The 121896-nt window shown below is 39.4% G+C and overlaps 1 protein-coding gene across 1 annotated transcript; it reads right to left on the bottom strand.

The window, feature by feature from the left end:
- Positions 1-51000: 51000 nt before the first annotated feature.
- On the bottom strand, positions 51001-115601 carry nxph1 (neurexophilin 1). Its single transcript, XM_073463520.1, has 2 exons — positions 115548-115601; positions 51001-51756 (listed from the first exon to the last, which is right to left on the bottom strand). Exons 1-2 carry the CDS (start codon positions 115599-115601, stop codon positions 51001-51003), a joined length of 810 nt encoding a protein of 269 aa, XP_073319621.1.
- Positions 115602-121896: the final 6295 nt, after the last annotated feature.

The raw sequence follows: 121896 nt of genomic DNA on the forward strand, positions 1-121896 counted from the left end.
ATATAGTTTAAACATTGACTGGTAATATGCATAAATGAGTTAGAGAAAGTCTTTTCAAATTTGTCCAAATCTTATCAGGGGTCATGAGAGTGCTGTGGATCTCGTGGAATGTAGGACATTTTCACACATTTAACTTATCTCAGTCAATCTTCATCACAGAGAGATTAAATTAATTCAAATTCAATTTAATCAATTCTATGAACTTTGTTTCCTGATCAATAATATGTTAATTTCCAGAAGATTAGGTTCTGGCTTAATAGTTATTCTAACTTTGTTAAAATCTGGAAGGGAGAAGAATACTCTTAGGAATGTAAAAGGAGAGTTGGGTCATAAATCACCGTTGTCGGTGTGTGTAAGTGTTTTATGATCCAGGCAAGGAGGATTTTAAGGGGGAGAATTTCACTCTGGGTATGTGTGTGTGTGTTAGCTAAACAGAAGAGATGAGGGAGTAAAAGGAAGAATTAAATGATGGCAGTTTTTAATCTCATTAACAGATACAAAAGACATTCAATTCATTGTGATCAATTGAACCTAACCTGACCCTTTAAGGAAAGGGTGCGAGTGTCCCCGGGGGAGCAGTTGTAAATGTAATAATACAACTTACGAGGGCTTCTCGAGATGTATTTGATAAGGGAAATAGCAGGTCTGTGAAGTATCCGAAGTGAAGTCTTTATTACAAAGAAAAATAAAGTTCTTCTGTCCAGATAGAGGTAATCGGAGACTGGATGGATGGAGCCTCCTGGTACAAGTGGTCACAGGGTCAGTTAAGCTATAAAAGATGTTTACCTCCCAGAGAAACAAGGCCTCAGTTCATAGTTCAGACGAGAGGCATGTAAACACATGAGATGTGGTCCTACATATTCATCTGCTCTGCTGTTATTTACCACTGTGTTTGTGTTTAACCAAATATTAGAATTACTGTATGTATATTTTTGACCCAGCAGATTTGGTCACATTTTCAGAAGACCTATAGTAAATTCATTATTGAACCAAACTTCATGAATGTTTTTTGCTACAAAGTACGATGTTAGTATGTGTTCCACTCATTCATTCCATCATCATGTATATATATATATATATGTATATACATACACACACACACATTTATAATACATATTTAATCAAGTGTGGAAATTAAGAAATAAACCAGGCTTGACTGCTTGTACTTAGAAATTACACAGTGTTGTTTCATATGTGATGATCTGGCGACTTCTCCAGGGTCCCTGGGAGTGACCCCAGCCCCCCGCGTTCCTGGAAAAGATAAGCGATTATGGTTAATGAATAATGTCTGAATTTCATATACTTTTATTATAAGATGAAAACCTTAATGATGTCATGTCATACTTTGATTTATAAGTAAAGGAGCAGAGAGCTGGAGAATGACACATAGGTATTACATGTTAAACTGTTCAAGGGTTTCATTGGAGCTGGCTAAGCACAGGTCTGCCATCTGGTCAGAGGGTTTAGGGAGACAGAAAGAAGGGGAATTGGGGTGGGGGGATGTACACACACAGCACACACACTGATGCACCTTAAACCAAAAAGCACATAAAAAACATAATTAACTTACTTGCATAAGTTTATCAGTGCTGTTGGAAGTCAGCTCTGCTGGAGTAAAGTTACTTTCTGATATTTAATAACATAATAGATGGTGTGTAGTCTTATGAATTGTATTTGATGTAAGTGAATGTGAAGTTATATCCCCTATTTCCCAGGATTCCTATCCTCCTGTGTTGACCCTGCAAAGTCACCTTGGACATAACACATTATTCAGACAGTGCACGTTGAGGGCACAGACACAGTTGATGCCATGTGAAGCCTGTCACAGGTCACTTCTTGAAGGATCTTTCTTATTTTTTCCATTATGAACACAGTGAGCTGTAGCTGGAGAACAGTGGAAGGAACCGATTGAAGCAGGAGATCCATGGTTTAGTTCTTTAGTTCACAGCTACTGCTAAATGAATCTTTAAATTGTTTGGAATTATATTTTATACTTTAACAATTTATATGTTTCTCATATAGGATAGGAGATTAATCTGTATATTTGTTTTTTTTTTCAGACAGGCTTAGAAAACATGTAGAGACTAATAACGTTGAATGCTAACAGTCTTAAAACCATAATGATAATATTCTTATGTTCATCAGGTACAGTAATATTTACCATGTTCCTCCCTCATCCAAGCTTGGGTTCTCTACCAGAGGCCTGGGAGCTTCTGGGAGATCTTGAATGTTGTTCCTGGAATCACTCTCCCAGTTTCGGGGCCACAGCTCCTATTACCACAGGGACCACTGTTACCTTCACTCGCCACATCTTCTCTGGCTCTTCTTTCAGCCTTTGGTATTTCTCGAGCTTCTCATGTTCCTTCTAGCTTGGGATTGCTACATCTATCACCACTGCCTTCTTCTGATGTTTGTCCACCAGAACTATGTCCGGTTGGTTAGCCATCCTGGTGATGGGTTTGTCCTTCCATGGTGTTTTCTCATGCTCTTCCTTCTCCTCCTTACAGAGTTTTTTGCTGCCTGAGGTATCCACTTAGCAGTTCATCACTTCCTGATGTATTCATAGATCTTTGTTGTTTCATCCCAGATAGTGGCTTTGACACTCACTAGTCCTCGGCCTCCTTCCTTCCCTTTAGTGTACAACCTCTTGAAGCTGGACTTGGGGTGCAACCCTTCATGCATTGTGAGGAACTTCCTTGTCTTGATATCAGTGGCCTCTATCTCTTCCTTTGGCCAGTTTATTATGCCAGCAGGGTATCTGATGACCAGCAGGGCGTAGGTGTTGATTGCTCAGACCTTGTTCTTACCATTCAGCTGACCTTGAGGACTTGCCTGACTCGATGTAGGTTTTTGACTGTGGCTGCTTTCCTAGCAACCTTCTCATAGTTTCCATTTGCTTGTGGGACCCTAAGGTACTTGTAGCTGTCTACAGCTGCTATGTTGCCTTCTGGTAGTTCAACCCCTTCAGTTCGGATCCTCATATTCTGTCATCCATGTAGAGGAAGTGCCTGATGATTGCTCCGCTCCAAAACCAGTATCTGTAGCCACTCTTTGCGGTGATCTGGCTGAGTGGGTTCAGGCCTATTCAGAATAGCAGTGGGGACGCAGCATCTCTTTAGTTTTTCCCGCACTCGTTGGTGACTTGCGCAACTGGCTTTGTGTTGGCCTCTAGATTTGTCTTCCACAGTCCCATTGAGTTCTTGATGAAGGCTCTTAGTTATACAGTTCCAAGCATTCCAGTATCCATATGTGCAGCATCGAGTCATAGGCTTTCTTGTAGTCAATCCAGGCGGTGCACAGATTGGTCGGTCTGGTCTTGCAATCTTGAGTGACTGCTCTGTTGACCAGTAGCTGATGTTTTGCTCCTCTGGTGTTTCTGTAAATTCCTTTCTGAGCCCTACTCATGTATTGAGCCATGTGCATACCTATCCTAGCCACTCTGATGCCTGACAGGAGATTCCATGTTGTGCAGAGGCAGGTTATAGGCCAATAGTTGGGTGGGATTGCCTCTTTCAGGATTAGGACTGTCTGGCCATCCATTAGCAGCTGGTTCATTTGTGCTGCCAGGCGTTCATGGAGTGCAGTTAGCTTCTTATGCCACTAGGTATGGATTATGTCAGGGGCCGGTGCTGTCCAGCTCTTCATACTTGACACGCTTGGATATTTGCCATTGTGGTGGTTACTGGATCTTGTTCAGGGAGATTGCCATGGTCCGCTCTTAGTTCCACTAGCCACTGAGCATCGGTGTCATGTGATGCCTCCCTTTTCCATATGTTAGCCCAGTATTGTTCAGTCCTTAGCCTGGGTGGGTTTGTTCTCATTTACTCTGCCACTGGAAGTGAACTTTGAATGGTTCGTTGGAGAACACCCTGTTTATTCTCCTGGCTGCTACTTCTCTAGTTTATCTCTTAAGGTGGGTAGTCAAGGCTGTGAGCCTTTGTTTGGTAGTCTCCAGTGCCTCAGGTAAGGACAGCTTATTGTAGTTCCTCGACACACCTTTCTGCAGTTCTGATAACTGGCTAAGTTCTCTCCGTGTTACCTTGATATATATATATATATATATGTATATATATATATATATATATATATATATATATCTATATATATATATATATATATATATATATATACATATACGTACTTCTTAGGTAGTTAGTAGGTAGTCCACTTCTTAGGTAGCCCTTTCTTTGACACACCTTTCTGCAGTTCTTGCATGACGACAGAGGTCCAGCACCAAAATAATGAATGTATTTATATAGCACCTTTCAAAAACAAGTTAAAAAGTGTTTTACAATTAGGGATGGGTCGATACCACTTTTTCATGTCCGATTCGATAAGACAACATTGAGTATCTGCTGATACCGATATCAATCCAATGCAGCCTTTCCTCTCTTAAACAACAAACCTATAGATAATACATTGGTAGGAAGCACTTTGTTTAACCTAGCCATTTAAAAACATGCTTAAACTATAGAACAAATATTCTACTTCTCTTAACACATCTCTTTACACCCATAATTTTTAGCATTTTTCAAACAATCAAAATTAATTTCAAAGTGCAACTGCAGGTGCGACTCAACACTCGTGTAGTCTATACCTCAATGACAAAGCAAGTTGCTATGTAGACCATAACCCCTAACCCTATAAAATATGAAAAAACAAATTAAAGTTAAAAAAAAAAATAAAATGTACATTTGAAACAGTTTGGTAGATTGCCATCTTAAGAAACTCACAATGGAAACTTACACACCAATAACTAAGAGTAGAAACAGTGCAAGAAGTCATATGTAACCTTCTGAATTTAATTTTACGTAAAACACCTGTATAAAAGTAAACAGTAGAATGAATACAATTCCAGTATTAAGATATAATTGCAATGTAAACATAACATATTTGGTTCAAGTTTTCCCCAAAGATGCTAAGACATAGTTGTAGCAGCCTCCCCCTTCAAAAACTGTTTTTAATATAAAAACATGTCCTAATATAACTTAGGTTTGTTCACTTTAACATGAGGGGAAGATTCTTATTCAGAAAGATGAGCATTTCAGCCCTCTCAGCTGTCAGCCTGCTCCTCCTTTCACAGGGTTTCCTCTACATGTAATTGATTGTGGCGCACTGCCACGACAAAATAAAAGCCACCACACCTTCAGAATAATGTTTTGTTTTTTGTTTTTTTTTTATGTTGTTTTATGTATATGTTAATGTAAATTATTGTATGAAATGTGAATTTTGGCACAAAACATGGTGTTTTTTATGAAATGTGACGCTACGCTGCAAATACCCTTATTTTGAACACCGGAGTCACCACCTGCCTGTCTGGCTGCGGCGCGCGAAAGATGAAGAGAGTAGAGACGACAGTCCGACGTGGAGGGAGAGAAAAGAGTGAAAGAAAGGTACCTAAGCTAGGTTATATTTGATACAGTTTTGTTCAAACCCATGAAAACGACCCTAATGTTATAGATGGATTAGGCTACAGAAAAAATCCTGAGTCGTGATAAATGTGTTATTGATTGGTTAATACAGGATACGCATTATTTCAGAGAGATTCTTATTTTTATTTTATTTTTGTACCATTGACACTTGTTAAAGAGAGATTACTTTAGGCCTAATAAAGCATGTCGAGTCTTTGGTTATACAGTAGAGAGAGATATTATTTTGTTGTAGATTAATTTTTAACTGTAAAACTTAATTTTCTATTGATAGAGGAAACCCGTTACGTTTCAGATACACGTTTTGAACAGCATGACATAACGTTAGCTTAGGTAATGCCCAGGTAATTTTCTGCCATGACTCTTTTCTGGTTACATTTTCAGATGAGTATATTAAACTATTTTCAAAAGAAGAGAAAGGTTCCAGAGGAAGAGAGTCAGGTAACGTTACATAAAGGAGAGGCTCAATGTTCTTGATTTATTATCGTGATGATATTCCCTCAAGTCAATAGAAATAATAATGATGTGTACCGTGATAACTGTAATATTTAAATATTCCTAACATTTCAGTATAGACTAGTTTAGTTATTTAACTTTGAAATATATATTTAATTTGTTGTTGTGGTGTTTGTTGTTTTGGCCTAGTGATACTGCAAGAGCCTATTTTCAATTATTATTTTCAATTCATGTACCGGAAACCCTATAGTAAATAATGTATTTAGAAAAACATTCAGTTTGAAATAGTCATAATTTCACATTTCAAAATTCATGTTGTCGTCGTCGTTGTCACCCCCCATCTTCCACCCGGGCAGACCTCCCCCACGGTTTAAAAAAATCCTGGAGGAAACCCTGTTTCATCAATAATAATGGAGGCTGTGCTAAAGAGCCCTTTGCTCTCCACACTTGTTGAAAGTGCGCAGAGAAATTTAGCTGCCATAACTGCCAGGGAGGGCAGTCAAGGTTGGTTGGCCTTCCAGTACAGCAGATGATTATTCGTGATTATTAATATTCGTTTCAGATATATTTATTGAGAAACATTTCATTCAACAAGGAGCTTTGTTCGACAGTTACATGTTACCTTAAGAATAATAGTATTACCATTAAGCAAACAGACAAAAACAAAAAACAAAAAACAGTGACATACACCAGACAGACCTGGCAATAATATCCCCCCAAAACAGAACAAAACCGACAAGCAAACCAATGTACATGTAAAAGAAACCCCTGCCACCCTCCCCAAGGTCTCCTTCCCACCTCGCCCACCTCTCCCTCCCCTGGAGTGCACTCTTACTCTGGTCTCAGTTCGTTTCTCTCTCTAGATGAGAGAGTAGTGGCTGCCAGACTTTCTGAAAGTCCCTGAGTTTGTCTTTCAGAATGAATCTAATTCTCTGTCAGTTCTGTCAGCCATTGCTTGAAGGAGATACGTTTTTTTGCGGTTATGACACCATATGCCTAGAGACACTGTTGCACAATGCTTATCATAAGAGTAAGGTTAAAAGAGACCCTACTTACCTGTCTTTATATCTTGGATCCAGAAGCATTGCAACTGAGTAAAATGGCCCCACGTCTTTGAAGCATCTGTTCCATTGTCAGCCTCGGTTTCTCAAGTGAGACCGCGTTTAAGGATGCTGACATTGGGGATGACATCAAATGCTGAGGCAGAGGCAGAGCTTACCTCCCTTGTCAACTCCTCAAAAGGGGCTAGAGTTGCGCCTGACTGTAAACCAGTGGGGGATACTGGAAAAGACAATGTCGCTCGTACTCCACTGAATACGCACACAGGGCCCGCTTCTGTGCAAGGAGGCACTCGATCATGTAATATGTACTGTTCCACCTCGTTCTTACGCTGTTGTAGACGTTTGGGCGGCATATTCAGCTCCACTTGAATGTCCTCCAAGTGTCAATATGCAAGTGGCGAGTGCTTGACTGACGATTTTCCTGCCAAGAGCCAGTGCATCACTTACAGCTTGCTGTGATAGCAGTCCCTCGTTCAAAATAAGTTGCAGAGTATGCGCACGAAGCATCCCAAACTAGCAACTCCAAGGTGATCCATTGCTTTTATCTTGCCTCAAAACTCATTTTTATTCCTTGGCTTTTAATTCAGTATGAGAGTGGCCCCTGTCTGTCCTTGTGTCTGTCTTAACTGGTCTTTGTGTTTTTACTATGTTAGCCATTTCAGTTTTATTGTACAACACTTTGGTCAGCTGTTGTTGTTTTTAAATGTGCTTTATGAATACATTTTTATTGATTGATTATAATGTGACTGGCATTACCTCTTAAAATGACATGGACTCTGCTCTTCTCAATTTTCCACACATTTAACATCTCTTCTGTTGCTGTAGTGATGGTTTCTCCTGTGTGTGAGCCATGAAACTGCTTAGCATGCAGCACTGCTTTTTAGAGTTAAGGGGAATAAATCGGATTGGATTATACATTTTACCCTCTCAGATATCCGATCCAGGCATTTTGGCCAATATTGGACCAATACCGATACCGATACTGAATATCGGATCGGCGCATCCCTATTTGCAATAAAAATAGTTAATACAAGTGAACTCATCTGAAATGTAAAATATAAAACACAATAAAATAATTTAAATAGTTACAATAAATACCATCAGTTAAGAAAAAGCCATACGCTAAAAGTGAGTCTTAAGAAGAGAGTTAAGGAGGATACTAAGTTTGCCTGCCTGGAGATCTCTAGGGACTTCCACAGCTGAGGGGCCTGAACAGACCCAGTTGCCTTTAGTGACAAGCCGCAATTTTGGAAGCATTAGTAGGGCCCTGCTGGAAGGTATCAGGCAGCGATCAGGCTCATAGGGAATTAGCAGATCACAGATATAGGTCAAGACAGGATATAATGCATAAAACATTGGTGATACCAGGCTTTATGGGATATACAGTTGGATGTCATCTGCGTAGAAATGGAAATCAATGTCTTTGATTTCAGGATTTGCCCCAGGGGTAGCATGTATGCAGTGAATAACAGGGGACCAAGAATAGTCACCTGTTGGACACCACATAAGAAGGGAGCACAAGAGAAAGAGGCATTTCCAAGCATTACAGAGAAGAACATCACATTCACGTTTTTAAATGTTGCAGAATTTCTGCCATTTTATTAATAAAGTAAGTAAGAAATTCCTAATTCTTAATCGCTCTGGGGAAGACTTAACTAGCTGGCCAAGTGGGGGAACAGTGACAGAGTTAACAGCTTGAACAGGGATTCTGGGATTATGCCCCTGTTTAGTGATCAGTTCAGAGAAATATGTGCACCTTGCTCCTTTGATTTGATGCTGGTAAGTGAACAATAGATGTTTTTTTAAAGAAACAGCCTTCCTGTATTGTCTTTTAAAAATCCTTAAATCTTCATTCAACCATGGCAAAGAAGGAGGTTTCCGCTTTTTATATCTGACTGGGGCTAAAGAACTATAGAACTCCTTGATTAAATTAATCATTTAGTGTGGTCTAGACCTGCTCAAGTTGGAAAGTGTGAGAAGATGACTTTTTGTGAATTGGCGCTATACAAAAAAAGATTGATTGATTGACTGAAAGAACCTAAAATCTTTGTCCAGGAGCTGTTTAAAACACTGACAAGCTTCTCTACAGTGAGGTCATGATGCTTACTGTTATCAAAAAATGTGTTTGAGGCAGTAAAAGCTTGACAAAAGCAAGAGGCAGAGAGAAATTTAGGGAGCAAATCAGTATGATGGGTTTGGGGTCCGCAGAGTGGAGTGGAACCTCTATGACCACTGCCTTGTGATCAGATATGGCAAAATTAACCACACATCATCCGCACAGAAACAATGGGAGGGTACAAGGTCAAGTGTGTGCTCTTTGTTATGGCTGGGATGCTTCACATATTGGGTCAAACTAAAAGAGTCTAAGAGTTTGATAAACTCAGAAGCAAACGAAGAGGAAGAAGGCCAACAAACAGTAAGTTAAGTGATTTGTTGTATATGTATTCTCAGCCTCACCAATCACTTATTTTTCACTGGATTGTGTTGGAAATCGTTCCTCCGCGACGGGGCCCTAATATTGATGATCTCATGATATGGTAGCCTAATAATCTTTAAATATGCTCGGTTCGTGATCATCATGTTTTTGTTTTGAATGTTTCACTGGGTGTGGGTGGTTACAAGACGCATCAACTTTTACGCTCAGGTGACACGTTTTCAGCAGGAGCGATTGTCTTTGCGCTGTATAATTTTTTCTGATATTTTTATCAGAAATTCCTCACCCAGTGACAGATGATAAAAGAGATGCAAACAGTTTAGCATTACAGTGCATCTCTTTGTTCTTACTCAGTGGACATCTCAACAGGTTTCCAAGCCCCCAACACTCATCTGACTACAGAATTTTGTCCCGCATTTTGTCAGCATGCGTCCACAAATACAAAGAGCACAGACAGATCTCGAGAGGGAGAGCCACCGCTGCACGCTCTCTAAACTCCGATCAAACTGTCTAAACTTTGCAGTGCTGATAAAATCTAAACTAAGAATGTGTTACTACATTGCCTATACATCCCCCAACATGCTGTGAGGAACATTTTTAGTGTAGTACTTAGCTAAAATAGAGAAAGCTTGTGGACTGGAAGTCCCCGCCATTTTGTTTATGTACCTTGAAAACGGAGGCTAAAAAACTCTGACCAAACGGTAAAACAAGGCAGTGATGAGCAAACATGAACCATAGTCCTGTTCATTGTCTATCTGTCTCCTAAAATGTTTTCAGAAACATGATGGAGTGGCCTGTTTAGCTGTAATACCATGTTGTTTGATATCAGCTGGGGAAAAACACAGCCCCCCTTCTCTGTTTTCTCTGGTTATGTAGCATAACAATTTCAAAAATATTTGTGTATTTCTACTGAATAGACAGCCCACTTTTATGCAAGGGACATCATAAAAGTACCACAAAAGTAAAGGTAAACCTACTCATTAAAGGTGCACTATGTAGTTTGGAGGAAGAAATTTTAATCAGAAGAGAAAAATCTGTATTGACAGATTTCATATGCCTTAAACTAAATAAACACACTGTCTTCATTTTCATGACTGAATAAACAAGTGGTCCATTTCAGAATAATATACGTATAGTATATTCTCGAATTATAACTATTGATGCATTAATGTGTTCATAACTTTAGGGCTGCAGAAGGGAGAGGATGACTTCATTTTAATAAAGTATATACTATATACTGCTGGATGGCTTAACCTATAATAATATAACCTAGTTACAACTTTAGATTATTGATTCAATATATAAATAGGCTAAGTAAAGTAACCAGTAGGCCTAATGCTAACTAAACTAACAAAAGCTTTAAAATAAATGTGGAGTAAAAGTGTAATATTTGCCTCTGCGATGTAATGAAGTAGGTTTAGGTTTAAAGGGTATTTATCCTGTATATGTTGACAGTGGCCTGCAATCGACTTGGAGGCAGCTGGCAGTCGGCTGGCATCTGAAATAGTGATGTGTCGGTCGCGAACGAAACAGCTCTTAGAGCCGGCTCTTTGAAGTGAATGCAAGGTTAAAATCTCATATCAAGCCGGCTCTACAAATAACCTGCACAGGCACATTAGAACTGTTCATCCATCACTGCAGTTGGAAGAAAAAAAGACAAGCAAGTGAACCTGCTACTAATGAAAGTACCAGTTTGTCTACTGCAACTGTTGCTGCTGCTGCAGCGTCTGCAGTGTCTACAGTACACCACCACAACCACCTGGACCTACAACCCAGAGCTCTATGTGCAAAAGGCTATGTACTTTAAAATGTATTTTTTGTAGCACTCTGTTGTGCCATGTTGAGTATAATAAGCCATATAAATAATAAACATTTGATATAATGTATGTTTTGTACATTAGTAATTCATTTTAAATATATTTTTTCATTATTTTTGGTAATAAATTAATTTAAGCAACAAAAAAATCTGAGGAGCCACTTGGGAGCCGAAAGAGCCGGCTCTTTTTAGTGAGCTGAGCCATAAGAACCGGCTCTCTTAAAAGAGCCGGAATTCCCATCACTAATCTGAAAGGCCTTTGGTCCTCTGAACTTAAAATCACCTGGAATAAAAACTCTGTCATATTGAAACATAATGACTTATATAAGTTCTGAAAATTCCTGAATAAAAACAGTAGTAAGTTTAGGTCAAAACCATCACTAAACAAAATAGACAATTTAATCTTTTAAATAAGGCTAAGACTCTCAAAGGTGGGGAAACAGCCAAGCAAGACTAGAGAGCAGACAGAATTATTTCTGTGTATTACTGCAATCCCCCCTCCTTGGCTGGTGGAAAAATATATATTCTGGGGGAGATGACTCAATGAGGGGGGCACAATCATCAGGATTTATCCTACACTCTGTGATGATAAAAAAGTCAATATTGTTGGTCATTATATAATCCTGGCGGATAAAAGACATATTAGCGAGTGATCTCACATTCAGTAAACATGCACCGATTCAAGAGCAGGGATTGAAGAAATAGTTTTAATTGTGATGAGGTTGTCTCCAACAATTAAAATCTCAGGTTGCTCAGACTCACGATTGCCCTTGTAAACTGTTTTGGTACATGACAAGCTGGCTGAGTGCAGGTGTGCTGAGTGGTTAATTACCTGGTCTAAAAGTTGCGTGACGGGAGGCACTGGCAAAATAACAGGTGGCTAAGGTGAAGGAGAGAAAGCTTACAGAGCCTGGGAGTCCCAGTGGGTCTCCCATCCAAGTACTAACCAGGCCCTGCTCAGCTGCCGAGATCAGATAAGACTGGGCATGTTCAGGGCGGTGTGGCCATAAGCCACATGTGATCATATATGTTGCTTTGGAAGTCATTGGCAATTGACCTGTTCAATCATTAAGGTACGAGGACATGTTGCTCCTGCGACTGGGGCCCTGCTTCCCTTTAATTTAATAATACAGACATTTAAAACATCACAAACTAGCACGGCTCGTGCAAGGTCCAGGACAGGAAGGCTCTACAGTGGGTGATTCAAACTGCCCAGAACATAATTTGTATCCATCTACCAAGCATCAGTGATACAGTATCAGTGAAGTAAGATGTCTGCACAGAGCCCAGAGGATACTGAAAGACAACACCCCCCTCAGCCATAGTCTGTTTACCCTGCTGGCATATGGCTAAAGATACAGAAGTATCCATTGCCATGCCACCAGACCACAGAGCAGGTTCCTTCCTCAGGCTGTGAGACTCCTCCATTTATCCTTCCACCCTCCATTCCACTCCAGAAAATGTATTTTTGTTGTTTTGTATTCATTCTCCTATATAGTAGTATTCATTCACAATTCGTCAAATACTGACGCTTTGGGATGGCGACCAACCCAACCTACAATCTCAAAGCATCAGTATCTCAAAGCATTCCCAACTCGTATTAGGACGATTTGGGAAATCTAAACCTGGTTGTAAAAGTAATTTCCTTTATGCTAGGATAGGATAATCTTGTCAATGATACAAATATGTATATAAAACATTCAGTGGAAGTGAAGCAAGGCAGACTGAAGACTTTATGAGCTCTTGGAAGTTGAGGTTGTCAAACGCTCCAGGTTACAAGTTGTTAATTTTTCTCCCACAGCTATGGCTACTGTTCTCGTCTATACTAAATACTGACAAGTTTCACTTTTATTTAATTACTGTCTCAATCAAAACCTACCCACACTGTCCAAATGTCAGGATCAAGAGCCTCCCTGTCACAGCTATTAGTAAGCTATGACTGATATCATTGGGTATCAGGTCACTTTAAATAGAAAAAATTTGAACAGCATGCAAAAAACAACTTCAATGTCTCTCTGTAAAACATTATGTAATAAGTGAAATAATTTTGCCCTACAAAGTGAAGCAATATGAAAGAAAAGCAGAGAGAAACATAAAGGTATATTTCTATACAAAGGGTTACTAAGTGACACAATGCAAAAGCAGCTCTTCAGAAACAAGACATTCATTCTTGAGTAGCAGACAGTCATTCGACTCAGATGAACCTCTGGCTGTCAAGCGAAGAGAATATGTAGTGTGAGGCAGGGTGCCACTCGTCACACAGCTCACCTTAAGACTCAAAATACTATGTGAGAGCACTTCCTAACCCCCGTCAGAAGACATCTAATTGCTAATCTATAATCCTTTTAATACGCTTTTGCCTTTTTCCGATTGATCCTTTTCCAACTGGAACAGCAGCACCGGGGGCTACATTAATCCTTTTATTGAAAGCCTGGAGTATGGCTCTAGAAATCGGAATAGCTCTTTTAACCCTTGTCACCCACAATCCCCACCCATCGCCCCCATTATTGTTGTAATTGATAACCCCCTCAAAATGAAACAAAAGAAACATAAGACAATAAGGGCTTTGTTGAGTGAGAGAGGAGAGGAATCTTCTATGCATTGCATCTGTTGACCAGTCTTTATTAGGAAGCAATATGTATTTGAATGTTAAGAGGGGAATAAACTCTTCTCCCTGTCTTTGATATAGTCACCAATGCACACATTGCAAGATGAATTAGCAGTTGCCAAATCTGTGGCAAACAAATTATGGTGAATATTCTCGCCACTCTATGAATTTAAGAGCTACTACTAAATAATAACTAGTACAACCATTGAAGGGGTGAACCACAGCTGTATAACATTTTAGGGCACTCAGAAAGCAGTCCTCTGCCAAAGCCAATAGCCCACCCTTCTGTAATCTGTAGGTGCAACCACTATACATTTCTGGATACATTTCCAAAATATAAACTAGGGATGTTATGATATACAGAATTTTTCAAAAGAAAATGTTTTGATGCTGTTTTGGGAGTATGATGATACCTACAAATCACCTGGTTAATTTACTCATAAAATTCATGGATTTAACAGGCGAAACACTTTCCACCATCTCGTACTGTCTTTATATTGATCTGTTTTGAACAACAGATGGTGCAATCATACTGCTCAAGAAGACAGATTCATGTTATTTTGGATCCTACCTTAGTTCTCACAAGACCCACCCTTCTCCGCCTGAGTGGTTGGCTTTGTTGGTTTCGTTGACTGACTGAAACTGTTTCCTCACACAGTAGCTCTGGTAATTTCTATTTACAGTGGTGTTTGAGATATTGTGACACTCTGATCTCTTACACCAACACACTGGCCTCTTAGGCCTCTCTCCTGGTCCTGTGCTGCTCCTGCCAGGGTCACTCATCTCCTGGAGCCACTCTAGGTGCGTTGGATGGCGCAAACAAGTCGGCCTGTCTGCTAACCCTTTTCTCCGGACCCCTGCTTAATCTAACCAGTGATGACGTTTGCATGCCCTCATTGAACCATCAGCTGTCGAGGGTTGACAATAGGCAGACTTTCTGGGGAAAACCTGGTCGAAGTAGAAGAGACGGCATTTATCCCATTCTGAATGGAGCAGCTCTCTTATCTAGAAATCTGACCGAGTTTGTTCATCCAAAACCATGACAATCAAAACCATGACAACCCAGAGTTGAGACCAGGAGGCAGAGCTCCAGTCCTTTACCCACCCAAAAACCCATTGAGACTGTGTCTGTGTCCCGACCACGTAAATCAATTAATAAAAGAGGAGTTTCACATAAAAATGTAACCACCACTGTTTAAAAAAATAGGAACGTTAAATTAAAAACGTTAAAAATCTTAAACATTAGACGTTAGCCAACAAGATGTCCTACATTTCTATGTAAACATGGCACAAAAAGTAAGAAAATTTGTATTTGGTAGATTATTTCTTTGTTGTAACAATGCTTCTTGGCGAAAAATCTTATACCGTTGGAAAGCCTGTTTATTTCCCTTTTAAATGGTGCCACATTTGTAAGGAACATGCATTTGTGGGATGAGCAGCAGAGCTGAGTATGTGGGTTGCGCCCATGAAAAAATTGCTAAATCTTCTCTGCCAAACTGCTTATTCTGCTATTGACTCTTGTTTGGTGTTGTTTGGTGGATTGGATGATTGACATCTGAAGAAACAAGACATATTGGCAATTCAACAATTTATTAATTTAACAAACAGGAGCCTCAGTAGCTTGTGGAAGAACCATAAACAGCCACAACAGCCTGGCACCTCCTCCTCACGCTGGTCACCAGCCTGGTCACACACAGAGCGGGGTTTCTCAGAGACTACCTCCAGAAGATGGGAGTGGAGAGGATGGAATGGCCTGCCAGCAGTCCTGACCTCAACCCCATTGAACACTTTTGGGATCAGCTTGGGCGTGCTGTTCGTGCCAGAGTGACCAACACAACCACGTTGGCTGACTTGCGACAAATACTGGTTAAAGAATGGGATGCCATCCCACAGCAGTGTGTCACCAGGCACATTTCTTCTGGCCTGGCATGAAAGCTGATGTTGTGCGTTTCTGTAAAACCTGCAGTTCATGTCAGATTGTGGGTAAACCAAACCAGGTCGTGCATCCTGCCCCATTGCATCCAGTTCCTGCTGTTGGTGAGCCATTGGAGCATGTCATTGTAGACTGTGTTGGACCATTGCCCAGAACAAAATCTGGTAACCAGTTTCTTTTAACAGTGATGTGTGTGTCAACCCGTTTTCCTGAGGCAATTCCTTTAAGGAAAATCACTGCTCTGGCAATTACTAAAGCACTGACAAAATTCTTCAATACCTTTGGGCTGACAAAAGTTGTGCAGACTGATCAGGGTATGAATTTCCTGTCTAAAACTTTCAAGCAGACGTTAGAGGTCTTGAATGTCTCTCACTCAGTGTCTAGTGCGTATCACCCTCAGTCACAAGGTGCCCTTGAGCGCTGGCACCAGACTCTAAAGTCTATGCTGAGAAAGTACTGTCACAACACAGGGAAAGATTGGGATGAGGGTGTGCTGTTCGTTCTCTTTGCCATTTGTGATGCAAAGCAGGAGTCCCTAGCTTTCAGTCCTGCTGAACTTGTGTTTGGTCACAATGTGCGGAGCCCGATGAAGGTGTTGAAGGAGCAGTTTATGTCTGGCTCATTAAAGACTAATGTGTTGGACTTTGTTTCACAGTGTAGGGACCGTTTGCATCGTGCAGCTTCGCTGGCAAAAGAGGCCGTTTCTTCCTCACAGGGTAGCATGAAAAAATGGTATGACAGGAAAGCAGTTGAGTGACAGTTTCAGTCAGGTGATAAAGTGCTAGTCTTATTGCCTATGCCTGGATCTGCCCTCACTGCCCGTTTTTTAGGCCGTTATGTAGTGGAAAGCAAAGTGTCAGATACGGATTATGTCATCTACACACCAGAACACAGAAAAAAAAATGGATGTGTCATATTAACATATTAAAGCCTTATCATTCCAGAGAAGCTGTCCACGGGGAGAGGAAAAGTACTCTGGAGACGGCTGTTCCAGACACAACCTCGGCTTCCATGGTTGGTGGGGTGCCTATGTCGGAGGACGATTTGACCGGGTTTTCTGATGGTGTACAGTGTGGTGGGTTGACTAACTCTGAGTGTTTATCTAGCATGGAGCCACGTCTCTCCTACCTTACTGAAGTCCAGCGAGGTGAGGTGCTCGGCTTGTTGTAGTCGTACCCCATGCTGGCAAGTGACGTGCCGTCATGTACTAGTGTGTTACAGCATGACATTGATGTTGGTCCTGCTATCCCAATTAAGCTACATGCCTACTGCTGTCCCATAGAAAAAAGAAAGCAAATGGAAAAGAAAGTCAACTATCTGCTAAAAAATGGCTTAGCCAAGCCCAGTTGTAGCCCCTGGAGTTCCCCCTGCTTGCTGGCTCCCAAATCTGACGGTACCGGGCAGTTTTGCACAGATTTCCGTAAAGTCAATGCAGTTACTGTGCCAGACTCATTTTCACTTCCTCGCATGGATGACTGTATTGACAGCATCGGTCCTGCTGTGTTTATCACAAAGTTAGACCTCCTTAAGGGATACTGGCAGGTTCCGTTAACACCCAGAGCGTCCGACATATCAGCCTTCGTCACACCTGACCACTTCATGCAGTACACTGTGATGGCGTTTGGCATGAGGAACACACCCGCCACTTTCCAGCGTCTCATGCATATAGTGTTAGGGGTTGTACCCCATTGTAATGTGTACCTTGAGGACGTAGTAGTGTACTCTGATGACTGGGAGAGTCATATGTCAAGCCTGAGAGTAGTGTTCCAATGGCTTGCTGGGGCATCATTAACCCTTAATCTTGCTAAGTGTGAGTTCGGCAAGGCTACCGTCACATACCTAGGTAAACAGGTTGGTCACGGGCAGGTCCGTCCAGTCAATGCTTAAGTAGCTGCTGTGTTGGCATATCTGGTTCCTACTACTAGGCGTGAGCTCTGGCGGTTTTTTGGGATGACTGGTGATTACAGATGTTTCTGTAAGAACTTTTCTGTTGTGGTGACACCCCTTACTAGACTGTGCAGTCCAGCTGTTCCTTTTGTGTGGACTGGTGAATGTGGCCATGCCTTCGATGCTGCTAAGTCCCTCCTGTGCAGCACTCCTGTCTTGGCCGCTCCTAACTTCTCTATTCCCTTCAAGCTCGAGGTGCATGCAAGTTCCTCTGGAGCTGGTGCTGTGCTCTTGCCGGATGGTGCAGACGGTGTGTGTCATCCTGTGTGCTACTTCTCATCTAAATTCAAACGGCATCAGATGAACTACTCGACCATCAAGTAGGAGACACTGGCCATGCTGCTCACCCTGCAGCACTTTGAGGTGTATGTGGGTTCAAGTCCATCACCGGTGACATCACCGACCACAAACCTCTGGTTTTACTGGCCCAGATGTACAACCACAACCAGCGGTTGATGCGTTGGGCCCAGCTCGTACAAGGTTTCAACATTGAAATCAAGCATAAGAGGGGATCTGACAACGTGGTTGCTGACGCGCTCTCTCGTGGGTGAGATGGTTACAATTTTATGGTGATGGTTGACATGGTGATAGTGTTTAGTTTTTTTTTTCGTGGAGTTTGACTAGGCACTAGTGTAATTGTTAGTTGTAGGGTGATGTAGATTTTTTCCTCACATCGTCAAACAGTGGTTTGTTCTTATGGGAGGGGGTGTTATGGCCTAAGAGCCATCAGTGGTTGTGTGTGGGTGTCATCATTTCATCATCATTGTCATTTCTTTATTCACATCAGTTAAAACCATGTACAACATACTCTTTTAAATCTGTAACAATCTTATGTGAAATGGGACACCCTAGGAAGCTTAAAAAGCTTATTAAGAGGGGCCCAGGCACAAAGTAGCTACAAGTATGATTAAACATAACATATCATAACATAACCGCCCCCCCCCCAAAAAAAAAAAAAAAATATATATATAAAATAAAATAAAATAAAAAAATAGGAGACATATTCACATATATACACATACATGTACACATAACACTCTCAACCATACACACCCAAACAAGAGATACCCTAAGGCTAAACCTAACCTAAGCCCTACTCCTAACCAGGTCCAAGTGGTCACGTCACCAACAGTCCAAAAAGAATTATGTTACAGTGTAGGAAAGAGAAATTGCCATATAAGGATCATGACAGAGTATTTCAGCAACAGGTGCCTCCTTAGTCGATTTTTAAAAAACAGGTATAGATGAGGACATTTGCATGTCTCTACACAACAGGTGTCTACTAACAGAAAAGCACAGAAGAAGATTCAGTTTGCTCCCACTTCAGAAAACAAATTTTTATTTTGAAAAAGCTGAAAGAACTTAAAAAGCTGAACATTTTGATAGTTGAACGTTTTCTCTCGCTGAACATATGCTGAAGTAGTAGCAGAACGAAATTTGAAAAATTCCCCATAAGGATGAATGGGAAAAAATTTACAGAAAAAGCTGAATATTTCCAAAAGCATAATAGATAGAAACGCCAAAACAAGCCATCAAGCCATCATGTCCTTTAAAAAGCTGAACACTTTGATGGTTGAATGGTTTCTGTAGCTCAAAATTTGTAGGAGTAGAAGAGAGCTGAAAAACATACGGAAGAAGAATAATAAAAGCTTTAATAAATTCCAGAAGAACAATTAATAAATTCCAGAAGGACAAATAATAAGCACTAATAATAATAACTTTAAAAATTGCTTGCAGCATTCACACTAATTATTGACTTATTCTGTCTCACTGAAACCTGGCTGTGTAATTATGAATATGTCAGTCATATCAATACTCACATTCCTCGAGACACCAGTGGAGAAGGTGCAGTTGCGGCCATATTTGACTCAAGCCTATTAATCAATCCTAAAACTAAAATCGATTATAACTCGCTCAAAAGCCCTACTCTTAGTCTTTTTCTCTTCACCTGACCTGGAAAACAATACAGCCAGTCCTGCTCGTTGTTGTTTGCCACACTCCTGGTCCTTAATCTGAATTTGTATCTGAATTCTGAGTTTTTGTCAAGTTTAGTCCTTAAAACAGATAAAGTAACAATCGTGGGTGATTTTTAATATTCACGTGGACCTGATAATGATAGTCTTGGTACTGCATTTACCTCATTATTAGATTTGATTGGCTTCAGTCAGTGTGTACAAGAACCCACTCACTGTTTTAATCACACCCTCGACCTTGTTCTGGCATATGGCATTGAAATTGAACACTTGAAAGTTTTCCCACAGAATCCTCTTTTATCAGACCATTATTTAGTAACTTTTGAATTCCTATTACTGGACCACATGCCACAAGGCAAACATGTATATTCTAGATGTCTATCTGACAGTGCTGTAGCTAAATTTAACCCTTTGATGCACAACATATGCACACCCCTTCTAATGCACAACATGGGTCAAAAATGACCCCCATTCATTTCCCAGGTTATTTCATGCTGGCTGAGTTTTTCTTTGTTCTATCTTTTGAAATCAATTTATTTTATGATTGAATATTCCAAGTATTCTTTAAATATCTTGTTTTTGATTACCACCAATGATTATTTCCATTTTTCCTTTCATACTTTATGAACAAAAATAGTTTTTATATTACTACATCAAGTTTACACACATGGGTCAAAAATGACCCATTCATCCAAGTGTGATTTAAAATTAAATTACTTAATACTATAATAATAATTTGTTTCAAGTAATTACTTTAGAAGTGAATGGGGCCAAATACTTATGTATTTAATATTTGCAACATGTTTATTTGTCATTTTGTCAGACATACCTCTGATAACAGATAACACAGCTATTGAACTGAACTATATCTGTAGTTTAACAACTGTAAACTGGTGAAATGTGACCAAACCAAATAAAATACAGCTGAACACATCACTAGAGCACAAATTGCCATCTCAATTTTTACATCTTTATCAATGCTTCTTCCTTCTTTCCCTTTTGCTGTGGCTGTTCTTCGTCCCTCTAAGTTGGTGCATTTTAGAACCATTTTAGAAGGCTTCTTTTTCTGCCATGAGTAGGGGTATTCTCATTCCAGTAAGATTCGTTTTTACCCAATCTATTGGACTGGGTCTGAGTATCTTCCTCAGAGGACTCATCAGATGAGTCTTCTGTATCATCAGAGGAGTCTTCTTCATGTAGGAGAGCTGGATTCCCAGACACACCCACAACTCCAGCTTGACCCTGTGGCAAATATTCTGGATCATTATCATCAGAAATGTTAGACTCTGAATCAGGACAAATTGCCTCCTCGTCTTCCTCATCTGGTTCTTCCTACAGCATCGCTACAACCATCTCAGCAGTAAATCTGCGAACAGCCATATACTCTGGACTAAGAAAATCAAAAGCACAATAATATTTTCAGATGCACATCAATATACATACAAATACATACAGTTTTATTTTGGTGACTTGGCTAAGTAGCCTAGCAATCTACTTAGCTAAGTAGTTAGCTAAGCTAACTACAATAGAATTAGCTAACTAAAATAGATTATGTCAACAGCTAGCTAGCTAATAGTAATTACTTGTAACTTTCTGACAAGTAATGTACTCTCTCTCAAGGTAACCCAAACCTAATCAAATATTATGTACAGTTATCTTTCACAATGGTCATCAAATATTTTCTAAGGTAACGTTAGAACAATTGAAAAACTATACTTACATGTATTAGATGTGCAAAGGGAGCTGCGCTGAGCTGTGAAATGTCTGAAACAAACACGTTTCACGCCAAATTCTATAGTAAATGCATGTGGGCGTTTCTGACCCATGTGTATAAATTGATGTAAAAAATACAAAAGCTGTGCTTGTTCATAAAGTAAGAAAGTAAAAATAAAAATGATGATTTGTGCTAAACAAAAACAAGATATTTACTACATACTTGGAATAGTAAATGATAAAATTATTTATTTCAAAGATATATCATAGAAACACTCAGCCACACATGAAATAACATAGAAAATGGATATGGGTTATTTTTGACCCATGTTGTGCATTAGAAGGGTAGTGATACAAAAACGTTTTTTATTCAAAAAGTAAGAAAGGAAAAAATAAAATAAGAATGTATGATGATCAAAAACAAATTAATTGAGGAATACCTTGAATACTGAAAGATGAAATTAATTTATTGCATAGATATAGAAAATAAAAACTCAGCTGGGTCACGTTTGACCCATGTTGTGCATCAAAGGGTTTTTAGGAAATTATTCCATTGGCTTTTTATTCAATGTCATGTCCCAACACAACAGTCGACTTCGGTGCTAATCCTAGTCCCTCCCAGATTGATCATCTTGCAGATAGTGTTGCAGGCTCTCTGCGAATGACACTTGACTCTGTTGCCCCTCTTGCAAGAAATCAATAAAGCATAAGAGATTAGAGGAAAATGTGAATAACCCCAGGTTTCTTTTCAGCACCGTAGCCAGGCTGACAGAGAGTCATACCTCTATTGATGCTTGTTTCCCTATAACACTCCGTAGTAATGACTTTATGGGCTTCTTTAATGATAAAATTCTACTTATTTGAGACAAAATTCATCACCTTCGACCTCAGATGGTATCAATTTAGAATCTAAAACAGAAGCCTCAGAAACAGTTATAAAACCAGATATACATCTTGAATTATTTTCTACCCTTGACCTTCACCAGCTAACTTCAATGATATCTTTATCTAAACCATCAATGTGTCCGTTAGACCCAATCCCAACTAAATTGCTTAAAGAAGTTCTACCTTTACTTAGCACTTCTATACTTGACATGATCAATCTGTCCCTATTAACAGGATATGTACCACAGTCCTTTCATGTAGCTGTACTTAAACCACTTCTTAAAAAGCAGACACTTGATCCAGAGGTTTAGTCAACTATAGGCCCATATCTAATGCCCCCCTTTTCTTTAAGATTCTTGAGAACACAGTTGCCAATTAGCTGTGTGACTTTCTACATAACAATAGTTTATATGAGAATTTCCGGTCAGGTTTTAGAGTGCATCATATCACCGAAACAGCATTGGTTCAAGTTGCAAATGTTCTCTTAATTGCATCTGACGAGGGTCTTGTCTCTGTGCTAGTCTTATTACATCTTAGTGCAGCTTTTGACACTATTGACCATCACATTCTATTACAAAGACTGGAACAATGAATTGGTATTAAAGGCACTGCATTGAGCTGGTTCAAGTCCTATTTATCAGGCCGTTCTTAGTTTGTAGCTGATTGAAGCTGCAATGGACAAGCATTTTTCCAAGGCTGAAGTTGTCGCCAAGGAAATATTTATCTGCCTAGAGCAACGTTTTGATTCCCTTCAATCAGATTTACTATCCCTCAAGGAAGAAACTAAAGCACTTAGAGTAGACAATGAAGCTTTGAAAAAGCGCACAGAAAAAGTGGAGCGTCACATTCAGCTCACAATCAAAGTCATTAATGGCTATGGAAACAAAATTAGCAGAACTTGAAGATCGCAGCAGGAGAAACAACATTTGTGTTCATGGACTCCCAGAAGGAAAAGAGGGTCCTAACGTCACACAATTTCTCACAAACCAAATGCCGCACCGGCGGAGATCATGCGGGCACATCGCGTTGGACCCCCTCGAGGCAACACTACTGCCAAGCCAAGAGTGCTGATCTTTGTGTGTCTCAGATATACAGATAGAGCACATATTTTGAAAGCAACAAGAGACTCACCCCTGACGATGGAAGGGAATGAGATCCATTTTACAGTGGACTACAGCGCGGCAACCAGGAGCCGACGTAGATCCTGCTTTGCTGCCATGGTGAAGGCTCGCCAGGCTGGTTACCATGCTTTCCTGATCTATCCGGCTACCATGAAAATATCCATAGGCCATGAACATAACTTCTTTGATGATCCGGTCAAACTGGAAGGCTTTCTTAAAAGTCGGGAGCTGAATTAGCCCAGAATGGAAGTCAAAAGCATGAGTGGAAGACAAGACATTTTCAAAACCGTTGGGAACGGCTGCTGCATGGTGAAGTACTAAAAATGGTAATTGTTGCCCGTTCTTTGACCAACTTTTATTTACGTTTTCTTTACGTTTTCTTTACATTTTGTTTCTTTCACTTGAACTGAACTGATTGTAGCAGAGGCTACGAAGAGAACTTTGTTTTGGCTCACAACTTGGTCACGTGATGGCAAATGCTGCTGGTTGGGTGGTGTCTCTCACGTGACCGCATAATGGGCAAGATCCGCTAAGTTAAAGACTCCGGAGTTATAGAATATAGAATATACTTAGGTCAAAGGAGATCCTCAGTTCAATTCATAACTGGAGCATTGTAGTTACTATTATTATTATTGCTGTTGTTTTTGTTGTAGTGGCGAGTGGGAAACGGGACACTGCTACTATTTTTCACAATGATCACTGATCATTGGGACCGCAAAGGTTTTTTGTGTTTAATGTGGATGAATGTTTGTGTGATCTATTTTTGTTGGTGGCTGTCAGTGTCTCGAGTTTTGTTTGGGCCTAAATATGATCAAATGAGCAGCATCTATCAGATGGTTCAGTTAATAAATGTGATGGAGGACATTAAGGAGTTTGGATAATGTTTTCAATTAAATTACCTAAGAAGGGGTTAAAGGTTGCTCACATCAATATATGTAGTCTAAGAAATAAATTAGTTGATATTACAAATATTTCAGAAACTCATCTGGACTCTACATTTGATAATTCAGCAGTAAGCATTCATGGATATAGTATATACAGGAAGGATAGAAATGAATATGGAGGTGGGGTCACTATCTACATTCAAGATCACATACCTGTAAAAATAAGGAGGGACCTAATGTCAAATGAGATCGAAGCAATATGACTGCAAGTGTACATCCCTCATTTAAAACCCTTATTAGTCGGTTGTTGATATAGGCCTCCTAACACAAATTCTGGTTATTTGGATAACATATGAGATATGATTGACAAAGTTGGTGACTTGACTAATGAAATGTATCTACTGGGTGACCTTAACATAAATTGGAACGCAAGAGACTGTCCACTGAAAAATAAGCTTCTCTCAATCACAGGTGCATGTGGTCTAACACAAGTTGTAACTGAGCCAACTAGAGTGCGTGTTAAAAGAGATGGGTCTAGAACCTCAACATGCATAGATCACATCTTTACTAACACAGCCGAATTATGCACCAAAGGAATATCCATACCAGTAAGCTGTAGTGATTACAATCTAGTAGCAATTCTGAGGAAAACAAAGGCGCCTAAAGCAGGACCCAAAATCATTTTCAAAAGATCATATAAACATTTCAAAGAAAACCATTTTATTGAAGATGTGAGAAATATTTGTTGGGAGTGTGTTAGAGAAAAACGATCCTGATGAGGCAGTAGAAAACTTCAACAAACTCTTTGAGGAAATCATTAATAAACACGCACCTGTGAAGAAAAGATCCATTAGAAGTGTTAGGTCACCTTGGATTGATAATGAATTAAAGGAATGCATGGAACAGAGAGATAACGCAAAGAAAATGGCAATCAGCTCTAATTATGAATCGGATTGGCAAGTTCATCGCAAGCTAAGAAATTATGCAACCAAGTTGAATATAAAGAAAAAGACAATTCATCATGAAAAAGTATTTAACAACATAAAGCACGACAGCAAGAAATTATGGAATACTTTAAATAATATAATGGGCAGAAAATCTAGATCTATTTCATTATTTCTAGAATCAGAGGGACATTTTATAACCAGGCCTTTGGATATTGCGGAACATCTCAATAATTATTTTGTAAATAAAGTAAAGAAACTTAGGGATAAGATGAGCCTAGCAGATAACGCACAATCTTATTTCAATATAAGAAATCAGATTATGGCAGGCAAAAAGTGTGAGTTTAGATTTACTCCAGTTACAGTCAGTCAGATAGAAAAATTATTACTTGTATGTAGGGATAAACCAGCCGGAGTAGATAATATGGATATGAAATTGCTCAGACTGGCAGCAAACTTGATCTCCACCCCTATTTGTCACGTATTTAATTTAAGTTTAAAGAAATTTATTTTTCCTCAGGCATGGAAAACTGCAAAAATTATTCCATTACCCAAGAATCCTACTATATCTTTCTGTGGCTCAAACAGCAGACCAATAAGCTTGCTGCCCGCCTTGAGTAAAATCATGGAGAAAATTGTTTTTAAACAAATACAAAATTATTTTGCAGCTAATGATTTGAACACTGATTATCAACATGCCTACAGGGAAGAGCACTCCACTGTCACAGCTCTCACTCAGATGGCTGATGAGTGGCTACGAGAAATTGACAACAGACACCCAGTAGGAGCAGTATTACTAGATTTTAGTGCAGCGTTCGATATTATTGATAATTTGTTGTTACAGAAATTAGCATGTTATGGTTTTAGTTCGACTGCAACCCGCTGGCTTGAGAGCTATTTGAAAAACAGGATACAGACAGTTTTATTTAATGGAAGTTTGTCTGAAGCAAAAGCAATTGATTGTGGAGTCCCACAGGGAAGTAGTCTTGGTCCATTGTTATATTCAATATTTACTAACAACCTACCACTGACCCTAAAGGACGCTAAAATTTCAATGTATGCAGATGACTCGACAATATACACAGCAAAACCCACAACTGATGAACTTAGTAGTGTTCTAAATCAGGAACTTCAAGCAGTGGTGAGATGGATAACCAACAATAAATTAGTTCTTAATTTACCTTACGGACCCTCTATTAGGAAAAACTCGTAAAGAGGGTGCAGCATTTTCAAAGGGACACTCGGACAAACAAATCAATATATAAGCCAAACTTTATTCATAAACCAAGAAAAAGTAAAACTACGTAACAACAGAAAAGGTTGGAGAACCCCGCCAAAATAAACAAAAAGGGGAAAATCGCTGGGCCAGCCACGCATTTGGCTGTCGCACCCAGCTATCCCCTCTAAACTAAACAAAAAGAAGGAAATTATCCTAACCCTAAATTAACCAAAGAAGAAACGAAAAAACTGGATGGTTGGTGATCTCCAAAACAAAACTACAAACAGATTAACAAAGAAAAACCCCCAACACTAAAAACATGTGGGGAAAAGTAACAAAGGAGACAAAGTGAAAAGATCTCCTTTTGATGTCAGGTGGGCATTGACTTCCGCCCTGTGGCTTCCACTCGCTCCTCCTTAAATGCCCTCAGGTTAATTGAGACACACCTGGACAGGTGTGTCTTCCTGAAAGAAAAATAGACACAAACAGGAAAGGAGGGCGCCAGAGCGCACCAGAGAGAGAGGGAGAGAGAGAGAGAGAGAGAGGATGCAACCAGTCGGGCACAACGATCATCCCTATAGGCCCACACATAACAACTGCTAAAACAAATAGCATTGTATTTGGGACAAAAACTATGTTAATGAACGAGCCGAAACTGAAGCTATATGTAAATGATGTGGCTGTAGAACAAGTGCAAGAAACCAAACTTCTGGGAATAATATTTGATAATAAATTAACATGGTCTAAACACATTGAGAAAGTAATAAATAAAATGGGCAAGAGTCTTTCCACCATAAGGAGATGCTGGGATTTTCTACCTCTAAACGTAAGGGGAAGTGTCATTAAAAGCCGTGTGTTATCACACCTAGATTATTGCTCAGAGGTTTGGTCGTGCGCTGCCACATCATCTATAAAGAAACTGCAAACAGCTCAGAATAAGGCAGCACAATGTTTACTTTGTTGTCCATATCGAACTAATGTCAGTAAAATGCTCAAATGTCTTGCTTGGTTGAGTGTAAAGAACAGATTTATTGCCTCATATCTGCATCTAAACTGCCAAGGGTTTTATACAAATGTCTGTCTTTCAGTTCGGATGAACATGGTTACAATACAAGGCATGCTACGGAAGGTAGATTTATTCTACCTAAAGTGAAAACAAACAAGATGAAAAGTATGGTAATGTACAGAGCCATGGTTTTATGGAATGCTCTGCCAGGACATATTATTCAAGAGAACAACAAATACAGATTTAAAGAACTACTGAAAGAGCATTTGTTAGCCAAACAGCTCTCGGTGACTGTCGATGTTTAGCGGAGGCTACTTGGTACAATCAATTAGTATGATTTAAAATCTGCTTTTGCAAATGTAATACAATGGAATTATGTCGAACGTATGTTGATATATACCTGACCATCGGACTATTTAAGAATTATGTTAAAAGCTACATTGAGGAGGTACTGTTAATTTGAATTAGGTCCTGTAATATGTGAATGTTATTTTTGTTTTGTAGATCGTTGTTTGTTTGTTTGTTTGTTTGTTTTCTGTTTTGTTTTTGTGTGTGTGTGTGTGTTTGTGCTGTGTGATGTGTTTTCTGTGTTTGTGTACTGCAGTGAAAAGATTATTGTGTTGGGTATGGACTCCAAGAAGAATAGCAATGGCTTTGTCAAAGCTAATGGAGATCCAAATAAATGAACAAATGAACAAAATTTTCATTTTTGATAAAGCCTATAGTTAGGGCATGCACAGGCTGTTAGCTATGCTGTCATAGGTTTAGACTGTCGGGGGATTTCCTATGATACACTGAGCTCCTCTCTTTCTATCTTTACACATTCATGTCTGATCAATATATGTTACTGACTTGGCTTCTTCCCCGGAGTCTCTGTGCTCTCTCGTCTTGCAGGTTCCCATGAATAGTGGTTGGCCCTGCTGCTGCGGTCCTACTATCATCATCATCATCATCATCATCATCATCATACTAATAATACTTTAGTATTATTAATATTCATATCTCAATTAGTAAAGCTGTTATTACTACTCTGGCTGCTGTATCCCCCCTCCTCCCGTCTCTCCCACAGCTTCTCTCACCCTCCCTCACTCCATCACCCCAACTCCATCTCTCACTCCTCTCTCTCTCTCAACTCAACCGGTCAAGGCAGATGGCTGCCCATCATTGAATCCAGTTCTGCTTTGAGGTTTCTACCTGTTAAAAGGCAGTTTTTTCTTGCCACTATCGCCAAATGCTTGCTCATGGGGGAAATGTTGGGTCTCTGTAAATAAATTGATCAAGGAGTATGGTTAATACCTGCTCAATTTTGTGTCATGAGATTAATTCTGTTGTGAATTGGCGCTATACAAATAAAGACTGATTGATTGGTTGATGATGTAAGTATATTAATAAAACAGACACTGTTCAAGTTTTTTTTTTCATTGTTTTTTTAATATCAATATCATACCGTGAGATTTTTGGTATTGTTACATCCCTAGTAGCACTGCTATAAATTACTACATTTTTTTGTGAGGCATAACATTTGAACTTTTTGCCCCAATATCTCTGGTGGAGTTTATTGCAGGCAGTTCACACTTGAATGTAAGTCAGAGTATGATTCATGATATTTGTGTATTTGAGTTTCCGTAGCCACATCTTAATTTGAGAAAAAAAGCATTGTTACAATTGTTGTAATGTCACGATTGTAAAGGTTCTGCCATGAAGCCACTTCATAAAATAACAGCGCTCATTAATGACTGCTTTCTGTATGAAGTTTAAGCAATGACATGTGTTGGCTAACCCGAGGATCACTGGTACCTTTGAATGTGGATTATCATATGCAGTCATTGTATTTCTATTATTGACTGCTATTGTCATTATTGAACTTTACTAACATCAACTGGTTTTCAATGTGTATAGCATTCATTCCAACAAATGCCCAGTTTTACAATGTTAATGACAGTGAAAAATATTTTGTGTATCGGCCCGCGATTCTGATCGACTCTTTGAATAGGTTCTTGGCCAATGCTACACCCTTCCACCGAGTTTCGTGAAAATCAGGCCTGTAGGTTTTCAGCAATCCTGCTGACAGACAAATAAAAACTGAAAACATAACCTACTTGGCAGAGGCAAAAATACATAAAAAAATAGATCTCTAATGCTAGGCCCAGTTGCCAGGATAAAATGGTAGTCGTTCCTGCAATCTACAGATATATCCATACATACGTGTCACAGGGTATGTACCACAGTGACATTTCTACTTATCATATCATGTTCACATTACATTTTTATTACAGGAAACACGATGCTGAAGCAAATACTGTAGGACTCCGTTAGCCATTTAATGAGAAATTTGAGGCAGCTGCAAGGCTCTTTCATTTCTTCTCGATTCCGGTGGCCCCTGTGTACAAAGGTTTTAGGGGTGCCACTGCCTCGTATCATAAACATCTCAATCTGGCTCGTGTGTGTCTTTGTTTTTAGAAGACACACAGAACATATTTTTAATACTATTTTTCATTTTTAAACACAGCTGTTTGCAGGATGCATAGAGATGAGGTTATATCGTTATTTGTGACTGTAAGATTGTCTATGTAAGATTAATAATAAAAATTATAAAAAGGTACATAGGCCTCCTACATTGCCTGACCACCCCCGTTATACATTGGGTATTCAACATCAGGCCAATTTACAGTTGCAATGTCATGACTGGATGATTAAATTTAACAGTTCAAATCCATTAATAATAATTAATATAGAGTAATAAGACAGAAGTGTCTGCTGCTGTACCACCGAACTACAGAGCAGCCTCTTTCCACAAGCTGTGAAACTCCTCAATTCACCCAGCAAGACATCCGTACATAAACCTGACTTCTAGGCTAAAACACAGCAAAATTTGGGCTGTCAGTGCAAATTTAGCAGATTTGGTGGTATGAATGCTATACATCTTGAAATCCAGGAGATGGTAATAAAGTTCAATAGTGACAGAACAGTCAATTGTAGAAATACAATGAGCATAAAAGGTGACCACTGCGCTTGTCTTTGAGTAATCATTTGACAAAGCCAAAGGGGTTTGTTGTGCACCTTTCTTAGCATTCAAAGCTCATGCCTCAGTTGCTGTATTTTAACAAATGTAACAAAATGCACAATCATGGTTGAGTATGAAGGGAATTTTGTGGCTGCCACTTGGTCTCCTACAAGGACTGGATTGTATTAAATTTGCTGGATTGGCTTGAGCTCAGATCAGAAGTGGGACGCCATTCTTCCAGCACAAACTGAGCAATAAAGGAAACACAGCTTTGGTACGTTTATTCTCTTATATGAACTTTCAATAACTGATAAGACCTTATATGTAAGAGAAATGCTGTCTCCATACCGTATTCATACCATGTTATCATAGCTTGATATAAAGGGTACCAATAGTCAAAATATTTCACAGGAATTATTCTAATATATAACCCTTTATTTGACAACAATGATCCACTGATGCTAATAACTGATCCATGTAGAATACTTAAATGGTTGCGAGTCAAGCTGTTACAACTTGTAGATGGTTTAGAAGTTGACCCGAAAGCTGACACCAGACAGGGAGTGGATTAAAGGGTAAATTATTGAACGCAGTGAACAATAGGCTGGTGAAGGTGAAGAGCTCCGACTCAGGCAGGTGGCTCCATGTGAGGATATGGAGGTGACTCACGGTGGTGCAGGTTGTGTGCTCAAGGAAATCCAGAGAGTGCAGAATGGTAGAGGTGCTGGAGGCTGGGTGGTGTTTGACTGAGGAGCTGGTCCAGGAGAAGTTCACACACTGATGAAGTGGAGAAAAACAGGCAAAGTTAGATTGAGGACAAAAACTACTAGAAACACTAGAGTGACAAGAAAACACTGGAAACATTAGGTTGATCATTTACCAACTAGAGCTAGCAATAATAATCTTGCAGCAAGCAGAGAGGGAACCAGGGTATAAGTAGGGAGGCTGATTACTCCCAAATGCGCTGCAAGTGTGTGAGGTGGCAAACGCTCTGGCCAGCAGGAAACCACCCCCAGCCTCTCTCAGCGCCTCTGAAACACAAAACACAACAAAAAACAAAAAAACACAAGCCGCAGTTAAGTCCAAACCAGGACACAAGCATTCCTATTTCAATTTAGCGCTGTATAGTCTTATTTAAATTTAGCTTCTGCTGCTGTTATGGCTGCACAAGTATTTTATAGCAAGCGCAACATCATTTATGATTTCATGGGCTTAGCAGATAATGAACTTAGTTTTAACTTAATAACATTACACCATGAGCGTCAAAAAACTGCCTTCTTTAAGTATCTCTATAGCACATGTGTATAATCCCCCCTATTACCAAACACTTCAGCCTGACCCCTGAGGTCACATTGATGTGTGGAGAAAATGACCGCCTGCATTCGACTCTATTAACCCCTAGCCAATATTGCCAGAGACTTCTTTTAGTGCTGAGTTCATCAGGCAGAAAGTTTATAAAGAGGAGTAGTTTCCAATAGTTACGGCAGGAAGTGTGTTAAATAAAGGAGCACAGGAGGAGGAGAAAGGGAAAGGTCAAAAAGATAAGACCTGGAAGGGATGTGACATAGAGGGGTGTGTACTTTAGCAGTTAATTAGCTCTCCTAGATTAAAATGCTACATATTTCATCAGATGTTTTCCAAGGCCCTGAGGCAGTGCTCTTTCAGACACAGTCAGTATTAATTAAATTGTTTTCCATAGTGTTATTGAACTTTTAATAAGGATAACAAACACCCATTGAGAGGCCCTTATAGCTGTCTTCAAAGATCTCTTGAGTCCCCTGGGAAATCTGTATGATTAAATATGAGGGTAACCTTAATCTCGGTGTCAGTTCAGACTCACTGATGTAGGTCTAATGGAATTGGGGAATGAGAGTGGGGGGGTTTACAACTTTGATAAAGTTTGCCAAGATGCATTAATTCTGGTGATTGACACTGATGTGCCCCTATTATATGGTCATCATATGTGAAATAATGATTACCTCAAATCATAATAGCTACTTAAAGGTGTTCAATGCTGGGGATGTAAGTGATAATCCTTGTTTAACCAGTTTAAACCAAAAAGGATTCTACTGCACAAATCCATGTTCAAGTCGTGTTTAAACCGACTGACCTTTAATTTCAAGCAGAGGTTTGTAGAAAGGTGTATAAAATGTTTCGTTACACAATGGTATAAAAGACCATCATTTTTTATATGTTTTTGGGGTGCTTTTTTATGTCTTTAATTGATAAGTCAGCTGAAAAGATGACAAGAAATGGGATTACATGCAGCAAAGCACCACAGGTTGTATTCGAATGCTGGGCCGCTGTGGCGAACAATCAGATGCCATTTGTCCATCAGAATGAATACATGAAAAATAAAGAAAATAGATATAGTTATATTTATTTTCTCATATTGTGGAACTTAAAATAGACTTAAGCTAAACTTTAATAATGTGTGTGTGTGTGTGTGCACGTGTGTGTGTGTGTTAACAAAGCTAAAAGTGTTAGCAAGTGCATACACAAGTTGAGTGCGTAAATACCATCTGTTCAAATCAATTTGGGATCTTGGGCCTTCTGGATACTTGCGCCATAAATGTTTGGGGACTGCAAAACTTTTCATCAGCTTGGTGAGTAGATAATAACATCATTTTTGGGTGAACTCTACCTTGAAGATTAACTACAATAATTATATAAAAAGATACCCAATTCTTGCTGATGGTCTGATTTGCTTATGTAGGTCATATAGAGGCATTGGTATTAAATTGAGATTGTTTCCTAACCACTTAAAACATCTTGTCATAGGTGACAGATTCTACCAGATGCAGCTGTGGACATCTGTTGAGCTCCTGTTCAACACCAAACTACCAGTAGTCCTGGGCTGAGGTGGTTGTCCATGGCCTGAAAACAGGGCGGGTCTGCCTCACCTCCTTGCCTGAGCCTTTCCAACTGCTACAAGGCCCTCTCCGACGACTCCCTGGTCCACCCAGCTCCACCGCTGCAGCATTGTCCCTGAAGGCAGTGCCTACTAGCACTGCAGCTTTCCTGCTTCTGGTGGCTGACATCAGAGTGGGCCATCTGCCCCACTGGAAAGCCAAACTCACAGCCCTCATCCTGGGCAATGACCTCCTCCTCACCACGCAAGATCCATAAAGAGGCCGTGCTCAGACATTCCAGAGGAAAATTGAGTGGTTATACATGTTGGATCAAACAGCACTCCTCAGAAGACCTCTTAACTGACAAGAAGGATTTTATTGACCCTTTTAGCTGTATAAACACGTGGTAAAGCTGTTTTCACATCAGAGCCTATTCTAACTCTAGCCCACGGCGCAGAATGCTTCAGCCAGATACTCAACCTCCACACTTGTGCCAGGCATTTTATCACTTTTACCAGTGACTGATGCAGTGACTGTGCCATTGACTGACAAAAAGCTGGTCTGAAGTCAAAAGTGCAGTTTACTGCTATTTAAAGGATGCATTAGATGCGCCTACACAGGTGGGTTCACACCGTTCATACACTCCGATTTTATGATTTGAGAGACTGTAGTGATACCCATATCGTTTCTGCTGCTGTAGGATTGATGCAGGTAATGTCATTAATATTTTCCTCATTAAGGACGTATTTCTCCCCTCTCATCCCATGCGTGTCAGGATGATACTTTTTATGACCCATCCTCCCTGATCCACAGACTTACCCCTCGATTCCACCAAATACGTGTCCGGACCGGCTCCGCTCAGTCATGGCTCCGCCACAGCAGTGGAGCTGATAGGTTTCACTCTAGTCTATGTGTTTCCTTCCACCGGGTCCACTGCGCTGCGTATCTGCTCCATCCCAGCTCCAGCAGTCTGGACTCAATTTTGTAAAAAATCAAAACGCAGCTGGTGGGGGTTGCCAGATGACGGATGATGGAGCAAAACCGTACCGGAGCCCAAACGCAGCGGACATGCATCCAGTGGAATCTATGACTGAGATCCACACACACACAGAGGGACTCGCAGCAGCGTGCCTCCTCCTCAGTTAAATATCACCGTATTTTTTCATAAGCAGTCAAACAGAGTTGTTGATGGGAAAGATGATTGTGAAATGGCGGGGCAGAGGCTCCAGCAGCTGAGGATCACATCCTTTTCCCTTAGTGAAGACAAGTGCCACTGGTTAATATGTGCCAGGCCCTGGCGCACCGGGCTCTTAAAGAGAATGGGAGACGACTCTCGGATTGGTTTGATTTATGTTCCACCTAAAACACACCCACGACTAATTCAGAGTCTAAATACAACCTCTTTTATTTCATTCGTTTAACTAGCAAAATGGACTTGGACACGCACTGGCACACTGCACTTTAGACCATGCGCTATAGACCGTCTATAAAAGGGCCCTATGTCTGTGAGCAAGTTTTCTGAGCTTTTTACTGCTGTTTCTTTATCTGCTTTTGATTCACATCTAAACACAGAGAACCTGGTCTTCCTATTTAACCACACCTGTCAGACCAGTTATGTGGGATTTTCTTTTCTTTTATTTATAACCAACTCCATAAAAAATCATTTGTTGGGAATTGATGGTAGGGCAGGTGTGGTTATTAGGAATGAATTATTATTGATAATAATTATTAAAATTAAATAAATAAAAATTAATAAAATACATTTTCAAATCGTTAAAACGGGGCACCACCCTGGAATCAGGGACCAATAACCAGACCCAAATTAGTCTCAAAATAAGGGTTCACTTTAAATGTAAATATTTGTAAAATATTTACAATATATTATATATTTGTATTATATACATATATTTGTATATAATACAAATATATAATATATTTGTAAAATATTTACAATTAAAAGAACAGTGAAGGAAATGAATCCGAGCACTAACCATCACAACCAGTAAATGCCACAAAACATACGCACAAAATATCACAGAAAACTGCTATGTACAATATAATAGACTTTATTATTGTTAGCAAATTGATTAAATCAATAATGCTTTCTATAAACAAAAATCGATCACTCAACTAAAGCAGCTAAACTATGAAACTAAAACTAAGACAAACTCAAACACAAATAACAAACAAGCATGGATGTGTGTGTGTGTGTGTGTGTGTGTCGGAGAGACAAAGAAAGAGGAGCCAAGATGGTGGTCGTAGTCAAAGAGATAAGATGGCGGAGAGCCAAAATGGCGGTCACGCTCTCTTGGACGGTGACGTCACGGAGTGTTCCGTTGAAAGGACTACAAAAATGGCCGAACAGGAATTGGGGAACTCACGTTGGTTCGACTACAAAAATGGAAACGTGACTTGGAGAAGTCACACGTGGATACTAGGGATGCAACGGTAGAGTTTTCCCACAGTTCGGTATGCATCACAGTTTTAAAACTACTCACACTAGCAAAGGCAATATTGCATGTAAAAATAATTAAAAGCAGATATAGTCAAACCACAAACCTTATTATAAAAATTTAAGACTTATCTTAATTGCCTTCTATAAAAAACATATGCAGTATCCAATCAAGTTAAACAGCAAACATATTGTAGTATTGTATTGTACTGTATTGTATTGTATTGTTTGCCTTTGTGTATTGAACCTAACAGGGCGTATTGAACGGTTCGATAAAATATTGAATATTGTTGCATCCCTAGTGGATACGAATTCAAAAATGATAATGATTTTGCTGAATCATGTGTCTAGAATTCAAAAATGGTTGACGTGAATACATCACCTAAAGCAAGTCAATTGAACGAACGTGCAAGATTTGAACAATGGCAATGGTTACACTGCCGTTGGTTTCGTGTGCACTTTGATTGCACACAAGATGAATTTAGAGGGAAGTAACCTACTGGTACACAAAGGTAGTCGTGCTACCACGAGGCGTCCGTCTCTGAAATCATTACCAGGAGATATCACGAGACACACGTATCTTATGTTATAGCAAGGTCATCAACCATAAGTCTCCAACAGGTGGCTCATAAGATTATGTGTGTGTGCTCGTAACCCCTAATGTGTGTATACATGTGGGTTAGTTAGAGAGAGAGAGAGAGAGAGAGAGGAAGGCAAAGACAAAGAAAAGGGCCAACGCCGGAGAGGCTCAGATCAGCTCGTAATGAGCGAAAAGGAGAAACAAACAGCATGTTTTACAACGTAAAACTAACAGCAATTAAAAGGGGACACGGCGGTCCACAAAAACTCACAAACAAACAATGTAGCTTACAAGCATACAGTACACACTAACTTACAGTATCTGCCCAGACACTAATTAAGCCTCACTTGTAGTCGTGTCTTCCTTAATCCAGCTCGCTTCCTCGCGTGGATTATAGGCGGTTGCAGCGTCCTGCGTTGGCTGTTAAGACAGCGTAGTCGACGTGGGCATTAAGAAAACGGGCAAAGCGGGCGTTTTCCTCCTTCTGCAGGCAGGTAAAGAGAGGCTGGTTGCACAGCTTCTTTTCTGGGTCCGGAGCGTGTTTGGTAAACACGAGGCAGTTTTGGCTCGTCCAGCGAGATAAAGACTGCAGTCTAGGCGGGTAAAATCCAGACGTCTGTATGCTCCCTTTGAGTAATGGTTGTGTAGGTGAAAGCTGATGCTTCCAGCAACACGTAACTGCGATGAAAATGAGTCTGCAGCTGTACTTATCTACTCTGGTTTACCTGAATAATGCCTTCAGCCTCTGGAAGGCTGCGTTGGCTCCGGGAAACCAAGTGAATGGTGAGGTGGTTGAGGTCAGTTGGGTTAGAGGAGCCGCGACTCGGCTGTAGTCGCGGATGAATCATCGGTAGAAGTTGGTGAACCCCAGAAAATGTTGCAACTGCTTACGTGAAGAAGGTGTAGGCCACTCCTCCACCGCCTGGATCTTAGTGGGATCAGGCTGAAGCCTCCCCTGGGCTACTACGAATCCCAGGAAACTGACCTCAGTGGAGTGGAATTCACACTTAAGCTTAACAAACAGCTTACTCTCCAGGAGTCTCTGAAGCACCAACCTTACTGGCTCCTTGGCCAGGGGAGAAGGAGGTCATGCTTGCCAACGAGGATGCCTTTTGCTTTGAGCGCCAGATGGAAGGATTCCGGATCCACTGGGTCCATTGTTGGACACATGATTCTGTTACAATGCGTAGGTTTGGTAGGACCCATAAGCAGACAACAAGGCAGGGAGTTGAGTTTCAAGGAAATTCATTGAGGCTTCACAGAGGTTATGCAGGTGAGAGTAGTGAGAAGCTCTGGCTGGAGATTCCGTCGAAGAGTAGGGGGAGGAGAGGTAGCTCACGGTGGCGCTGGTGGATAGTGTGGTGTGTGGTGCTCAGGAGAACTCAGGGCAAGGCTGTGTGCTGTCGGGGTGCTGACAGCTGGGTCACTGGAAACAGAGCTGCTGGTAGTTGGAAACAAGGTGGATCATTGAAGGCAAAACAAAGCAAGGTTAGCTCTCTTTGAAATGCGCACAACTGTGACAATTAAGTCAACTTTTGCAGTCTATTTCTCGTGTGCTAAGGCTTATCAACACTTTCAGTACTTTCTCCGGGTATAAAATAAATTGGAGTTGGAGTAAATGTAAACCGTAACACTTTTTTCTTTTTTTTTTTTTTTTTACTGATTTGGGTAATGCACCATTTATGTGGAAACCTAATGCAAGGAAATACTTGGGTTTAATAATTGTAGCCCTAAAAAGATGGTCGTCTTTGCCATTGTCTCTGTGGGGAAGGGCTGAGGTGCTGAAGATGAACATTCTACCAAGACTGTCATTCATCATGTCATCCTTAACCATGCAATTCCCTGCAAGATGGTTCAAATCTTTGTTCTCATCCTCTTTTGTGGTCGAACAAGAAACCAAAAATAAGACTAAAGAAAGACTAAAGTGGACTGACTGGGATATCCAATAAAACGTTGCAAATTTCTTCTTATCAAATGTTGGATGGTACAAAATTATCTTCAACTCAACTGCTCAAAATCAGAAATCATAGTGTTCAACTCCCCACAACAAAATATTTGCCTCATTGACAGTACCTTGGTCCCTTATCTGCTAACCTAAAGCCCGCTGCCAGAAATTAAGTTATGGAGTTAGGAGTTATATAAGATTCTGACTTAACCTTAGATCCACAAATCAAAACGGTTGTCCAGTCTTCTTTCATCCAGTTAAGAACCATTTCCAAATCAAACTTATACTATCCCACCCTGACCTGGAAAAAGTCATGTTCATGAGCCGATCTTTTCAAGAAATACTGCAACTACCTTCATCACTTCTAGCCCAGTTTATCTTCATTGGCTCCCTGTCTGTTTTAAGAATTGATTTTATGATTTTGCTGATTTCTTTTAAAGCTAGTCTGGGTCTTGCCTGGGGTGAGTGATATATGAAATATATGCGATATACTGAGACTTGTTCCACGTGAGATAAATTAAATGACTATTGCGAACATTGAGTACAAATTGTCATGTGAATGTTTTAAGCCGTCAGCATTTTATCCGCTTTGGCGTTTCACTCTTCTCACTCTCTCCTAATGCCCTCTCACAGCAGACAGCACACTCACCGCCCTTCCAGAAAACTCTCATGCGTGCATGTGTGTTTGTGCATCAGGAAAGGAGGGAAGAGAGCATGGAGAGAGCGAAAAAAGTGAATAGGTGAAGCGAGTTTAGGAGTGTTCAGAGACTGTAACTGAAGATGAAGATGGACGACTTGGTTCCAAAGAAAACAGCACTGGATCTGGCAGTGGTTTGGATTTCGCCAGGAATCTGAAAAGTTATCTGAAAAGTTATCTGAATAGCCATTGCCACAAATAGTGGCAGTACCACAAATTTGTTTCACCACCTGAAATGCCATCCACTACTAAAAGAAGAATGCCTCAAACTCTGCATGTCCACATCTCCACTCACACCAAATAATTGCCAAATCAATCCCATATGACAAAAAAAGCCAAAAATAGAAATAGATCATGGCTGCAGTAACAAAAATCATCGCAAAAGACCTGGCCCCAGTTAGTGGGGAGAGCCAGGATTCAAAAATCTCATTAAATGTCCCATATTATACTGTTTTAAACAATTTCACACAGCTGTCAGAGGTCCAAAAACACTGTATTCGAAATGTATTGCCCCAAACCCATCCGTGGTCCTGAATTTCAGCTGTCTAAAAGTCGCTCAAGTGAGCTCTACTGAGCTCTACTGAGAGCAGGCTGTTTCTGTGCCTGCACCTTTAATGCTAATGAGCTCCGTCTGTCAACGCCTGCCCTGCCTGCTACACGCCCCTCTCAGGGGGAGGATGCCGCTTATGCTAGCGGTAGCATGCGCTAATGTTTACAGTGGATGTATCACTATGGCTCGCCGAGATGCTGTCGTTCAACCACACCAGTTTGACCCAGAAGGAGAGGCTCCTGAAGAAATACAGACTCTGCGGCCGCAGCAGGACTCCCCAACACAACCACCCGGCTCCCATCCCCCACTGACCTGCAACAGGGACTGATCCTTTTACGAGGGTCAGTGTCGAGGCAAAGCCAGCTTTGTACTGACCCTCGTTACTGAAGCAGTCCGATGTGAAGTGGTTAGCACACACAAACAGACTTACAGGAACCGTAGCTGGCACGTTGTCGTTAAAAATGAAACGCAACCACTGTCTCTTCTGTTCTTCTGTAGCTGGGACAGAATATAGACACTTATGTTGATTTTTACAACCAACAGCAGAGCAATTTGCGTGTCCTAGCTCTGAGCGACGACATTGTGAAACACTGCTAGCTTACCGCTGGACACACCGAACTTCACCTCGGGATGAACGCCCCCCTCTCGGATATCTCCGGGGAGAGGGGGGAGTGTTTTCGTGCAGAGGAGGCCGGCCTATGCAAATCACTCCTGTCGTTACAGAAAGGCGCCTCGTTTTACCAGTGGGTGGGCTGCAGAGACGATGCAGGACTTTTCAGGTAGAGACCAGAGAAAATGTGATTTTCATAATATGGGACCTTTAAGACACTTGACCCAAAGTATGATTTACCTGGTGGCAAATTTCAGTGAGTGAAAAGGTGGCCCACCAAGTAACAAATGTGACCCACTTCTCCACAACTATAGATCTGTGGTCCAGCAGAACCTGTGAGCCTTATCTCAGCTTAACTGTACATTGCATCGACAACTGGGAATTGAAAAGTTTGTGCCTCCAAACAAGCTTTTTTCCTGATGATCATACAGGAGAGCTCATTGCACAATGGCTGCAAGAGGCTCTCATGTCATGGAACATGTCAGAAACTCATCAAGTGAGCATCACCACAGATAAAAGGACTAATGTAATCAAAGCTGTGAGCCTGAATGAGTGGACAAGAATGCATGTTTTGGCCACTGGCTGCACCTTGCGATTGGTGAGTATTTATGTGGGTTTGCCTCCCCCTTATGGGAAAATAATAATCATTTTTATTATTAACAGTGGTAAACATAACTAAGACAGTATTTCATAATTATTTCATGCATTCATAAACTGTGAGTATTTTAAATGATTGTTTCATGCAGTTATAAACTGTGAGAGTACTTTTAATGATTGTTTCATGCAATTAAAAACTGTGTGTTAGTATTTCATGATTGTTTCATGCAGTTAAAAATTATGTGAGAGTATTTAATGATTTAAGGTGACAGTAGGAATGCCTGCCATGATATTATTTACTTTTATTTGTTAAAGGCTTATGAGTGCAGCTGCCTGGTTCAAAATAAAAAGTTAGCAAAATTTAACTTGAATGTGATTTTCCCCTTTTTGCATGCAAATGTTAAAAAATTCCAATAGAGGGGCTACTTGAATCATCATACTAGTATGTCGGGCCGTGGGGGGCTGTGCCTGGTCTACAATGATGTCTGGATGGTTGGTGTATGTCGGGTGGTGCCCCCTCAAAAATTGGGACCTGGGGTGTCCCAGTGGACCATTGCACTGTGGCGGGGTGGCTGGTGTTGTTTGCTTTGTCTGTCCGTGTATATTTGTGTAAATATGCATTAATATGTGTATATATGTATGTATTTCTTTTTTATTGCCTTCTTGTTTTAACTTCTCCTTGTTTGGCTTGACTGTAGCATGTATCCTGTTATATTATCTTTCTGAGTGTTCTGCTTTCTGTCAAAGCACTTTGTTAACTTTGTTTTTAAAAGTGCTCTATAAATAAAATACTACTACTACTACTTCTACTACTACTACTACTAATAATAATAATAATAATGATGATGTCATAATGATGTCATAATGATGTCATAATGATGATGTTGATTATGATGATGATAATAATAATAATAATAATAATAATAATAATAATAATAATATTGTTATTAATAAAGTCATTAGTTACTTACAAAAGTCTTGTTTTTCTGTAGTGTGAAAAAAGGTGAATTCTGACCTCTAAATCAGCTGAAACCATAGACAGATTTCACTGAAACAGGACAAGTTTTCTGGGATTTGTCTGTTGTATTGTTTTCAGTCAAAATTTATGGATGCTTAGTTAATGGGTGCTAAGCATGCAACCCATTCTACACCAGTGTTTCTCTATACAGTCTTTGGTTCTTTAAAAAACGTCTCAATGGAAAATTACCTGCCTAAACAAAATGGCAGCAAGTAGAAATAAAAAGCACACCTCTAGTTTACTTTGACCCTTTCAACATGTCATGCAAATACTCAGATGGTCTGTCTCTCTGTAGAAAAGGCCTGAGAGCTGCAAGAATTCAAAGAAAGATTAATTACTAATCCAGTGGAACTTTTTCACTGTGGTAAAGAGACCGTCAGGGAACTCAAACAACTTCCAAGAACCTTCACCTGCCAATCCAAGACAAGACATGGAAAATAGAAATAGGACATTTGAGTTATTATTGAATGACTGTAGTATGTCTGTAATCATATTGGTTACTTCAGGTTTAGTATTGCACTGGTGAATTTCAATGCCTTTCTTAGAGTTTCCTTGAATCAGTGTTACCTTTTGGGTATTTCTGTTCCTGAAATTACCTTTAGGAGTTTCTCTAAAAACAAAAACAAAAAGAAGCCTGGAGAGCAAACATTTTAATGAAGTAAACATCTTGTCGGACCCAAGATGAACCTCTCCTTAAATCTTCTGAATTCCATGTAGATCATCCAAGACCTTGCGGTAAGTGATGAGCAACAGTTTGGAGAGGAGTTGTAATGGCTGGTGTCTAATTGTGAAGATTCAGAAGTGATTAATGAAAACTAATATTTCATGGCAATTAAAATGATTAAAGCTGGAGGGCTTTTTTTTGCTGTTAGCCTGAATTGTTGAAGGAATGAGGTGGCAACAAAGCTGAGAAGCAAATTGCATTAGTAAGTTGAGGAGAACTGTATTAAAATGCAAATGTACAGCTGTTAATAGTTCTTCAAAAACCAATAATCCCCCACAGTCAGTCATGTGTCAAAATGGTTAATGGAAAAATATCCCAGAGGCACGCGGGGTCCTTTTTCCATTCCGCTTTTGATTAAAGCAGAAATTCTGTTTGGGGAAAAGTGGGGTTTAGGTCAGGATGGGACTGGCAAAGATGGCTTAATGTGGGCAGGATCCCAAACTCATTGTTCTGATGCCCCGATTTCACAGATATGACTTCTCATGGGAAGAACCCTTATCATGAGCAAGAGGTAGCCAGGCTGCATATCAGATCTGCAGTTATTACAGGCATTCATCATACAGCTGAGTGGAATACAACCTGTGCAGGGAAATATTGACATGAAATGATATTATTTGCTGCTAAATGGAGAGGAAGGGGGTTAAAATGTGTCAGTGGCAGGACCAATACTACATACATGTTGTTTCTATTAATTACAGTTGGTGATGCTCAATTCATATTGATGACGTGTTGAACAAGATGAGTGAAAAAAAAAGGCAAATTACAGTGTCAATTTACTGCAAATTGACTAAAGAGTGTGTCATACTCTATTTCATGGCAGATTATATCCAAAGTCTACTTGCTTGCATACTAAGGTATTTATAGTGGATGAACTACGATCTATTTTATTTTAGCATTCATTTGATCAAAAATGTACAAGCATATTATTCTTATCTCCATTTTTTTCTTTTTTTGCTTTTCTTTTTTATTTTATTTTTCCTTAATGGAGCAGATTAAATAAAGTTATTGAGTTACTGTCATAAATATTTTATTTATAATTTATAAATTTATATTTATAATAAAATAAATAAATAAATAAAAAAAAAAAAATTATGCCCCACAACTTTACATCAAAAGTCTCAAGCCCCTAGTGAATGCAAATTACACTACACCCCTCAATGTTAAAGTGCTGGAGAGAACAAAGATATTAATAATATTGAATGATATCATGATATTTGAGCAATGCAAGCAATCTGGGTCCAGGAGCCTCATTTATAAAGCTTTCCACTTTCTAAACATAAATTGGGATTTATGAAAAAGATATTTGACGTGAAACTTGTGTAAATTTACCAAAACTTTGACACTCGTATGTTTCCGAGGCAAGGGGAATTGATGACGCCGGTGTCGAGTTGGTGAATAAAAGCCAGTTTGTAGAAATTAAATGTAAAAGGCATTATTCTACACATAATGATGCAAATCACACTTGATTTCACCTCATATAAAATAGTAATTATAGATCGACATTATTATAAACATTCAAACCAGTAGTGTTGTTTGAACCTTAACTTGTAGTGAAGGATTATTCCATAAACACCTTTCAGTTGTAAAAGATAAAAGCCAACTCAAATCTTTAATCAATATTTGATCTGTGCTGTCTCACATTACATTCCCCTCAACCGGAGCGCTGCGGAGAGGGCTGTTTGGTGGCTAACTGATAGTGTTCACGTATCAAACCTCCATTTTTAAACCTCAGGGTGGGGGATACCAGTGTTTGTCGCCATCATTTTGACAAGTAAAGCAGTCAGTCTGATCTCTAGTGAAAATATAAATACTGCTACTATACAAATACTACTACTTTACATTTCTTCCTATTTCAACTTTTCATTGCTTTAGGGTCAATTTCCATTTCCATCTGTGAACTAAATAATAAAAGTAGTAAGTAAGCCTTGTGCATGTAAACAAACTGGCATGTGTGATTGAGTATGTGGGGTGATTAGGTTAGCCAGCAAGTTGACTGGCCAACAGAGGTGGTGAATGATATGCCCAATAACAGAACTGAACTGAAGAGCTTGAAACGGAGCTGAAACGTTTTCAAGAAACTGAAACAAGTCCAGTTGCCTACGATATAGCACTTAAAATGGCCAATAGCCATATTTATTGAGAATCAGCAGGTTAAAATAAAGCAGAATCTTTCTTAAACCCTGCACTAACCAGTGTTATATGTTTCCAACCACAATATTTCCCTAATGTTAATCATCCTAGTTACCTTTCACCAGATCCAAATTCAGGGGGGGAAAAAAAAATCTTGAAAACACTGTCACCAAACATGAACTTAAATTATGTTTTTTCTGAATTCTCCAGTATCTACAAATGCTCTGAATGGTCAAGGGTCAAACATAATATTTCCTCAGTTTTCCCGGGATTAAAAGTTAAATTTCATTTGTTTTCTCAAGATCACAAGTTATTTATGTCATTATCATGGATGGATTAACAAATGTTGTTTTACTGAGATAACGGGATAATTTTCTCGAAATCTTGAGAAAACAAACTGTTGCCATTGTCACAAAATAACATTCCGTGTAGAGTCAGGGCAGAATGAAACAATAGTCTTACATACAGTGATCAACCCCAAGCAGATACGTTACTGTCCACTAGGCTGCCACTTCTAGTTGGCATAAAAGAAACTATTCACAGTGGTGGCTGTTTGAATGGTCTAGGCTAGTAAAGTATGTATATAAATAAATAAGATTGAAGTGCAGTCTGATACATTGAACTATTATGGCTTTTTCTTGATCTGACATTTATGTAAATCAGCTGCAACACATCAAGACTCATTATCTCAGGATACCAGAGTTCATTTCCAAATCTGGAGAAAATGTTCTTGTTTTCTCTGGAAAAAACAACATTTGTTATTCTGTGATAAATTATTTGTGATCTTGTAAAACATTCACCTCCTTATCATGAGAAAATAGAGGAAATATCAACATATCAACTAAATATCAACATTCCGTAAATATCAAAATATGTAATTATACTTCTAACATGTAAATTATTATATGTACATAATCTTTTTTCCGAAACCTTAAACTCAGATTTGGTAATATAAGTCAGACAAAAAAGAGTCACTAACCATATTTTTAATATGTCCGTAGGATCATTTCTAGTTTAATAAAAAGCTTCATTAGTTAGTTGCCAGTTTTATTATCATCGTACTTTTCACCAACCATTCTACCATCTGTATCAGCCAGTCTATACATTGTATCCTTAATTTTCTCACAGTTTACAGTGTTTTTTCCTTCAGCTATTGTGCTATTTAGTTTACATAATTTATAATTGTCCATGTAAAATATAACAACCCCCCCATGAGTTTGCATGGAAATTCAGTCATTTTCTCCCCTCATTGTTGTAAGGTTAACAGAAAATCAATGGCTCCATGTTCATTACATAAAGAATTAACAGCAATGGTTTCTTCGTGTGTTTGCTTCTACACTGATGATATTTAGCCATATACTATGAAATCCCTACTGGCTTGTTAAAAGTGAGCATTGAGGGCAAACTTTTGGAGGCAGCTCCTTAATGAGGACAGCTATAAAAGCACTCCGTGGACCGCCAATGAACACACAAACCTGGCATCCACTTTAATTACTGATAAGTTGTGAGCCAGCTAAAGGCTGCGGATATCCCTCCCCCAGAGCCCCTAATCTGTTTAAAGCCGACTGCTGATCCTAACTGCCGAGTCGGAGGATTCGATGGCAGGTGCCACTGTGAAGTCCCAGAACAGACGCTATCAGCCTCGCATCCCAATCTCCACATCTCCCAGGGACTGAAATACAAGTTCACCTCTATGTGTCCAACTTTCTGGCATGCTGAATTATTATGAAATCTGCTCAATCACACATGGTGCGAAATCAGAAGACGATCCAAGAAGTAATTATAGACAGGCATGGAGCTTATGTGTTCTGGGCCACTTTTAATGTGGAGGCACTGTGATGTTTTCCACAGGCTGTTGACATAGACTCTGTTTGTACACTATACACATGATAAATATGGAGGCTGTGTCATTTTCATAACACATACCAAATACTTAATTAATTCAGCCATTCAGTCACTTCTTCAGCCTTGAGGAAAAACACAATTTTACATTGTACTGAAATAAATTAAACCAGTTAAGATAACTAGCTCTAAGTACTGCGTATTGAAATGTAAAATGTAGGGCAGACGTTTTAGCATTGATAAATAGCCAGCCCTACATTTGAGTACTGAGCAAATTGTGTCATTGAGTCTTTTTTTTTTTAAACACTGATAGTGGCAGAAAATTACTGAATATTTGGTTATTGTGCCTGCTGCTGGGTTGTACATCCAGAATTGTTTCCTTCATTTCTTTGTTGTCTTTTCATAAACTTCAACACTTGTGTTTGGTGAGTGTTTATAAGAGCTCAATTAAGGCTGGGCAATATATATGATATTAATCATATCGTAGAGACGTTACACTGTTTTAGATTCTGGATATTGTAATATTGTGATATGTCATAAATGTTGTCTTTGCCTGGTTTTAAAGGCTGCATTACAGTAAAGTAATCTAAAGTTCTGAACTTACCAGACTGCTCTACTTGTCCTAATACTTGCCTACCTAGTGGGTGAATTCACTTAAGCTTAAATGTTATTATTTCTCTGCTAACAAAATGTAGTAAACAGGACTTTTACTATAAGTTTGGCATGGATGTCATGTGCATGAAATCGCATGACTTCATGGGGGTGATGTCACAGAAAGGGGAAGGGCATTTGTCAATCACAAAGCATCCCAGGGAGTTGCATGACAAGATCAGTGACACAGGATTCGGATAGAATTAATGTTAAGGATACAATCTGTCATGAATACAATTTATTTTCTAATTTTTATCAAATTATGTTTGTGATTTGTTTAAGCAACACAATATTCATTAAAATGTTGAAAATGTGTTTTGGTTTTTAAAAACTTTATCAAATATATATGGGAATGTGGAACAGCATGGTTCAGGTAATCTTGGACAGTCATTTAGCCCTTTTTCTACCAACATATAACAAGGACTACCTGGGGGCCAAAAGAATGAACTTCTGTAAGACAAGTTATTTCTTCTAAAAACATTATTAGTTGTGTAAGTTGTTGTTATCAAAACACATTTTTTACAGTTGATTTACTCATTATGTTAAAGGTTGAATTTTTTATAGATTTTTTAAAATGTTATGACATTTTAAATGAATGTAAGGGTTATTAGGGTAATTAATTTAAATTAATTAACTTAATTAATAATGTCTTTTTCATCATATTTCCTCTATGTAGTTCTTCATGAAAAATACTGTGCTCTTATATGTTTACTTGAATTCATTAAGTTTCTATGAATAATTTGTTTTCTTATTTTTTCTGTTCTTGTCATTTTTTCAAACAAACACATGATGATACTGATCCTGGCATGCATAAAGTAAGGTGATTTAAGCTTTTCTACGCCTAACACACGTGTCTCAGATAACGAAGTGACCTTTCTCATATTATCAAATGTTGGAAGCTTTTTTATTTTTTGATACCAATAGGTGTGGCATGTACATTCTTTTCTTCTGGCGTAGTTAGAAATCATCTAAGGGATTTCAGAGAGGTTTGATGTGTGTGATAAGTGTTGAATAGATATTTTACCAGCTGTAGGTAGAAACAAGCTGGGTGGTGGAGCAGCGGAAGGCCAGCCCACTGGCAGCCGAGCCCAGAGACACTGTTGCAGTGAAGAGCGGTTCTGGAGGATGAGTGACCCAGAGACAGCTCAAAAGCCACCAAAAACAGACTGCTACTACAACAGCTACTGTGTGAGTTAACAATTTTAATCAAGCAAAGAGAACACAACCAATAAAGCCCACCAACCAGAGGCAGAGTAGGGCAGGTCTTGTGAGAACTCAGGACAGCGGTCTGCCTATCTCTGAGTGTAACAAAGGGGTAGGTGTCCTCCCCTCGTACCCCTTCAGATTGCCTACTGGGGCGAATGTTCTGTCCCAGTTTAGAAGTGGTGTCCTTATAGTGAGGCAGAATGTTCTGGTTTGCCGATTGCAGGGTGCAAAACGCATTTTTTTCAGACCCCCTAAATAACACCAAGGATGCTTTATAGTTATTTTAAGTTTTTGGGAAGTCTCAAAGTTAAACTAACAACACAGAAAAAGTGACTGACAGTGAGCAGGCAGATGCTGTAGTCTGTATTGGTGTCACAGTAAATGGATATCGGCACCAGCTGTAATTCTGTAAGCTATACAATTCGAATATAGTAAAATAATACATTCTTGACTCTGCAGTTCTGCTTCTTCTCTACATATCTGAAAAACCAAATTAAAAAAAGTGAAGCTCTGGGAAAATCTGGGAACAAAATAATAAAGTTTTATAGATCTTACCTAGTACTGCTATCCATAAACAATCTCAATGTGTCCAATATAAGCTTTGTCAGGAAAGCTAACAAGGTCAGTTCAAAGTGAGATCATTGTGTCATGATGGAAGATTGAAATAATTAATGGGGGTTTCCACTCCGTGCGCCATGTTACACACAGTTTTGGAGAGGTGAGAGTGTGTCTGTGCCATCCTGTTGGCAGTGGTGGAAGAAGTATCACATCTTTACCTTGAGTAAAAGTGCTATTACCACAATGTTAAAGTCCTGTATTCTGTATTCCAAACCTTTTCATAAAAGTATGCAAGTGCTGTATTACCTAGAAAATTTTGCAAGGGCTTATGCAGCCAGCAAAATGTTCCCTGTCAGTGTTCTCACACTCTAGATATCCATCTAGTGTCAGTGTTGCACGTGAAGGGCACTGTCTGTCTAGCAACAATACATGCAACACCCAGTTAAAGTTTATTGACAAATAGTCGTATATATTATGATGACAAATAACGACTTTTGGACTGTTAACATTGTCAGAATCGTCGCGCACTGGTAAGGTTTAGGAACCAAAAAATTTGGTTAGGTTTTGGAAAAGACCATACATTGGATTAAAATAACTACAGTCAGGCTTGTGATTACGTAATGTAAGTATGTCATGTAATATAAGCGTCATAAGTATGTAACATTTATGTTTGTTAGCTGACTTATGTAACATACCTTAAAAACAGATCAGTCTCGACTTTAAGTTGCAAACTGGGTGTATGACCTAGAGGGGCACTACTTTTTTTTTAAATTGAGTGTATTACTCTACACCCGTGCAAATCAGTGTATTACTACACACTGGTGTCGTAGCCTATTCTCCTTCAACCAATTGACAGGCGTAGTGACATCAAGATTTACAGAGAATAACTCACACATACAAACATTCAATTGATAAAATGTATTGTATTCTTTAATTCATATGTACACCGCCACCCCCACCCCACCATCCCCCCACCCCCCACCCCCCAATAAAGAAACTTTCAATTAATACTTTTAATATATTTAGTCAGTTTAACAGCTTCTGTACAGGATTGCTGTTTTCATGAAATTCACATCTAGGGCAGCAACATCTTTTTCTTTGTTAGAGGAACCAAGAACAAGCATAAATGGGGTGAACAAGATGATTTCGCAGTTAGGGGGTAAACACACAGCTCTTGGAGGGAATGTACAGAAGCAGCGCAATTTGGATAAACTATGTACAATACAAACCATTCATACAAATTAGGCTCTAAGATATATAATTCAATACATTACATTTGATATATTAAGTGACAATGAGCAAGCCCCGTCCCCCAACGAATGACCAACTGATCAATCAGTCAGGTAATCAGACCATTACTCAGCCGAGAATGAACTGACAACCCAACAATCTGAACATCTAGCTGCACTAGCAGGAACACTCTGATGACAGCTGAAGAGCGACAGAGTTACAGTATCTGACCGTGTGAACATTTTTTCTCTCCTGACCGACTTGCCTGAGGGAGAAGCCAGCTCAGTTCCAGCTCCTCCCTATATAGGTACATTTTTCATAGGAATCTTCACTGTCCTCTTCAGCTGCCTTGCAGGTTTTGTAAAAATGTCTGAGGATTTTTTTTTTTTAATTCTTTTGAAATGAGGAGTTAATTTTGTTTTCCAGTTATGCAAGATTAACTGCAGAGCATAAATAGCACAGCAGGGTCAACCAGTCCATATGTTGTAGTCCAGAGGGTTCATATGCTATAAGAGGCAAAGTTTTAATTAAAATGTGAACAAGGAGCAAACAACATCTAGTTTGAAAAGAAGTGTGAATTAAACATGAAGCAAACAACAAAGAGCAACAATGATAATCCCAAACGGAGCAATAAGGACAAAACATAATTCGGGTAAAAATAACCTAATGCTAACTGATAAATATTATAGTTTTTCAGGTAATTTTTAAGCATATTACAGCCCTATATACCACCTTTTAGCAGTAAGTAACTGCTCTCTTTGCAGATTTCAGAACATTAAATAGTGAAATAAATTGGGATGGTTGACACTCTGTTATGGACATTTTTAGGGACAGTACAGCTAACATTCACATTTCTCTGGTATGGGTAGAAGCCCGAGTCTGTGCTTCACGCATCCACTTTTCTGTATGTAAGTGTACAGGAAGGTCAGCCAGAAGGGAAGTAGGGAGTGTCACTGTGGTAGTTGTAGTCAGGGCACACTTTCTGCACCAGTTTGTAGTCGGTGCTGTAGAAGGAAATAAAGATGCAGATGACTTTGAAAGGTTTGGAACAGAGCCAGGAGACGTGGCTCTGGGTCTGCTCCTGGTAGCAGGTCTTGGATGGGTCAAAGTTGCAGAGCGTGTTCTTGGCACCCTTCTCCACCTTCTCGTACTCTATGCGGCAGTTGAAGGACTTAGAGTCCTTGGCATCGATGACGGACTGCTGCGCTGCCACGTCAAACTCCACTATCTTTGTTGGAGGGACTAAGCTGACGGAGACGTTGCCCTGGCCTGTCGAGTTATGGCGGAAGTAGACACTAAAGGTGCCGTTGCCGTGATCCACAATCTTACCAGTGATCAGTAGGTTGAGTTTGACTGTCTTGATGTTAGAGTGGAAGTCCCCCCAGCCAAACATCTTCTTGAACTTTCCCGTCTTGACCATTGGCCGCCGTTTGGCCCGCGGCCGTGAGTCCTGCAAGTCTGTTGAGTTCCTCAGCCAGTCCCACAGGTCCTGCTCAGAGTAGGGTTCCGGAGTATCGTAGCGAAGGTCCAAGGCTGTGCTGTTCTCTTTGCCGTGTAGAGTCTGTGACAGCAGCCTACTGATGGACATATCCTTACTGCTTTCTGTCCATATATGCTTTAGTGTGGATTTGGGGCTTCCTGACTTGACAATATCCGACTTTGAGGAATGGGCACTTGTTACCTGGGGAAGAGAGAAACAACATCTGTCAGCTTGTGTGTAATGTGTGTAATGGGATGATATCCTTGATCCATGTTGTTGTTGTTTGATTTTTCATACACCAATCAGCCACAACATTTTAAAAAAAGGTGAAGTGATTAACATTGATCATCTAGTTAGAGTGCAGCATTCTGCTGGGTCCTGGCATTCATGTGGATGCCAATTGACATGCAACACCCAACGAAACCAGGCTACAGACCAAGTACATACCTCCATGACACTGGCACTCCCCAATGGTAGTGCACCCCTAATGCACAATGTGTCACTGCAAAAATTGCTCAGGAATAGCCCAAGGACCCGACTACAACAGTGTTTGTATGGATGGTGTTCTGGTGTTGGTGACATGTGAAGTGGCATCCATATGAACACCAGAATCCAGGGTTTCCAGAACATTGTATTGTAATGAGATGATCAATGTTATTCACCTCACCTGGTAGTCCTTTTAATGTTTTGGTTGATCTGTGTACATTGATTGCTTTGTAAAACCTGTTAGGCTGCAGGAAATTTAGTTTATGGAGAGCTGCTATTCTTCAGGCCTACCAAAAATGTTAATTTTGTAAAAAAAAAATAAACATTTAAAAAACCAGCCATGCTGTCATTCATATTTTTCTTCTTCTTTGGAAACACTATTGGCTCCATAATGTCCTTATAATTTCCAAGAAGCTTTAGGCTTGGTCAACGGATTTGCATTTATATAGTGCGTTTAGTCACATTCACCCACATCCATATACTGATGGCAGAGGCTGCCATGCAAGGTAGCAACTTATTCCAACTCCAGCTAATTCTTCCAAAAACTTGCATAACTGGCATAACCCAAAGTATTTTTGTCAGTGCACATCAGGGTAGTAGAACATGCAAAAGTGTGAAATTTGTGAATAGGCAGGCATACAATTCAACACGTACAGAGAATAGCATAATCCAAAACAAGTTAATCATGAACAAATATTTTCTTTGTTTGAAATGTAGCAGTACTGCTTTTCCTATAAAAAGTACCAAATTACAAGGTTTTAAAAAGGAAACTTCTAAGCAAAATAATAGGCAATAACTATGTCCACATAAAAAAGCATCACTGTCATCACTGCGTTTCTTGGCATGTTACTATCACCAGCTGTCAATCAGTGGAATAGCATAAAACCACAGGAGTGTGTATTATGTCATTAGCTTTTTTGCTTATGTTGAGCCTTATAGTGACATATATGTGAGATATAGAGACAAAGACGCAATACATGTGCAATAAAAACACTTGAACATCGATTGTGACTTAATAAAAAAAACAATCCTTGAATGTGATATGACCCAGAAACATCTCCAAATCCCCAAATTTCCTGACACCTCATTGGTAATATGAAGTCAACAGTGTTCATAGCTGAGGGCGCTATAACAAAATTTGTATCTTTGAAAGACTTACATTCTGGTTTGCTGTAATACTGTTCAGTGATTCACATTCTCATGGTCACTAATTCCACTTTACCCCTTGATTATAGTATTGAATCTAGTGGAATTTCAAGGATGGTTGGGGAGGAATTAAAGCCCTAGAAAGGCATGCCAATACTAAAACATACTTCTATATTGGGTGAAATGATGTGTCACGAGATATTACTTATCTATATCATTCAGGAAATATAGACTTTCACAGTCAAGCATGCAGTTTTCTACAAAATTGACTAATCAAATGTATTCCATTGGGGTTTAAGATAATCAATCTTTGCTGCAAGCTTCAATTTCAAATCATGATAGCAGACAGCCTCAAATTGGGAATTATAGCATAGCAAGCTGAGCGCGAAAGAGAGCAGAGAAACATATTGTTCCCATCTCCTCCCTCTGTCAAATAGGGAGTATCAGCTAGCTCACACAGATAAATGCAGTGGCCGTTCAGCAGGTAAAGACTGGACTATTAACTAAAGAGTGCTCCTTGAATTGATGATTGATGAACCCAAGGGTATTCACTATTTCACGCAGATGAATAGAATTGGGCCCATACAGGCCCCTTTGGAGGTATGTGACATTGATTGCCTGATTTGTACTGTAAGACGTGACAGCAGATCTGTCTTGCTGAGCTTTTTGCATTTTGTGGGTCGCCCCCAGGATCAATACTTCGAAAATAAGGTTTTGCTACCAATCAGTTGGCCCTTGGAATTGAATTGCCTCACAGTTGTGTCTCTCAACATCATGGGGACATGCAAAAAGCTTTTCACGTACTGTTACATGGAGACAATGTCTATACTATAAAGTATATCACAGACTTGGTAGCAGAATAATAAGACTAGGTCAAAACCTAGTATATGGCTGGACCGTGTCTGGTCAAGGTGCGAAAATGTGGTCAATTTGTTACAGGCGTAGTCAGTGGTAGAGTTTATGATATGAATTCCTTGATTTGAAATGCTCATGTGCAAAACAACAGCAGAATATTCCTTTGTCAGTGTGTTAACTGAGGAATGAGTTATTATTACATTCAGAAGATACATTTCTTGATTTTTTTAGGCCTATATATTTTAGTCATTAAAACAGCTATAGCCTATGTATGTATGTAAAAATATGTATTGCTGAGCTCCCCCTTGATTTAATTAACAGCTTTAAGGTGCACTATGTAGTTTTGGAAAAGCAATTCAGAAACTCAGAAAGGAAATATAGTATTTATTATCAGAAATATTTACAATATTGATAAGTTAATAATATAAACTCAGAAATTTCCACAACTAAATAAATAAGCCTTCCTGCGAGGAAACCAAGCTCCCCAGACCCACACTCTTTGAAGCAAGAAAGGTGGCAGGGCCCAAGACATATAAATAAAGTTGTCAGCATGACATTTTGTTGTCTTTTAAAGTCAGTTTGTACAGTATATTCAGTTTATTCACTCATGAAAATGAAGAGAGATTGTTTATTTAGTATGTTTAGGTATGAAAATCAATCTTTCATTAATTTAAAATCTTCTGATTTAACTTTTCTTCCCAAAAAAATATATAGTCCACCCATAACTATTCCCAATTTTGAGTTGCACATTTCAAGTTTCCCTTGTCTTATTTCCATTAGTATTTACAATTTCATGTTTACAAATGCTTTTACTTTGCTTTTACTTTACTTTTCCTTTTCAGCTTTTGCATTTTGAATTTAACTTTATTTATATATATTATATAGTTTCTTTTTTCAATTAACTTTTTCTTTGTTTAGTTAATTTATGACCTCATTACTCCTAGTTGTGTAGTAACATAATGACCTTTAAACTGTATTTATTTTATCTTTAATTTCTATTTAGACTTTGAATTTTAATTATGACCCAAAATATTCTCGATACAGAGGATGCTCTGAGCACTCTGAAACTGACACTGTGAATTTCTGAACAACAATTTCTGACTGAATGTTTGAAGGCACTCATATGTATAGCTGAACAATCACACAAAATCCAGTATTGAGTCAGCTTCCCACAGAATTTTTTGCCAATGAGCAAACGCTGCTCAACTGCCTTGACCAATCCTGTAACTTTTTCGCTCACTCACCTACTCACTCACGGACATTTGCGTTGACAAAATCCTAACCAGACAACTGGTCTACAGGACATAAAAGAAAGATTTTTTTTTTTCAAAAAATTGTGTATGTTTGTTGTTTTCATATATATATATATATATATATATATATATATATATATATATATATATATATATATATATATATATATAAATATATGTATATATGTATATATATATATATATATATATATATACATATTTATTTATTTATTTATTTATTTATTTATTTATTTATCACTAAAACAATTGATTATTCATGGTTACCTCAGGATGAATCCTGTTGATTTCACCTAGTAAAATGGAGTGGAGAGAACAGGTAGCTGCAATAACGACCAGTCAGCAAGAAGTGTAAGAGTGTTACTGTGTTTGAACAGCCAGCATTTGGGAGCTACTGGATCTAGAGAGAGTGTACGTCTGTTGTATAATAATCTGGTATGCAGTTTACAGGTAAATAGTGCATTTGCTGCTAACACCTGCAACCATGGTAAATGGTCATTTAAAATAGCGTGAAGCAGCTGTCCTGATAAATCCTGAGATTCTTTCTAAACATATTTTTGAAGCTAAAAGTTTAATTCTGTTTCCTTTGGAGAGTTTATAACTACAGTTTTGAGTTTTGCTGATTAAGTGTGCCACAATATTTGTTAGAGTGACATTACTGCGTGCATGGAAATAGTTAAAATAACGGATAGCGGCCTCTCCAATCATAAAATCTGAGCATATGTGAACCTGTGTGAATCTTACTATCTGAATAATGCGCCCTTTAAATAGCAGGAAACAGACCGCGCCTTTGACTTCAGACAAAATTCTTGTTGGCGCTGTCGCTTTCTGCTGCCTCGAGATAGCAATACACCATCAGTGCACCTGACCTCACCTCAAACCCTTAAGACCAACATGCCCAGGGGCGCACAGGTGGCCGCTGGGAGTGACAAAGACAACTGCATCGGTCTGAAACTAGCAATGAAAAAAACTGTAACAGGACACGTATTACATTCAAACCTATTTGCACCCTTAGTACAGACAGTTGAATAATGAACCAGTCACCCCCTGGAGAATGTTTTCCATATTAAACAAGAGGAAAATCAGAAAGGAAGAAACAAACAGAGGCTAACTGAAGTTCACAGCTCACTCAGTGGAGTTGAAGAGGGTCTCAGGTGATCTATCTTAAGCCTCAAGGATTAAAACTCAGAGAGCACTTGGCTGCATGAGGCAGACACACTCAGCAATCATTTTCTATTCAAACAGGCGAGGTGGCCTCATCATCTTGAAGAATACCCCGGTTGACAGAGGGTGAGGATTACACTGGATTGGATTTATGATAATGTGCATACTTATGAAAGGGATCTGGAAAAGTCCCTTTTTTCATGGTGCGTCAATAGAATTAATAAAAAATGAACTAAAAACACAAGACAAAGCACTTGAGATGCAGTTGCTTTGAGGGGATTCGTCTTATTTCTTCAGTCCTCGCACAGGAAGTCAGCTGTAAAAACTATGATTCAAGCTAGCAGTACAGCAGCATCAGACCTGACTTCCTAACCAGAAGTGAAAGACAATTTCAGATATTTTATTTAAACTAGCAATAGACAAGTTTGCACAATCAACTTTTACTTCATAATGATACACTGAAGCACAAATGTAATGGCTATAAAATAATAATCAGCTTTTAGATTGGTTCCCAATAAACCTTGCTATCACTATACAATTTTGAACACTGGGCACAAAAACTCTGATCCAGTCAGGTTGGCAGCCTGCATGGGAGTAGGATTGGGTAGGGACGCTAGGGACATGTACCCACCAATATGCAGTGAGTAATACATTGTCCCCAGCAATAATTTGGTGCACAAATGGTTAACAGAGCTTGTTCTCTACTAGTCCTGCCTCCCTAAACCAATATTGCCAATACAATTGGCTCTGCGTTTTTTTGCTATGGTGATAGGCTGGCTCATGACTGTTGGCTGACTTTATTGGTAGCTACATCCTGGTTAATTTTATTTGTGCCAAAGCTGTTCTGTGCACCTGGGAATAAATAACATCGAAGAACATCTTGGCTTCAGAATATTTAGATCTTGTCGCCATATTCAGATGATAAAAAAAACGTTGAAGCTTGTAAATGCATGATGACAGCAGAGAACGGAGCGACTTAACAACCGTAGCACTGGGCTGTTTCTCCTCTCCTCCCTGTTGCTACAGGTGTCCCTGATTCACCACGGATGAATGACACGATAGGCTGAAAATGTTCTTATTTTTCCTGTTCGCCAAATAACCACGGGAGACACACACACACACAACACACACAAAAAAGTGACAAACGGAGAACAGTGTAGTGTGTGTGTGTGTGTGTGTGTGGCAGTACAGCAGCATCAGACCTGATTTTATTCTTCCTAACCAGAAGTGGAAGACAATTTCAGATATTTTATTTAAACTAGCAATAGACAAGTGTTCTGCTTCAATGTATCATTATGAAGTAAATGTTGATTGCACAATGTAATGGCTATAGAATAATAATCAGCTTTTAGATTGGATAATTTATATGAACTAATGATTTGAATAAAGCCTACTAATGTGAACTTGTTATGTCTACTACATCCAATTATGGTTCTTAGTTAATACAACGAGACATGTTTTGGTTCAGCTTGTTTAAAAGGTAAAACGGTTTAACACAACAGGTTTCCACGCAATTTTCTAGTAAAGTCAACTAATTCAGTTTAAGAGTGTAGGGGGGAAAAGTGCTGTCAGATAGATGTGGAGTAATAAATGTTTTAAAATGAGCTCTGAGCCCCTATCAGGACAAAACCACTGAAGTGCTCAGTAAATTGGGTGGGAATACCTAAACTACCTTTTATTTTTTTTTAAATTAGACTTTACTGGTGCTTATTGTCAATACAAGTTGCAATTCATGAGATTACCATAAAGTGATTGCCATACAGCCAATAGAGGGCCTCTGGGGCCCCATAGATCTTGGATCTTTTGGTAGGCTCTTGCTTCCCAAAACAGCTAGACAGTGCAATTTTAGCAAATATTACTCCAATAGATATAAATAATGCATTTGTTGGGGGAATGGAAGGATGAAGATGTCACACAGTGCAACAGTTTGACTCATTGATATGTTTTTCATAGTTTTTGGACAACAGTGAAGCTCTATGGCACAAACGAATACGATAAATCGGGCATTAGATTCACACACAATTTGGTGGGAGGATACATTCCAACATATCCACCTTATTCCTTTCAAACATCATATATCAGACCACTTTCATCCAGGCTCATCAGCATAAACCCCTGATCCTATAACCGCATCATCTGTACAATCCCCCCACCAAAACTTTTTAAGGATCACTCAGAATTTAAAAATCATGTCAATTCCTCTGTGATGGCCCCACTATTTCAGCTGCAGACAGATGGTCTCCTTCAGAGGTGTTACAGGTTAGATGCAGGGAGCAATGAGTCCTCTCAGAGCCAGTCTGAAATAGAAATACCCCATACAGTACACGGCACAAAGCTAACCTGGAAGAATTGCCTCGCATTTTACGAGGCCTATATTCAGCTAAGCCCTGCCCAGGCAAAGAAGTTGACAGAAGAGACCCAAGTAGACAAGAGTGCCATGTCACTAGCAGAGTTTCTTGCTTGAGCAAATGGTGACATCACACGTTTGGGTGATGGGAATTATCTCATTCGTCTGAATAGGCAAAGTGGATACTACCCCCAGGTGATTGAAAAACATTGTTACCTATGGCTGAACTAATGTGATAGATGTTTGTGAACACACATTAGAACAAAATATAACCCATTTCATTTTACATTTGTTCTTCCAGACCCAGCTAACAATGATGTGCTTGGGGCTGCAGAGCTGCAAGCTGGTCATCTGGACACCAACTGAGCACCTGGAGTTGGAGTTTTTATTTTTCACACATGCTTCCAAGATTGGTGGATGATTTTGTTGCAAAGAAGACTAAGCTCTGCCCCAAATACTTGGATCTTTTGAAAGTGCAGCAAGCAAATAACCGGTATCAAGTGTAGTAACATTACACACAACAAACATCAAAAGCAGTGTACAAAAGACGGTGAAACCTTCAGAAAAAACAGTAATGCAAACATAGCATTTTGTTTGAAATTTTATTAGAAACAAAAGATCCTAAAGATATGGACAATGGATGGATGGGCAAGTCCACCCCAGACACATTGTGAGAATAACACATTCTTACACAAAAACATTTCATTAATGTGATTTAATTTGTCTGGATTTTAAGTGTACCAGTTGCAGTGCACAACATTGCTGTTAATTTTTTTTCATTGCAAATTCATATATTATGTTACTGTACTTAAGCTGAGTTTTGAGCTATCTGTACCTCACTCACATTTTTATCTTATCTGTTCATTCACCTTACATTTTCAAAACAGGCATTAATGGGAATTATTAAAGGTTATTGTTTTTTGTCATTTGTCAGTTACTGTAACCTAGTAGTTTTTTCCATGTAATTGCAATACTGATGTCTTCACTTTTGACTTGAAAAAAGCTCCCCTCCTAAATTCACTAGGCCAGCACAGATTTTAAGAATTTTATCAGTCTTTGGGACCAAGTTAATTGGCACGGTTTGTGAAAGGATCTTGTACACCTTCAGACGTCTTATAGCCCGCTCAACATGAATGCAGGCACTAGCAATGCGGCATGTGTGAGTGACCTCTGCATTGGTCAGCTGGCTTCCTCTGTGTGTGAATGCTGGCATGATTAAGCTCACCCTGTGGTCCTCCAGCAGGTCACTTACGGTGAAACCACGGTCCCCCATCACCTCATCTCCAGCAAGCAAACAGTCCAGGAACCCTGAGATCTGTGTTATGTACCATCTGCACTTGCCACCAAAAGCATCTGAAATGAACATGACAAAATCCAGAAGGAGGAATTGCCACTAAATATTTCACAGTGTTGTTGGCATAATAGTAACTATATCATTCACTTCGAGAGTCCAGGTTTTTGTTTTCTGTAGCGATGTAGCTTTGATTGTTTCACGAGGCAGCCATGGAATAAGATCCTTCATATGTTCAGACATTGTGTCAACCCAGAGTCCAACAGTCTTGCTGACCTGACTTTGTGATGTTTTAAATCGTCATGCCAAATCAGCCATGACAAAATTTTATCTTATTTTCATTAAGGTCATTAAGATTTGGTACACAACCAGCATGGATGATGTAGTAGGAGCAAATGGTTGTAGGCAGGATACAAGTGTATGAAACTCAGTGAGTGGAATACCTGTGTACGAGAGAGTCTGCATCACTCTCCAAAAGACCATCTGCCACAGGATGTGACAATTCTGGTGATGGTTTTCTCATACACGTGATGGTAGGCCCTTTTGAATAGGTATGCTCTTCCATCCCTGGGTCTGACCACTGTTTGGGCATCACAGAAGCACCTTGATCTTGAAGATGGCTCCTCATTCTGGTCCATCTCACCAAGCTCATCTGATGGTAACGATGCAGTTCACATTTATTCAGGCATGAGATTTATCACAGCTATAACTTCAAATTGTTGCTGCTAACACTATTTAGTTTTTAAAACATGTATTAAAGCTTTAGTTTCAGTGAATATTTTGGAATGATCAGGGGCCATAAACTGCCTTAAGTAGTAAAAGTAAATTTAGGAACTGTACTTCAGTGCAGTTATGAGATACTTGCACTATACCTGAGAATTTCAATTTTGTGCAATGTTATTTTCAGCTTCACGAAATTTCAGAGATAAATATTACAGCACATAGTTAATTTTCAGGTATTCAAGATTTTAAAAAACATTATGATGCTATGGAATACAATTCTTTGATACAATGCATTGTATAGCCTACAGTAAATTATGCCACCGTACAGTAAATAATACTTTGATGTGTACCAGACTTTTACATGTACCAGAGCACACAATTGTCAAATTGTCGGACTGCTGCTTTTACTGGAGTAAAAGATCTAAATACTTCATCTGCCACATTTTAAACTGCACAGAATGTAATATTATTAACTACAACAACTGGCTATTACTGGAAAATTCAGCAATACTCAGTACAGTACAGTTTCCTGTACACCTGAATTCATACCTGATTGTCTCCTAACATGGCTGTCACTCCTTTTTAGGACCTGACGTTTCTTCTTTGCTGGTCTTTCATAGCCCAGCCACAGAGAAGGATGCAGGTATTTCCTCTGTTGGCTGTTGTCCATGAAATGAAATGAGCACTCATACAAACTTTTCGGTGGTCTCTTCAGCTTCAGGTTTTTAGGTCATGCTCTTTTAGTTTCGTTGTCTGTAGGTAGACGATGGAAACGGTAATGCTGATCACAGGAACAATCGTGTTCCAATTGTGTTTGGGCATGTTCAAAACACTGTTGGTCGAGCCACAAATTTAGCTTGGCTTGGTTATTTGTACAGCCATGAACTGTGCAACAGGTGCCAGAACTCCGCAAGGACATTTTAGGAAAAGTTAATTATATATGTTTCGTAAAAATCCAGTACACAAAACATAGATGTGTTAAATGTCAACACTGTTGACATTTATCCACTGATTTAAGACTTCCTAGTTTACCGCTACTTCTGCTATCCCACCGGAAGTCCCACCCATAATCGTATATACAGCAACAGCCCTAAGAATAAGATGGATACTGTAATGTTTAAAAGGTAGCGCATCTAGCTAGTAAAGGGATAGTTCAGGTCTACATTCCATCAACTGTACAACATCCATATTCCTATTCACAAGCACAGCTGTGTGTGTGTGGCATAATACGTGCATGGCAGGTATAACTGTGCCTGTGCGTAGGAATAAGAGTGTTGTACGTTTGAGGGGAAGTAATGCCAAAGGAAAAGGCTGTTTGAAAGCAACGGAAAGCGCCAAAAATGTTCAAAACATAACGTACACTGAAGCTGATATATAAATTTTTAGGCGGTTCTTCTTTTAGGTGCCTAAAATACGTCTTGCTACTGGTTCGGTTTACAGCAGTACAATGCTCTGCTTCCTGCAGGCGCTACTTGCTGCTTCTCCACACAGGGGGAGAGCTGACGGTCATCTACTGCAGGAAGGCACTGACAAGGGATAAGTACCTAATACAACCCCACATCAAAAGACCCTAACTATCACTTCAACATATTGCTCAATCACAATAAATCAGCTCAGATTTCATTCAGTTTTAAGAAGTTTTTCCACCATCCATTTCCACCATCCATTAATTAAATATTCTCTAAATTCCTATATTTAGAATATCTATTCTCGTTTTGTGCATAATAGACTACTTCAACAAGATCAAAGATGTTCCCCTGGGAATTCACACCACTCTGTCACCAATGTTTCCGATATTGATATATTAATGATCAAGCCATTGAAAAACTAGAGTGTCTTTATCCCAACTAATTGCAGTGGTGCCATACAACTGCCACTGAGTATAAAGTGTGTAGTCTGTGGCCGTTTATCTGTACTCATTGTTTGTCTAGTCCAGTGGGTGGGCTCTATGCAGTGCATAGAGACATATTTATCTGTGCAGTTCTCAGGTTCAGGCATCATCCAGCATGTTTCAGGCAGAGGGCCAGTCGGTTTGCAGGATCCAGGAGCTGCCAGCTGTAGTGCGCTCACCTGAGGGAACAGTGCATCTGGTAAACATGGCCAGCACCACAGCCAGCACAGGCCTTGCAGATACCTGACTACTGGCCAGACAGCCAGTTGGTTGCCCCCAGGCAAGGAAGACTGCTGGGCAAGGCAGCAGTATAGTCTCTGTCTGTTCAGTCCAAACACAAATTATTTGCTAAAGTCTCTGCACATGCTGTTAAGCACTTTGGCTTTTGACTCCTTTCAAAAGTTTTCTATGATGTTTTGTACTGCCTCTCAATCCTCATTTTTACATTCATTTCTGAAGTCAGAGGGATAAACTTTTTAACCATTCAAGTAATAAACCTTTTTTAGTACATGACATGTCATTTAACAAACACATTAGTGAATTCATTAAATCAATGTATATACCTGAGAGATGGAAAACAAAGTAACTCATTGCTGATAGGCTTATTTGTTTAGGTCAAGGAATGGAGACACACCTTGTGAAACAAACTAGAGGAACACCTGGACCCGTAATGATTTTACACATCAGATTGGTTGTCATATGGAGTACAACTCAGCTAGTTAAAGGTGTTGTATTATGTCCTCTGTGGCTCCAGATCAGGTGTTCTCAAAGTGCGAACATTTTACACAGTCCCCGAATGTGACATGAAATTCATATCATCCATGGTCTGTTACAATATTACTATTTATTTTGTAGCATAGATAATGAACGTACAGAGCTGACCAACTGACAAAAAGACAAAAGGGAAACATTTATATCTGTCTGGCTGGACCGGGGGGTACAAGGAAACACTTCATGCATGAAACTTAAGTACAAGATAACATTAACATGAACTATAAATAGTTTTGTTCAGTTGAAACCACAATATTACTTTGTTCTGTGTTTTTTAAGAGCAAAATTTATATTGAATATCAACTAGAGAATCCTTACTCAAAGCAGCTAAAAGAAAACTTTCATTTGTTGATGATTCTAGTGGTCTCTGTAGAAAAAGTGGTATGAGTATCTGGCTAGCATGTATGTTTGTAATGAAAGAAACACTTCTTGTCTTCTTCAAACATAGCTGTTTGCAGCACACATGAAGATGAGGTAATAGGGCTATGTAAGATTAATAACTGTAATATGACGATGGTGAAATAAAGCAAACTGTTTAAGTAACTACCATTCATACACCCAGGTTACATGTATTGACAACATGTGCTGTTGTGGCATATGCAACATTAACAGCTTAGTTATAACTGCTTGTGTGACCAAGCTTTTAGGCTATGAACCGAATGAATTAGAATTTTGGTTTTCTGTACCTTGTTGTATACAGTACATGAAGAGATATTTGTGGATATGAGAGACGAAAATAAATCCTGCCCATAAAAGCTGCATGCTAGGCATCTGCTGGTTTATCGTACGACAACCAGCACTAACCTGTGCTATACATTGTCTTTATCCTATTTCTGAGTGTTTTTTACTCTCAGGTTCCTCTCAAGCAAAACATTTCAATTTCAATACAAGTTAAATACAGACTATAAGAGTTGTCTTATAAACTCTAACTACTCTCTCTGCTTTATCTGGTGTTCTTGTGAGCAGAGCAATTTGCTCCAGGGTTCTGATGAATCCAGGGTAAGTTATAAACTGAGCTTTGTGAGGGCTGTTCAAATTTGGTTTTACCATCCGTCCTTCGTGATACTCTCAAGTAGGCAGCTTCAAGCACATCAAGTCACACCGAGCATTAAATGTGTCTCAGCATACATCTGGAGTGACGTCTTGTGCTCTCATTTCCCTGCTCTGTGCAAATGTACACCTACATCCCTGTAACGAACCAATGAGATCTTTACACAAAGTTTTTACGAGAGTCTCCACGGACAACAAGAAGTAGCCTATATTAATTACTGTTTATGGAATTTGTCAAATTTGACATGATTACTGTCGATATGTTATATTCTTTGGTGTAAATGGTGAAATCAGTTGATTGACAGTGTGTTCAAAATACTGCTTGGAGGAAAGACTCACTTCAGACACGGAAGCAGACATGATGCACGAAGCGAAGCAGGCTTTTACAGAGATGCTGCAGCAAACTGACACTTGTTACAAGGAATGAAATGTATTAATGTATTGTATTTAAAGCTGAATTTACAAGAAGATGATTTAATTTAACTTAATTTGCTATAGCCGTTTCGCAAAGTTTGTCAAGTTTCTCCTCATGCAACAACTCTTAAAATCACATGATTTGTAAGGGAGTCTGGGGATATTGCGGTTACAAGCGACTTCAATTCATTATGTGGTCTATGTCCTTGACTTTAACATGCACACACACACACACACACACACACACACACACACACACACACACACACACACACACACACACACACACAGCAGCCCACTTTTTGCAACAAATGTATCAATTGGATCACAGCAAGAGTTAATTAAATGAAATGGTATGACCGTGCACATCCCAGAGAGAGAAACTTATGTGGTCAAAAATATTCTGTTAATCTATATCATTAAAGTAAAAAAAGACTCATTACATTGAAAAAATCATTATTTGTGGTTAAAATAATGGTTGTGGGTAATGTATTAATGATCCCACTGATATGTGATTTTACTGCTTTTATAGGAGCTCAGCTCCCATTGGCTCCCTGGTAATTTGAACCCAGATTTGCTCTCCATTGTGATTTTGCATACTCCTTCTTCTCCCTCTCTCTCCTTCTTCTCATAATTCTGACCTTTTGACCTCAGCTTTATTCCAGCTGGTATAAAACAGTTGTCCTATTGATGTCTCAGCTGTGTCCAGTCACAGGTCATTTGCCACAATGTGTCACAGTGTGTGTATTAGTGTGTGATGTAAACTGTCTGATGACTGTTTGGGACTTAGACTGGATTTCAATTGATGAAATTCACTTGTTTGCTGTGGCAGAAAGTAGGCATGACAGGATATATCATGGGCTTACAACAGCATTCCACAAGTTGTGAATTATAGCTTCTTGTCATTTTACTGCTGCTTGTATTATGTTGCAATGTTAGAAAACAAGTATAAACAATCAATACTTCCTGGATGACAAATGAACCCAATCGTCACTTAAAAGTGTTACATTGAATTGACAATGTTCAATGTCACACTTAATGTAGTATTTCTAAGTTTATAAATTTATTAAAATGGATTTAGCAACCAGAGATTTTGGGCTGTATCTTACGCCTGGAGCAAAGCTTCATTGCTAGTTTTCATTCGCCCACCTGTGCACCCCTGGGCATGGTAGTCTTAAAGTGAGGTGTGGTCTGGCCCACTGCTATCTTGAGGCAGGAGAAATCGACAGCACCATAGACCAACAAGAAGCTGGTATAAAGTCAAAGGCTATTTAAAGGAAGTATTATTCAGACAGTAAGATGCCCTTACACAGGCGCGTTCACAACATACGGACACTTATTTATGAGGCTGCTTTTAGTTATTTCCATGCATAATAATGTCACTGCAACAAATATTGTAGCAAATTTAAGTAGCTAAACTAGAAGCTGAAGAGGAAATTCTCCAGAGAAAACAGAATTAAACATTTTGCTTTTTAAATAAATACTTTTAGACCGAATGTCAGGATTTATCAGGACAGCAGCTTCATGGCAGACTATTTTACTGTATGAATCTGGACTGTGTGTGAACTTTTGATGTGTAGAAGAACACAGAACATAAATTAACACGAAATACTAACCAATCCTTTTGGCAAGTCAGGAGTTTTAAACAATCAAAGACATTTATCAGCTGTTCCTCACCACAAATGTGCATGTTCATGTAGAGATACACATCAACATATGCACGTTTCTGCTGCTGAAGGATGTCATTAATATTTTCCACATTTAACGCATATTTCGCCCATCCACTATTGATCAGGATGATCATTTTATGACCTGTCCCATCTGATACAAGGACTGAGATATACACAAACACAGTGGGACGCGCAGCAATGCGCCACCTCCGCCTCCTCAGTTAAGGATCTGTATTTTCTCATATGCAGTCAAATGGAGTTGTTGATGATTGTGAGATGGCAGAGGCAGAGGGTCCAGCAGCAAAGGACAACATTCCTGTCCCTCGCGCTATAGATCCTTTAAAAAGGGCCCTTTCTGTTCTTTATTTTGTATGTTGTTCTCCCTTGTCAAAACTTGGTGCCTACATTATAAACAATGCTATTCTACAGCCAACAATTTAGAGATATGCATGTTTTAGTAGCAGATAATGTACTCTGGAGACAATAGCTGCGAGCAGAGATGAGGAGCATGTGACAGAAGTCTGGTGAGCTCAGTTCTTTCTAACTCCACAACCCCAGACTATTGTTTCCTCCAGCCCCAACCGACACAGATTTAAGTGATATCACTAGAGACAATTTATCAGACTTCGCACAGCTCCCTCTGGAGCCACAAAAAGCTTTGTACTGTGCAACTTTTTTTACATATTCAGGAGTACTTATTTGTCTGTACAGTGTTTGGAGATTTCATGTGTTCAATCATATTTAACTATTTCTGAAGTGACCTGGATGGAATCAATTCTCAACAGGAAGCAAACATGTTTAACAGAGCTAATCACTGAAATAAATAGAGTGAAATCTCCAGTCTAAAACTCCAAGGGCCATTCATACACATGAAAAATATACTTACGCCACCTTCCACGCAGGTTTCTGAATGTATAAAAATCCACAGAGGGTTAAAATGTGCGTAATGGTACAAATCCTTAACATCATGTGTGCCATGCACGCAGTGTTTTCAGTCTGAATAGTGTGATGTTTCGAGCAGGCAATAAAGGATAGGAAAAGTGAGAATTTGACATTTTTATTCACAGTAGAGCAGTTTTTTTCACTAAATTGGGTTAGGATTATATCTAGAGTTTAAAAACCCTTCACTATGATTACACAGTGATGCTCTAGTTGTTAACCTTGTTTTTACTGTTTCTTGTAAATATGTTTGTCAGTATGCATGGTGATAATTATAATGATAATGAAAATGAATAAATACATGAGGTTAAACAATCTTTATAGAAATAATTATTATTTTCCTGTATTGTTGGGGAGTAAGAATAACTTCAGGTGTGACCTATTATCAGGTCCTTTAAACGGTCCTGTATAAGGGCTGTAGCCCAAAATGTTTTCACAATTATTTTGTCATACCCTTATTTTGTGTGCTGACTTTTAATTATGTTTGTCATAGAATGGAAATTAATAAAGAAATAATTGAAACAAACAAAAACAAAACAAAAAACAAGACATCTGTTAAAGTGTAGAAAGGACATAACAGCAAAACAGCACATCTTAGTTGAATTATTAGTCTTTGTATTATGAATGTTTGAAACATGAAGGTTTAATATTTGTAAAATTGTCACAGATGTGAGATATCATCACAATGTAAGTTTTATAGGAGAAGGGAGTGGGTTCAGGTAGGCAACAAGAGCACAAGCAAGGGGCTACCCAAAGCAGGACATAATTCCTCTCTGGCTTCCCACCGGCCAAAATTCAGATTGCGAAATAAAGCACAGTTTCCTGTGACACAGCACCACATTGGAACCAATGTCAACTGGAACGTGCTGTTAAATCCAGCTCAAGTCCCATCTTCAAGAACTTCTTTTGCATCATTTGGATCCAGAAAGCACCCTGAAAAAAACCCTCTACAAAGATGTACCCTGTGGCGCTCTGACCTGTGCTATTTTAAGAAGAATTCCTGGAAATTATTTTATTTGTTCTTGTAATTAACTTGTCGCTTTTTGCTGAACACACAGGTATAATTGATGTGGCTCTGTTATTGCCAACAGGTGAAGAGTGGGACAATAAATCAAATCACAACACTTGCATTGTGATCCATGTTGTATTTTGAGCTCTATGGTAATTTGGACCCCAGATATTGGAGACACAAATGGCCTGCGAGAGCAGATTGTATTATTGTATACTGTAAAGACAACAGAAACCCCAGGAACAGACAACCACTAACCATATTGGTATTTCTAGTTTTATGACAAGCAGGACACAGAGTCAAACATAATCACATCCCAGCCTTTGTTTTTTTACAGAATGAGTGGGGCAGGCACCATTTCATTAGCTTTTACAGTCAAATAAAACTGAAGACAAAAGATCTGAGATGAGATGAGCTCCAGATTCTCCGTCTATTTTAAAAATTTCCAATCGTCATACTCATGCAGAGGGAGCTGCAAAGCTGGGCCGGAATAAAGTGATGGGTGAAGAATGAAGGCCTGAACACAATGTGGTGTTCGAAAGAAGCCTTATGAAAGCTCCAGAGAATGAAATAGAAAGGGAGGAAGAGAAAGGGAGGAAAATTTGAGGGTGTTAGCTTAACAATATAGGAAGAGGAGGACTGAGGAAGAGTGACCCTGAACATACACACAATTAAACTTCAGTTCAGCAGAGTGTAAGAGAAAACTGAGCCTTCACAGGCTGAACACTCATTAGTGAACATAATATAAAGGCCCGTGAGGATGTTCATTTTACAGGGTGGGCCACACATGTACTATTTACATGTTTTCTAAGTTATCACAATAATCAATGACTGTGCAACTGTTTTTGGTGTTCAACATTTCATCTGCTGGCGAGTTACCAACTCAAGCATCAGAATACGTTTTGGCAATATACGTTTCTGCAAACACATATGTTGAAGCTTTAAATTTCTTCAGGTTGCTGCTTTATTGTTTTTGAGGTTCAATATTCAATTGTATGTTCTGGCAACACTGTGTATATGGTCTAGGTAGGTTTATGAAAACAAAGACCACTTGGGAAAAATCATGTTTTAGCTTAAAATATCTGCTTTGGATGCCACTAACACAGCTGGAAAATGTCCTGAGGTCTCCTTGAAAATATCCAGAGGTGTCAAGCTTACAAATGCTGCAACGCTGTGGTCCCTCGTCAAAAATATCCAGTGGTTTAACAAATGGTTCTTACAAATATTGAAACACAGTCTCGACCAGTGGTCTCTGGCTTGGCAGCCTTCTCCCTTAACTTCACCACCTTCCACTCCGACTCCCGATACGAAAGTCAGGTCATATGTGAACATATTGTATAAATGTCAATATGCTATAAATGTCAATATGGTAGTGACAATTGCAAACGCGAATATATCAGTGGTCTGCAGAAATGTTAATGGCTATCATTTTATTCTGGCAACTTGGCTATAAATAAAGTATCAAATTCTACATCCTCCTTTAATTTGATCAAGCAAATTAATATTCACACATGTTTAATTGTGGAAATGTGTCATGTTACACATTTCCACAATTAAACATGTGTGAATATGAATTTGCTTGTACCTACTTACATGTATGAACATCACCACACGACTGCAGTTATTTCACACCAATACATAAGGTACAAGGTAAATTTATTGTCCTTTGTAAAACAAGGGTTTAAAAAAAAGAAAAAAATTGTGCTTAAGTCCTGCTACAGCTATTTTAGCTAAACAGCTAAAATTGAGTCAGCAAACAGTGTCCTGATGTAGCTGTTCTTATTCTCCAGGCATGTGAAAACTGAGTGAAGGGCAGTAGATATGGCATCCTCTATGTATATGTTGGTTCTGGGAGCATACTGGTGAGGGTCCAGGCTGGCAGGGATGTTGTGTTTGATGTGCTGGAGAACCAATTACTCGAAGCTCTTCATCAGGATGGTGGTTCATTAAGACTAGACACAGCAGACTTTTTAGGTACAGGAACGATGATGACTGTCTTGAGGCAGGAGGGAACAGTCTCCATGTTAAAAAATGTCAGCAATAACATCAGCTAGCTGATCGCCATATGTTTTTTTTAGTACACAGCCAGGTATATTATCTGGACCAGCAGCCTTATTTATATTCACTCTCGGCAGGATTTTTCTCACATCCGCTGTGGTGACTGACAGTGACCCGTCCTCTGGAGGTGGTGTAGACTTCACAACTGAGTCTTTGTTGAGGAGATCAGAGCGAGCATTAAATGTGTTGAGCTCATCCTGGCCTCACACATGATGGGGGTGCTCCTGCTTTTGTAGCCTGTAACATTTTGAATCACCTGCCACATATTTTTTTTGTGCTATTGGTGTTGAGGTCCCTCTCCAGTCTCTGCTGATGTCTCCTCTTTGCCCTTGATACCAGCTTTCAGTCTTCCAGGCCTTCTGGTTGGGGAATGTTCTTATTGTCTTGGTCAGCACCATGTTATCAGCACAATTGCTATATGATGTCACTGAAGATGTAAAGTGCCTTTAAAAAATACATACCCCCTTGGATGTGTTCCCTTTTCATTGCTTTTATAAATGGAATCAAAGTCAATATAATGAGGATTTTGACAAGAATTTACAAAAAGAACCCTCTTTAATGTCAAAGTAAAAACGAAGTAATGTCAATTAATTAAAAATGTATAGTGTAAAATAAGTGATTGTATAAGTTTTCACCCCCTTCAAGTCAGGAATACTGATTTACCAGTGATTGGACCTTCCAGAAACAGGTGGTTTATACTACAATCGCTTGAGACACATTCACTTAACTGAGGTGATCTCCATTTCACAAATTGTGAGATGACTAGCACCAATTTACTGGACCTCTGTTGTTTTAAACTCTGTGTGAGAGTGTCCTTACAGAGTCGTAAAGGACACATGTTAGCTCTGAGTTTCAGAGTCATTAGGGCCACTTGTGGGTCGTTGACCCAACTGGCCTTCATGTGGGTTGCTTAGGCTAGGTTAGCCCAGGTGTGAATGGTTGTTACATCCAAGGAAATTTCACTACACCACTACACCACCTTTGAGTACCACGCCAGTGTTTTTAGCAGACCTCCTATTTTATGCCTCACAATCTATAGGCCACCAAGGCATTCCACTGGTTTTATCAGCGAATTCTCTGACCTACTATCACTTGTGCACCCTACATACAACAGAATCATTTTAACTGGTGATTTTAACTTACACATTGATAACAAGTCGGACTCCATCTCAAATGATTTTTTAAACCTTCTTTACTGCTTGGATTTTAAACAATATGTTTCACAGCCCACTCACAACAGAGGACACACCCTGGACCTGGTCATAACACATGGCCTGTCCACCAGTGTGTCCTCTGTTGTTGACTTGGCTGTATCCGACCACTACTTCATCTTTTTTAATATCACCAGTTTTAGCCATGAGGAGGCCCCAGTGAGAACCGTGAGGAAACGCTATCTTACTTCTGAAGTGGCTGCAAATTTTATTGAGAACATACACAACTCCCCCGCTGTCACTGTACCTGCACCCTGTGATTTTATTGTTGACCATTTTAACAGTAAACTGAAGTCAAGCCTTGACTCAGCAGCTCCACTAGTAACTAAAACAGTTAAACACAAACTCATACCCCCGTGGAGAAATGATGAGATAAAACAACTGAAAAGAAAATGCAGGAGTGCAGAAAGGAAATGGAGAAGCACTAAGTTAACAATCCATCTTGAAATACTCCGTGAACGACTCAAAACCTACAATAACACTGTCAAACAGGGAAGAATATCCCACTTTTCAAAACTCATTACAGACCACAAAAACAACCCCAAAATTCTTTTTTCCACTATTGACCTTTTAACCAACCCTGATTTTAAACAGTCCTCTAGCGTCCCAACAGTCTCTCTATGTGAGGACTTTGCAGACCACTTCAGAAGTAAGATCGGTTTTATCAGATCCAATCTTTTATCCCAACAGAAGACAGTGTGTGACACTTCTGAACCGCTCTTTTTACCTGAGGAAACACTGGAGCGTTTTGTCCTGGTTGATGCAGGGATGCTTGGTAGAGTTTTCTCCCAAGTTAACCCAACAACCTGCCTTTTAGATCCCATTCCCACATCACTTTTTAAGACATTTTATGGATTTTTTGAGGATGAGTTGTTAAGAATTGTGAATTGCTCTCTCCAGACTGGTGTATTCCCTACTGCCTTCAAAACAGCAGTGGTGAGGCCCTTTCTGAAGAAGAGTAACTTAGATCCCAACACTCTTAACAACTACCGACCTGTATCTAACTTACCTTTTTTAAGCAAAATTTTAGAAAAACTGGTTTTAAACTCAATGAATTTTTAAATAGAAACAATATTTTAGAGAAGTATCAGTCGGGATTTAGGATGAACCACAGCACCGAGACAGCCCTGTTGAAAATTGTTAATGACATCAGGTGTAACATGGACTCACAGAAACTTTCAGTCCTGGTGCTACTGGATCTTAGTGCTGCCTTTGATACAGTAGATCACCACACCCTGATAAACAGACTCAAAAACCTGGTGGGCCTCTCTGGCACTGTTTTAAACTGGTTCAACTCCTACCTTCATGACCGACAATTTTTTGTATGGATGCATGTTCCTCAAAAACCTATGAAATAAACTGTGGGGTCCCCCAAGGCTCAATTTTAGGCCCAATACTTTTTAATCTATATATGCGATGGGTCGGGTCGGGTCTTTTAACCTGTAAAGCACTTTGTGTTGCATTTCATATGTATGAAAGGTGCTATATAAATAAATAAAGTTTAAGTTTAAGTTTAAGTTAAGCTGTCAGAGGAGGGAACTCAGTACTGCATTGTAGGTGTTCCTTTTCCAGTTTAACATAGATGGATTCTTTTACTCCTCTTTCAAATCATCTGTCTTCTCTGGCCAAGATGTTTACATTGTTGTCATCTAAGGAATGATTTTTCTCCTTCAGATGTAAGTGGACAGCAGAGTCTTTACCTGAGGAGTTGGCCCTCCTGCGTTGTGCCATTCGTTCATGGAGAGGTTGTTTTGTCTCCCCAATGTACAAATCTGTGCAGTACTGGCTGCATTGAACAGCATAAACTACATTACTCTGTTTATGCCTGGGTGTTTTGTTTTGATGGACAAGTTTCTGCCTCAGTGTGTTGGTAGGTTTGAAGTGAACCGGGATATGATGTTTATTGAAGATCCCCCTGAGTTTCTCAGATATTCCCATGACATAAGGGATGACAATGTTGTTACGTTTTCTCGTCTCCTCTCTGTCTTCTCTGGATCTTTGGAGGTTTTGACAAGTCCAGTTTGGGTAGCCACAGGTTTTAAATGCTCCCCTGATGTGATTCTGTTCCTTCTCCTTCCCCTCTGTCTTTGTGGGCACTGTCTCAGCCCGGTGGTTTAGGGTTCTGATGACCCCCAGCTTGTGCTTCAGTGGGTGATGAGAGTCAAACAGCAAGTATTTATCTCTGTGTGGTTTTCTGTACAGCTCAATGTTGAGGCTTCCTTCTTCTTCAGTGTGTACTGCACAAGAAAGACAGACTGTCTCCTCTGACATCTTCCCGTGTGAACTTGATGTTATTGTCCACAGCATTTATATGTTCTGTGAAGGCTTCCACTGCCCTTGTTCTGATTTTGACCCAGGTGTCGTCCACAAGTCCGGTTGCCTACAATACAGCACTTAGAATTACCATGACCTGGATGATTGAGAACCTTCATCAACATCTTATTTTAAATAATATATTTTAACTAGTTGACATTACTTTATAGAAATCTGTTTTCACTTTGACATTAAAGGGTTCTTTGTAAATTCTTGTCAAAAAAAGCCAAATTGTATTGACCATGATTCCATTTATAAAAGCAATAAAAGTAGAAAACATCCAAGGGGGTGAACTTTTTATAGGCACTGTATATTCTTCAAGACTGATGGTCTTATCCTGAGTGGCAGCATCTCTGAACATTTGCCAGTCTGTGCACTCAAAACAGTCCTGTAGGGATGATGTAGCTTCATCTGTCCACACTGTCAAAACTAACAGTTTTAAATGATGGTTTGACCCTCTTGATCAACTGTGAGGATGTAGGAAGAAGAAGACAGAGAAATATGACCTAAAAGGCCAAATTGAGGATGTGGGAGGGCTTTGTAGCTGCCAGGGATATTTGTATATACAGTACATGGTCTAGGATATTTCTTCCTCTGCTGGGGATCTGGACATGCTGGTAGAATTTCGGTAAAACAGTTCTGAGGTTAGTTTCATTAAAATCACCAGCTACAATGAAAATTCCATCCGGTTGTTAAGTCATGTTGCTGCTGATGACATCATACAATTCCTGCAGTGCTTTGAGTTTGCATCTAGGGGAATGTACAAAGCAACAATAAAAACACTGGTGAATTCTCTGGGCAGGTAATATGGTCAACATCCTAGCGTCAGCAATTCGACATCTGGTGAACTGTCCTTTCACTTTAACTGTGTTTGAGCATGAAGCATTAATTAGACAGAGAGCGCTCCTCTCTCTCACCGGAGTCTTGTGTCCTGTCGGCTCTGAACCAGGTCCGCCCATCGGGTACAAAAGCTTGATCTGGGATGTTAGGGATTAGCCACGTCTCTGTGAAGATGTGCGCACAGCAGTCTCTAATTTCCTGATGCTGAGTGAGCCTGAGTCACACCTCATCCACTTTATTCTCCTGCAACCAGACATGAGCACCAAGAGGGCTTGGTTGAGGAACAGCATTTGGTCCAAGTCAGGTCAGCTTAACTCTGATGCTGCATCTTTTTCCGCTCTTCCTGGGGTGGTTACAGCGCTTTCGGTGAGGATTTGTCCCGCTGGCTGGCTGCTCAGCAGATGCTGCTGGTGGAGATCCTTTCGCAGTCTGCTGCACTCAGTCCAAACCCCACACTTCCTTTTCCTTTTTCTCATGTTGATAAGTGCGTCTGTATTGTAGACGCCATCCCTCCCAAATACTCCCATTTACACTTGATATACACCAAATATACAGTACATGTCTCCCTTGGCAAGATCATTTCAACAAAACTAGTTAATCTATTGTTGAATTATGACTATCCGTAAGCTAACACATAGAAGAATTGCATTTATGAACTAATAGCAGGTTTTAAGTCATGTCCAACAGCTCAGTGAAACTTGTATGTGATCATATAGAACTTGCTGGAGCCATTTCCTTGTTGCTTTGTTATACCTTTAGCTGCAGATCTAACAAGGACAGAGGACACGGATCAAGAAATAATTAAAAAATATTAGACAGTGAGCAGCTATTTCCATAGACTTGTTATTGACATGCATAAACTGTGGTAGGAGTAAATATTTCAAATGTGTCTTAGTGAGACAGATGCAATTACACCTTTTCAACACTTGGTTAGAATTCTTCTCAAACCTCCTCTGGATTTGTTTTTAGCAATTTAGCAATTTTATAATAATCTGGGCACAAAGTAAGGCCCAAGGTGAAAAGGGGTTGTATTTGGACTCAGATTAGTCATGGGTGTATTTTGGGTGTAACAGATTAAACCAATCAGGGTGCCACCTGACTCCCTTTAGGAGTCAGATGCACCAAGACCTGGAGCATTTAAACAATGGCACTCAGAATTATCAACAACTCCATTTGACTGCATATTAGAAAATACACAATTACACAAATACAAATACAGAATTTAACTGAGGAGGAGGAGGAGCACTGCTGCACATCCCTCTGTGTGTGCACAAATCGCAGTCTGTTGGTCATAAAAATTATCATTCTGATCAATAGTGGATGGGCGAAATATGAGTTAAATGTGGAAAATATTAATGACATTCTTTGGCAGCAGAAACGTGCATATGTTGATGTGTATCTCTACATGAACATGCACATTTGTGGTGAGGAACAGCTGATAAATGTCTTTTACTGTTTAAACTCCTGATTTGCCAACAGGATTGGTTAGTATTTCATGTTAATTCATGTTCTGTGTTCTTCTAGCATTGTAAGGTCACACACACCGTCCAGATTCATACAGTAAAATAGTTTGGCATGAAGCTGCTGTCCTGATAAATCCTGAGATTCAGTCTAAAAATATTTACTTCAGAAGCTAAAAGTGTAATTCTGTTTTCTCTGGAGAGTTTCCTCTCCAGCTTTTAGTTTTGTTTAAAATAACGGAAAGCCTCTCTTATCATAAAATCAGAGTGTCCGTGTGTTGTGAACCCGCCTGTGTAGGCGCACTTTACTATCTGAATAATGTGTCCTTTAAATAGCAGAAAAAATACTGCACCTTTGACTTTAGACCAGCTTTTTGTTGATCTAAGGCATCGTCCCTTTGTGCTGCCTCAAGATAGCAGTGTGCCTGACCACACCTCACTTGAAGTCCAACACACCCAGGGGCATTTGCTATTTATACAACGTGGGCACTGGCTGTGAAAATGACAACTGCATTGGTCTGAAACTGGCAATGACACTTTGCTTTTGCTTTGCTTTGCACCAGGCGCAAAATAGAGCCCTAAGTCCTTTTGAAACGATTTGATACATATCTTTATCCATTATCCTTACAAAAACAATTTGAACAACTGAATTTCTTAAGTAACTTTCAAATAATTTGAAACGTGAATAAGAAAAAAAAATAATAATGTGATGAATTTAGCAACAGATGAGTACAGTCTGCAGGAGTTTTTTGCTCTGATTTTGTTTTGTTGACCCTTGGTCAATCCACAGGTGTGCAAAGATTTTGCTCTGTGACTTTCAGTGGAAAAGGGCAAATAAGTATTGTTACAATGAATAATATAGACTGGGACCAGAAAAAATAAATATTTTATCAAGTTTTCAGTCAACAAAGTTAAACTTTACCACCATCATTTAATATGTTACATGTTTGCTCACTGCACATACAATGTAAAGATTTCAGGCAACTTTTTGACAATTTTTCGAGGGTGAAATTTTTTGAAGTACTGCAAGTATGTTTAAAAAACTTAGCTAGCAGGAGAGAAGTGACACACACTGACAGACACACACATACAGGCAACTGGCACGGGCACACAGAGAAAAAGACAGAGTTGCTTGTAATGATCAATTGTCACATAGTTGTATTGATTTCAGTCAAGTTTTCCACCAAATTTGCTTCAGGTCTGTGGTTGTGTATCAGTATAGCCCTCTGAATCTTGTATTATATTTTCAGTGCTTGTGTGTTAATGCCCTTAGTCTTGTCTCTTAGTGTCACTGTACATGTAGGACAGAACAAGAATTATTGCACACTTTTTTGTACACAGTGAATTGCATGTAAGTGCCACTCTGGAAGGATATGTCCAAATAATTTCTACATGTGTGACCTTTGTGGTTAACACAGATTACAAACTATCCCCTCCTTTGTTTTGTGCTCATCTACATTGAGGAGCACATTGAGACGTAACTGAAGCATTGAGGGCTGCTCTCAGTCCCTGTGTCCACATCTCATGAAGTGTTTCTCAAAGAGAATTGGCCATGAAACACAGCCCCTAAAAGCTATCACCACCTACACCACGCAATACGAGGAAAACTATTGGTGCTTGGCACCACAATGCTACTAAGTGCTGCTGGAATCTCACAGTTTGCCCTTGTACTTGAGCGCCTAATGGTCATTTACGCAGACTGTTAGACACATCATTAGAGCGAACTTTCTCTGCATGCGAGCAAATGTGCAGACTGCGCATACGTGTGTTTCTGTCATATAGTTTAAGCTCTTGCTGTCATTTTCCTGCCGTCATCAACTTAAGCATGTCTGTTAACAAAACTGTCACAGATTTATGCAGGTGCAGTAATACAGGCCATCTAAAAATCAAATCATGCCAATGTTACAGCTCGGCAAGAAGGCTACCAAGCCAGAGACAGCTGTTCAAGACTGTGTTTCAACGTTTGTAGGCGTCAAACCAAAATTTTTGGTGCGACATTGAGACATTTTTCCAGCCATGCTTGTGATGAAAAAAGTAATTCTCTTGGGAGCATGTTTGTGTGTTCATATTATTTTATGGACTTCTGCTCAGAAGTTTATGAAATAAGTTGTCATATGTGTGATGTCTTAGAGAGAAAACATTGGAGAGTTTATGAAAAAAAAGGCTCATCCTTTGAAATTTAGGTTTGCTACAGATGCCAGAGAAAATGTCAGGAGGTCATCAAAATAGTCAGGATTCAAACTCACAGCTTACATTTTAAACAAACATTATTTTATAATTAAAAAAACAAAACAAGCTTAACACCTTTTGACTAATCTGTCTTTTTGAAAAGGTTGAGTATTTCAGACAAATACCTACATCAAGTGTGGAGCACCAGTTAACATACAGGCACTGAACTCTTTAGTGCAGGCATGGTGTGCTTAAACTGTTATATGTATATTATAGTTTTTGTTCTATTATGACTGAGTCAGGTGGAATGTGGAAATGATAGATCCATTATCAACTGATATTCTGATATTGGCCTATACACTGTGCTATTCAATCTTGGTTAATAACTGATGTATAAATTCTAGTAAAACATAAAAATGCTTCTCATTTTCATTGTCTTTTTGTTTACAAGTGGAGCTGAGACTTGCTTGTGAAACTCCGGAGCTAATATGTCTCGAGGTGCCATAAATCAAAGCCGGCTTTATTTTGTCAGCCCGCAGATGGCCCAAATACACAAATCACCTCAATTAAGACCTGAGGAAGGGAGCTAAAAGGAAATAGTGTTTGGAGAGGAAAAAGGGCACCTGTTCGCCTGTCATATCTGCAGCTCTTCTGATCAGCGACTTGGAGATTCCCCCTGAGCTGTTCAATGTTGAATTAATGATGGCAAACAAAGCCAAAGCCTCCTCACAGCCCCTTTGTGAGTTCATTCTCTTTCCACTTTGGTCCCTCTCAACTAATCTTCAGTGTCACACTTAATGAGATTTTCAGTTTGTAAAGTAAGTGGAGCAATAACTCCCCCAGCACATGCCACCATTGCCATTCCCACCGTCGCCTCGGCTGCTTTTAAGCAACCACTTATGCACCTTCTGTCTATTTCTCCTTGCAGTAAAGGATGCATTATGAAGGATTATTACTTATACAAATCGCATTGAATTATTCACACTGCAAAGATGCAGCTCAAAGTACAGTATGCGTTAAATGCGTGCTGTTATTTGCTTCATTATTCATAATGAGCTGTTTCTGCAGCTTCTCCAGTCCCAGAGAATAACAAACAATGAGCCATTAAAATCATGAAAATAAGATAAATATGCATATCAACATTAGTTGAATTAAATGGAAATTAACTGTTAATTTTATCGCCGTCTGCGAAGGCTGTTTTACTTCATGTAATTAATGTTTTGATTAGTGTGATGTTAATCTCTGAGAGGATCTAATAGAGAGCAACTCAACTAGATTCTGTTGTTCCCCTCTTGCTGTCATGACATTGTATTCTCCATCTGATTGTTAACCTCACACTTAAGTGCAAGACTGTAGTACTTATTCTCAGTTCTCTGACTGGTCTCAAGATCTCAAGAAAAGACACTAATCAATATTCTCTCTCTTTCATCTTACAACTGAATAAATTATCAAAATGACGTTCTGTGACACATTGATGTCGAAACAGTGTTTTAGCTGGTTGAAAAGAGGATGAAAAGATTTCTCAAACATTCAGCCGGATGATCATCGAGTTATGTTGATTTCAAGTGGAGATCAATGTTGAAATCCCCGGCATGCACACTGCCTGGATGTCCGGACTTGGTCTTGTCAGGGTTACCATTAAAGGATAGTTGTGGTACTGTCTTTTGCATTGTTCCCTGTACACTAACTATTTTTGAGAAATTAATTCTGTTGGCTGGCATTCAGCAGTGACAAAGACACTCCAACATGACAATGTATATTGAACGAGTAACAAAGTGACAATGAAGTGTATCACACACACACACACACACACACACACACACACACACACACACACACACACACACACACACAAATACAACTATTTCACTTTTTGGTAATCAGGTAATAGTCTACATGAACTTTTAATTTTTGTTGATTATGGTGGCCCCTGCAGACAAGGGTGAGACAAAGCAGCTTCTGTCCTCAGGCTGTGAGTAAATTCATCCTCAGCACTCATCATAATAATGCTTCTAATGTTATGACTTAGGTCAGAATCTGAGCCAGTGACAAAGAAGACCTATAATGTTTAATAGCCTATCTACTCACTGATGGTCTCGTTTGCTTTATAGAGGCATCAGTGTCCTTATTTTCTATTTTAGTGATCAACTGAAACTTCATTACCCTCTCCTTAGTGAACTACTTGTTGTTGTGTGTGTTTTATTTGAGTCTCCAGAAACAACACCAATGTTCCTGAATCTCAAAAACATTGGGAATAGAACGGAATAGAGCAGAGTTTGTGCTGAGTGTTTTTAGGGAATTCCCGGAAAGTCTGAGCTAAACTCAGGAATTCAGGATGTGCAGTTTGTTTCTGTTCCTCAGTTTGTTGTTCAAACACTTTTCTGTGTTATCAGTGTAATTATTTTGATCACTAATTTAGCATTATTCTAAATTACACGTCTATTCAGGACAACAGGATTATTGTGTCTCAACACATGCTCCTCACTAAATAAGACATTAGAGCAGGGACATTATTGCTGATTTACAATATGGTGTAAAAATGCATTATTTTGACTTGGATGCTTATCAACTCTGCTATTATTTGAAAACTGACTTGGCACTGTTGTCACATTCGTTAACATTTGTACATGTCATTGGCTACCTGCCATATTGACAATTCTACCAAACGTTTGGAAGAAGAGGCTTGTTATAAGCACATCATGGAGGTGTAAGGCTGTCAGGTAATCTTGCCTGCACACTTACTGCATGCCATAAAATTCAATTAGAGACAATGTTTTGATCACACTTGGATCTTTATCAGGTCAAACTCTTTTAAAAACATCCAGTACATTGCAAACATTTATTCTGGCGATTGGGTTTTGTACATTTAGCAATGATTACGACCCTTGAGATCAGCACATTGTTCAGCAAGGGTAAGCTATGAACAATGACCAAAACAAATACTGCAGACAGAGGGAAAAGAGAAGAAAAGATGTGTAGGAATTGTCCAACCATGTGTCCATCTCTGATTTCATGAAACCACTCTGCTGGCAGTTTTTTTTTTTTTTTAAATGTTAATGCTTCCCCACCCTGTGACAGCACCTTTGCCTCCCTGTAACTTGCTACATTGTATTGGCAAGTTACAGGAAGGCATATAGGATGTCACATTGTCTAATCATCATTATCAAAGTATTGTCAGGGAAATATTTACACCAGCACTGCAGGGTTGATAAAGTTGGTTTAGCTGGAACAATCCTCCTTCAAATCCCTGGTGTCAGACCCCAGACTTCTCAGACCCATGAACATGCAAAATATATATTCAGCAATATGATTGAGAGCAGTCTGCTGCTTTATTTGATTTGCTCTTACACACATAATGAAGTTTGTTCTTCTCTCAAGAGTAGAGATTTTGAGAGCTGAATAGAGAGTGTGCTGGCACTGAACTGGGGTCTGAATGAGGAGGTAGTGAGGTAAAAAAAAGAGAGCCACAGGAGCGCGGTCATGTCTCATTACTATGCAGAGTTGTTGCCTGGAATCAAATTAAACCCATAATCCAATGAAGCACCATTTTTGCTTACAATGACAGCAGAGGACCTCATCTCAAACCTATGACAAAATGTAATTAATATAAGAGCTGAAGGCATAAATAACTTGGCTCCACTTTTAATTTTTTTGATAATTACGTGTTATTCTGATTTTCCTAATATTGCTATGATTACATAGGCATGGCTGGATTAACCAGATTTTTTGCCCCTGGTGTTGTGTAGTGTTCTCAAAAATATCCAAATATTGAAGTGCATATCGATTCAAAATATTGGAAACTGTTTCTATACCCATTTTCTGCAGTATCGGTATACCACTACCAGCTGCGCTTTCTCTTCTTCCAACAGTAAGTTGACACACACAACATACATGTTTTAAAAGGCCTAATCTGAGAAAGTATTTAAAAGTGTGATATTCAAAGTTTACCACAGTCTTTAAGCTGTTTTCTTCTATAGCCAAGAACAGAAGAGTCATCTCTCGTTTGTCATCTTATATTCTTTTTTAATTTACATTTTAGGGTTCAAGCATGAAGGGCTATTGTTTTTGTGTTGGTTCAAAATGATTTGTCTCTTACCGTGGCTGAAATTCCCATGAGCTGGAATGAGCTAGACCCATGAAACTTGGCACAGTAAGTCAAAATGGTGTGCAAGTGCTTCCCAGGAAATACAAGCCAAATCAGCAACATGGAGGCGCTATTGCAAATTCAATTTTCAAAAGGCCACAGCCCAAACAGAGTTAGTACAGTTGAATTGAATTTAGACACACACATGTCCAGCTCAATGTGATCTACTAAAAAGCCTCAGGTGCCTGAGGGGCCTCTATGACAGATTTTGTGCTAATTAGCATAAACTGAAAAACAGTTGGTCAGAGATACCCATCTCCATTATAAATGAACAAGATCGGTTGAAAAACATGACCGCTATCAATCAAAAATATCCTCACAAAGGGAGGGACTTATAATGAATTTGCCATAACTCAATAACCATTGGTCCAGTCTTTGTAAAACTCAGTAGATATGTTCAGGCCCAGGTTGGGAATTTATCTACGAAAGCATTTTGAGACTCCAGGGGGCACCACACATACCAAAACGTTTTACCTCAAAACCTGGTGGACAGAATGTCACACATTTTGTCAAAACCTTCTCAGTGCTGCTTGCGGCTTTAGTTTTGAGGAACTGAGCTGCTTGAGCGAAAAAAGCTTGAACCTGCCTAATAGCCATGTGCCTCCATGGTATTGAAAATGGTATCTAATAACAATAGTTTTGGTATTGTATCAAAGTTCTAGTATCATGATCAGCGTTGGGCAAGTTACTTTCAAAATGCAATATATTACATGTTACTAGTTACCTTCATTTTAAGGTAATACATTACGTTACCGTCTGCGTAGGGTACAAAAATTACTTATTACACTACTTTTTAGTTACTTTCAACAAAATGTCCAAATAACCTATATATAATATGTTGATGAAGGTTCTCAGTCTTCCAGGTCACGGTAATTCTAAGTACTGTGTCGCAGGCAACTGGACTTGTTTCAGTTTGTTGAAGATGTTTCACCTCTCATCCAAGAGGCTTCTTCACTTCTAACTAACTGGAGGGGAGTTGCAGGCTTTTAAACTCTGTGTGGGAGTGTCCTTACAGAGTCGTTAAGGACACGTGTGAGCTCTGAGTTTCAGAGTCTTTAGGGCCACTTGTGGGTCATTGACCGAACCAGCCTTCATGTGGGTTGCTAGGGCTAGGTGAGCTCAGTACTGCATCGTAGGTGGGTGATAAGTAATGTTGTAGGCCACTTCCTCTGTTCAAAGATGGTCATTCCAGTTTGACATAGATGGATTCTTTTACTCTTCTTTCAAACAATCTGTCTTCTCTGGCCAAGATGTTTACATTGTTGTTCTCAAAGGAATGATTTTTCTCCTTCAGATGTAAGTGGACAGCAGAGTTTTGACCTGAGAAGTTGGCCCTCCTGTGAGAAGAGAGATGCACTGTAGTGCTAAACACAGTTGACTCTTTAAATAAATGAATTGCCTTGGGCACAGGGATAAGCAGGCAGGCAAAAAATCAAAGTCGGATGCACACATATTTCATTGGAACACCTTCAGCTTTGATCACGGGACACATTCGCCGTGGAATCATTTTGACAAGCTTATGCAATGTCACAACGTTAATTCTGCCAGAGTTGCATTAATTTTTTGCCAATATCTTGTAGTGATGATGGGAGTGTCGGGCCGCTGCGTGAAGTGTTCTCCAGCACGTCCCAAAGATTCTCAATGGGGTTAAGGTCTGGACTCTGTGGTGGCCAATTCATGTGTGAAAATTATGTCTCATGCTCCCTGAACCACTCGTTCACAATTTGAGCCCGCTGAATCGTGGCATTGTCATCTCTGAATATGCCTGTGCCATCAGGGAAGAAAAAATCCAGTGATGGAAAAACCTGGTCATTCAGTATATTCAGGTAGTCAGATTACCTAATTTTTTAGGCACATAACTTTGCTGACTATAGACCTGACCAACTGAAGCAACCCCAGATCATAACACTGCCCCCAGACGCTTGTACGGTAGATACTAGGCATGAAAAGTGCATCTTGTGCATATGTCTCTCTTCTTACCCTGATGTGCCCATCACTCTGGAACAGGGTAAATCTGGACTCATCAGACCACATGACCTTTTTAAATGAGTCCAGTCTTTATGCTCCCTAGCAAACTGTAGACTTTTTTTTTCAATTAGGATATGTCTTCTGACATGCTTGTTTAAGAAATGAGAAGCTAAATAACTTGTTGCCAGCTGAAACATATTAATCACTGCAGTAATTATCCAATGGAAGGCTCTTATCTATTTGCTTATTCAAATCCAGGTGGTGACTCTTTTTTTTTTTTTTGCCCAGGCAGTGTATGTTATGAGAGAGGATTGTAATTGTAGGCTTAGTCATATGACACATAGGATTCATCATTAGGCCTACGAAGTATGGCTCATTTCAGTCACACACAGTCTGAACAAAGAACTTATAGGCTCAGCTTTATTAAACATGCATAGCCTATATTAATATGGTCATGCGCCGTGTGCATGGATTCTTAACAAAACAACAATAAACGCTTTACTTCGGTCGGTAACGTGGATTGTAATGCGTTACGTGACATAACTACAGTAAAACATCACTGAAATATTATTAATAACTCCTTATATTACTCGATAACGGCTAAAATAAATGTTTTACTGTAACGCGTTGCTTTTGTGACACGTTACCCCCAACACTGATCATGACAATAGTGTTGTGCCCCCCATGAGACATATTACAGACATATGAACATAGCATATCTTTCATCAACCTCTTTTTCCAGCAACAGCAAGTAGCTGTTTTCAGTGAAAAAGCTCAGATTAACCCATTGTAGTAGGTAAGCGACTAGCTAATAAACATAATCGTGCACCTGGCAAGCTAAGGAGTCAATTATTCTTATATTCTTAAGAATGAGTAGAGACAACACAGAATTAAATTCATCTTTGTTGACACAAACATGAAGTACTGAAGTATCATTTTGTGACTGCTTGATGTATAAATAGACAACTGTTTGCCCAAAGAACTTTAGAAGATGATAATATGCCAGTGTTGTGGTACAGCTTGTTCTGTTGACTCCAAGTGGCCAAATTCACAATAACAGCTGAAACAACTCTTTGCTTATCTCTACTCACGTTTTCCTAAATTGATGGACTGAAACATCAATAGACAACACATTTGACTTGTCATAACAAGAAGAGCACATCATGTAAATGCATACCCAATATTGTATGCTCACATGCACAGTTTACTCCATTTACAGTAAACGGCACAGAGCTGCCATTAATGTTATCAGTAATAGCTGAGCTTTTCTGTTATATAAGTCAAATGTTTGTCAAAAAAACCCAAATATTTGGATCAAGGGATTTATCCATCATCCTCATATCTAAATGACTGAGGAGGTCGATTGCCAGACACTCCCAAAACAACATGACCTTAATGATATATGTGATGTTACGTAACTAAGTTAGTAAGTTAAAAGAACTCACTGTTGACTTATGTTTGTACACAGGACACAAACATGCTCACCATGCAGACTTTGTTAGTTGAGTAACTTCAGCTCTTTTCAGTTCCTTAAGGACAACTATAATAAAAACTAAAGTTCTACAAGAAAGGAGTCAGTTGCCTTTGATAAAAGACCGGATCCAACGACGTTTTATAAGCAATAACAATCATAGGTACTCTCTTCTGTAGAAAGGGGATCGAGACATAGTAAAGCTTTAGGGAAATTCTTCAACCCCGCTCAGTTGTCTCAGAATTACACTATGTTCAAAGTGTACCTCCACACAGCTGAACATTCCATCTGAATAATCTAGCAAAATGCAGAAATCAAAGGTCTAACATAGATGGTAGACAGTATACAATGTACATGTCTTTCCAAATGCTTTAATGGATTTTGTAGGGATCAAGACATCCTGAACTGTTTTCTATACACCCTTCGTTATCCAGCCAATGAATGCATTTAAATTCATGTAATCTTGTTAGGCAAAAATAAGTGGAGTCAACGTACTAGAGTGTCAGAGAGCAAGACAAGTGTGATGCAACGTGGGCACAAGGCAGAGACAATTACAAACTTAATGCGGCCTGCGTGGCAGACTGAAATAACTGATGATTAAAAAATGCAGTGTGTGACTGCTATCATCATCCAGCATAACTACAGGCCTGTGCAGATTAGCAGCAGTTATATAAAAAAACTCTAACCATCACACAATGATTACTTTTCCAAAAGGCAAATGACAAAAACAGCAAAGCAAACAAATTGTATAACATTATTGTGAAAAAAGTATTTAAAGCATTACTTCAATAAAGTCTCATATTTCTTACAAATCATTTGATAGCAATGTTGGCGATCATGTCATTTTTTACTATAAAAACAAGACAAAAGACATATAATTCCTCATTTGAAAAATGATATTATACAGATCAAAACTGATATTCTACAAGTGCTGAACCATGATTTAAGCTCACCAGACATAGGATCTTCAAAATTCATCAAATTGTACTCACTCATAGATGTCAGCCATCTAAATACACCTGATTTTTCCAACAAATCCATGCATTATTACCTGAGAAATTAACGGAAATGTATAAACGCCTCAAAATCTCACAATGTTAAAGAAAGTGAGAAAAAACTCTATGCTATTCTGTGCTGAGACTCATCCTACATTCAAGGATCATGGAAATCTGTTTAGTAGTTTTTTTGTAATCCTGCTGACCAACCAACCAACCAACAAACAAGGGAGAAAACATAACCTCTGTGGCGAAGGTAAACAAAGCTTTTTTCCTCTGGTCCCTTTAGGGGCTATAACATTGGCTAAGTAACGGTGTGTTTGGCTGTGTGAGTGTAAGCACTTGATTAGGCTAGGGATAGCAATGTCGCTTGGCTAGATGGTCATCCACTACCTTTAGCTAGACTGAAATATCTCAGCACCTATTCGATGGATTACTATGAAATTTGGTGCAGACATTCAAGGCCGACTTCTTGATTCTCTGATTCAAGTGCCACCATGAGGTTGACATTTGTGGTTTTGAGTGTAATATCTCACCTACTATAAAATGGATTGTCATGAAGTTTGGATTTTGAATTCCTATGACCAAATAAAACTAATGACATTCCCATCAGCTTCAGCTGTACTTTGTGTTTAGTACTAAATACCAAATGTTAGCATGCTGTGCCTCTGTACAGCCAGCCCGTGCTCACTCCCAATGCATCAAATACAGCAGCCTGATCAGTGGCCCTACGCTCGATGCTTTAGTGACCCCTCTAGCACCACTTCATGAAGCGCCCTGTAGTACAGTAGAAAGAGAGTGAGAAAATTAAGTGGGTGGTTGGATAGGTCATACAGTCGACTTTCTATCTGGAGACTGGGATTTGGGTCCCATTTGTAACCAGGAGTGAAATGTTTTTCACAAAAGCTATGATTTGTAAATAAGTTAATATGTGTAAGTGACCCACTTTCATCAGTTATGTAATTTTCTTAACTTACCTTTCTTAACCTAAGTAGTTTTGGTGTCTAAACCTAACCAAATCACAACGGTTTCACAATGCTAATTACATTCAAAAAGTCATAATATGTGAACTGTTTGTCTGCAAGCTTTATTTTGAAAGTCTAACTGGACATTGCATTTTCATTGCATCATAGTTTGAAGCTTAAGGCCACTGACCAGGCTGCTGTATTTGACATTGTGATTGAGAACGTGTTGCTACAGTCGCACAGAGCCTCTACCGAGGCAGCAGACTTTTTCTCGTGGGTCTGATAATAAATAGAAATATCATGTTTTAATTATGAGGACTTTATTTTTCAACAAAAAATACTACAATAATAACTAGGGATAAAAGGATACCAAAAACCCACGGAACGATATCATCCGGATATATAGTCCAAGGTAAGATATTTATCACGATATTTAAAAAAATAGAAAAAGATGACTTGAATAATGTCCTTTAATAATAAATGAGATGTGTACAGCATTTATTATTTGTATAAAATTTGTTTTTACTTTTTACTGGAGGAACTTCTGCTTCCCTTCTACAGTAAAATAAAAGGAGCTGGCCATGTCCTAAGCATGTGTAAAAAGTAGCCATAATTACTTTTGGCAATGAATGATTGGACTATGTACAATTACAAAACCATACAGCAGCCAGTAGCAATCTCTCCCTGCCTCTGGTTGTACAGCAAGTCTACCAGGGCACCCAGGGGTGTGTGTCACGGAAGGACAGCTGAGAACAGGCATTTGGCCGCGGGTCCCACCGATCTCTCTCCCTCTTGTTGTCCAGCGGACTACCAGTGCCACAAAAATCTCCGTCATGGTAACTGGCACATTATCATTTCCTAACTGTATGTTCAGTGGCTGACTGGTTTTAATGAGTTGACACTGTGTTTGGTTGGTTAGTAAAAACAAACAGCCAGCAGCAGAGCTGATACAGGGGATTGTGAGCTGTGGTTTCCCTGCCAGTAAACACACCGCCTGGCTGTTTCTCGCAGCGAAGAGCGGCTCCGGAGATGTCGGAGTGTTAAAACATTAATGGAGCTTCTGTGTGAGCTGACAATTTGAGTCAAACATTGAGAATGAAACCAACGAAGCCAATCAATCATAGGTGGAGTAGAGTGGGTCTTATGAGAACGCGTCTGTTTTCTTGAGCAGTATGATTATGCCCTCTGCTGTTCAAATAGAACAAAACAATGACATGGAGAGATAGTAGAATGCATTCATGCTGATTTCCCTTGTTAGATCTATGAGCTTTACGAGCAAAATAACCACATGATAGGTTGGCGGGTATAGTCACAGTCCAACGACGGTATCTCAGCATTTTTTTAATCCTAAAATTCGGTATATCGTCTCATTCCTAATAATAACTGTTAAGTTTAGATGATTCAAATTTAGTACCAAAATTAAAATAAGCTGCTTGAGTTGTAGAACTGATATTGTTCATGCTTATCTTTCAATGAATGATTTTAATTAGAATATTTATGTTCTCATAAATATTTACACCAAAATTAAGCAGCTCCATTTTGTTCACTGCTGTCATCATATTCAAAATAGAAATTATTACTAAGAAAAAAAAACTGGTAGAAATATGAGAAATCAAGTAAAGTGATTAAATATTAATAAAAACGTTTCAAGATAAATACTCTCAAATCACATCTCAGAAGTAAGAAATTAAAAGTATTCCCCCAGCTCTATCTTTTTTTAATAGAATCAAAATGACAGTCAATTCATGGCTTTTAGCCAGCCTTATCATTCCATCAATTAAATTCACACCAGCTGCTTCCTATTCAAAGCATGTTGCCCAGCTGCACCTCTTAAACACACTACTGTGGAGGGAGTTCATTTTCATTCCAGTGAAGCCGACCAAGTGCTCACCTGCATCTCAGTGCTGCAGCCTCTAAGAGGCCAAAAGTGGGTACGAGGGCCACCATACAACATTAATGTGGATTCTGCGTAAGCTCAACCGTAAATGAACAGCAGCTAGCCTGAGATTAGCTCTTATCAGGCTGACTGAAGCCCCTGGGCTGGGGGAAGGGAGGAGGAGCATATGATATCCACACTGCTCCTTTTTGAACATCATAAGCCAGGTAGGTTTAGGTAGTATTTCCTCTACTCTGGCTGCTAATGGGAAAATCAAAGGCCTGTGTCGTGTCTGAAGCCAGAGGGTGGAGGCTGCTAAGTGAACGCTACGCTCCGGATTTCATGCCATGTCTGTCTTTCTCTGTGCACCTCATCAAAGCAAAGCAGCAGAGGAATATGAGCTGTTATCCGTTACCTGAGGACTAATTGGCCCTTTAATCCCATATCAGATCTGTGCTCACTTCAGCCGTTCTGAACTGACTGAGTGGCCGGGCAACATCATTGTATCAAAGCACTCTGTCAAGGTTTGGCATATAGCAGACCTGTTAAAAAGTCACCCATCCATTTCAGATGGGCTTTGGGCGCCTGGCAGGTATGTCTGGGGGCAGTGGGGTGTGTACTGGTCACATTTAGAAAGGATGACACTATGACAAGATTTCATGGGAAAAAAATACCCAAATTACCTGAAAATGTGACAAACCACAGATGTAAATGAGGAGAGAAATTTGAAATACATACTCAGCTGTCCAATGAGGTGTTAAATTAACAGGAATGCTGCTTACAAAATCACCAATATGACCACACGTTAAAAGCATTCATTCGTGTTTTATTCCCTGTAACAAGCCCTCATCAGTGTCACAGTAGACTGATATTTCTTAGTCTTACTTCTGTTATTAATGCACCATATGATGTTGTTCACTCACTGCCATTAAATGACGCGCTAAACCGCTGTAGTCTTAGTTATATATTCAGCTTGGTAAGGAGCTATTTCTTTGCAGTCAGTGACCTAAATCCATGTAACCTTATTATTATCTTGCTAGCTATCCTGCTAATACTAGCTACCTACAGCATCAAGTAAAATATGGTTTAGGTAACTGAAGTTTGATAATTTCAATTGAATGTGAATGCCTTCAGTTGAATGCTTCAAACTGCACTCTGCCACCTTTCTTTTACAGTGTTGTGTGGAAGATCATTTAATTTGCACATATCAAAGGCCTCTGCAGATGATGATCATCTCATCACAATGCGATGTTCTGCTGGGAAACCTTGGGTGCTGGCATTCATGTGAATGCCACTTGACACGCACCACCCATCCAAACACTGTTGTGGACCAAGTACACCCCCTCATCACAACAACACTACCCGATGGCAGTAGCCCCCCAGTAGGACAGTGTGCCCTGACACACCGCAAACACTGCTCACTGGTGTTGACCGGGCCTCCAAATTCCCCAGATCCCAATCTGATCGAGCATCTGTAAGACGTGCTGGAGCAGGTCTGACCCATGGAGGCCCCACCCCCCAACATACAGGACCCAGAGGATCCACTATAAAACGCCCTGGTGCCAGACAACAGGACACCCTCAGAGGTCTTAAGTGCATGTCTTGACAGGTCAGAGCTGTTTTGGCTTCACAAGGGGAACCTTCACAATATTAGGCAGGTGGTAATAATGTTATGCCTGATCAGTGTATACACACACACTACCAGTCAAACGTTTGGACACACCTTCTCGTTCAATGTTTTTTCTTTATTTTTATTATTTTCTACATTGTAGATCAATACTGAAGACATCCAAACTATGAAGGAAAACATATGGAATTATGTAGTAAACAAAAAAGTGTTAAACAAACCAGAATATGTTTTATATTTTATATTCTTCAAAGTAGCCACCTTTTGCTTTGATGACAGCTTTGCACACTTCTGGCATTCTCTTAATCAGATTCATGAGGTAGTCACCTGGAATGGTTTTCAATTATCAGGTGTGCCCTGTCAAGAGTTAATTTGTGAAATTTCTTGCCTTCTTAATGTGTTTGAGACCATCAGTTGTGTTGTGCAGGGGTAGGGTTGGTACACAGTTCAATACAGTGAAAAGCCCTATTCGACTGCTGTTCTAATACATATTATGGCGAGAACCACTCAGCTGAGTAAAGAGAAACGACAGTCCATCATTACTTTAAGACATGACGGTCAGTCAATCTGGAAAATATCAAGAACTTTGAATGTATCCTCCAGTGCAGTCGCGAAAACCATCAAACACATGATGAAAACTGGCTCTCATGAGTACCACCAAGAGACCAAGAGTTACCTCTGCTGCAGAGGATAAGTTCATTAGAGTTACCAGCCTCAGAAACCACAAATTAACAGCACCTCAGATTAGAGCCCACATAAATGCTTCACAGAGTTCAAATAGCAGACACATCTCAACAGCAACTGTTCAGAGGAGACTGTGTGAATCAGGCCTTCATGGTCGAATTGCTGCAAAGAAGCCACTACTGAGGAAGAACAACAACAACAAGAAGAGAAGTGCTTTGGCCAAGAAACACAAGGAATGGACATTAGAACAGTGGAAATCTGAACTTTGGTCTGATGTCCCAAATTTGAGATTTTTGGTTTCACCCGCCAAGTCTTTGTGGGACACAGAAAAGGTGAGTGGATGGTTTCTACATGTGTGGTTCCCACCATTTACTGCATAATTCCAGTGGTGGCTCCTCATATGGGCAATATAGGCAGCCGCCGTCATATATATATATATACATATGTGTGTGTGTGTATATATATATATATATATATATATATACATACGAAAAGCACATAAAAAAGTTGAAATTTTGACCTGAGTAAGTCTCACATTCTCCATACTCAAACCTGGGTTTCATCCTCTACGGACCACGACTACTTAAATTGTGATTGGTAAAACATTTCGATCCAGCCCCTGTAAATCATGAATATCTACAGTAAACAGACAATCTTGCCAATAGTTTATTGAGATATTTTACTTACCAAAGTTAGACAGATGGCTGGACGACCTCAATGACTGACTGACTTACTGCCATTACTTCTGCTTGAGCACCAGCAGAGCAACAGAGTGAAGAAAGTGTATGTAGATGCTTTAGTATGAGCTTCATCCCTGCTGCTGTCTCTACATGAGAGCAGGAGTGTGTTGCCTCCTCAGTAACCTTATACATTTGGAAATACCATGCTCAACCATTCATAAAGATGATCAGAATAAAACACATTTTCAACATCACCCACATTTCTGAACTCTCCATTTGTCAAGCCCTCGCTCCAAAAACAAGCACTGATATTTGAACAAAAGGTGCACACGTCAACTTTGACTGTGTCAGGACCTTGCCTATTGTCCATCAGCACGATGGGGCTTTTGTAGAAATAATGTCCATTTAAAATACTTATTGTCCTCACCGTTCGCCTTTCAGCCTGACGCTGTGTACCATTAATCACAGAGGACAGCTGAGGCTGACATCCTCAGACAAAGGCAGCATCTAATTGTAGAAGCCAGAGAAATAGAGGGTTGGTTTGTGTATACTGTATATGCATGATTGTGTGTGTGAGAGAGCGAGCCTGAAAGAGTGTGTGCTAATGTATGTGTATTTAACATTAAGGCCTGATATGTGTTATTCCTCTGTGCCATAGAGCTCAGTTGTTTTCCAAAAACTGTTGTCTGTCCTAAAACACATCCATGAGCCACACTGGGTGACATATTCCTTCATTACCATGAACACACACTGTAGTTAATTTTGCATCAAATTGTACTCACTATTAGATACTAGCCACCCAAATAGAATGATGCATTATTTCCTGAGAAATTAAAAAATAATCTCACATTATTAGAGAAAGTGAGAAAAAAAGATCCCTTCCTTTATCTGGATCTGCATCAAAAGTTAATGCGGTCTATTCTGAGATGCATCCTCTATCCAAGTTTAATGGAAATCTGTGTTTTTTGCGTTATGATGCTGACAAACCAACCAACCAATGAATTAACCAACAAACAGACACAGGTAAAAACATAACCTCCTTGGTGGAGGTAACAACTACATGATTTTCATGTTAGCCCTTCCATACCTTGTTTCAGCGAATAATTTTCATCCTGCAGTGTTGTGTGGGGAGGACAGGGCAGAGTGGAGGAACAGAGTCCCTGCTCACTGACAATTACCCACTGAGCAATAGGAAAGAGAGATGGGAAAATGTATTGTATCTCCAACTCTCTGTTCTCCCTGAGATATTCAGAGCAGTTTACACTTCCACTATCTAATATGCAACTTGTGAGATAGAGAAATGCAGATTAGTTGGCTATTTTTCCATTACTGTTAAGCCACAGTCACTGACACTTAACACTACCTGTACACGTTTCGCATTAAAAGCTTACCAGGAAGTGGAAGAATTACGCCCTATCAGCTGGAAGGCTTTTAATATGAAACATCAATGCAGGATGCAGGATCGATGTTTTTTGTTTCACTGACAGTAGCTTAATATCCAATCCTAAAAATAGAGTAGTATTTATGGAAATAGTCAAGACTAACGTTAACGTTGTAGAGGTGTTAAGTTTGCATTAACAGCAAACAGCATTAACAGCCAACTAAAATAATAGCAGATGTCTTTCTAAAATCTGATATGATATACTTCTACAAAGGGAGAAAATAATATAAGAATACAGAGCTAGATGCCATCTTGGGTTGTGGCACACACAGATCAACTATTTTTTTTATTTTCTGAACAAACAGCTAAACTACGGAAGTGTATTCCTGCCACAAAATAAAAAACACTCTCACATTATAACATGAAAACTTTATTGTACAAACGTCATCATTTTATTGTATGAACATAATAAGTCTATTGTACAAACATGATAATTTTATTCAACGAACGTGATAAGTTTCACATTATAACGTGATAATTCATATTGTTATTATATCTCATTTACATCATTTGATTAAGTTTTACTTCTTGCTTGGGTTAAGACAGGGCGAGATTTTGCCGTTATTGAGCATGGTGGATGGCATTGTGATTAGTATGTGTATAGTAAGGAGGATTTTAAAATTCATGGGGCTGTACGGAGGAAAGAATCAGTCCTCCTCCCTCTGGAGAGAGCGTTATTTCTCCTTAATCAGCTGGAGGCACCATGGATACAAGCAACCCAGCACAGCTACTTACAATCCTATCTTTCTGCATGGAGTTTGACTTTGCTAGTGATCGATAATCAATAAAGATGATGACAACAACTCCATTTGACTGTGTATGAGCAAAATGCTCTATTTAAATGGAGAAGGAGGAGTGCTGCGGTGCATCTCTGTGTGCGTAATGTGATGCGTTTCTCACTCCTCTGATCGGACAGGACAGGTCATAAGAACTATCATTCTTATTAATAGGGGATGGGGTGTGGGTGGGTGAAATAATTCATCTTTGATGAGGAACATATTAATAACATAACTTGCAACAATCCTTCAGTATGCCTTACCTGCTTGATCCACAACTCGTCACACACAGGCATGCATGCATGCACACACACATGCACACACACACACACACACACACACACACACACACACACACACACACTGCATACAGTCAGAGTGTCTCTCCTCTACTTGAATTTGGCACAAAACTGTCTGATGTGATGCTGCAGAGTTAAACTGCTCGATTTTCCACAGTATTTCACAGTCATTGGAACAGCTGCAGCATTAGCTGTACAGGGTATTTCTCCTGGTGACTGAGAGCTGCTCATGGCCACTGGGGATTTAGTCCAACTTTTTAAAAAGGGGGGGATTAGAGAGCCAATTCCATCCTCGCATAACCCACTATGGGGTTCTGCTGGAGCTCTGCTTGTGTGTGTGTGTGTGTGTGTGTGTGTGTGTGTGTGTGTGTGTGTGTGTGTGTGTGTGTGTGTGTGTGTTCGATCTGCTTGGTCATAACAAGCTAAATAAACAGTGAGAATGGGGAAAACATGCGTATCTTACAGTGCAATAACGGAGCAGAAGCTGAATTTCAACGCATGATTAATTAGACACAATCCTCACGCTAATGATTAAAAACATTTCCTTGTGTAAAACATTCAGCCAGATACATAAACGTTCTTCTGGAGCGAGGAATGCATTAGTAGATGAATTCATGCTAATGTCTTACTAATGATAGGACATGATTTATGATTGGCAGGTGCTTTTTTTGTCGGTGAGTAACAGCAGACAGGCCAGCACGAGGGGCTTGAAAGAAATTATGGTCAAACGGCGACAATGGTGTAGAAGAGCCTGCTTTGCTCTGACATGCCAGAGGCTAAAGAGGCTTTTGGTCTGTCAATCACAGTGGGATGACAGGGTGAGCTCAGTATCTGGGTCTTCAGGTGCGGACACACACTATCAGTACAGTATTTCCTGTCTCATCCTCTCCTCCTGCTCTGCTGCAGCCTGAACTCTGCATTTATGCTGACTGTAAGAAATCTGCAAGAGCAAACACATTCAATTAACTCCACAGCATTTCTTTTGGAATGGCTTACTGCCTGAGCCATTAACTTGAAACTTAGAGCCAAATAGTTTTACATTTTAGCTGAGTCAAAGATATAAACTGGGGTTTTATTGGAGAATGTGCAACTACAGGAGAGATTCTGCAACAGCAATACTGCATCCAGCTCTATGCAATGTTGGGCTCATTACTCAAAAAGTAATTTTCAGACTTATTACTGTCTAGGTGCAGTTATTCATGACACTTGATTACACTCCTGCTTTACTGTTACGCCTTTGAAAATGGTGAGTTTGGCTGTTTATATCATTAGAGATCAGGTTAAGTTAGTTTCTTCTTACGTGAATAAGAATTATTATTATTTACTCAGTCTCAACCTGGCTTCAGCATCTCTGTACCACTCATTTGGATATAGAGCAGCAGTCTTACATATTGTCTGTCTTTCATCAACTTACTGTATAACACATGTTGGAACAGTGCTGATCACTGATCACATTTTTTTTCTAGCTGACAAAAAGTTATCAATTGTCCATAATTTTCTTTGCTTTTATTTACTTCTATTTACTACTACTTATTTACTTCTTTATTTACTTGCTTCATTTGTATAGAAGTCATGTTCCTTTCGGTGGACCACCATGGGACCCTAATTCGAAAAAGTTATGTATGGCAGTAAATGGCAAAAGACAAGTAATTTTTGGTCCAGTTTGAATTGTGCTGTGAATTAAAACTAGGGCAGCACAGCGGTGCCGTGGTAAGCGCTGTTGCCTTACTGCAAGAAGGTCCTGGGTTCGGGACCCAGCTGGGGCAGGGCCCCTCTGTGCCTGTGTGGGTTCTCTCTGGGTACTCAAGCTAGGTGTGAATGTGTTCCTGAAAGGTTGTTTGTCCCTATATGTGAACTGGCGATTTGTCCAGGGTGTACTGTACCCTGCGACTCACCCAATGTCAGCTGCAAAGGATAAGCGGTTACAGATAATGAATGAATGAATTCCAAATAGGATGTTTGTCAATTTAAAAGATAATTTTCCAACTTGGGAAAGTCACTGTTTGCTTTCATAAAGCTTATCAAGTATAAGACTCAATAAGACTAAAAATATGTAAATAGAAAGACTTCAAAGCTAACAGTCATGTAAGTGACGTTGTCTTGTTTAACATTCACCAAAACCCATAACCAAACCCCCATAGAGCCGGTCCCGTATATTAGCTAGCTCTCAGAACTGGCTAACTCTCCTTTCATATAAATGCAGCATTATGTACAGACCTGTTGAGATTTTCACTTTCTATATACTTTTTCTGTGCCAAGGTGACAGCCATGTTGGTGACATATTTTGAACAAGACAATGTAGTTCACTGAGTGGTTTTACAAAAACACTAAATGGTACTTTACTATCTTTACAACAAACTGTGACTTTCTTGACTTGCAAAATTACCTTTAATTTTACAAACTTCATGGAACAATTCAAACAAGATAAAAAATGTGCCTCTCACCACTGACTACTGTACAATAATTTCCCAATATAAGGTCCAACAGGGTACACCAGAAGGGACAGGACTTTGTCTCTCTATTCTTGAATAAATTATTTAAGTTTAAGAAGTGGTCTTTGTTAAAAATCATTGCATCCTGTGATTGCAAAAAGAGCACCTCTTCAGAAGTTTTCCCTCTGCCATGCATCACAGCTACTCAGTTAACTTCTCCTGCACTGTCTGATCTGAGGGTTTCTCTCTCTGTCCAGTTTCTGTTCCTCTCATACATACAGCGGTCACACAGAAACCTCTTGTACCTCCTCACAGTGGAGCTGTTCTCTGTGTCCTGAGCAGCTAATGTTTTAAGTAATGGCTTGTGAGGCCTGACAGATCGGCCACGCTCTCCCTGAGCTGCAGGCCCCACGCTCAGAGACCAAATCCATCAAAGCGACAGGATGAATTAGTGCCGAGACACCTCACTACCTGTTAGGAGGAACTCCCATCAGCAGTAATTGATTTGATAAACGCTCGAGCATACACGGAATGAGAGACGAGGGGAGAGACAGAGAGCCACACAGAATGACAGAGACAAAGTTTTATACTTAGTTAGGTTTGATAAAAACAGACGCCTGTTTCCAGCGGCCAACAGTAACTTTTGATCCAGCTCTGTCAACTTCAAATTTGACTAGACTAAAAAGTACCCAAAAGTCATACTTAGTAAAAGTAAAGGTATCATGTTAAAATATTACTTCAGAAAAAGTGAAAGCCACCCATAGTAGTAGCAAAGTAAAAAGTCTTAAAGTCTCTGATATTAAATGTATTTAAATCAAAAGTACAAGTAGTTAAATCATAGATATATTTACATGTAAGATTATTGGCCCGGCAATTTTCAGACCTGATATTAAGCATTTTTCTGATATATATATATATATATATATATATATATATATGTATATATATATATATATATATATATATATATATATATATATATATATATATATATACATTGCAGATCAAATAAATTAATTTAAAAATGCACTGCTTTGGCTCCGATGCAGCATGCAAGCATAAATACAGTGTAAAAGTACAATATTTTAGTCAAAAATGTAGTGTAAAACTCAAGTAGAGTTGGAGTAAATGTACTAGTTATAGCCCAACTTAATTCAGACCTTTATGTTGGGAAATTTAACAGTAATCTTCTTTAAATGGGCTGCAATTTCCTCTTAATTTCCCAGGATGTTTCCTATAAATCACCATTTAATCAAATAGAAAAGAGTTCTGAGACAGTTTTTTAAATTAGTTTAGTTTGTTCAGTTTATTGGCAAATGTTGATATGCTGGAGAATTGCTCCATTGAAACTTGAGGAAAACAGTGTTGAAGTGTTCACAATCCACAAAACAAATCCAACCCACAAGTAAACATGGTTTGCTGTTTCTGATTTTACTTGATTTGAAACATTGACCGCAAGGTTTCCCATTGCAAAAGAAAATGTTTGGTTTCCAAGAGAGCTGTTACTGAAAGCACCAACTTAAATCAGAGGAAAGAAAAAGACTTCTACACTTCTCTATGTTAGGGCAGTAGTTCCCATCAGGTTCATGTCCTCAGTATTGTTCCTGGTAATTTGGGGCTTTTACACAACCTGAGGAGGAGTTTATGCTCTGCAATTACACAAAAAATCATATTTCATTTATAGGCTGAATCTGGTAACCCAATAACTATGAGTTTGTGTTTTTTAAAAAAATTATTTTGGTGAGGTGGCACCAGACAAATGGTGACCCCTGACCTCTGTATTTTTAAAATCCCAGGAACAGCCCTGCTTCAAAAGCTTTAAACTATAGATCAAAACTACACCTTACTGGCTTTACCACATATCACGGTCTTACTTAGCACATCTAGCTGAAATATTGTTTATTACTGTGTAATATTTGTATAAAGAAAAATATACTCAGGGGAAATCTTTCATCATTATTATTTGTGTTATTTATTAATGTCCTCAAGGACTGTTTGGTACCAAATGGTTGCAATACTCCTAGATGTGGTAATAACAGTTATATTAGACACATGGTACGCAAATGACATCATCGTTATGGCTAAAACAGGAGACTTCAAAAAGGGATTGATCAAATGTGCCATGATTGGAAATGGAAGTTGGGTATAAAAGTACAACTAAAGTGACAAAATTTGTCCACTATAAAACTGACGTTTAAAAGCACCAATTCCTTTGTGATGGTAAGGAGTTAGTTTCAGATACCTGGGTACAGTATTTAATCACAATGGTTCATTCAAAATTGCTATAGATTGATCTACATTGTGAATTTAAGGGGGACTTAAAATTTGAAAAGTATCTACTTTGTGAAAATAGGAGGTACACCCAGGCTATTTGTGATATCCAAGTTTCTAATAACATAATTTCTAAAATAGGATGTACTTTATATAATGACAACTGCCTGGGAGATGAATGTCATGTTCTGTTGGGTTATAAAACAAACTCCTTGTTGTTAACAGAAAGTACCTTTCCAAAATACTTTGCAAATCATCTGTCTGTGTTTAAACTTGTACTTTTATTGCAGATTGATAAACCAAAGACTGGTCTGATTGTGATTGTGATGCAGGTATAATGTACACAGGAATAGCAGACTTGATGGAATTTCACCTGCACATGAGCTGCATGTCTGTTTTGAATTGCAGCATAAGCCGCTGCCCTGACAAAACACTGATAAATAAATCAAACAGGCTTTATGCTAGCAGGCAAACAGACACATGGCAGCAGTGTGTGCTGCTATAAAGGTGATGTTCACTGAACACTTGCTGACTAAGGAAAAGAAACATCTCCTTGTCTGCTGCAGTGTCTTCTTCACCTGCAATAGACCCAATACTTTAATCCCTCCTCTACAGCACCGATCTGAATTCAGACTGTTTTGACAGACAGGGCTGACGGTAAACAGGGACATGCATGTGAGCATGTTTACACTGTATATTGCAATCTACACGAAATTCATTTTCTCTGCCTGAGGTAGAAAAACATGAATTGAGAGAAATAGATTTGGAAAATGGCAAACAATAAGGAGGAGTACATCTGATTCCCAGAAAGGAAGGGAGCATTTGAAGTCAAGGGTCAGCTCTATAACAAGAGTTACTCACATGAGTCTGAGGAGATGGTATGGAGAATAGAAAGTCAGTGGGAGCATGAACCCAAACAAGGAGACAGAGAGGAGTAGTGAATGAGAAAGAGAGATAAGGGAGGAATAGAAGGCCTCCTCCTCCTCCTTGCCTTTCACCGATGTGACGCCTCTCTAAAGGATGACTCTCATCTCACTGACATGTGATTGACAGCTGTCAACCGCATACACACACTCCTCAAGGCTCTTTTCTCTGCCCTCCATTGCGACTAGAAACCATCCACAGGCCAAAAAATAGAATTGTATTTCTGAAAATCAATACGACCTCAATCTTCAGGGCTGCTGTAAGTAATGAGGCCCTGTCATTTGCAGCATTGGGGAGCTGATAAGGACTGTGATTGGTCTATTCCATCATGGAGCCCCAGATAGAAAAAAGGACATGAAGGTCTGCCCTGTAGTGTATTGATTAGTGAACCAGGATAAGCTGCATTTAAGTGTGTTTGCAGTGAAATTAATGTAGTTATCATTAACTACATAATTTTTGATACAGTGCCCAACAGCGCCCCCTGGGGTCTGTATCCTGAAAAAAAAGAAATGTAAAGCAGCTGCAGCCTATTCAATCCAGTGGGGTGAGCTGATTGACACACAGCAATTTACTAATCAATACTAGGAATTATTTACTCACTTTCAGACCAAAAATGTAATTTTATGAGAGGTGGGAAATGACTAGTTTTGACTTTCCAGCCACTCAACTCTCTGCAGTGCTTCTCTACTTCTCTACTAAAAAAATAAATAAATAATAATTTTGATTTCTTTCGTAGTTACTTTTGGCAGGAACGCACTCATTTACTTCAATTGATGATTGCCTGAGCAATAATAAAAATGATCCACTTATGCTGCTGGAAGCTAATTTTAAACCAGGGAGAGAATATTGATGCCTTGTAACCTTGTTCTGATGATTTTTATGTTTCTTTTTTTTTTCATGTGAATTATTTATTCTAGGGTAGACGATATTAAAACCATTTTCACAAAACATTTTTCAACCAAAGATTTAAAGCTATGGTCTACAATCTGAGAAAGATTTGAAAAAAGCATCCCTCCCCCACACACCCCTTTCCTCTGTGCTCCTTAATCCCTCCCCTCCGAGCTCGTATCGCTCTCCCCTCCGAGCCTCCCACGACACACCCCCTCCCGCAACAAGCAACAAGAGCAACAAGCCGGCTGAAATACGGCGCCAGCTTTGAATGCGGAGTAACGATGTCGGATTCACAAGTAAAGTTAGTACAATGCACGTTGAAACTAACGTAAATCGTGTAAGTCATTACTATGTCCACAGCTAAGCTCCACAGCCAAGCTAGCGTAACGTCATTAGCATGTTACAGCTACGTTACGTTACAGCTAGGTAATAAGTTACTATTTATCACCAGCTAAGTTAGCCACTTCTAAAAGTTATTGAGGACCAAGAGACTAACAGATGCTGCCGTCAGCTTTAATCACAACGATCACTTCCACATTGTGGCTGAAAACTAAACCTGCATGAGCCTCGGACCAGCTGTGTCCCAGATGTTTGAGTAGCACCACGACTGCGACACAAACGTGCCCCGTAAACCGTAATCTCTTGTTTATGACAGATAAGACACACAAATACACACATCGTAACGCGTATATGATAATCCATCATATTGATTTAGCAAAGGCTTCGTTGAAAACAAATGGACAAGACCGGGAGGAGGGTTAGCAAAACAGTTGAGTAGTGACCGGGCAAGAGGTTGTTATGGAGAAATAAATCCGGACAGGATGAATGAAACCCCTCCGCTTCGCATTGGGGTTTCATTCATCCATTCATTCATCTTACTTGCATTACTTGCTGCTTCATTTAGCTGCCACGAGCAAATAAATAGGCTGATTTGGTGTAAACATGATAGCAATTTTAGCTTACAATGCTAACATAGCATTCTTTGCAGTTTTGCAGGCGCTAGAGAGAATGGATTTATTTGGTTCCTTTTGCTCTTCACATTGTGTAGGTCGTACTATTGGGCCATAACCACCATCTAAATAATGTTAATAATAATGATCAATCTTTCAAATTGTAGACCATAGCTTTAAGTTTCAAAATGAACAGTGGTCAGGCTTAAAAACAGCTGGGTTTGTTTGTTATGGAGAATTTGATAACTTTGAGCTGATATATACATACATTATACATTTAAAGCTGCACTAATCAATACATTCATATTAACAACCGTGTTAAACAACTATGCATAATGTGAAAGCTATCACTAATATTGATTAATTATAACCCAAATCTGCAGATAACCAGCTCTTCAGAGCTTTATAGGCTCTTTAATCTAATTTTGTTTTGTTTTTTTGGCGCATGAAGTCCACTCAAATCAACCTTGTTTCCAGCAGCAGGTGCTAGCTGTTTTCAACAAACAAGCTTAGATACACCCACCTGCCTAACACCAAACAGCAGACAGACATAGTTAGAGACTAGCTGTTGAACTCAGTGGAGCATATAAAAGCTAAAGAAACAGATATTTAAGGAGTTGGTGGAGAACAAGTAGTTAAAGGAGAATAAATATTTGGGCACAAACACAGCACAGAAATAAAAGCTACTGTTGCTCTGTGTAGTAATAAACATTCAATGTCTGGCACCCTGGGGGGAAAAGATCATGGTTCATTCAAAGCCTGGTCTCCTGGATAAAAGTACTGTAAGTGGCCAACCCACCCAATTTTCTGGCTCTTTATACTACATTCATTCTTTGCGCCTATCATTATCTCCCCCTGCTGGTACTGCACCTTCACTGTGTGTAATTTCCACGCCTGGACAGGTTAAAACACACTATCATCTAATGGATTGGTGGGTCTTTTACTTGCTTTGGCTTGAGTAAAGGCTGCCCAACTGTTAAGGTTAGGGTTAACTAACATTGACTGTTGATGGTCCTCCATGTCATAGCTTAGACACCTTCCTTCTAAGAAATACATTTGTAATTCGCATGTTTGGGGCTTGTTGCTTGTCAGGAAAACAGTTTTTAGGTATTTGGACAAACAAACGGTGCCATTCTTTTTCTGAGGAAAGGCTTTTTGGGGTGAAACATTGTTTGTCAAACTAAAGAGAGCTCTAATACCTGTTTTACGTTGATTTTAGCAGCCAGTGTCTATCCCATTACAACAGTGTCCCCTAAAAATGTAATTTCTCTCAAAATGCATGTTCTGCTGCTTGGCAGTGTGAATGTGAGTTCTATGAGATGGAGTTCAAATAACAATCATTTGAGGGAAAGATTTTAAACATAAGACTGACCCCTGTTCATCCCAATAAATGAACTTGGTGCTACTCTGTATGAAACCATTTGAATTGAAACATATAATTGGTTACATGAATCCTGAGATTTCCTGCTCAGCATGTCACACAAAAAATATCTTGTATCTCAAATGTTGATAGTTGTTGACATTCTCTGTTCTGTCTACTTTTCCATCTATCTACAAGCAAGGAGGCAGAGAGGAATAACACACAGGTTGACAGTTTGTTGTTAAACCTAAGAGACTTTATCATTGTTACTCTTCAAAAAACCATCAGTGTTGACAATTTTCAGCCTGCTTCTCCTTGGTTGAATTATATATCAGCTTGTTTGCTCAGAGTGACAGCAGCAGCACAAACAACCCAGCCTGACAGACATGTTGGTGTTGACAACAAATTGGAGTACTGTACTCGTAAAGCAGGCCAGGCATGGAAGTCTCTCACCTCCCTCCTCTTTTCCTTTTTCCTTTTCCTGTTTTGTTCCACATCTCACATGGCTCTCACTCCATCTGGTTTAGTACTACAACGTCTGAAAGTGAACCACAGGTGTCGGATAGAGTTGCTGCTTTGAAGATACAGTATAGTGTTAAGATTTTGTGTTGTGCTCTGATATGAAGATCTGAGAAAGTGATCAGATGTAGAACATGGATAACTGCAATATTTAACAAACAGCCCACTTTAAAGTAACTAGCTACACCAGCTTGCAAGTCTTGGAGTTTTTCTGATTACAGCAGTCCAAAGTGACTGAATATCCAGGACTTAAACCAACTGTGATGAAATGTGACTTTTTTGTGGTATGTTGCAGGAAACTGTGATTTAAAAAAACATCTTCACAAGGTTTAGGTCAGACAGTCACATTTTGGTAGGTTGGTGTAAGCGGCTGGTTAGCATTACCAGTTCTCTGCAGATAGCTGGCCAGAATGTTAACGTTCCGTGGCCTGTTTAGCCCTGAGTGTGGTCTCTCAGGTAGTGCTTTCTCCCAGGCTTGGTAGCACTCCCCGAATAGATGTAACCAGTCAGATGAGTAAGATGACTTCTAAGACAATGCAGTTTATGTTGGAGTAATTTAAGTGATGCAACTAACTTTATTTGATTATTTTTTATTTTAATTATATTCTCGATCAATTGATTAGTTGTTTGGTCTATAAAAAGAAAAGAAAAGAAAATTGTGAAAAAAAATGTGAGTGATTAGTGTTTCCCAAAGCCCAAGATGACATCCTCGAATTTCCTTAAACACATTTACTTTACTGTAATAGATTTGTAAAGAAACTAATATATCTATATTACTAAGAGTAACTGTGTTTGGTCAGTAACCCATGTCTGTCCTCCACCTGCTCATGCAGTAAAAGAGAAAATAACTTTTCTGGCATCCCTGCCAGAGAACAGAACTCCATACAGCGGTCCTGTCTGTGCGAAAACACACACAGAGCAGGATCCTCCTGTATGCTGCTATGTCTGGTAATTACCGCTCTGCGTTCCTGAAGTGCCATAGAGAGGAGGGAGGGGGTTACAAACTGCAAACCGGACAGGATATAAGCTATAATTATGACAATGCTCACAGCAGCTTTAAACTTAAAATGTTTTATCATATTTGACTATTTCTGGAAGACATATTGGTGGCATTAGACAAAATTGTAAGGTCGCAGAAATACAGTAATGGTGATTCCCTTTGATCAGAGGTTTATAGTCCAAAGGTGTAGGACAAAGCTATATAAATCCAGCTTTGTTCCAGCAGCTATCAAAGTGGTAGCAAAATGATGCTATATGCAATGTCTATTTATGGATTTAGTTTTTAAATAATAAAAAAAAAAAATTTCCTTCTTTATTCTCAAGGCTATTTATTTAAATTGATTTTTTTGTTTATTCTGTCTTAAATCCAGATTAGTGGAGCTTTTATCTTGTTTTATTATATCTGTGTATTTTGTTGAAAAATGTGTGTTAAGATGGATGCATGGTCTTCTACTGCAAACTAAATCTACCTATGGATTCAAAAAGTAAAAAAATGTAACCTTGACCTGATTTTATACTGTTTTTTTGTCTTCACTGGTATGTATATTCATGGATAAATTGTGAAAGGTTCACCGACATGGGATTTTTTGATAAATTCTTTATTCGGTACAGAGGATTGTCCTGACTTTTGATAAATTTTACGGTATGAATCCAGTACTTAAGAGCATTTGATACTATTCTCCAAGAAACCAATAGAATTCTTTAACAGCTCTTCAGACATGGCGAAGCTGACTTATTTGCAGCTTTTGCACTGTTGAGTAAAAGCCTTCCACATTCCACTGCAACGATTTCTCTGCTACAGAAACACTCCAATATTGTCAGCCAATATATGGGACAAAACCCTGGTTTGAAGTGCTCACATGAGTGTTCATCGCTCATTGATTTTTTTGTAAGTCATCCATACATGTCTCTGGATCGGGACGACACCGCCTGCATGGCCAGTCACTGTAACCTAACAGGATGGAAAGATCTAAAGGAGAAGATAACGGACATGGCTGGTAATTCCCATCAGTGGGCGCCATGACTGTCGGACTGTGCAGAAGACGTGAGCTCCGATGGCAGATCCATCACTGCCGACGCAGCGGAGGGAGGCACACACACACACACATATACTACACACACACCTCCTCTACATTTCCACCATTTCCACCTCCTCCTCCCTTGAGGAGTACAGCATCTCAGCCTACTCTGTGTCACTGGTCAGTCAAGCCCATCATCAGGTTAGAAAGAAAGGCAATCCATCACTTTACAGCTCCAAATCCAAAGCCTGCACCGTATCCAGTCAGTACCAGAGCACAGACAGTGTTATTCATACAGTATCTTACCACCAGAGTTAATTCAGCCTGAGTAGCTGGAACTGAATCACTTATCTCTTCAGTATATACCAGGCTTGGTCATGCAATTTAAAACAGTGAAGTCATTAATCTCAATTTCAACCTTAAAGAAATATCTTTCGTAAAATAGGAAGATTCCAGAAAACGAGAGTCTCCCTAATTTGATAGTTCTGAGGAGAATTTAATGAAAAAAATCTAATACGAAAGGGATCATTTTTACTGTCAATGTATCTATGAGGAGTGATCAAGAATTTCAATCTTTTCAATTAAGAATTTCAATCAATGTGTTGTATGTGACCTAACTGGTGAAGATATTTATTTTACCTTTTATGGTCGAAACGCTGACACAAAGTGATGAAGATAAGGGTAAATGTACACCTATACTATATCTTCTTACAATCATGAAGATAATAGATATTATAGTAATTTGTCTGTCATGTCCTTATTGCCATCTAGTACTTAATAAAAAATGAGGGCAGCTGGAGGATCATTTGCAGAGCTAGAAAACTGGTCACATTCAGATAAAGTGAGGGTGTCATATGTTCCTGTGAAATTATAACTTTTTGTACATATTTACTGAGAATATCAATTAACATAACTGTGGCAGTAAAAATTATTTTACTTATTACTCATGCATCTAAAGATACAGGTAGTGTTGTAAAAAGTACCCAGAAGTCATACTTATATAATGTTAATTTGTGAAAAGTGAAAGTCCCCAATAGGAAAGGTACTTCAATAAAAGTCTTAAATAATCTCATATTAAACTTAACTCAAACTTAAATATCAAAAGTAATTTTTCTGGCACTAAATATAACTTTAAAAATGAACAGTAAACTATAGATATATTTACACGTATGGGCTGGCTGATTGTTGGATCCGATGATCAGCATTTTTCTTAGTACTGGAATAAGTGGGGTTTTTCGTCAATAAATTAATTAAAAAATGCACTACTGTGGCTCTGATGCAGTATGTAATCTGTTAAATAACTTAGCAAATAAATGTAGTGGAGTGTAAAAAGTACAATAATTGTCTCCGAACTATACAACAAGTGTTGTAAAGCAGTTTGAGTTGTCAGTAGACTGGAAAACCGCTATAGAAATGGTTTATTTACCATTCCATTTACAAGTGGAAGTATAAAGTAGCAGAAAAAACGAAATACTCAAGTACCTCAAAATTGTACACAGTACAGTACCTAAGTTAAAGTACTTAGTTACATTCCATTATTGGATATAGGGTATATGTTCGTAAGATAATAAAGTCTAGTGAGACTGGAATGACAGTGTGACAAAGTTCAGAAATTTCATTTTCATTTTAATTTAGAGGGTTGATGAGAATGTGATGAACAGATTGAAAAGTTTGTAACGTTGGGCTGTTTAATTAAATTAAATTGACTTCAACTTAAATTCCAGTGGAAGAAGTCAGTTTAACGATGTCCTTATCTCTTGGCTAGTGACTCCTAGTGGTTGTGAGCATGCTTGAGGCTGGTGATGGTGATGGGATAAAATAGGTAAAACAGAAAACTGAAAAAATGTCACAGTTGGAAGAGTGTGAGGAAAGCTGTGGAGCAGATTTTATGAAGCATCACTGGAGACCAATCAGTGAGGGAGAGCCAGACTCTGATCAGACCAAATGTGTCTAATAGACCCAATCGCCAGTGAAGCCATCACCTATTAAACACACTCATGCGCAAATGTTTGCTAATAATAATGACCATTAGATGGCAGGAATAGATTCTAAAATCAATTAAGCTGCAAGCATGTGTGAGCGTGTTGATGCTTGTGGCAAAACATTGTCTGGTGAACACACAGTTCAATGTCACTATCTGTGTCCACTATGTGGCACTAGAGAACACGGACTAATTACATGTTAGGTTCAAGTATCTCAAAGGTAGACCTCATCGAGAATTTCATGTAAGCTAAATGAAAGTCACCTGTTGCCAGTAGGTGATGCAAAGAATATAACTTCTATCTGGCAGGTCAATATCGTAAGGCCATTACTCTGATCAAACATGAAAAATTTTGGGAAGATTCAACAATGTACACTCATGTTACAACAACTTCCTGATTTATGGCAAATGATGCGTTGCCATTAACAGCGTTCGATGAAAACTGACAAGCTTTACAATATGGCATTGTCAATGTCCTACGGCTTTTTTTAAAGACCATTTTAAACGGTATGCGGTCAACCTGCTTGGAGAATAAGTGTATACTGTCAATTCCTGTAGCCAGTAGGTGATGCTGTGATTATATCTGAAAATTTGCATTGAATTGTCTTCAGACCAGGAGTCTTAAAAACAGCAGGAATTCATTCTTGGCCATGCGGTAGCTGCAGAACAAGCAGAAAACATACATTGACAAGCTACCAATTAAAGCTACTATGGCTAACATGTTACTGTTGCCTACTGACACATCCAGCACATAGAGGAACATCAGCATTCATTTGTCCACTTGATGAATGTCCAATACTTACTGTCTTTTTTGCTCTGTTTGAGAACCACCAACTCCTGAGAAAAATGCCTGGGTTGTAAATTAGCCAAAAAGACCCAAAACAATTAGCAGAAGGACACTAAAAAGGCTCTGTGAAGCCCAGTGGAAAAATGGACTAAAAATGATCTGTGTTAGTCACTAAAAACGAGCCTATTTCATTAAATTAATTAATTAAAAATATAAGTAGTATATAGTATAGTATAGTATAAATTGCTACATTTTTAGATACACATCTGCTATTTTGTGGATTTTAAATGTTAAATCTTCAGAAAACAAGATAAGTCATGAAAAAGACGGTGGAGGCAGGCACTGAGTGCCATCAAAAAGACTATTGAATCATCTCATGTGAATGCAGATATCAGTGTGAGTGTTGGAGAGGTCTGCTCTATCACTTCAGCTGTGACGAGCTGAGCACACGGCGGACTCTGGAGTCACAGGAGTACCTGGAGATGCAAAGCAGGTTGGACGAGGTTATCTAATCGCCTCCTGCCTTCAGAGACACTCCTCTCACCGGGCTGCTTCAAAGTGCTGCTATCAATGTACCACACGCTTTGCCATAAACGGATTGTTCTACGTGGAGAGGGAAGCACAGGGAGTGTGTGTGTGTATGTGTGTTGGGGGGGGGCCTTCCCTCAGGATCAAACCTGAGTCGGGTTAGATTTTCTGAGAACAACGCCCTTCAACAATCAGCTCCAGCTTTGACCTCTGAACTGTGAACGCGATTGAAAATCTGGAGCAGCGCGTAAAGGAGAGAATAGAGGCTGTGGTCATTAATCACAGATGCCGACCGCCTCAAATATATCATCTGCGCACACACACACACACACACACTCACACACAAACACACACACTGACAGCATCAGCATCCAAGCTGCAAAGTCAGATTGGGTAGTTGTTGTGTTAATATTTGAGGGAGTTTCCTCTCCAATTTAACACCATCAAAGATTCAAGGCAGATTTTTCTCATTCACCCCCCTCTGGATCTCAATAGTCATCCCTGCAATCACGTATGCAGGGAAGAAAAATTGTGGTTGTTTTCACTGCAGTAGGTGCTATTATCATCGACTTTATGGCCAAACCAAGGTCATGTGTTGTTTTGACTGTTTGTGGGAGCGTGCGGCTGCCTGGGGAGGCTGAGCTCAGATCAGACAGCCCAAGACTCACCATGCTGATGAGTCCTCGGCCCCTCACAGAGGTTACGCAGAGGTAACAGTTCACGCAATATAAAGCACTACAACAAGACGGAGTCACCTTGATGTGTCAATTCCAAAGTTGTGCACCATTAATCTTTCTGCTGAGATACACAGCAGCATTCTGATTGAAGGTCAAAGGTCAGCTTCACACATGAAACCTCAGTTTCAATTTGACGTCATTGTATCAAATACTAATTTCATTAATTCTCCTCATTCAGAATTGTGGTTGTATAAGCAGTATATTATGAATATAGAAGAGCATTTTCTCTTCTTTTTTGGTCAAACAGTGTAACACAACAGCAACACAATGTGTTAGTCGATTAATTAATTGACCAACAGAAAAGTTTGGTAATTGATTCATCTTTTCAATTATTTTCCAAGTAAAATATCTCAAATGTGCGTTTTCATTACCATCTTTGGCTTCTGAACTCTTGGTCAGACAAAACATTTAATTTGAAGACATTGTTCAGACTTCACACGTTCAACTGTGGGTAACTGTAAAGACTATGTTCCACATTTTTATTTTTTTACAGACAAAATAATTAATCATTAATTAGAACAAATCAATAGTTTAATCAGTAGAAATTATAGTAAATCATCGTCACCTTCTCTAAGTATAATTATTTGTAGTGAATTAAATTCTTCTAATGTTCATTTTGCTGGAGATGACCTGTGTCATCCCTTCAGGACCTTTAAAAACAACCCAATGACTCGTGGAACACTCTCAAGGTCTCTTAAACCCCCCTCAAGGACTAGAATCACCTGAACGATCTCTAAGACACTCCAAACCTCCCATGACACTAACTAAAGACCTCTGCACCTTCTTCAGTGACACCTGGAACCTCCTTAAGAACAAGACAAAAACCTTTAAGCACCATTGGAACCTCCTCATGGTTGTCTAAATTACTGCTGAGCATCCCTCCTGGATTCCCTTAAGCATTGCTTGATCTGCATTTTGAGAACCCCCACGACATATATGAAAGCAATCACTGCAGCTGGCAACCACTTGTCACTGAGCGAAATCTGGCGAATTTGACAGAGCTGGGTAACTGAGGTGAGGCCACTGAGACAGCGGCAATGGCAGCATGGGAATCACAGTGTTGTTCTCAGAGACTGAACCCTTGGCCCTTTTGTACTTCACTCTCTCCAGCAGCTGGACTTGAATAGCTCCAAAGTGACGCCTCCATGCTGCTTTAAAAGCTAAGTAGCACAAAGGTTGAACAAGGAATTGAGAGAAATGTTCACTTAGTCAACATCTGGGCTAAAAAATACAGAACACCCCACGCTCTCCATGGCTCTCACTTGATGGCCATACTATGCACTTGTCCGACTGCGTGCAGCCTATATCTCTATGTTTATGTGTGTGTTTGTTCAGTCATGGGGGGTATTGTTGGGGAGGTTCCACACTGTGTGAACTGTGCTGAAGTGATCTCAGTGCGACTTTCTTTCCTCTCCACGAGCAGACTGCTTGACACTGTAGGCACCATTTGCATTGATAACAACACCTTAATGTGACTGCTATGACTGTTGCCAGTGGGCCCTTTACATCTGTAACCCCAGGGGAAGAAAGTGGGGTGTGCAAGCAACCACAGACACCTCATCGCCTGATTTCAAGTCAAAATATGGCACCAAGGCCCAGACGAGAACCACATCTGTCAGTTCTTTAAAAATGCAGCAGTGTCAATATGCCTCAGTCCTTAAATCCCTCCTGTGGTCTGACTTCATATCTGTGACTAAGAGGCCAAACTGATGAGAACAAATATAATGATCCCACAACAGAAAAACAGTCGCTAAAGCAGCAAATAATGATACAACTCACAATACGAATAATACAAGGAAGAGCAAAAATGTACAAAAGCGGCATATTCAAAAGTGTGTATTAAGGATGTAAATACAATACAAGACCAATCAGAGATTTAACAGACAGATAGATTAAGAATATAAACAATAAAAACACATGTGAATAACAGCAGTATTTATATAAATGAAAATAAGTGGATTTACAGCTAAATCAAATAGCTGTTGGGAATTAAAGAATTTAGATTCTTTCGGCACAGAGGTTGACAGATGTTAATCTAACCACAGAGCAAATACTATACTATTCCTGTTCCTGTTTCTTTTATATTTATAAAAGAATCTATATATATATATATGAGAACTAGTTAACTTTTGAAAGGGAAAAATTATCAAAACAACAATATAGTATGGTTTTAGAATTCCATTGTTTTTTCTACAGTTTGATATGAATTTAAGCATCATACAGCGTTTTCTAAAGTATAAAACAATAAGCTGTATTGAACACAATGCCTTTCACCTTTTATCCATGTTAAATGCTGTGAATTAAATAAACAGAAGCTTCAGTGCAATAATATAAATAAGAAAATCCTAAAAATCCGAGATGGATATCTGCTTTCCGGAATAATAGTGGGTGCGCTAATTAAATATTGGACCCATAGGTGCTCGTCCCGCTCTGTGCTATGGACTGTAATGCTGTCTATACCTGAGCTGTGCTGTTATCGGGGTCAAGGCGCGGCTCTCAGACAAGAGGCTTAAGCAGAGACAAGAGCCTTTAACACGAAATAAAACCATCAAAGTTCAGCTCTAATCCCCGCTGCCGTGGATAAGGCTGACTGTTAACGGGCTACACAATAAGATCGGGTTACTCTAGGCGGGGTGGCTTTGTATGTGTGCTTTTTCCTCCAGCTACACAATTCAACTAAGACAACACGGCGGACAGGATTTAGTGGAGAAGCAGTAGAGGATTTTCTTCACCCATGCGCTGTATTTAAAAGTCACACCTTTCCCTCGACAGCAGGAATTTGACACGAAATTAACGCTTATGTTTGATGTCTATAAATGACACCAGGCTTCAGGATTTAATTCAGAAATAGGGCACAACGGTATTCGGAGATTTCTTTTTTCAAGAGGGAGGAAAGTGGTAAAAATTTCAGCTTTGCAGGCAAATATGTCACAAGCAGAGACTGGTGTCAAAAAGAGGTCAAACCATACAAGCTTTAAACATCAGTTTCAATTTAAAAACTCAATTACGATTATTTATCTTTCTATTGAAAAATAATTCTAGTTAGGCCTTTTATTTCCCCTATGGCTCCTTACAGAATATTGCTTCTTTGCGTATTTAAAGGGAAAAGTGTGTTTAAATGTCTTTAGCACCTTGGAGAGCTCCAAATCCACCAGCTGTGTGTTTTACTTTGTATGTTAGTTTTAAGAAAAATGAAGAAGTCACACACGTTTACACACTAAACCCACTGTGGATACAAACTGCCAGAAAACGGGGTTTGCACATATTCATAATATACGGGAATATAAGGAAAGTTATAGAATTACCAGTATGTGTAATACCTACATTTGATACAATTCTCACTGGTATTCATATTCCTATTACACCTGTTGGCAGTTTGCTGAAATCCGCCAGTTGAGATCAATTGTATAAATTAGAAATAGAATAATATAATATGCAAACTATTCATATCAAAAATAAATGAAATTAAGCAGAGCAGTTTTGGATCTTGAATGTGTGTCTAATTAGAGAAGAGTAGGATTTAGATTTCCTCTCTGTTCAGGCCTGATATTATAAATAATTTGGCGATCTAAAAACTAGAATGTACATATTTATAAATGGTTGGAAAGGATATATTTCTTTCTTTTCTGCTTCTTTGTGTTGAAAAGAGAGAGCGTTAAGTGATATCGTCCTTTTTGAGTCAAATTCAAAGAATTGGCAGTAAACTAACGGACAGTAAAGCCTCACTCGGTTCGGCAGTTTCAAAGCTTTACTCATACTAAACAACTTAAACTGAAGTAGATTTTAGAATGTATTTCATCTTCATATCTAAGAATAAATTAAGTTATACCTTTCATCAAAGGTTTCATCTAATCGCGGGCTGTTTCTGTTATGGTCTGGATGACTTTTAATCACTGAGGGGAGCTGAACAAGACCGAAGACAATAAACGTCTATTTTCATTTACACTTTGTAAAAGAACCAATCATATAAGGCTCGAAGCCTCTGTCACTGGGTCCCAGTATTCCCTGCTTTCAAGTGTGTAGTCTGGTGTCCAGGCAGCCAGACCATCGACATGGAGTTTTGGTCTGTTATGGCGCCCCCGTGAGACGATTCCGTTGCCTGTGCCGGTTAAAGATAGCTGTTTCAAGCGCCAGATTAACAACAAATTGTCTAAAAAAAAAAAAAGAAAGAAAGAAAAAAGCAACAACAACAAAATAAAAAAACCCCTCATTTTCATCACATTAGATAGACATTTTTTCCCGGATGCCCGATTTTCTCAGTAGTTTAAAGTAAGTGAATTTAACGCACAGTGTTATTGCGCACGGAAAATGACCCCTTTGTTCAAGTTTTATTGTCAAACAAATATTTACAAAAGGTGCATAGATTAAGTTTTTATCCGTCCTTTACACACTTTCTGTGCACTGTGCCGCACACTGAAATAACCGAACAGCGTCTCTGCAGTCGCGCGTTTGAGAATGCGCAAGTTCAGCCGAGTAAAGTCCGCTCAGAGTAAGAAAATTCGAACAATTATCGTAGACTTTGTGTCAAAACAGCGTGAAGTAGAGAAAGTTGAGCTAGAAGAACAGGCTGAGCAGAAGTGTGTAACTCACCAGACAAAGTGCAGGCGTCAGGAGGAACACGGCACACCAACACGTCACCTGCATCCTCCAGGAGCTCAAAGTTCCACTAATTTCCCTCGGCTGGTAGTCGCAGTTTTGCGGACCATAAATCCACCTGCTATCCGCCTCACAGCACGGTCAAGCCCCTCAGCAGCCCAGGCAAAAAGGACACAACGCACCCCATGACCGCAGAACAAAGCTGAGAGTTGGAGGCTGGGGCGCAGGACGGAGGAGCCGGTGAGAAGGCTGCTGCTGTGGAGTGATGGTGCTAGAGGGGGTGGGGGCGACAAACAGGCCTACTTGAGAGTTAATCCAGGTAGAGAGAGCAGCGGGGTCATAGCTGTGAGCAGGTTCACGTCCTGATTGTCTGATAGCTGGTGCGCGCAGCGGTGGGAGCGCTCAGATCTGAAGGGAACGGCGGGGCTTTCCGCTTTATAACACGCGCCTACAACACAACCGGAGAGTCTCGCTCTAGGGGGAGGGACGAAATGAGGGGGGAGAAAAAAGGCAGGAAAAGACGAATTAAACGAGAGGAGATTGGTCCAAGACGCAGCCAAGAAAGCGAAGTTTTTTTTCTCTCTCCCTTTCCTTTCTCTCTTTTTTTTCTGAAACAGACGCTCGTGAGGAAAAAGCGTTTCACCTTGGTTGCTGGTTTGTGCGCTTGATGTAGATGAATGAGCTGACATTCAGAACTCCGCTGCCAATAGCTCCAGGCAGCCTCCTCCTCCACCCGGCCCCAAACAAGAGAGCCTCAAACCTGAACAAATACAGCACAACAGCTGCTGTTCATGATGTAATTTCAATATATTAATACTCATTATCACTGTCAGAGCCTACAGTATTATTGCTTATAGTATGCTACTAATAAATCCCCAACATCTGCTGAGCATACAACAATGTCGTATGTATTTTCATGCAAATTCACATATGCCAACACGCGTAAGCAGAGGCAAACCTTAGCTGAAAAAATATCTGCCTAACCAAGTCATTTCATATATTGTCCGTCCAAAAACCAAATTTTCTCAAAACAAGCGAAATACATCAAAGTTTTTTCAAGAGGCATCAGCTTGTTGCCCTGACTTTTCTAGAAGTGTCAGTATCTCAAAACAACACAGAATAATAAGGCTGCTGCAGTAGAATACAGAAATAAACTTTGTTTGTTGATTTGCACCGGAAACGCGTTGAAACTGTTAAAGCTCCAATCCTTAAGATTTTCATCATATCAGATTACATTTTTTTCCTTTTGACGGAGGGCATTTATTCGGCTATAGCTGGATATTTACACTCAGTTTCTTTAGAGCTATTTGCCTTGTCAATGGCAGGGTCTGCCATTTGTGTGCTGTTTGAAATAGCATTCATTTGCACAATGTTTATTGGGAAGACTTTTTACCTTGAAGTATAAACAAATACACCAGTCTTTACCTGTTGTATCCCTAATAAAGAAATTGCTTAAAGTATGGTTTCTAGCCTTTTAAAACACAACTTTGCAGCTTATATTATCAGAATGTTCTTAGCATTACCACCCAATCAACCAGAATTGAAATCTTAAAGATTTTGCAATAATACCAGCAGATCTCTTCATTTGTTTTGCAGGGCCACTACTGAGCCCTCCCCAAACACACACATTCCCAGAAACTCACCAGGTGGATTTCAACCAAATGTGGATGGAGGATGGGACATGGCCCAGAACAGACCTCATTAGCTTATGGTGTGGATAAATCTCCCTTCCTTAAACGTTGGGATTTTTGTTGTTGTTACTGTTGTTTTTCAATATTTTTGTTAATTTCTCAGGGAATTATACATGGATCTTGATGAAAACATGAGCATAGTCATGTCATGGATATTCTATTACATGAGATGATCTGGTGTATTTAGATGGCTGGTGGCAGGACTGTTGGCCCTTGGTGAGGGGATGCACTTGACTTTCTAGTTATATATGGTACATGTTTGTTTAAGAATATCCACCATGTAAGCATGATATTGACAATTAATGGCGTCAACATTTTGGCATGGGGCCCCTCCAAAGGCATCAGCCACCTTGAGATCTTATCATTTCAGTTTGGGGCCCATGGGCAATTTCCCACACTGCTTGGCTGGTAATCCAGCCCAGGGTGAGAAGAACTTTTGGCAACACTTCATAATAACCATAATTAATAAATGGTACATTTATAGTTAGTTAAACATTAGTTAATAGTTATTTCACTGTTAAAATTATTAACCATTTACAAAGTGTTATAAACATCAATCGAAACTTTACAATAAACAGTTGCTTAATTAAATGGTTTATAAATAATTTCATTGTAAACAGTGAGTAACTATTAACTAATGTTTAATTAGCTATACATTTACCATTTATTAATAATGGTTATAAAGTGTTATTTATAAAGTGGACATTTCTGCAGTATCGGAAAGTCATATGCATTGGCTTATGTGGTGACACCTGAGCTAGTTCCATTCACTGATGAAGACCATGAGATGTGGTTAAAAGCCCTGGAAATGCCAGTTGGTAGACTATTGTTGTTTGTTACTAATGTTGAGAACTCCACTGTCTAAGAGTAAGATTGCACATCCAAAATTGTACAATAGGAAGGGGCCAAAATGATTTTTTTTGTGTGTGTGTGTGTGTGTGTGTGTGTGTGTGTGTGTGTGTGTGTGTGTGTGTGTGTGTGTGTGTGTGTGTGTGTTTGGGTGGGTGTCTACTCTAGATGCCAGCAGAGGCAGGACAAGGTGAGTGTGTGTTCCTGGCTTGGAGATAGATAGATAGGGTCCTTTTTGTCAAGGAACAGAAGGGGCGGAGGTGAGCAGAAAAGAAAAGACAGGAGGGGCTGTGCTTTAATAAATCCCCAGCAGTCTCATTGCTACAACATTACAGTGGTCAAGCATTGTCGCCATAACTCAGCCAGTGGGGCTGATGGGATCTTGCTCTGAATGGCCCAGATAGCCTTCACAGGCCCAGCATTGCATGCAGTGGTAGAGCAGGCGGAGATAAATCAGCAGAGTCTGGCTGACTTCCATTGTGGCTGCAATGAAGCACAATCTGGTCTCTGGTAAGATAAAGGGCCCGTAATTCAGGATTAATTTAACATTCCCCCATGTTGATCAAAGATTTATCCAGATTGTGCCTAGTTGGCCGGTAAGGCCAGTTTGCAATATTTGAACTGAGTGTCTCAGTGCTACAGGTTTCCCTCAAATGCAAGTCATCTTTGCAGAGGCCAGTAGAGTCTGGACTTTGAAGGACTTAGCCAATTTAGGAATACATTTATACAATACCATACCTCATGATTTATGTTCAGTGCCAATACAGAAGACCGAAGTTTCTGTTTTGTCACAGACCTGTAATTAGTAGTCAGTGTCTTCTTACCATAGCCACAATCTTTATCTAACCTTTACCATACCACATTTGACATAATCCAGGGTTTGCAGAACCATCCATTCAACATTTTTGTCTGGTGACAGGGTTGAAATAACCCTACCTTAACTCGAACAAAGTATACAACCTTCACCACAGTTTATTTGCTGTAACGATAATCTTTCTCTAACCCTAACCACACTGTGGTTGCCATGCACAGGTAGTGCAGAAAGAAAGAATTTAAAAAAATATTATCACAGAATCTAATCCAAGGGTTTTACAGAATTGTCCAGTTGCAATGTCACCTACAAGGGCATAGGTTTGTTCTTAACTTTGGTACATACAATAAAATTGATTTAACCATGCAATAGACTTAGAAAAGGCACAATAGCAACCACATAAGAGTGTGTGTCCAAACAGTGTTTGGACACACACTCTGGCAGGGTGCTTTGTCGCAGTGCTTGTGCAGTGAGGGAGAAAACTTTATATGGAGACAAGCCTGAAGGCTACTGTTTCAAAATCAAAATATACATTAATAAGAGCACTTGCATGAGAATGTAGCGCTACCAAATTCTTGGAAAAAGGTTGAATTTATGAGGGATTCTCTGTCAAATTCAGCAGGATTATCTGTCAAATTCAGCAGGTGTGAAAACAGGTGTTTTTGGCTTGCAAATCTATCTCTTACAGTCTATGGTTCTGAACCAACTCAGCAATAGTCATGTTGTGGGGTAGGATACATGGGAATATCTAACTCCAGTTCAAAGATAATGCGATGCAGCAGTGGCTCAGTCCATGGGCATTTGGCTTGGGGACCAAAGGGCGATCGATTCAAAACCAGTCAGCATGGAGTGTGGACTGGTAGCTGGAGAGTTGCCAGTTCACTTCATGGGCACTGCCCATGGGCAAGGCACCAATCCCCCCTTGGAAAAGGGCAGGCACTTTCAAAAAAGCTTGAAGCCTGGCAAGATGGATTTGTGTGATTACATGATTAGCAAATTGATCTGCTTCCGAAGGTAAAAGAGTGTGTTCAGTACAAGGCTTTTTTAGGTAATGAGACTGTAGTAAATGCACATTAAGACTGTGGCCATTTCTTTGTGGTTTTTTTTGTTTGTTTTTTTTCATGAATAGTGCTCGATAGCTAGCTATTTATGAAAATGACATACCATCTTGATTGGTTATTTCTCCAACTATGGAAAACTAGCCTGTCCTCATCAGAAATACGACCATATGGATTGACTGTGAAGCAGCTTATTACGACCCATTTTTGCATTTCTTGTAAGGCAGCAACCTCTAGTGGCTATAGTAATTATTACATCTGCAAAGGAGGAAGTCAGGTGAAGTAGTATAAAGAGTGAAAAGAGTAAACTCCCTATAGGGAGTAGGTCAGGGACAGATAACTGGGTTAAAAAGGCACAGGACTTTCATTCAGGATACTTACTAACGTAGTGAGGGTCATGACCTGTACATAACATTACTTACATTACGATACCACAAGTTACTTACGTGACACAGGAACCTTTGTAACTGAAGTTACAGAAGTAACACAGTTATTTTAACCCAAATCACAATGTATTTGTAAACCTAACCAAACAGCGGGTGTGCAATAGAGGTCTTTGAACCTGTAGCTGGTACACCGCAATGGTCACGTTGTTTTGTCACTGGTATGTGACCTATTCCCTCATTGTGTTATGAGAATGTATTGGGAAAACAGAGAGCAGTTAAACTATGGGGTGCATTGGTCTTCTATTTATTTTACTGAGTATATCCAAAAAGTCTGGGGTGGCTTTGGGTTTTCTTTAAACATAAACTGTTGCATATGTTAATTGCACTACTTTCTATACTGGCATTGAACATGGTCACTGTACGTTAATCATGAGGGTTGAAATTGTCCAATACGAATGTATGTATGTATATGTGTAATTCAAAGGTTAACTAGGCTGGTTTAAACTGATTTCTTGCAGCACTCCTGACGCTAACTCCTGATGTCCTTTTTTCATGGTGCCTCAATGAATGTGAAAATCTGACAACACTGGTTTTTGCAGACACTGAGTATATAGACACCTTTAATCTGAGAATGGTTTGGCCTTGCCAGTGTCAAAATGTATATAATACAAGTGTGAATAAAAATGGAGAAGCCATTCAGTGCTTTGACTAATGCTTTGGAATGTGCTCCCAGTCACTAACATAGACAGTCAGTGGGGAAGTATGAGTCTCATTGCATTTCAAGGGCACTATAGAGCATCAGTGAAGCACAGGGAGTTAGAACTGAGCTGCTGAGTTGTATCAGTGTCACAGAAAGAGAACCATTCACAGGAGTGATGTGAACACAGCCTGCCGACCATTACAAAAAGGGGAGAAATTACAGAAAGGGGAGTCATTTCTAAATTCTCAAACACCTGCTCTCCTTCCTCTTTTCAGCACCAGATCATCTTTCATTGATAGAGTGTAATCATGAGGTCAAGTTGCTAATTTTCCAAGCACACCTTTTGTGCCCATTCAGTGCTGGGGGAGAAAATTACAGGGTAGCCTTTTCCTAATAGCTTACCATTGGGCTACAAAGAGGAGGGGTAAGAGATAGAAACAAGAGAGAGGAAGAGGATGATTGCCCAGCTGAGTGACGCTGGCACCCGGTGGCATGGATATGTTCGGCTGGCTCAGCTCCATTGCCGATTGTGAGGGCAGATGTTGCTGTGGGCCCTCAGGCATGGCCATGAGGCGGTGGCAGCAGGTTTGCCGTGGCTGCTGCCCAACCAGCTGCCATTTGAAGTGTCACTCCACATCCATGGCGAAGGATAGGAGTCAAACTGGGCTTGACCAGAAGGGCCAAGGGTGCGCTTAACACCATGTGTGGCGACAAAAGGCCTGGCGGTCTGCAGTCACAGTCGAGGCTGCCAGTGCTTTTCTGGAGGATGTGGAGGGTAGGCGGGCTGAGGGGAGCTGACAGAGACAAATGGCTGAGCAGAGCGTCGGTCACAGGATGCAGCTGCTGCA

Source organism: Pagrus major, chromosome 3, assembly GCF_040436345.1.
Source record: "Pagrus major chromosome 3, Pma_NU_1.0".
Classification (NCBI taxonomy): Eukaryota; Metazoa; Chordata; class Actinopteri; order Spariformes; family Sparidae; genus Pagrus; species Pagrus major.

What these genes read in the sequence shown, in the direction of transcription:
- nxph1 (XM_073463520.1), bottom strand. Translation starts at nt 115,601, where the DNA reads ATGCAGGTGACGTGTTGGTGTGCCGTGTTCCTCCTGACGCCTGCACTT. An exon ending in TGACGCCTGCACTTTGTCTG is followed by an intron (nt 51,757 to 115,547) that starts GTGAGTTACACA and finishes TCTCTTCCCCAG; the next exon opens with GTAACAAGTGCCCATTCCTC.